The sequence below is a fragment of the Balearica regulorum genome, chromosome 10 (assembly GCF_011004875.1).
Source record: "Balearica regulorum gibbericeps isolate bBalReg1 chromosome 10, bBalReg1.pri, whole genome shotgun sequence".
Classification (NCBI taxonomy): Eukaryota; Metazoa; Chordata; class Aves; order Gruiformes; family Gruidae; genus Balearica; species Balearica regulorum.
Window position 1 is genome coordinate 12,423,386 of NC_046193.1, and position 144,179 is coordinate 12,567,564.

General features: G+C 42.9%; 1 protein-coding gene and 1 long non-coding RNA gene across 2 annotated transcripts; both read left to right on the top strand.

The window, feature by feature from the left end:
* The first annotated feature begins 19,199 nt into the window (after positions 1 to 19,199).
* Positions 19,200 to 73,719, top strand: LOC142603214 (uncharacterized). The gene is made up of 3 exons (XR_012837105.1): positions 19,200 to 19,330; positions 23,141 to 23,281; positions 73,603 to 73,719. It is a non-coding gene; the product is annotated as an uncharacterized LOC142603214 (long non-coding RNA).
* A 43,826-nt stretch (positions 73,720 to 117,545) lies between these two features.
* On the top strand, positions 117,546 to 137,752 carry TXNRD3 (thioredoxin reductase 3). The gene is made up of 16 exons (XM_075762127.1): positions 117,546 to 117,767; positions 124,265 to 124,325; positions 125,910 to 126,019; positions 126,187 to 126,300; positions 127,885 to 127,957; positions 128,837 to 128,956; positions 129,358 to 129,500; positions 130,863 to 130,978; positions 131,087 to 131,312; positions 131,522 to 131,614; positions 132,094 to 132,170; positions 133,048 to 133,204; positions 133,407 to 133,514; positions 134,436 to 134,531; positions 136,039 to 136,173; positions 136,467 to 137,752. The coding sequence occupies exons 1-16, from the start codon at positions 117,645 to 117,647 to the stop codon at positions 136,527 to 136,529; spliced, it is 1,815 nt and encodes a 604-aa protein (XP_075618242.1). The 5' UTR covers positions 117,546 to 117,644; the 3' UTR covers positions 136,530 to 137,752.
* Positions 137,753 to 144,179: the final 6,427 nt, after the last annotated feature.

Below are 144,179 nucleotides of genomic sequence, written 5' to 3' on the forward strand. Positions count from 1 at the left end.
CACCCTGAATTTAAAAGCTGAGTTTGAGACATTACGTATGGGGGATATTTTGGAATAAGAAGAGTACCCTGACTATTCCTTGCATTGCAGTGGTGCCTTAAGATTTCATTTTTGGACAGGGAGTACATGTGCCAAGTACTGTCCAGATGCAAAGCAGCATATGACTGCACAGCCCAGGAGGATAACGTATACCTTAGGAAAGAGCAGAAATGTCTGACTTGCTAATAACTATGAAAACACTTTTTCTAGGGAGTCTATCTGGGAGATACATGGACAGGAGGAGGAAATGAAAAGGACAAAACTCCAGTGCTTAAAGATGTTTCAGAGGCACAATTGGAGCTGCAGAGGTAAAAGAAAAAAAAAAAAAAAAAGAGCAAAAGAAAAAAATCCCTGCCTCACTGGGGCTGCTACTACAGGGTCATTCCTCATTGCTGCTGCTGATTCTGCATTAAAAGGTGTAGCTGATTAAAGATTTGGTTTTGGGTAGGGTTAGGGGTGAGGGAATACATAGATATATATTTTTAATGGACTTGTAAGTTATTAGAAGGAGAAATGAAGGACTGTTTAACTTGTATGGTTGAAAAGTTCCCAGGACCTTGAATGTTGCAGATGTTTTACCAATTGCCTTTCATCTCTGCAATCTTCACTCCTGTTATGATTTTTACTTGTGCACTGACCAGCAGGAGCTGTCCTCTGTTAAGGTTTTTGACAGACGTTTGTTGTTTATCCCCTATGCAGACTAAAATGTCAGGCAGTTTCCTACACCTTCCTACTGATGATATAACATACTCTGCTCAGGTACAGGTCACTTTGGCATGGGACTGAAGACACGTAACCACTTCCCACCACACCAATAGACTCTTACACCTCTGATTTGATGATACAATAAATCCAGGTTTAAAGCTTCCAGTACAGGACCAGATATGCTGTGACTGCCCCATGCAAAGCACTGATTTGGTGGATGCTTGCTCTGATAGTTCAAATTTGCTCGAAAAAAACATTGATAGACTAACCGTGCATCCGCTGGCTTTCTGCAGGACCCAGTGTCACATCTTATCCTACAGTCAGCCTAAAACCTGAAGAAACTTTACATTGCCCTCTCCAGCTGGTTACAGAGAAAGGCAGCCCTGTTTCCAGACCAGATTCAGTTCAGTCCCATCCTGAGACTGAACTGGTCCTGCACATGCCCGATGTGAATGGTCTTGGGACCAAGGGCATAAAGCATTGGCTGGTGAACTCTTCTGTGCCTGGAATACCTCACATCGGCATGCTCACTGCAATGCGAGCCTGCACAGCTACTTATCTTGATCTATGTGTCACATATTGTTGCTCGCTCAAGACATAAAGTGGGGGTAAAATACACCTTGTAGCTGCATATTTCTTTCTCTCTCAACCAGTAAGATGGTTCCAGCTAGGAAGGTTCATGTGCTGAGAAGCCCAGGCTGAAGGCGTATTTTTTCCACTAAAAAAAAAAGAAAAAGACGACACAGGTTTCTTCCCACCTCTCCAGCTCAAGTGGTTTACTGCGATTTAAAATAAACAAAGATTGCTACATAGCAACCTCTCACCCTCTTCCCCAAGAGCCAGCCTTTGAGACGCAGAGCATGGATAGAAGAATCATTAGAGTGTGATAAATAAACCTATCACGGGGATAACAGGAGTCCTGAGCTACATGTATCAGGTAGATAGCAAGAGAAAGAGGTCACACCAGCGAGGTGAAAGGGCAGGGTAGCACGCAGCTAACGTTTAAAAAGGAATTAGTTAAAAAATAAATAAATACCACCCACCCCCCCCCGAGCGAAAATAATCCTCAGAGAGGTGGTGAAGGAGAGAGAGGAGAAGCAAAGACATTTATTTGAGGCAAAAGTTACGGGGCTAAGCAAAGACATTTATTCAAGTTAAAAGTTATTGGGCTAATTACAGTGAGCCAGGGTAGGACGACTGCGTGTGTAGGGACAGCAGGCAAGATGGGGGTGTGCAGCTGCATGCTCCACCTCCAGGCACAGCATCTTTAAAGGTTAGGGACCATTGCTGTGAGATGCTGCTCAGTGTACAGACAGACACAGCGTGGCACGGTGTTTTTATAACTTTTGTTGAAGTTGCATTCAGGTTTGGTAATGGCCTGATGCATTAGCTCACAAGCCAATGAAACCAGGATTTACATTTCTGTTATAAAAGCTTATTAAATAGAGCCTATCACAGCAGTACCAAATCTGGAAAAGCTTTTTCAGTCCTGGCTGAAAGGTGGGGAGTCCAAACAGCAGACTGCTTCAGCCCTTTCCTAGCTTTTCATGCATCCTTTCTCATGTTACCTGGGAACATGGGTTTCAGAGGTCTGTTGTAGTCAGTGGGAGAAGGAGCAGAGATCTGAGTACACAAATAACCTGTGTAACAAGTCTTCAGCAAGCAAAGGCTCCCGTGGAGGGGACAGCTTACTGCGTGTCCTTTGGTGAGCCACTTCATGTTTTCATACCTGTCCAGACCTGGCTAGAAAGCAGTTGGATCCCTGTAAATTGGTATTTCCTTGACAACGAATAGACATAACAGTGGGGCTGTGCTGCCAGTAGGTAGGATGGAGTAAAGCCTGACACTTGTTTGGGAACAGATGCCTCCTATTCGGAGAGTTTCAGGGACATTAAGCACCAGCAATGGAAGTTTCCAAAGGGTCACAACGGGATGGGTTTGTGACAGGGAGCTGTGCCTGCCTGTTACATGTGTAAAGCAAATACACACCTATTCCATGAGCAGTTCACACTCATAGCTTAAGATCCAACATGAGAAAGTTCATCCCAAAGTGAGCAGCAAGATTGTGGCTACAGCCCTGCCCTTGGTGAAGTCAGTTGAAAAGGTTCCTTTGACTTTGGAGGCTGAGGTTTCAGCATCCCAGTGTCTGCTAGTTCACACAGCATCTGGAAAACACAATGCAGATATGTTTGGTGGGTAAGTTTTAAAGGACAACAACCTTTGAGACCTATCAAATCCAAGGTGCTTTCCCAAGCACTTTCAACGTGGCCATGCTCTATCTTTGCTTATGGAACATGTATGTTTCCAAACAAGTTTTATTGCATCTTTGCTAGCAACAAAAACCTCTCCCGTGACAGGGATTCTCATCTAACCACTATTTAATATTGAACACTGATGTGAAATCTACAGAGGGTCTGCTTCTCTTCAATCTGGGACAGAGCTGGGCAGCAGCGTGGAGGCTCTGTATGCCTTTATCCTGGCAAGAAAGCAGGCACCAAAGCTGCTAGAAAAATTCACAGCGTTTGTACCATCCATAAAATTACAAAGATACCAGAAAAAAACAGGCTAATATTTTCAAGGAAAATCTTTTAAGAATGGCTTCCTGATGGCTGGCCAGCTTTGGTGGAATCCTGCTTTACTCTTCATTTTATTAATTGAGATTGTGAACATATTTGACTGTAAAACAGAACTTTTCAGCTATTTTTTCTTTTTAAATTGAATATTTTTTTATGTTTTAACGAACAATAGGGCCAGGAACACCTTGTTTTGATTCTTTTTCCTCTTTCTTTTAGCATTAGTAATGTACAACAAAGAGAAGGAAGATGAGATAATATTCCTATTCTTAGCTCCTAATGCAGATGCTTCTGAACACTGGAATAAAGATATGTGGGCTCAGATAGTCTTTCCATCATTTACACATTTCTCTTGATAGAAATTAGAAATTCATCCTTGCCTTTGACTGGATTCCTCTATTTTACATTTCATTTCCAATGTGTTGTGTTTTTTGTACTACTTCACGTTTCAGACCCGACATTACTCTGTTTCTACTGACTCTGACACTGTTTCCCTCTTGTAGGTCACAGTCATCATTGGGGCACTGCTTAATGATATGGCCTTTCAGTCTGTTGCTCCTCTGGTGTGCCTCACTCTCTTTCTTCCAGTCATTGGGTATGAGCTCATGATTCTGTGGGTCACAACATCACTGCATTAGTTGTATAGCAAAAATCTGCAACAATCAATCAGCCTCACCAATGAGAGGATGAAGCACGTGTTGATTTGAAGAGTGTCTCAATACGACTTGTTGGTCAGTTGGGTTCAAATGGGTCAATAGCTCCACAGGCCTCTTCTGCAAGTGCTCACATTGCAAGGTCAGGGGATGTGTCATAACAGAATAGGACAGAATCCAAGCAAAAATGGATTAAGCCAATGTCTGAGACTCTACCTGGGCTTTGGATAAGGTCCAGCAGAAAATTGTGTGGGTATTCCTTTGGAGCAAGAAGGGGTGGCTTCCTTCTCCCTACTACATGATACAAATTAATGGCACATTGTGAATTTATTTTTATTTGCATCTCTTTGGAGAAAGTGGAGAGCTGGACTTCAGGAAAATAGAAATTTTGCTAACCACAAGTTTTCAGACAACACCATTTTCACAGCATGTCAAAAGGAAGATCAGTTGGTCTTTAGTGCAGTCATATGTCTGAAGAAATACCCAGAGCCATTTCAGAAACTAGCACCTGCTTGGAGAACTAGTACCTGTTTCACCAAAAGAGGAGAGAGGCATAAAAAATCCCTATGGATTTCCCTTCTCAGGTCCCTCTGAAATCCACCACACTTTAAAAGATCTCCCTCTAGCACTGATTGCATGTTATTCCCCCCAAGATGTGACCACCAACCTTTGTTTCAAAGCAACAGGCAAAGCACCAAAGAAAATCGAGTGCAAAGCTTTGTTAGCGAGTGGCTTTTGAGACTTACCGTATTTTGTTTTGTGGTTGCTGGATCTCTGTACTTAGAGGTCGTCATCATCTGCCCTAGATAGAACATGATTAATAAAGAACTGTTTTAATGTAATTTTCGCCGCTGACCTTAATTGCACAGGTCAGAAATGAAAGCAGCTCGCCATATGCCAGACATTAAGGTCTTGAGCAATTCCCCAGCAAATGTTACACTCCCTGGATTGGATTGGAGCCCAGCCAGGCTGTGCTCATTGAAACTTATAAATTGCCTTTATCTTGCTGGCAATGTAAAATTAAATTGGTATAAGGGATATTGCATTGTTGATGAAGATGTACAAGGCAGAGTTAACTCCAATACAGTGAACTTATCACGAGATATGAAAAATATCTTAATTGGCTCAGCACCTTACTTGCATGGCCTTGAAGAAACTCAGTGTTCCTGAAAACTGCAGTACCATTAAAGGAAATAGTCTTTGTTCATTCTCTTTGTGTGTTTGAATTGTACAGCTTTTCCTATACTGCTCATGAACGGTAGAGTGCAAAACAGGATGTATAGCAGTTTAGATGTCACTGTAGTGAGCTATGACTGTATCTAAAAAGTCCTTTTCTTGTGATATATTTATGACCTGCCATCCCTCCCTTGCTACAATTCTTACCCAAGCTCTATTTCAATCCATTGTCCGTACAGGACTCATTTTATCAAGTTTTCTCTTCTCTAGCTATAATGACAATTGCATGATGTAAATCTAGGAGCAGCAGGGAGTCATTGGCTAGAGATGAACTCCAGTGAACATTAACCCTTCTGGGTTCTCTTAACATTTGGACCCAGACTCTGGAAGTAAATGAAAATGAAAATCCTTCCAGTAATTTTCTCTTCTCAAGAATACAATCAGAGAAATTAAAGAAAGCCTTTTGGGTCAGTGTGTCCTGCTTTCCTTGTGTCAGAGTCTTTGTGGCCTCTGTTACATCTCTTTGACAGAAGAATGGGAATTTATTGTATTACTCACTTGCTACAATACTTCTAGAATTACAACTGTATTAATCTAATCGTGCCAAACCGAGGCATTTTCCAGAGAGAGGGAGTGAGGAAGGCAGTGTTGGTACTCTCAGGGGCTTATATTCTCAAACAGCACAGCTAAATGGAGACTGCTGAGCAGCAAAGCAGCGGGGCCTGACTGTTCAATGAGGAGGGACCACACAGCATACTAGAAAAGCCCTCAGAAATCCCAAGGGCCTTTCCCACTCCTGTGATGGATGTACAGGTAGTCATGGCAGTGTGTTGCACACACACAGGAGATGGCATTGCCAGCAATTACTTGCATGCCTGATCACAAAACCAGAGTGCTGTGTATCCTGCTATGAGTTATGGGGCTATGAGCCATGGGGTTATGAGCCATGGGATCTTCGTGGAAAAGGGCAGCAGGCTTCTGCCAACTACAGCTGCAAAGGGAAATGGTTGGATGAGTGAGCTACAGATTGGACAGAGCTCTGAAAGTCCATCGGTCAGCTGTCCTTGACCCTGGGCAAAGTGCCATGTGTATAACCAGCCAGAACTCGATGGTGGAATCATTAGGGGATTTATGCCCTCAGCTGCCACACTCAGATACTTGCCCACTGTCCTTGACATGAGATCCAATCTCTCATAAGATGTAAGGGTGGCTGAATTTTTCCTCTGTGACCCTAGAGAAGGTTTCAGCGCTCTGAGATTGATGCTGCCTACAGGACTGTACCTGGAGTGCAGTCAGTGCACCTTGCACGCTCCTCCCCTCTCATTTATAATAGCCAGTATGGACCATATTCCATTTTGGAGGGTTCCCACAGGAGTGTCCTTGTGAGTCTGGGGCTATCCCGAAAATTGTCAGTGCTCCAAGTGGCAACAGTAGAGCTGGGGCAGGGTCGGGAGGAGGAGGGGATATCCCACGAACCATCCATTTGGACGCAGGAGGAATCAATACCTTCCAGCCCTTAGGTGTTAGGGTGACAAGCTCTAACAAATGCGGCAGATGGGTATCTGGTAGAGAGTCTTTAGTAGGCTGGCTGAGTGCCTGACAAACCACAGGGAGAAAATCACAGTATTAAAAGAAGCCCCACACAGAAATGCACTGAAATATTGCCAGCAAAACATCCGACCAGCTCCCGAAAGGGCTTCCTGCACAGCGGAAGTCAAACCTGCTGTCTCTTGCATCCGCTTCCTCCTTTTTTCCCAATCCTGATGCCATGAAAGGGCCTTGGTGAGCAGCTCACCAAAGCAGCTGTCACCCACTGTGTCTCTTCTCATGTTCTAGCACCTGAGGGACAGAACAAGCAGCATCCAGGTTTTACATGGGCCACGTCTGGAAGTTTTTAAAAAGAGGAAGAGAGAGAGATTTCAGCAGAACATATCTGTTAACCGGCTTCTTCACCTAATTAGCTGTGGAAAAGTCACCAGATGGACACAGATTTTAATGATGGCTTCATTCAGAGTCTTGGAGGAGTGGGTTGGATATAAGAGATAATTATCTTGACTTTTAGATGTAAAAGGCTTCTATTTTATTCTGCTTTTTTCCCCTCTAGTTCATTTTTAATGAAAGAGAGGAACAGTGAAATTCAAAACATCAAATAAAAAAGGAAGGTTGACAATCCATCGTTTAATCTCTGCTTAGTGCCAGCCTGGAGTGACATTTCTAAGGATTGGTTTGATGGGAAGCTTGTTTGTTCATAAATTGCCACAAAATGGCATTCTGGGTTTAGCCAGGGACTTTCCCCCTCCTCCTGTGCACTGGGGGGAAAGTTAAAGTGATCTGATTAAATGCTACAGGGAATGGTGGTGTGTTTTCATGACACAGAAAGAAATATGGATAGGAAATGCCTTTTTCACACCCATTCTCTTTCCTACCCTTCATGTACCTCTGCTTGTATGCTGTGTTCAATAAGGGGCATCAAGATGAGATCATGAAAGCCCATCCACCAGTGTATAGCTGCCCCAAATGTTGATAAAGACCTCAGGGATGCTAACAGGACCCTCTGTTAGCACAGAGAGCAGAGCGTGTGTCTGCAGAGCGAGAGAGCTGTCACCACTGGTGAACCGGTGAGACAGGATGAAGAACGCAACCAGAAGAGATGGATAAGGTTACCAGAGGATAACTCCTCTTCACGGGTGCAGTCAACAAAGTTAACTTCCCTGCGTGCCATCTGGCTCCTGCAGCCTGTTTCTGTCTGGCTGCGGGTAGGAGAAAAGCCATGAGCACCGAGCAGCTGTGGGCACGAGGGGCAGATTTGTAGAAGGTTTTCAGGAGCTGGGATTAAGGAAAAGTAAGTTGTACCAAATCAGCACCAGCCCACTGAAAATGTGTGCTTTAAATGAATGCTATGTATAGGTCTGAGGTATGCTCAGAGATAACATATATGGCATGCCTGTAGTCATATTGATTTGGGTTCAGTTGGAGCCTTGCAGCTGATGGCTAGAAGGGGATTTCAATGCAAACCTTATAAACAGCATGGGCACCCAGGCCTGAAAAGGGTGGACACCCACACATGTCTCAGGGAAAAGCCTTTTTTGACCTCTGATATGATTTTTTGAGGGAAATCTGTTTTGATTTTTTGAGGGAAATCTTTTTCTTTGCCAGCAAGTCCCTCTCTCATCTCCACCAGTATTCCCTGAGAATCTGATAGAAAAGTAGGAACAAAAACAAGATTAAAAACTTAGCAAATTCCCACATTTCTTTTGAAACCCCTTTGATGGCTGAGAATTTGCAGTATATGGCTATCAAATTTGGCTGTTGTCATTCAAATTGTATGCAGTATCTAGGGACAAATTCTGCTCTCTAGTATCATAGTGAAGGGTGCAATAGTAGTGCACACTGAGGGAATGCAATATATATAAATGAATAGAGAAACAAAAGACAAAAAGCCTGTAGTTTCTGAGAACTTATACAGGCAGATGGATAAGTGGATCATGTTATCTGTAATTGAAATAACTGAGACCTCTGAAGTCCATAAAAAGAAAAAAACACTTGAGAACAACATTGTTGGAGGGGCTTTAGCATTCACTCCGCCTGGGTAGCCCACGAGACCAGCCTTTCACACAGTGCTCCAGCCCTCTCTGTGCAGCTTGATGTGCAGATGAGCAGAAGAAAGTCTGCAGAAGTAGAAGTTGATGGGAAAATTCAAAGGAAGCTACTCAGAGCTCTTGCTATGCCTCCCTTTCCTATCACATTTTCAGTAAAGAAGGAAAAATAAAAACAACTTCATTATTATTGTTACCACTATTGTTGTTACCCTCATTTTCCCAAGTTACCAGTAGTTTTGTGTGGAATATGGCTCTCTGAAATACTCAGGTCTAAACTGTTTCTCCAAGCTTTTGCATTAACTTCACCTGAAAGTCTTCCTCCCAGCTGGAGAGGAAAGGGTTTGTGACAAAACCCTGTGTCCTTAGGAAAAAACGGCACAACCCCTTGACTCAGTGAGCTGCTCATGAATCACAAGCGAGGTCCTGGACCAGTTGTAGCTGTACCTATATAGATAGGTGTAGATATGGACATATACATACACACTTGTGTATAAAGCTGTTTGACGGATGCTAGAAGGTACTAACACTACTTTAAAAGTGTACAGGAAAGCTGGGATAAGAAAACAACTACCCTGTAAAAGAAATTTCAGTGTGTAATTAGGGATGTAGAGTAGAATCAGCAAGTGTGGAGCTAAGCAAGGGCCCCTGGGCTTGTACAGCTCCTCCTATAAGAAGTGCCATGTTGAACATGGACCCTCACAAGCTGGTAGCCTCGGTGTGCCTCTCAACAGAAAGTTCTCCCTTTCACTAGCGTAGTGTTTCCTAGTGATTTACTGAGGACCTTAACACGAGGTCAGACACCATTTCCAAAACCATCAAATTATTTTGGCATCATAATGTGACTAGCTTTTTCATTCTAGTTTTCCTAGTGGCTTTGTTAAAGTGTGAAGCTGCTTTCTGCATTTCAGACAGAAGTAAGTGTGGTATTCATCATTTTGAGCTTCTGGTATTGAACGCTGCCTTTGCTTTCGGAGCACCGTGAAATTTCAGCTTGTTTGTGTATTTAACTACCTGATTAAAAGCAGGTAGAAAAGTCTCTGTGTTGCAAAGCTCATTCAATATTTGGAGAGAATCTTAAAAAGAAAAAAATGCCCAATGTGGAACATATATGGCCTCAAGCTTTAAAAAAAGGAAACATTCAGAGGTTAGTGTGGGGTCTTTTCTGTTAAGTACTGAGCATTCTCTGGATGAATTCCTTGAGTGATCAATACAGCCAAAGGAACTGGGTGTGCTGAGACCTTCCCTAGCAGTGCTCAGACTCTTGCAGGATCTGATCACACATTAGAAATGCCATGGTGAGGCCAGGGTGACCAAGCCATCGTGAGGTTACAGCTATATTATTAGTGATGTCGCTTAAAGTGGGTGATGACCCAAGTACCTTCTTGTTTTAGCTGTGCTTTAATAATGCTCTTTTTTTCCCTCCATCCCCTATTTATTTACATGGAGTGAGGCCATCGGAGTGACAAGCTGAGTTAACGAGACAGTTCATCATTTCCTCTCTCTGTAATTTTAATTCAGCAGATTGCTGCCTCGCATCTGCATGTGTGTCGGTGCGTCTCACACTCCTCTGACACATCACCTTTCCAGGGCTATCATTTTTCATCTAAGATTATGGACAGGCATTTGGAAAGTGGTCTCGACCAGCGAGGCGAGGAGAAGTCGGATAATTTTTATGAACCAAGGGGTAGAGTGATCCATAAAATATATGTCAAATTAGAACCAGCACTTCACTGTAAGGCAGACAACAATTAATGAGTTCCATGGGTTTGGATTTAATAGAGCAGAAGATTTACCAGCCTTTAAACGCTTAATACCAACACCATTTATTGGTTGAAATCATTTGTCAGTGGCTAAGAGTTTCCTTCCTGACTTCCCTAGCCCCTTGCAAATGGCAGCAGTCCTAGCTATAGAGATTGACAGTGGTATGCTGCTCCTCGTAAAGAGCTTCTTAACATTTCTCATGGATGGAGCATGAGTGGAGAAGCATTTTCTGCAGGAAATATGAAGAATTAAAACCAGCACAGATATGATTATCTACAGCTCTGACTGGCTCTCACCGAGCACGAATGTGCTCCAATGAGCTCCAATGACCATCAGCAGTAGGATGAGCATCAGGTAATTTGTTTGGCTTTGTCACGTGCTTCCTCCTTATCCTGTTCTTCAGAAGTCTTCTCCCCAGGTTACCTGCTCTTAGTCTTAATAGCTTAAATTGAGAGACAGCCACCATCCTTAGTGCAGAACTATCATCTCATATGGGATATGGAAATACAACTCATGGTCCAGAACTACTGGATTAACCCTATAAAACCTGATAGGAAGGGTGTTGAAAACCATCATTTCTTGTTTCCAGTAGATCCTTCAACTCCCCATGACTGCGACATGTCAATAGGGAAAGGGATTATGCCCAGGTGGCACAGAATTTATCCAAGTTTATATAAAAAATCTTTTTTCTTGGGTGTATGCAACAGTAAGAATGACTTATAGCAAGTCCATGAATATGTCTTCACTACCACCATGACACAAAGTGCACTGAGCTTAAAAATTTATCATGTGTTCTCTAATCTTCATAAACAAAAAGGGATTTGCCATGCAAGATTATCTTAAGAGCATTCTTAAATTACTAGTTATTCCTTCACTGCATTATGTGTGTGAAAGGCATGACTATGTGGTTTCTCAGATAATATTATTCCAACATAAGAATGCAAAGAACTTTAAAAAAAAAAACCCAAAAACAAAAACCCCCAAAAAAACAAACAAGCAAATGGAATGTAAATAAAAGAGAAAAGGAAAATATTTGGACTTCTGAAATTCCTCCAGGGTTGTTTTATGTGTTTTAGAATGCATTGTATTTCTCCTGAAAAATTTCCCTTGCAAGCAAAAAAAAAAGAGAATTTTCAAGGATCTGAGGCTGTGTAGGACTTTGAGCAAAGAAAATCATGGTCATAAAAACACCGTCTGTGTTTTGCAGTGACACACAGCTGGAGAAGACTCTTCCTTGGCATGTTCCTTTCCTGTCATTACCATAACACCATACCAACTATCAAAGAAAAGGTTCAATATGAATTCAGACCACAGCAAAAGGTTATTAAAATAAGTCTCTATCTGAGGTCACTCAAAGTCCAAATTTACAGCATTGTAGAATGAAAGATAATGCAGGGTGTTTCCATAGCCAATGATGTTTGTTTGTGGCAGATTCTACAAAATTTACCCAGCAAGTCTCCTTGTGCAGCAAGGTGTTTAAGTGCAGAGAGAGGAGAAGCTTGAGATATCTCTGCATCAGTTCCTTTAACCCAGGAGGGATCTTTTGGGAAGAACCATAATGGAGATGAATCTTGTTGAATTTCATATCTATGTTCGTGTAAACCCCACTGATGGAAATGAGAATGATGGCTCCTCCTTAGAGGAACTGAAAGCAGCATATCATGTTCAACATTGTTGTTCCTCAAAGAACTGTAGAAAATCAGTATTGTAATCTAATGAATTTGAGAGGATGTCTCCTGAAGGGGTAAATTACCATACAGAATGTGTTCTTTTATTATAAAGCTGTAATTTTATTTTACTGTTCTACTAATGATGTACAGTGAGCCGTGACTGGGGGAGCCCCAAGAAACATAATGATGGTTGTTTATTATAGCAATATTTAATATATTTCATTAATACAGAAATGTTTTCACTGAGAACAGTGGAAGTTCTATTGTAGGGCACGATAAAAAGAAGCCATATCTATGCCATGTACTATGCTAAAATATACGCCATTAATTTCTTCTTACTTTTTCAAAACCAGCCTCAATTCAAAAGGTTGGTTGATCTCCTCAGTAGATAAAGAGGACTCAGAAATGTTGTCTCAAGGGTTTGCTCTAAAGGACCAGAATATAACTTATTAAAGCACCAGAATATAACTTATTAAAGCACAATTGGAAGTAAGACATACTTTTTGAGGACTTGGTGGAAAGAAGCCTTTAGGTGAGGCTAGTGGTCCAGTGGAGAAGGTTTGACACTGAAGGATAAGGATGCCTTTCAGAGCTGCCTGGTGGCATTGACCTGCAGCACCATTTGGTCCTTCCATTTGACTTCATCTCTTGATGAGTGAATTGCTGCCAGGGAATCTCACTCTGTGCCATGCTTTTCAGGAACAAGGATGCTCTTGAATGATAGCTCTCTTCACTGTTCTTCATATGGTTTCATAGAGCTCTGCTCAAACTGAAACTCCCAAGACCAATCCTACGCGCTGGCGACTGGAGGCGAGAAATGAAATATGTGATGAAAAAGCAGCAAGGGATGGGGCCAGCTTGGCCAGGCTACCAATCCCACAGGTCAGCTCTTCCTTCCAGCATCTCCAGCTCTGCTCTGGCAGTTGTGCCATAGTGGAGGTCCTGCTGTAACAGACCTCCTGCAGCTGTGGCACTGCCATTGTCCAGCCTTTCCAGCCCCCTCCATCTGTCTACCTGCCCTTCCCCCTCCCCAGAGGCAGCAGAGATTTTGGATTAAGAATTTCTGGGCTGGGAGAGTATTCAGCTTGCAGGAAGGGGTTGCTGGGTGGGTTGATGGCAGCCTATTCATTCCTTTTGGAGGAACGGCAGGACTGCAGGAAAAGGGGTGGCATCAGCGGGCTGTGCCCACCTCAAAGCAGTGGAAGGAAGGAATGGCACTGGCACGTTGCAAGAAGCGGTGGTGCTGGAGTGGAGTTAGTTAGCAAGTGCTGTTAATAATGACAGCCACCTGTTTCATTAGACATGGTTTCGAACAGAAAGGATGTGGTATGCAAATTACCATGCAAAGCAGGCTGGCAATGACCAGATAGGGGCAGGGAGTTGCCAAAGGCTCTGATAGCAGCTGAAGCAACAGATGTGTTGCACCAAAGAGTGCCAGGAAGGGAATAAATGGCCATGGCTGCACTTTCCCCTGGGCAAAGTAGAACAGTGAAATTGCCATTTGGCAATATTTCGTTCAGGTCTTTATATGGGTAGTTGACCTTGATTTGCAAGGCTGATACATTAGGTGCTCTCCAGTTGGCACCTGCCATATTAGCCAGCACCTAAAGACATGTCAGCATGAAGCTCAGACATAAAAATTTATCCCAGTCTAACTCATGGAAGGGACAGGAACTTATGGTGCACTAACACGTTACTTGCATAAATTGCATCTCATTGCTTTTTATAGCATACTTATATGCTATAAATTTTGTAAGAAGAGAGAGAAAAGGAGCTAAATAAGATTGAATAAATGCAGAAAAAGAAGTTCCTTTTCCTTGTAGCTGTACCAGAAGAGCAGTTGCTTCCCTTTGTCTGGAGGTGTGAGCAGTAAGGATGAGCAGTGGATGAATTTCAAAAAATTCAAAGCCTTGGCTTGATTCAGATATGGCACCCCTCAGTCATATTGGCCAAGAAAATATGCAGAAGCCAGCCTGGCTGAATATCGTATGCCCCTGGAGCTCAGCTCTTAGTGAATGTGAACCGACTGTTGAAGGAATTTAGGATGAGACTTGACTGAACCTCTGCCAAGATTTGTCAAAGGCTGAGATTTGAAGAAGGATAGCCTTTTGAGATTAAGAATAGCTAGGCTGTGTTTCTGGCTCTGCCTCATACTCCTGGGGTGACCCTGGGCAAGGCGTTTAATCATGCAAAAAGGAATACCAGCTGTATCCTTACTTTACAGGGCTGCAGGGGTGTTGAAAGGACAGATTAATTAAAGTTTAGGAGAGGCTCGAACAGAACAATGACAAGCCCTACATAAATATCTTGTTGCTAGAGCTAATGGGAAATGCAAGCTGCAACCCTGTGTGAATTTCTGACGTTACAACATTTGGTTTTGAACTGTTTGGTGCAAAATAGAAAGCTTTGGCAAAATAAAAAATTTAATAATTTCTATTAGGAAATATCAGCATGTTTCATTTTGGTTTATTTCAGGTACTTTCTGGTTTTTGAACTCCTTTTCCCAAGATAATCTATCATACCAGGGCTCTGAGGATGCCTTGTGGCACTGTAGTCAGAGGAGAAACTCTATCTCATCCTGACAGAGGTAATTTGGCTACATATCTCTGTGGTAATATGCAGAGCTCCGGAACACCATCTTTTTCAAATCACTACAGAAGTTCAGGCAAGAATCTGCTGCTTGTGAGATCAATCTAAAATTTAGATTTGATTCAGCAGATCATAATATTTGATTTGAGGTCCACCACCCTATCTCCTACAGGTTTTTCATTCTAAGTTTCCCATCTCAGTAAAATCAATGTATATTTAAAGATGGATTTTTTTTTGGAAACCATATGTTGCTGCTACAAGAACACATTGATGTCATATTGCTTGCCGGCAATATGTGTTATATAGTGACTACTTCCATTTTCCAATTCATGCTAAAACCCTTTATGCTGCTCTATCAGTATATTAGAATAGAAAACCATAGAATTGCATATGAACCTAAGCTGATTTATAATACCACATAAAAGGTGAAATAGGAGGGGTTTTCTGCTTTCAATATAAACGCGGCAAAAATTGTTAATTCAGCCAAGTATTCCACCGGCTCTGTAAATAAATCCCAAATCCCTCAATATAAAATGAAACGGATAGGTTGTTAATCCATTAGAAAAAAAAAAAAGTCTTTTTTTTTGTATCCATGACAGAAGTCTGAGGTTTGATAGATGCATGAGAATCATGTTGTAGGAACTATTTTGCTCATCTGTATGTAAGTTAGTTGGGGAAAGTGTGGTTAAAAAAATGTGCAGAGAAAAATAAAAGAGATTTGTGGGAAGATCAGGAAAGCAATGTTTCACATGGGTAAAAAAAATGGGTATTTTTCTACATTTGACAGTGACTTCCAAATTACTCTCAACTTTGCCATGATAAAATTACTCAATTTCCCCCCCAAATAAAAATTCAAATCCTTTTTGAAGGTAATTTACTATCCCATAAAAAAGCCCCAACTAACAAAATCACATTAGTAGGACTTTCTTGCAAAAAAATTATTTTTTTATGGACTGTCATCAGAATGCATAATTTCAGGGGGAAATATGAACAGGAGAAATCAAATAACTGAATGTTTTGAGTGAAGTAAGAGGAACTTTATGAGAATTTTCCCGTAGTTTCTCTGAAACCCCGTGATCTATCCATTTGGTTGTCCATCCATCCTGAGTTTCCCATAAGAAAGCAGCAAGTCTTGGAGCTGCTACGTGTATTAAGCTAACCTCTGCCACATATTCTGGCAAAAAATTTGTTCTTTGCGGGAGAAGTACACTAAACTTTGTATGCACTACCTGCATTGCCACCACTTCTGCTCTTGAAAAGGTTCGGACAGAGCTGTGCGTGTATCAGAATTGGTAATGTTCCCAGAGCAAGAGCAAGTCCGTCCTTATGAGATTATATGTTATTTGATGATTTTATCGTGCCCACATGTAGATCATTACCTGCATGTATATTAAAGGTAGTTTTCAGTGGTTGCTCTTTCCCTTAAATCTTCTTTGAGACCCACTGTTAGCATGCCAGGCACGTGAAGGCGTATTTCAGCGTTCCTGGATGGGTGCAGAAGCATGCGTTGTCCGTGGAAGGATGGCCCGTGTGGCCGATGGGGACGGCAGCACGAAACTCTGCGTGGCTGATCCGTGCGAGACATGCTCTCGCTTCAGCTGAAGTTTTTAGATCAAAAAGGTCAAACAAGCCTCTTTTCTTCAGAGGTGATGGTGAAATTCACAGTGACTTTAATGGGACTGAATTTTCACCCTGCAAATGTTTTAGAGGTTACAATCTCTTCCTGGATGTGTCCTTTTTTTCACACTAAAACTCTTAAGCCAGATTCCTCCTGGGAGGCCTCTGACACCTACATTAGACTCTTTCTTAATCATAAGCTCCAAATCCTGCTTCTGACCCAAGACGGTATCTCATTTTTTGGCTGAGGATAGAGGGAAGCCTCCTTCTCCCCATATGCAGGGGCACAGGGATGCCTTCCCAGTCTCTGCAAAACTGTGCCGCTCTGTGCAAAACTGACACCAGCCTCATTTACATGCCAAAATGATAAGGAGAATCAATAGAAATCACAGTGGGGCTTGGTTTTCTGTTCTGACAGGCCAGAACCTACAACAAACTCCCAGAGTGGTGGGAATAATATTTGATCACCCTCCTCTCCCACCCGTGACAGCATTCATCTGCACATCTGGCGAGCCTGCCGCAGAGATGTAGCACCTTCCACCAGCCTGGAAGACAGAAGCAAGGTGAGGCCCTGTCCTCCCACCCATGTCTGTGCTGACAGCGATTTTGGTGCTGCTGATGGTTATCACATCTGCACCCTCTGCAGCTGATGCCTCGACTTCACCCCTTCCACCCGGCTTCCCCCCTTCCCTGCTCAAACTCATCCGGAGATGGGAGGGAAGGTGATTGAAAATTCCCTTTGAAATCTTGTCTGTGAGGCAGGGATTTATCAAAGCAACGAGGTTGTGTGTGTGTGTGTGTGTGTGCACCAGCCCTGCTATCACATCAAACAGGAGTTTCAAAGGGGCGCCCTCGTTCCCTCATCCCTATTTCTACACGTGTACACACACGTGCACACACATATTTTCCTTCCTTTAGAAACTACTGGGCTTCTTCTGGGGCTGCTCATTAAAGTCTGCACTGATGGGGGGAGATGCACAATCCCTCACCGCAGTCGCAGCATTCAGGGGGTGAACCAGGTAAAGCACTGCACCGATTCCTGCTCTCGACCCAGAGACTAACGTGACAGCTGGATGCAGCACAAGCCAGTGGCTCAGAAATGGTCCCTTAAAAGGCCAGGATTACCCACAAAAGCACGTCAGCTCCCTGCCCTACAGACAAGAGGGTGTTGTCTTTAGTACATGTGACAGCTGATAAAACAGCCTTTCCCATGTGTTCAATAAAAGCAGCAGGCTCGGAGACCCTTTCAACACCTTTATCCTGGCTGTCAGTTATGAAGCCTCCTGATACCGATAAGACACAAGTCAGGACAAATATTGCCCTGTTTTCTGAGGGGTGAAATAGTGGTGTATGCAGTGAAGTGACTCGAAGCCAGAGTGACAGGACAAATGCACCGCAGAGCTGGGAGCAGAGCTCCTGCGCGTATTCACAGAGGAACCTGAGTTTCTGGCTCAGAGAGACAGAGAGATGCCTGGCCTAATTTATGGGCTCTGAGTCGCCCCATGGCTGGGATGAGGTGGACTCTGGGTTCAGCCCTTTTACAGGGTGATTTGGTCCCATTCTGCATCTGCCTGCATTAGCAGTGGGTGACAGACAGACGGGGTGACTCCAACACCAGTAGGCAATGATACCAACATTAGGAAGTGACAGAGGCCATATTTGTAATACTAATATCATGTTCCTGGTCTTGATGATGCTCTGCCTCTGGCAGCCTCCCTCCCTCCTCCCAGAGCTAGGGCAGTGCTATGCCCATCCCCACACTGCTCCAGCAGTGGTGAGGGAATGTGGGAAGCAAGTCATGGTCCTCCTCAGCCTTCTGCCTGAGCACTCCTTCTGCGCAGGAGCAAAGCATCGGTGCAGAGCTGCTGGACATATGGGGTGAACAGCAGGTGTGCTGAGAGGGAGAGCGGTCTGATAACCCCTTGGAGGGAGTCCTCTGTGTCTTACCCCAAACTGAGCTCCGTACCGCCTGCTGATCCACTGACTTAAGAACATCAGGCTATTTAGTGCTGGTATTGCAAAAGACCAAAGTAATACCAGGATGCTTAGGGCTCCAATCTCAGCCCATGTGGCTGTGCTGAGCTAGCTTCACCTCACAGTGAAAGCCTAACACCTAACTGATAGGTGCGAAGTGGCAGTAGATCAAACTGCCCTGGCCAGCTGGTGCCCAGGGTATTTACCCAGGAGCTCCGGCCAGCGCTGCTTAGTGTCCCATACCCAAACATGAGGACGGTATTTCTGCAAAGGTGCAATCACAGCCCTAATTGCAGGGGGATGTACCACAGAGAGGTGGTACATAAATCCTTAGAAAGATACTGTCTGCCCTGGAGAGCTCTGGCTCTCTTTAGAAGAGGTAGGCAAAGTGCACTTCATTAAATGGGGCACTCAGCCTCTGAGCTGGTGACGCAAGGTCACAGATGAGGTATGTGACAGGGTAGCAATCCAAAACTCCCTGCCCTGAGCCTCAACCACAACTTCCCTGATGCTTTCTTTGATAACTTACTATCTTACCAGAAGAAACACAAGTTCATCTCCCCCATGCTTTCCTACAGCTGAATACTTGCTGGTTTTGGAGTTTTTCACCAGGGCCGTTTGGGAAAGCACGGGTTTAAACTGGCTCTGCCCTGTCAGCAGTGCTTGGCTCTGTGGCAGATGCACCCGCCCCGACAAATCCCGCCGGAAAACCCTCCCGCTGCAGTCTGAGCTATGCCCGCAGGGCAGTGGCAGCTCCAGCTGACAGAAGACAAAGCTGAGGTCGTCGGCCATTAGGGACCTACGTGACCATATATGACCGCAGGTCAGAGGCGAATTGGGTATAAATGGAGTCCCGCGAGGGGCCATCTTGAGTCGGTCTCCCTCAGGGCAGTGGGTCTGGGGCTTGCCCCGTGCATTGGGACACCGCCTGCGGTTCATCTTCTGTATGCATTGAGAGACCTCATCTTACACGGGTGAGTGATTTTGCACATTTTGGGTCATCAACCACAAACCTTAGGAGCTCTTAAGTCAGCAGTGTAGTACTAATTTCCCAAATGACATCCTGAACCTGTGGATTGTTAATGTCTGTTGGAGCCAGAGTGGTTTCAGTTAGAACAAACTTAGTTTTTCCCCCTTCCATCTTGTAAAATAAGTATTTCTGATTGTTTGTTAACTGGACTTGCCTAGTTTGTGTGGTTCTGTGACAGGCTCAGCCTGAGCAGGTTTGGAAACACTCTGCTGAACTCCTGCATTGCTTTGTCCCAGAGGCCCCACTGTGTGAGACTTACAGGAGACAATGCTGCCTTCCAGCCAGAGTATCTCCTGCTGGGGACACAAGGAGGAATAAATGGGTACCACATGTCCTGTGTTCTGACTTTGAAGACCTCTCCCTGTGCAGAGCAAATTTTAGCACTTTCCTAGGCAAATGGATAACGCCTAAGGTGAGTCAGATGTCCACATATCCCTTACCCCAGCTTTCTTTACTAAAGCAAAAAGAAAATACCTTTGGTAACTCCTTTGGTGCAACTCTGAAAGACCTAAATAAAGAGGGTGTGTGTTGAATTTTGATGGGTGGTAAAGTCTAGAGGGCCGTAAGGCAAGGTCTGCCTGAATTGTACCTGGTGATGATTCTTTTTCTTGCTAGCATACCAAACTGTTTCATGGATGATGGCTGGTGCATCTGCAGATGTGTAGACATAGCAAGGCTGAAAAGCAGCAACCAGTGGGACTACTGCTGTCATGGCCAGGATCTTCCTTGGCTTTGCCCTGTGGCCTTTTGGTGAACCTGCTTGCTCTGTTCTCCAGCCTCTTCAAAGTTTTTCATCTAGCTCATTAATTGGGCTTGGTGAAAGGGGTCTGGAACTGCTGGAGAAAAGAACTTTGTGTGTTAACCTGCACAGCATTTGTATTGCAAGAGTGTAAATCAGTAACATGTATTTGGGGCAGCACTGGGCTTCAGTTTACAGAGATAGCTTTCTCTCCATTGTGCATAATGCTCATAGAAATTTATTGACAGGTCAGCAAGAGACTCTGAGCCTCTTAACAGAATCAGAGGCCTCTTTTTATAAATGTATCTCATTTTTATTTGTACATGTTTGAGTGAATTTCCAGCTTATAAAAGTGAAGACCTTCTCTTTAAAGTTCACACACTCACTAAAGCACAAAACTGCAGTTTTGTTCCCCTCAGGAATGAAAGGCTCAGACTGCTGCCTTTCCTGTCCTTCATCACTCATCGCCACCTCTTAAACTCTGCTGATGAACGTCAGTCCTGATCTCTGACTTCTCTGCTAATGCCTTCCTGGGTCTGTCCCCTCTGCTGTGTGTAGTCCTGCCACGCTGCAGGACTCTGTCCTGCTGTAAGTCAGACTGAATGTACCAGCTCAGTTCCTAAACTGGGTCCAGTTCAGAACTACCCTTTTATACACATACAGGAAGGAATAGAAGGAAGACCTGGCTCAGTGTGGGTAGGGAAAACTTCTGAGAGTGGGAATAAGGCAAGGATGTGAGTCTCAGGTAGCAATTCAGTAGCAATGAGCAGATGTTTCCCTGAACCCAATGGTTTCAGTCTCTCCAGGGTTCATCATTGTGTCTTACTCAGTTTCTGCCATGCCATTATCTTTGAAAGACACATCTATCTGGGAATGTTCCTCTTCTCTTCAATCCTCATTTTTCTTCCTGGGCGTGGGCATCCTCCCTTAAACTTCAAGCACCTCTCCTTAAACCTCAGTTTCCTAACTAAGATTATTTATTGATAGCTTCTTTCTTTTCGTTTTTCTTTTTCCCTTTTGGCTCCATGGCTCATCAATTAACTGGAGAGGGTATCGATCAGTAATTGTGTCAGGTTTCCCAAAGCTTTCTGGGAAATGCGGCGGCTGCTGCTGTTTCAGATGATTGCATATGCTCTGTCTTTGATTCACAGAGCACAGCCAGAGAGAATTCTCACTCAATGTGACTTAAACGAGCAATGAGCTCACAATTTACCCTTAGGAGGGTATTATTTGCAGCTCTCACTGGATGGGTGTTTGACATTAAAAAGAAAACAGAAGAAGCCAGAACCTAACAATTAATTCCCACTGAGCCAAATGGAAACTTTAAATTGGGGTTCTATGGCAGTCTGACATATGTTAGCTTATAGCACTAAGCTACCTGGCTGGAAGGATATTTGTATCTGGCAAACTAAACTTACAGTAGTAACATGATTTGTACCACACTCTGATTTCAGCCTCCTCCTTCTAAAGACTCAGTAAATTAAGTTCATGTTGGTGGCACTCTGTGCTGTAAAACTGCTGCTGCAATCTCTACTGGGTCTCCCACTGCTAGCACAGCTCCTAAATTTTGAAATTCTTTGCTTAAAGAGAACAGCTATTGATTAATAAGGGATTCTTTTCTGAGTCTTCATCTGCTTTTCTACATGGTGGATAATTCTGCCCTAGCAAGCTTGTAATTCCCAAGCCTGGGATTGGGAAGATGGTGTTGGCCTGTTCAACATGTACATGTGCAGTTGCTCACCTCCTTTCCCATGCTGAAATCCTATTGATTGGAGTTGAGGAGAAAACAACATGACATTGCCTTTACTTCTAGGATGATTTACATGGCCTCACACCCCACAATACATCTCTGGCCTGAAAGACATAGTATCCATCTCACTAACAAATGCCAGTGTGTGTTTCAAAGCAGTTAAGAGTGGGTGGGTAACGGAGACGACACCATTGACCTATCAGCAAATAGCCTGAGAAAGAGCTGCTTTATATATCTGAATAGAGTAGATATTTCACTAGCGCCTCACTGGCATTATACGGTGATCAGCTGCCTCCTTCTTGCTACTATGTCAAGAAGTTCAGCTGCATTGAGCTCTTCAGTGGTTTTCCAGGGAGGGGTGGGCTGCCCGAACAGTGATGGGAGGTCTGGTACCTTGGGGAGTCATGATGGCTAGTTAAGAAGGTCCATTCCCCCAGACAGTCTGGAGTTCCTGCTGTCTCTGGCTGGTAGGTGATGTGATGCTGCAGAAGGGGGCTAAAGAGAAGATGCAATTTTTTGAATGCCAGTATTTTGGCAGGTAGAAGAGGAATTGCTTTGGGTGCTCCTACCCAGCTTGCCTTTTGCCAACAGGAGAGCTTCATGAAGTCTCTCCTCACCTGTGTTCCTTGCTAAACATCCCTGAGTGTTCCTACTGACGTAGGATGAGACTTTGCCACCTAGTCCTATGTCTAAGACCAACCTTCTTGCTCTTCAGGAAACTACTTCAGCAAGAGGGACTGTTCAAGCTACTCAGACTTTGGTCTTTAGCCCCTTACATAAAACTTCAGGGAGCATTTGCTTGAAATAAGCTGCTGTCACTCCTTGTGTGATGTTTCCACCCTGAAAGGTAAGGAAGAGGAAAGTGAAAGGGCTGCAGGAGGGGTTGGAGGGGGTTTGAGGATCTCATCCACAGTGAAAGCAGAGAGGCTAATGTGAGACCTGCATATTTTACTCACTATCCCAAACCAGCTCTCCGTTCTCCTGTGTTTCTGATATTGCCTCCTAGGGCTGTTCAAGGGAAGGTGAATTCTATGCTGAAGTCCAGGCCTAATTTCATACTTCAATGGGAGTAATAAAAAGCTTATCAGATGAAGATTGTTTTCATAACACCCCCTGCAAGCATATGTCCAGCACACATGTAAACACAAAGGCTTTCTCATTATCCCCAGCTTTGTACTATCCAACTTCTACCATTGTTTTTTTCTCACTGTTTGTACATTGACCTGTATTCAATGCAGCATCCCTGCATGTGTTGTTTCTCACAGTAACTGTTGTACATGTACCCATACGGATTATGCATGCATCAGATCTTCACAATTCCTTTGCGCCTGGCACAAGTTCAAATGAGTTGAATTGGAAAGCGATGGCTTTTTCCCCTCTCATCACTACATGTAAATCTTCATCAGGTTGGTGACTTTCCAGCATATCACACCCACTGTTTGTGTTTTGTCTTGTTATTTTATTATCTATTAGCTCAGCAGATAATAAATCAGTCTTAGAAAGAATTAGCACTTTGCCATTCTGCCTCACAGAGCACCTTTTTTTGGTTTTATTATTAAAATGACTAGTATTTCTTTCCATGAAAGGTCAGCACGTGAATTTTTTAGCCACCAGCAAAGCATCTTTTGTAATTCCACACACTGAGAATCTTCACCAGCCTGTCAGCTGCTGCTTCTAACTGTTCCTCATGTGCTATGGACTTTCACACTGCTCTGAGAAAGCTTCTCAGCGCAAAGATGCCACCTACTTCCTTGTGAACTACTACAAAATCGCTTTTGAGCCCATCCTGTAGTACGAGTGGTTGTTGTGAGAGATAAACCAGCATAGAGGGTTAGAGATGTTAAGGGTGCCAATTGAATGAGGAGTCTCCTGATGAGGTGGGCTTGATTTGGGCTCTTCTAACTGTGAAGGTTAACCCTTGGTTTTCAGACCTGATGCCATATTCAGGCGGTATTTCCCAAAGTTCAGAGCTGCTGTCAATGGGTTGAAAGGTGGTTTGAACAAAGAACTGAGTTCCAGCAAATAAGATACAGAAGGTTCAAAGTCAGCCCACGTAAAAATTTAGTCCATAATCTTAAGACAAAAGCAGAATCACATTAAGAAGCTAAGCTGAAGCAGCAGCTTTATTTCTTCATAGCATCCTCGTATATATGCTGAAACACATTCCTCCCCCATCAATCACAGTAAAAAGCGTATTTGCTTAAAGTAGTTGTGAATGAAAGAGATGTGATGAAATCACTGTCAATGGTCAGGCTGGGAATTCATCAAGATGTCTACTGATCCTCTTAAAAACGTATCATTGCCTATTGAATTGTGGAGCCTAATGGAAGGCAAATTAGTCGACAAAGTTGGTTTTATTTTCCCAGAGTTATAGACTTCATCGTATTTCCAATTCGCTGCTAAACAAAGCTATGAGCCTACCTTTTGTTCAATTCGAAGCATTTAATGACTTCATAAAAAAAACCCAGGCTGTTGAAATTTATATCCATAAGTTGTCATCTTTGCCTTATTTTCAATTTTCCTGTGAAGTTATTAAAACATTATGTGATCGTAATATATTTATGGGGAGGGGGAAATGAGGTGTAACTCTGAATGAGGCACAATGATTTGATAAGAACTGTAAAGCATCAAGTGCCACTAACTTGTACAGGGCAAGTTCTGTGTGTGTCTATACACTGAGTGGAGTTTTGAGTACATATATTCTATACTTGTTGCACAGAGTTTCTATTCTCCCAACCTATATAAATATTAATGAGACTCAAAGGTATCAAACTCTGCTCAACAAGTTGAACTTAGACTCCCTCTTGCTTTTGAACTCCTTTGCCTTTTTCTTTTAGATACTGCATGACAGAGGATAGGAGTTTTGGAGCAAACTTGATGGTAGTGTTTTGCTGCTAACAAGCACAGAGCCCATTATTATTCCCTATGCCTTTATTCACAGGGGAGAAAAAAAGAAAACTATTAATGGACATAAGTAGCTTTCTAGGCTTCTGTTCTGCTCTGTCTTCTCTTAGGTTATACTGCACCTTCCCTGCGGTATCTGAACTTCTGGCCTGTTTTGTCAGCTGGGTGCAGAGCCAAACTTACCTTTGTAAGTAGGATGCTGAGCACATTGACTGTACCAGCTCTAGACAGGGATTTTCTTTCTGCTGCATATCTGCAGAGTGTTTTGTGCAGGGCTCCTCACCTAGGTCTCCTATGGCTGTGTTAAGAGCTCCTAGCATGATACCAAAGACAGACTTACAATTTAGAGACTTGCTCTCGGTCTCTAAGCTTTCTCTCCATAGAAAGAAGTCAGTGCAATGTCCAAGCTGAACACAGCAGGCAGGTCTGAAAGATGTCTGTATTGAAATAAAAAGAGACCCCAGTGTGGCACTATTTTGAACATATTAATCATTTTAGGGAAAAGTTGGACCTGGTATAAATCAGAGTAACCCATTGTCTTGAGCAGTGCTACTCCAGTCTCCAGTGGTCGAGAAATGGTCCAATCAAACTGATGGCATGTCAATATGAGTGATAGGAGGCGTATGTTTCTGTGTGCTAAAAGCAGCACAACACATTGCAAGGGATATGAAACTGGAGCGGTTCTGACAGAGCCACATATGGCTTCACATATATAATGTGCAAATTCATCAGTCAAAAATATTGAAACACTTCATAAGGATAAAGCTCTGCTCCTATAAGGGCTGCAATCCCACAGACTTAAGGGGAGCAGAGCGGAATCAGTGCCAAGTGCTTGCAAAATCCTCCCACAATAGTGTCTTCCAGGGTCGTCACATGTGAGCAACTTTCATCTTGGGAGACCACGATTCATATCTGGCTTTAGTCATATCCAGCTGAGTGATTTTGCCCATCTTCCTCTGTCATATGCATAATATCTTCAACCACCCTGGATCGGGAGAAGCTGTCCATGCTCAAGCATGGAGGGAGGCCTTTTGACAGGGTGGTACAGAGCTGATATAAGGGACACCAAAGATTGTTGAAAGCAAGCACAGAGGAGTATAGGCAGAGTTAAGCCTCTGTGCCAGATCAAGGCCATTTCAGGTCAGGAATGAAGAGCCTTGGCAGAGCTGTGTGGGGAATCCAGCAAGGTATCTGCCCTCAGGATTCCTGTCTCCAATCTGCACTAATATTTGGCTCTCTCAGGGCTGCTACATCCACTTATTAAGAAGATGCAAAGAAAATATATGCAAGAATTTTCCCCTGCTAGGTTTATCCCAGCACCATTAAGCTTCATGTTTGCACATCCAAACAGCTCTCCAGCACCAGGAAATGAGTGTCTGGGCCCACCAAAAGCATATGTTTGTCTTTCTGGGACCAGCACATACCCTGTGCTTTGGAAGGCTTATTTCAATTCCTAATTTTGGGTTGACAAGATGCACAGGGCTCCAGAGCGTAGCTCACTGCATAGACCATGCTGAACTGACAGGACAGATATGCGGGGGCATTTGCTGGCACATGGAAGAAACAACGCAAAACATTAGCTACATTAGAACTATTTAAGATAATCCTGAGAGTCCTTCTTACAGACAGCTCTGCTCCTGCTGACTCTAACTGTATAATGCTAGAGCAGAAAGCCAAGCCCAGCATGGCTGGTAGGAGAGGGGTTTAATTATTTTCATTCTCCATTTTCATTTCAGCATTCCCAGTAATTTGCGTTGCCTTTGTTACCAGAACAAGGGAGACAAAAGATATTTGCCTTGTAGATTCCTTTAAAAAGCAGTTCTTGTGCTAGTGAAAGCAGCCTGCCTGGCAAGCTGCTGAAACCAAACCCCACAAATCCACATAGGTTCAGCATGGAGCACAGACCCAGGGTGACTCTTCTGGACCATGACCCTCTAAGGGCGAGAAAGGAATGCATTCCTCTGGACCAGTCCTTAGTCTATTTGATGGGGTTGCCAACAGCAAGGTCAATGCAAGCCTAGCCTCAGGCATGTATTATTTGCTGTTGTATACCATTCCCTGGCAGGAGCTGAGCTGGACCACTAACCTTTTCCCCCTGGATCACAAAAGATGCTTTTGATGGAGTTAGCTCATGGTGACGGCCACAGTGGCTGATTTGGAGGCAGGAGTTGCAGAGTGAATAACTCTGTTCTGTTGCTGAGCCTTGGTGCTTGATAAAACTGCATCTGTATGTCGAAAAGGAAAGCAAATTACACTAATGGAAGGGTGTATTGTTTGAGACAGTTCCAGACACCCAGGAGACCATCCTATTTTCCTGTTGGAGTTAAACTGATGGGTGTTGTTCTAGACTACACACATGGGAACGCTCTTTATTTTCATTTCCAGCTCAGAAAGCTTGTGCCTTCTATTTTCTCATTGGGAAATCACACTGTTTTCTGTACCTGCTTATCATAAAATAAGAGCCTGATTGCACAGCATAGCTTCTGTTCCAAACTGCGTGTAAACTTAAGAGTAGCAACTGCAAAACACAGTGGTATGTCTGTGTCTTAACTGTGTGTCCTTTCTGCCTGTCCTCTGAGCTGGCCGTAAACTAACAGGCTACTTTCCAGAAAACCACATTACCAAGGAATTCTTCCTTCAACAATATTGAGCAGTCACTGAGCCTTTCTCAGAGATACAACCACGTCTGGGGGTGAGGAAAATAGGTAGGTCTCTGTCATTAGCTATCAAAATTGGGACAGAGGAGGTTCAGCATTTGGAGTAAGAGGTCATATAAGAATCCATGTGCATATAGGTGAATTTACCTGTACCAGAAAAAAAAAGAGGAGTTCCATCAGAACTGTTCAGAGATGGATCTCTTTTGTTAGAAAAACACTAGGGGTTTAATGCAGAGATTACAGCATTAGTCTGTTGCTGGAGACAAAATATGGCTGTATACATTAAAAATATTGAATATGGCTGGCTACTGAGTGGATACACACAGCTGATGTAGTCAGAATACATTCATTTTTCTGGAAACACAGGCAGATTTTGTGCTTTTCTGCAACTTGCTGATGATCTGCTTTTCATTCCATTTGAACCTGTTTTCTTTCATATTATATATTTTTTGAGTAGAGTTGGCTCTGGTGTTTTTAATGCCCTTAGCAGAGTTTGGAGGTCACTGTAGCAGAGCAACTAGTGAAGACAGCAGAATTCCAGCAGCAATTGAACTGCTTCCACGAACTGCTCGTCGTTATGTCCTCTGGACATCTGTTGTGCTTCCTTAATGGGGACTGTTGGCTTTGCTCTTCAGGGACAGAGCAAAATATTCTTGAGTTCAAAAATACTCTGAAGTGCTAGTTAAGTCAGATCTAAGCACAGATAACACAAGCAACAAAATAGTTTGTCATGCTTTGCAGTTCTTAACATTAGTGTATACCTACACCAGCGAAGAGGAAACTCTATACTGATTATTGACTGAAATTCCCTTTGCACCTCTCAAACAGCCTGAGTTTCACATAACCTTAAATCCTCTCAGTCCCAGGTGACAATGAGGAGGAAGAAGTGTTGGCAATGGGAAGGTGAGAGAGGAAGTCGAAAGGTTGTGGCAGGCAGGAGGTTTCTGTAGTGCGGTGGAGCAGCTGTCTGCAGCACAGGGAAGGGCAAAAACTGGCTCTAGCTCGACTGCAAAAGCCAGAGCCTCTTCTGAGCAAAGAAGCATGACAACACCAGGGGAAAAAAATCCTCCTTGGTGAGGCCCCAGCAACAGCAGGCCAACATGTAAAGATGCTGGGTCCAGTGGCAGCCATGGAGCCGCTATTTCATAGCCACATCACATGGGACCAGCCAAGACCTTTGTGTCTCTTGATACAAGGGAAATGTGGGAACACAGAGCAGTGATTTTGCCCAGCATCTTCTGCACATACCCTTAGCCAGGCAGGAGGTAGTTTCTGGGGAAAGGACGCTATTAACAGTGCTTTCCAGAAGTTTCCAGCAGCTCTCTGAGTGAGTTGGTCTTTCACAGGAATTTTCTGCTTGAAAATGTTAGAGGGTTTTTTTTCCTACACCATGCTGCAGGCTCCTGCATGCTATGTTGTCATACTTGGCAGGAGGATGAGGGGTAAGGAAGTGTTAAGTTATAATGTAAATTGAGTTTATTGCTGTCTGGCAGAATATTTTGGCAGCCTTTTGTGACAAAGCCTCTGCCACAAACACTTTTTTATGTTTGGAACCAGGTCAAACCATTACTCTGGGTGTCTACAGGGACATGTACAATACTACAGCAGCTCCTACTGTCAGAATACGGATGCATCCCTGGCTTCCCACTGAATGCACTCACTTCCGATAATGTTGGAGTCCACAGGCTTTGCGAGCAAGAAAGGTTATTGGGGAGGGAGGAGATGACTGATTCAAAAGGGTCCATGTTAAACAGCTGTTCAAACCATAATGTTTCCAGTTTCTCAGTACTTCAGGACAGGCACCACATCTTTCTTGAGGCCATCAAAACTGTAGCATAGATAATTGCTACTCTGTCAATCTGCTGACTTCAAAGCTATTGAGGAAATCTATCCCAGTCTGGCCTTGAGTAGTTCACATTTGGGACTCCTGTTGCCATATGTCAAGTTTTGTGTCACAAACCATCACATGAAGCCCTAATGATGTGATACCCAAAGGGCACAAGGGGAGAATGGCCAGTGGGTCTAGCAAGAGGAAGGACTCATCCCACATGTCCTCTTAGAATGGCTTTCCAGTTCAGCGTGTCTCTGTAGTGTCACGTGAAAACATCCATTGGGTTATGAGCATTTCTGTCATGATCCATGCTCTGTCACTTCAGCTGAGGAAGGGAGGGACAGAAGGATGGTAGTGAACTGCATTTCTTCTTTTCTTTCTTTGGTCCCATGATAGTACCAGTTAAAATTAATGGAGCTATTGTGGCTGTGCAAGTGTAGGAGAGGATTTATTTGACAGAGCTGGAGATGGAAGGGTTAACTATATGCCTAAAATGGCTTCACTACTCAAATATTTTCTTGGAAAGCTTTGAAATGGTAAGCCTTTGTAGTTGTTGGGTTTTTTTAATTAACATTGATCATTGGCTGTACCAATTAATGCAATTACTTGGTCCAAAATAAAACATCCTATCAGATCTGTATCATATGCTAGTCCTCTCAGAAAAACAATTTAGGCAGAGCAGACTGAAGAAGTGGATTAGCCAAAGAAAACATTTCTGTTAAAAGAAATTATCATTTGGGGTTTTTTTAGAAGAAATGATACATTGCCTGCATGCAGAGTCATAACCCATTTCCTTTTCAATAGGAACTAAATATGTTTAATCACTAGGCTGTCATATTAACTATCTATTATTTTTATTTAAAAAACATGAAGGAAACAAATGTTAAAATACAGGAAATTGTTCCAGCATTGAAATTTCTCTTGGGATACAGGTAGGATTTGAAGTTTCAGCAACTTTGGAAGATGGGGGTTCTGCCATGTATTCACATCTAGTTTTTCCAGTTAATTTCAGTGATCAGAGAAGTTTATGGGTGCTGTTAGTTTCCCAGTTCTGCATCCAAAGGATACATTGGAACACAGAGACATAACCTGAGTGTAACCTCCCTCTGATCTATAAGCTATATTAATATGACTGTGGGTGGTGGGGATTTGTACACTTGGATCCAATTTTTTTTCCCTCTAAAGTGCTAATCCTTCACTTGGAACCCACATATAAAAGACTTGGCTTTTCAGGACTAGATCATGTGTTTTCCAGGACAGTGGATGCCTCAGCATATCTGCTGGTGGGAATTTGTTGCCATCAAACGTGAAATGAGAGCTTAATTCTGGGTTTGCCTGAGGGCCAAACCTTTTTCACAGTTCCAGTCCACATCTGAATACCACCACTTTGATCTTCCCTGCTTCATGGACTCTAGTCTTTTATCCTTAAAAGAAGTTCAGCCACGTTTGTGGTGGAGATTACACCTCACTTCTTTGTACCTCTTTTGCACAAGCATCACATCCTACCATCTCCCATCTGTTCCCTCTTGCTGCTCAGTGGAGACCATCCCAGAAGGGTGTCCCATCCCAGCCATGTGAGACAGTGCCCTCCAGGCAAACTCAGAGACAGCAGCAAAACAAAAATGATGAGGGAGAAGACCTCCAGATTCAATCTCCACCCAACGTTTCCCAGATTCATTAGCATCCCAACATGATGCCACGCAACTTCTGAATGTTCCTCCAGCACAATAAGCAAAGCATGCTCCTACCTCTACCCCTCACACAATGCAATGGACCTTCTCCAGAGCTGTTCCCTTTTGTTGCTCCTCCTCCACTAATGGTGAAGGGCTGGCTTCTCCCAGGGCTTTGCCAGACACCACGTGTCTTGCTGCAACTTCTCCCAGACATGTGCCTGCTTGATGTGGTTACCCCTGCATCCAGATGAGGAAGCCCAGCAACATTTTTCAGGCCAGCACAGTGGTTTTCAGCCTAGAAGGGCACATCAGGTCAAGTGGAACACTGCAGATGTTGGCAAAACAGTGGAGGAAAAAATTAATAAATAAAAGTAACTCCCTTTCCCTCCCTCCAGTTCTTCCTCAAAACACTAATTAAAAAAAGAAAAATTCTAGGGTTTATATATTCTTTTTACTGGTTTTAAAACATTAAATAAAGCTAAAAAACCAAAGTGAAATATTACTTTACATGTCAACTTTTCTGTTCACCAAAGCTGCTATGAGAAAGAGGGGGATTAGGATGTATCTCCCAAACCTGTACTATAAGTATTCTTCACTATTGTCAGTGAGCTGAAATACCATTTTTTTTGCCACTGATCTTTAAAGATCACCTGCATGATCCGTACCCTGAGCTTTGGCATGGGACATAAAAAGATGGGTCTGAGGGGTTACCTGCGGTCTGTTTTCTAGGTCACCCCTCTGGGGCACGAGGCACAGAGGAGTTTGACTTCTGTCAAACATGCATTTGCATCCAAAGAGAGAGGTCACAGAAGGAGCGCAGACAAGAGGTGGGCTTTGTGCTGTGGGGCATTTGCAAGCAGATGAGTGGTGCCAGACCTAGAGGACAGAAAATTAGGGCACGCACTTGGCAAAAGGACTGCCACACAGAAAGCAAATGGCACCGGTTCAGCTGGAAGTCTCTGGGGATGTGAGGAGTCCCAGGCTGCTGCGTGACTCCTCCAGCAGCCACCGCCTCCAGGGGCTGGAAGCTGGCATCTTTAAAAGAATCAAAGCGAATTAGGGGGTCAAAATCAGTGGAAATGTGGTGTGAAGCAGATGCCTTTGGGCTGCTTTCAGGCTATATGAGATCTAGCTTTAATAGCTAGGAACTCCCCAGAGCAGTGACCAGGCTGTTGCTGTGTTTGAGATGTGCTCTCCCTTGGGTATAAGTTGCAAAAGTGCATGTCAGCAGCTGGGTCTGAATGCCACACTCAATACCTGCACTACACCGTAAGAGAGAGAGTTTAAAAGTAGGTCACAGCTCACTGTAATGTAAACTCTTTCTTCTCAGGTGCATCAAGGCATTCTTTCATGTGCTACTGAGGCAGGAGCAGCAATTCCTGAGCACACTGAGCATCTGTGATCCATCTCCCACAGTACCTGTTCTGGGGACTCTGGAGAGCCGGAGGCTGCTGCCTTCACTGCACACCGCAGGGTCTGGCAGGAGAGGGAGGATAGAAGGTGCTGCATGTCACAGCACACAGAGCTTGGGTGACAGTCAGTGGCATCAGATATATCAGCTTTCAGGTCTCAGGATGCCTCTCCATGCTCCTTAGCACTGCCTGGTGCTGGTGCGATGTCCTGCAGCTCACAGAGCAACCCTGTGCTGCTTTACTTTCCATGTCCTGGCTGCACTTTTATCTCTCTGCCCTCATCAGGTGCCTTCTGGCTCAAGCACATGTGTTTTCCCGTGGGAAAATGCACTTTTTCTTAGCAACAAAGGCAAGGCCTGAGATAAACCATCTCAGTACAGCGAGATTAGCAGGGAGGTTGAGAGAAAATAAATGTGTGGTCATCGCCTAGTGTCAGAAGCTTCAAGCAGATAGGAAGTTGAATGCTCAGTTCACCATTTTTCTAGACAAGAGGTGAAAAAGACAGAAGAAGTTCCAATTGTCCATTACTTGAAGATACGAGTTCTTCACCTCATGCCTTTGTACCTGCAGTGAATGGATGATGAAACCAGGAGCTTCCCCTGCACCTCCAGATAGAAATCCCACCCACTTGCTTTCGAATTATCACCAAGGCCACTGATCTTGATGCTTCCCATTTTTCTTCCCTGAGAATATGGAAATTTGACCGTTACCTACATTGCTTCCCTGCAAAATTACAGCCAAGGGCTGAAACAAGCAGATCATGAATGAGAGATGGAGTCATTAAAGCTCACCATAAGAGGAGGCAAATTTGCCTGTTCTCCACATGATGAAAGAATGGAGCTGGTGTGAAGATTTTCCATTGAAACTGGCTTTCTGAAACAAACGGTTAGCACCTAAATAATTCTATTCACAGGAAATACCTGCTTCTCATGGAAGATGTCAGTTTTCCAGATAGAGAAATACATAAAAATGTCAGATGTCAAAATGTATCAAAGATATTTCCGCTGAACTAAAACTGAGATGCAGTTTTTTGCGAAAATTCAAGCAGGGAGAAGTTAGACTTCCCTGACTCCATTGCTGAATAATACCTATCTCTCCTACAGCAGGCTTCATCCACAGAGTGTGTATAACTGTATCTTCTCCTTTATACATACAGGAAAAAAGCTGAGATATCTGAGTGATTAAATTAGAGTAGAAACAGACCTTGAGTATTCTGGATAAAGTCATTACCATTCAGTCAGCTCTCTGAGAGCCTTCGGCCCCAGTGAGATTGGCTGGCATCTCTTTCTCCCTCTACAGACAATCAGCACTGTAGGCATCAGGATTATCCCACCGAAGAAACACTTTTATTGGGCACACTGCTCATAGTAAATCTAGCAAGTGTTGCCCTTTCATTTTCCCAGCTGTAGGCACGTGTTGATCGTTCACCAGCTGCTGGTACCTGTGTGTGTTAGCATGGGGGCAGACAGAGAGCATTAAATGGGAATCCTGTGTGATGCTGCACCAGAGAGGTTTCTTCTCTCCAGCTCCATGCCAGCTTCATGGAGCAGCACTGTGCTCACCATCACCCCCAACCTCGGCCCCCTCCGAGGTGGCCTTGGAGATGGGTACCAACAGGAAGGATGCTCTGGGTTTCTCCAGGAAACCTGCCAAATCGCACAGGATGAATGCAGTCTAGAAAAATCTGTTTACCATGATGTGTTCGTATAGCTGGAAGGATGGAGCTGCTATTTCCAGCAGGCCTTCCTGTAGATGTAAAGGGGCATCTCAAAATGCATTTCAAACAGAAATTAAGTGCTCTGCTCTGTCTCATTTTCACCTGTGATGTGTCATCTCTTAAGTGACTCCAAGTTAGCAGACACCAGCAGGAAATTTAGTTTGTGAATGCAGCTTCTGCAGTTGCATATGCCAGTTAGCCACACAATGGCCAGCAGGACTGCTTTAACTACATTGGGGTATAAGTCTGGCCCTGACTGATAGCAAAGACAAAAACTGCCCAGGATATCATCTTGACCATCAGTGTGCACAGGCTCTCAGTCTGAGGCAGGGTGAGTTATGACACAGTAGGTTCATCACAGTCAGAGAAATCCTCCCCAAACCAGTGAATTGTTTCCGTCCTTCATACACAAAGGAAATAGACTTGCACAAAGTCCCACTAGTTTGTCCAAGGTTCCGCTCTTAATACCTCTGCTGTATAACACCTGACAAGAGCTTCCCAAGTGGCTGCCTACCCAAAAAAAGAGAGGAGACATTAGCAAGTACATACCAACAGCTCCACAGATGGATACTTGGATGCAGGTCTAAAGATTAAAGAAATAGCGTCATCCATAGTCAACCAGAATTTCTCTTTCACAGGCAATAAATATTGGATTATGTGTTTAGCATCATGACTGCCTTCTCTTTTCCTCTCCTTTCTTTTTTTCTTTCTGTATGGTAAGGAAAAAGCATATGATGAGTGTGGTATATTATAACTGAATATTAATCTCTTCTATTCAGTCAGTGCATGCATTCATTTATATGGATGATTTGCTAGTTTTGTTTGAATACACACACACATTTAACAGTGAGGTTTATTATGAAAAATGCCATCAAATTAACTCTTTTAAAAGATGCCAATATTATTGGCAAGAATTGCATTTTATTTTCTTTGTAAATGTGCTGCTTCCTTAGACATTCATTTCTTTGGAAATCCAGTACTTTTCCAAATGCAAAGACACTGGTGATGAGCAACTGTCATTCCCACATTAAAAAGCAAAACCAAGCCTTGATCTTTCTACAGCAGATTAGGGAGTGAGATAAAAATGAGATGAAAGCCTCAAATGTCTGTTCCACTAGGTTCGAGGCATTCTTTTTGTTTTAGTTCCGCACTCTGCCTCTTTAATTCCCGCTGGCTCAAATGCCAATTTTCTGCTATGTTGGCATGACTGCCGAAGAATTGCTTCTGTTAATAAACTGCACAAAATAGCTGAGCAATTAGGCAATTAAACTGTTTTAAATTTAATTTAAAACCCTGGCATTTTGCTAGGAGTACTTTTTTTTTCTTTAATCCCATCTTTTTCATGTGGTAGGAGGTAAAGGGCAAGTTGGAGGGGTGGGAAGCCAGCATGGTGACGAGGGAAGAGTCTGGTGTGATCAGAGTTTACTCTGCAGATAAGCTCCTGCGGCAGATAAGCACAAGGGCTGTCCGCTTTGGGGAGCACATTTCAGCCCTTGCCCCTTATTAGAGCAAGTCATTTTTTCCCAAACATTTAACACACAAACAAGCTTAATCTGATTTCTGTCCTGATCCCAGATGGGTATCAGGGCTTGTAAGCAAATGATTGCAAGAGCTGCCTACCTGCTCTTGGCTGTTAATTCAAAATAAAAAGGAGCAGTGGAGAAAACACAGGAATTACTATGCCGGAGGGCGAGCAACCTGTTCTGCTCATCCCCATGTGTTCCCACTGCATTCAAGGGCACTTCTCCAAGTTACCTGAACCATAGGAAAGTTTGTCCTTTAGTTTATTTGACCTGTACTTACAGAGATGCATTTTTTTGCTACAGATCAAGTTCGCATTTTGATAAATGCTCTCTCATTGACTTGCCATCGATGATGGCAAGGGGATTTATACTTGCTGGAGATGGGCCAAAGAGGAGAATGGTGAGAAGACTTCCTCCATCATGCCATGGCTGCAGTCCTGAGCCCAGCATCAGCTGCCTTTCTCTGCTGCCAGCCAAAGCCCCTCCTGGGCCACTTACACACTACGGGCCAAGCTTTGGCAGCCCATCCCCATCTTGCTACATCCTTACCCAGCCCAGCCCTCTACTCCTGGACCACCATCCAAAATCTGTTCATGTTTCTCTGTTCCAATCCACAGCCCCAACCCATCCCATTCATGGACCCAAGCAAAGGTCTCCTAATTATAAATCTTCAACTACCCAGCAACATCCCATCCCTGTGCACTGCAACTGCTCTTCCACCCTCACTGCTTTGCACCACGCACCTCAGCTGATCCTCAATGCTCCTACATTTTTCAGAGCAATTTGTCCTCTTTACATCTTAATGCATTAGATCTCTTTTCTTAGAATAGTGGCTGGAAGAAACAAAACATTCTCCTTAGTGCCATGCTAAAACTTTCCCCTAATAAAACCCCACTATGTTTTCTGAGCCTTTTTGAACTACCTCTGTTTGGATGAATGATGCTACAGCTATGTGAAATATAGCACAATGTTGTATACCCTGCAGTGCTGACTGTCTCCTCAAGGAAAGCTCATATTTCCATGGTCACATAATGGCTATTTTTAGTGAACCAGTCATTCTTGTTTTTTTCCTAGTCTTTGAAATTAAAAATAATGGAAAAAGAATTAAAAGAATTCTTCTAAAGGTTATACTAGTCACACACTGTTTGCAAAATTCAAACTGAAACTTCCCCCTCTGAGCTAATTTGGGGATATCAACATTAACAATATTCACGTCATCATTGCAATCAGGCTCACATTATCGTTTCCACTTAATACACCATGGGGACCAATCCTGCGGTAGCTGGGGAAATGTACGATAAGTTAATTCATTATTTCTGGTATGATTCTATGCTTAATCGAGATCTCCTGTTCTGCACAATGAACGCACTTGTTACCCTGAGAACAAACAAGTCAGTCCCAGGAAGTTCCTTGCTGCAGACCTGAATGTCTCTGCACCTTCGTGCTGTGGAGGAACCATCAGCAGCACAGGCTATGCTGGGGTGTTAATAGAGATACAAGGGCTGGAAGTGCTGGATGAGTTGGAGAAGTGAGACGTGCCATGGAAACAGGCTACTTGTGGCAGTGTTTTGTTAGTGTGATGCAGTGAATTGGGGCAGCAGCAAGACTTCCATTTTCTGCCTTTTGGACATCTCAGAGCACCATTTCAAAACCATTTCATTTTTTTGTCTCCATATATTAGCATAGATTGCAATATTCATTTCTGTCCTCTCATCCCTGCTGACATTGACTTTCCACCGCTAGCCCTTTGGCTGTCCAGTCTATTTTGACAGCAGGGTCTTCAGAACAGCATCTCCCTCTCTGTGTTTATACAGTGCCAAATACAAAGGGAAACATTTTTTGCTGGACCTTTAGCTGCTACTGTAATGTACATAATAATAATATTACATCTTTAAACTATCTGTCCTGTTATAACGCATCTGACAACCTTCTAAGAAAAAAAGAGGTATGTATTATGCAAATGTGAACAAGCTCTAACATCAAGTGGACAGCACATAATTCCAGATCATCTTCTGAGTGTCACAAAAAAATGAACTGTCACAGGCATGACATAGGGAGGGATAATTAAGGTAATGGGTTGGTCAGTATGTTTGTACATCACTTAGCAGCCATCAGCAGAATTACTGCTCAAGGTAGACCCCAGATCACTCCTCAAGTCTCCTTGCCAGCAACATGTAGTCAGGACTGCAGAATAAGAGAGTCTAGGCTTTAGCATTGTACGTAAGACAAGATTTTTCAGGCACTGTAACTCTTAGAAGGCAAGCATCAACTTCCCTGATTCTACAGGCAGAATCCTAAAATCTTTGTGTGGCCAACACCACAGAAGGAGAGCCATGGTCTGGCAGTGGCTCACAGCTGGGAGGTGACAACAGTTCCCCATGGGGTACCAGCACCTTGCTGGGTTGGACTGGACACATTGCTGCACCCTTGGGCATGACAATGATGCCATCCTCAGTGATTAGTACTGGTTTATTTCTACCAAGCTTCGGGATTACCCGGCAGGGCCTTTCTTTTGGTCAGGGGACTCAGCTCTGATGTGTTTCAAGAGCCACATGTTGGTCATGAACCACACGTCGGCCATTTCTGCTTTGTTTTGTAATATACTGACTAAAGGAAGTCCCAGGAATTTAGTTGTTTATTGTAGTTCCTACAAATACCAGCAGAGGTTGTATTGAAATGTAAGATGAACACGTATGCAAATAATACATTGACTCTGATTCAGTCACGATGACTTTGCCAATAAATATACAATCACTTTATAATACATTACATTTGTATATTTTAAACGACCTAATTGATAGGAGCATGAAAGCATTAAATTACCATATAGCAAGACAACTACACCACACTAGACATCTATTAACATACTACATGTCAATCAGTGTTTTACCAATTAATGGCTATCTAATTATCTTGCTATAATGAGCTTGTTAAATGCCAATTAAATGGCAAGATGTTTGAATGCATTAATAAGAATGTAATTACACAGTTATTGGTGACATAATTTTCACATCATTAACTAGTAACTTATCCTTATTGAGTTTAATAAGTATATTCTTTTAATTTCCCATTGATCCTGAATCAGGATACAATCACTGGTCAGTTAAGACTGAATGAGATGGCTATAATTATCAGGATCATTATTGGAAAAGTTTCATGTCTCCGATGTTATAAATAAGCAATAACTGAATAATGCATTGGAGGAAAAACCAACTGAAAGTGTAACTACACTCTGTGCACACAGAGAATAACCTGTGATAGAGAATCTTCTTCTTCCAGACAAGAAATGCACCACTGATAAGGGACCAGCTTCTGAACCTGGACATTATAGTTTGTTTGGACATCAGAAGGTCTATTTTCCCCTATCAAACTTTCCTACCAGTGTGCTCTAACTGAAAAGAAACCACGAGGAAGGCTGAGTCCTAACCTGGCATATCATCCCCACGTGAAGACACTCTGGGACACCCCAGGAGCTGGTGGGATGGGACGATGTCACCTTGCTTGCTCTGTATTACTCTCAGGGAAGTGGTTTCTGCTGCCTTTTGGTGTAGCTAGGGAGGATGAGGTGCAACAAGAAACACACGATGTGCTCCTGCATGGAGAAGGGCAGTACAGCCTGGTGGGAGCAGCACTCCGCTGGGACTCAGGAGATGGCGGAGTCATTCCCAGCTCCACCTCATACCTACCCTGAAGTTTGGACAGGTGACTTAATCCACCCTATCCTCTCATTTTCTGGGACCTGTGAGAGTAAAATGATCACCAATGATACTGAGGTATCCAAATCCTCCAGGTCAGGGACTGCACAAACACTGGTGTCAGCAGCAGCTCCCCACAGAGCAGGTATTAGAGCAAGTTAAAGCTGTCCACAGGAAGCTGAACTGAGATGTTCTCTTCAGCCATTAGGGTGTAATAGCTTGTATGAAAGAAAATAGCCATTCTTCCATCCCAAATCTTTTGTTTATGAAAAGGAAATAAATCACCCAGTGCATTTCCACACCAGAAAAAGCTATTTAACCAAGCGAGCATGTGTGAGCCATGGCAAATGCACAAATAGTTCTGAGTTAATCTCTTCCTTCTCCCTCTCATCCCATTTTTGCAAAAGATTTGGCTCATACCATATCTACTGTATTTAAAATAAAGAAAGAGATTGACTGTCAGTTACTGAATTAGGCACTGAGTTATGTGTATAACTAACTCAGCCCTTGGCCGCAGTGACTTAACTAGCCACCCCTCATTAACCTTGACGAGTGCCACAGGTCCCAGGGCAGCCCAGCATGTGTCCTGCATCCCCAGCTATATGTGCACGGCGCGTCTCCAGTGGAGCTTTGCCGGTATTTCCCAGACACCAGGAGACAAGAAGACGCTCAGTGGTCCATCACAGCTCGGCAGAGCGCTGCAGCCCGCACGTTTAAGTGTTTCTCTGAACTGGGGCCAGTGAAACTACCTCATCTTTCCTAAGGATGTAACCTAGCCCTCTTATAACATTTCTTCTTTCTCTTTTCATCTATCTTTCTGACTCCTTCAGTATTTTATTAAGAGAACTGGGGAGGTCTGCTGAATTCCCCTGCCTCCTGGGATTTATCTAACAGGAACGTGTTGTTCCTATCTTGGACAAGTAAGATGGGCAAATGCATACACAGACATCACAGTAACATCATCTTCTATTGATCTCTACTGGTCTAGGCATATTGCGGATGTGCTTTGTTGGTTTAAAGAGTCGTTTTCAGTGGATACTTGTCAGATTCCTTCCCTCCCTCATTTTCATCTCCTTATGAGAGCGACAGTTTTGTGTGAAAATACAGAAGTGCTCTCCTTTTCCTCAACAAAACAAAAATAAAGGAAGAAAAAAAAAAGAGAAACTCTCCAACCCCTATGCAGCATTTTTGGGTTTTGCCCTGAAAGCAATATGAAATTGCACTGAGCAGGTATGGTAATAATCAGCACTGACTGGAGTAATGATGTGTCTCCTGCACTGAAGCCCCTGACAGCAAAATCATGACCTGCTCCCCACAGGTATCAAAGTCACTAATTACCCATCATGCACTCAGGATAGGCATTCATTAGAGGAACTGACACTGTGTTATTCAGTCACGGGGAATCTCTTTCAAGTCCCTGCACTTTTCCCTTGGATAGAAAGAGACTGCATCAGCACAGGCACCACGTTTGCCTTCTGTCATCGGGCACCATGCTGCACCTCACTGGCTGCTGTGCTGCACAGCGCATGAGACTCGAAACTGAGGATCCAGCAAGAACAACTGAAGGATCGGCTCTTGGCAGTGCCTGGAAAACATTTAGTACCAGAGCATGGAGGAGCACATTTCTGAGTTCTGCTGCTGCTGCCCACCTGGTTGAGCAAAGCCAAAGGGTCTAAATCTCTTCTCAGCAATGTCCCAAGTGCTGCCATCTGGATCCAGGTGTTTCCTTTGCCTCTCAGATGAACAGACTACCTAAAGAAAATGGGTTGTTCCAGATGTTTTTTCAGGGCTAGGCTAATCAAGACAGTTCTGTTCTAATTCATACATAGGCTAATGAGATGACTGGTAGGGTCCATCTTACTAAATTCACATCCAAAGGTCCTTGATGTCTGCACGGACCAGATTTGCCTGGAGCCCTGTTTCAGACCCATCTGTGATGGGATTTATACTTCTGCCTCATATCCATTTCCCCATTACAGCCTTTCTCCTTACCTTCCAATTTTTTTTTTCTAGGTTGCTATTTGCTTTTACCCTGTGTCTTTGAAACTGAAAATGGTAGTCAACAATTAAGACTAATTATTTTATTGGCATATTATCTCTACAGTGGCACTCACCAGAAGAAAATAATAAGGAGTCAGCACTGGTAATGTTAAACAATTTATAGGTTACCTAGTTCAGAGAGACACTAGAGCCCTTCTTTACACTGAAACATCCAGCGCTGATCACTGTTATAGCCAGAGTATCTTGCTTGGGTGAACCATTAGTGTATTGTAGCATAGAAATCCCTATAGTGGCTATAAAACATATTTATATATCTATAAAACCAGGATGCTTTGGTCTACTGAAAGCACTTAGATACTTTGATCAAGAACTATATAGAAGCTGGATGTATGGCGAAAAGAAAGAAGACATGCTCACGTTTTGAGATCGGTGTTTATTTTCAGTTGTCTGTGAGGAAAGCCCATCAGTTCGATGATTATCTGAATGTATGTGGAACATTTGTAAAAAGCTGAGAGAATTCCATTATGTGTAAGCTGCTTAAAAAAGTGGCTCGCTTAAGGTTATTACATTGCTGCTTTGGGTTATTTTTGTTTAATTCAAACTCTGCAGTGGACGAGACTCAATTTCAGTTTAAACAATCACTTCAGTGCCTTATCTTTCTCATCATCTTCTGTACCTACAAAATTTTCAGTGTGGGATTCAGATAAATAAATACATGATTACACACACACTCCCTCATCATTTTCTCCATGACATTCTGTTTTCTGTGAATAAAGAAAATGTCTTTCAGGGTGTTTTTTTCCTTCTCCTTTTAAGTGAATGTTTTCCAAAGGGCCTGTCTGTCCAGAAGAGATTAACTCTCTTGCCTTAGAATGAGGCCAAAGCATAATTTTTACTGTCAGAAGCTCAGTTTGAATCCACAGAAGTTTCAGTTCAGAAATCTAAGAATACACTTACAAAGAGGCTTCTCTCACCTGCTCCATCTGAAGAAAGAATTAAAATATTTACCCATTGACCCAAGAAGGTGCTTCAAACAAACAGCCCTGTTGATGAAATGAATAAGATAACGGGGACTGTGATTTTGCCCCACATTCTTGCCCATAAGAAAATGCACATTTGATAGCTTTGGAATTAGCTTTGCCTTCAGTCTGAGTCCCCACTGAAAAGGCTGCATGATGTTTCCAAGCGTACCAAATGCAAACTCTGAGCATCCAAAGGAAATACTGCAGCAACATTCTCTCTGGAAAAACCTTTCCACCAGAAGAGTCAGTTAAACTCTTTCATCTGAAAGGACACTTAACCACATAACACCAAATCGATAGTAATCAAATGTGAATAAAAAAAAGAGCTTTCAGAATGAATATTCTTTTCAAAGTACAGAAAACAGAGTATTAAAAGATGTGAAAAAAGAGCCCTGTCTTCCCCTCAGGAGAGCCTTCATGGAGGAACCTACTTCTGGGAATATGTTTCTTTCATCATTCTATTTTCATATGCATATTCTTAAGATTTCCTAAGTCCATGTTAAAAGAAAGTGACCTTTTCTGTAGATCTCTTTCAAACAGCACCTTTCCTATCAGTCCTGCGAACTCACCCTTTCCATTTAGCGCAAAGCGAGTGCCTGGCAATTAAAATTCAGCCCAAGCCACCCAGATTCAGGTCCTTTGCAATGTCATGGCAAAAGTATCCAGCCACTGCGGTGTGTGTATTTCCTTTCTTCATGATACATCTTTCCATCTGAGGGTGGCAAATGGCTGAGGTCTGTGAAACAACACAAAATTGTTCTCTCAGGCATGTTCTTCATTCCCCAAATTAAAGGGGAAGTGCAAAAGTTTAATTGTACTTCCCTCTGCGTCCCTCCTTGCAGAGCAGTGGATTGGGGTAAATTGTGAATGCACTTTAATTCTGCCTCTTATAAGCTTATCACAAGTCTAGTAGCTCATTACGCCCTCTGTTTTTTCTCCTGAGATGCTATAGAAATACAACAGTGTAACTAACACTTCTCCTCATTTAGAACCGCAGGTGGTGAAGGTACGTGTGATTTCATTGTCTTTACTTGGTAATTACAGGTCTGTTCCTATTCCCACTGTCTCAGCAGGGTGCTTGTATGGTACACGTAGTTAAGTCCTTTCAGGTGCTTGCAAGGTGGATTAACATGGAATATTGTATCACTGCAGAACGGTAGCTGCTGTGGTGTGCCTGTGACTGCTGTGTGTGGAAGGGATGCTGGCACACAGGCTGGTCTGACTGCTCGCGTTGACACAACGGTGGTGTAAAGCCTGGCTCAGCCAAAAGTCATCCCAGGAGGGTGAGGATAGCTGGCACTCGGGTGATCCACCTTGCAGAGCATATCTCCACATCCATGTACGTAGTGCCTTGGGCAGGGGAGCAAAATGCACTAAGCCCTGGCTATTGCTGACCCCCCAGCATGCACACATCAACTCATTGCACTAACTTCCCTGCATGCTGTATCTTTGTTCATTTCCTCAGCTAAAGATGTCTGAGAATGTGAGCTATGGGGCAATGGCAGCAAGATTGACGCAGCCTGTGATTTAATGCACGTGGCAGGTCCATTTAAAAATGTAAATATTATTATCCTTTGATTTCAGCTTCTGATTCCTCCAGACGTTTCTGGTTGATAAGTCAGGCTCCCTTCAGGTTCTGCCACCTTTCATCAGGGTATATTATGTTTATCAGACAGAAATCAATGTGTAGTAGGAAAGCACATTGTATATACATCCAATGAATGTGCCTGTATGTTAACTATGTTAATATACCACATTCATGTTATACTTTGAAAAATACCATAGCCAGAGCCAGTGCTGCTGACAGAGCAGATCCTTTCTGAACTTCTCTTTGAATTCCCTTTTTCTCTTTGAATTGGGATATTTGCATAAGGCTGGAAGCCCTGTCTTTTTCCTGTTAAAGCACTGGTGATCTTTGCCTTTCCTCCATTGGAATGGGCTTGTGAGTTCAAGGACTGAATTCAGCAGAGTTTATAAGCATATGCTTAAACTGATAGGATTAAATCTTGGGTAAGGCAATGAAGCTTGGAGCATGTGTTTATCCTTAAGCACAGGCTTAGATGCTCTGCTGAGTAAGGGCTGCAGTAGGTTTGAAGCAACCCAAAGACCTTCTTCCCTGGAGCCCTCCTACTCCACTGCTGTGTGTTGGTTAAACGAAGCCAAAGGTTGCCTGTGCAGCACACGGAGGAATGTCAGGTTGCAGAGGTGTAGACGCCCTGATGTCTCCAAGGCACTGCCGTAGGTGCACAAAGCTATTCCAAGGCATCTGGAAATGATGAGGACTTTGTCTTCAATTCTTATACGGAAAGAGAGAGAAAACCTAGAGCTGTATAGGCTAAAATAGGATCCCCAAAAGGATATGTTTCCAACAGGATGCTCACAGGAAAGGCTGACAATATGGGGTGCCAAGGGGCTATCATCTTTGTATTAGTACATTAAAGGTGCAGATACCTCTGTTTATTGGGAGAAGAACTTTCAACCCCACCACATGCTTTGGACACCACCAGTTCCATACACCATTTAACGTTCAGGAGCCATGTAAGAAAGAAATAACAGCTATGGTTTTTACTTCCCATTCCCTAAATGCCCAAAAAGCAACCAAAACCAGAGGTAATTCATGGAAAATTGTCACATTAGCCATAGTGGAAGGTTTTTTTGTTTGTCTTTAGTAATAGCTTACTCTTCTGTCTCTATAAATCCAATTGCCTCAACAATCTTTGGCATCAGACTGTATTAGCTCAGTAGTAGCTTCAATGGGGATCTCAAAAGCTCACTGTTTCCAAACAATGGCTTAAAATCCAGTTACAATTGTTATCCTTCCATCTGAAAGATAACTAGCTAGAAAGATGCCTGGATGACAATCTCACCACAACAGATTCCCAAGAGATCATGGACCATGAGACTGAACTCTCCTTTTCCTGCTGGATTTCTTGGCCCATGGCAGGGCACGTGCATGATGCTCACAAGAGCTGCAGTCAGCTGGAGCACTTTGCAGTGTTCACCAGTCCCTCCTCCCATTTAAAGGCAGCTGAATACCTGAAGATGCGTTTTGGCCCTCCACCTGCTTTCTGTTTGCAGTGCAAGAGCAAAATGAAAAGACCCATTTTTCTCCAGGGGAATGTAGGAAATGCTGTATATAATAGAAATCACGCTCCATAGTCATCTCTCCATCAATAAATAGGTCCAGTGTGCCCCAGCCCACCTCATAGTCTCCTCCTTCTGATTTTTCATCTTTCTTCTGTATTTTCTATATTTGTGCTATATATTTGCTTATAAATATTACCATTTAAGAAGGGAACACTTGAGGGATATTCACCTGAGGTCTGAAATGACATTTTTTTGTATTATGAGTATTGGAGAAGGATGTACAAGGCATCAGCAGAATGTTGCAACATGGATTATAGATTGCTGCTCAGCAGTTGGTGGGTTGGCTATTTCTTTTAATTGCTGATACTGTATTTTCAGACAGTGCTGATCTTATGACAAATTCTTTGCCTACTTTTCTGCAATTAAGCAATTTAGCTGACAGTTTAAAAAGTTGGGTTTTTTTTTTCAGAAAATAAATACTCTATTGTATAGATATACGTATGCCTGTATATATATCAATATGCATATACACATGGATGCACACACAAGCTCGCACATGCAAAAAGACATGCATGTATATCTTACAGCAGTTCTGAAAAGGAAGATTTCCTTCCGCATAACCTTAAAGCTTTTCTTGTACTAACTGATCATCCTAGAATTTTGCTTTCACAGACAGTTCTTGTTTGTGAGGAGGTACTTTCCAATATTTTCTTTTAGTTGAAAAACTCAAATATCCAGTGAAAAGCTGCTTCAGTGAAAACTTTATGTGTGTGCATGTGTGTGCGCACAATTTTCAACCTCAGTGTGCGTATCCCGATTTCAGCTCCTGAACTCTGGATAAACTGGGCTCCCCTCCAAGAGTTACGGCTTTAAGGAATATAGGTAATTGCACCATTACCCTTTTTATTTGTTTAATTTTTTTTCCTTCAGCCTGTGCTGTTAGTTTATCATACATGTGGTCTAATTAAAGTTTCCTGCAGGACATTTCATCCAGAATAAATAATGACATTGCTCAGAAGGGGTCTAGTTAATTTTTTTTTTTTTCCCTTCCAACTGTGCTTAAAGGGAGGTTGCTGTCTAAAAAAACTGTGCCTGGGCGGAAGAGACAGTTTTATAATTGCATTTCCAGTCGTCTTTGTATTCTTTTGTGTTATATGCTTGTACAAGGAGAAACTGGACAGGCCTGTTGGATAGCAGCCAGGCAGAATTGTCAGAGAGAGAAAGAGAACAGATTGAAAATGAAATAGGAAGGGGGGGGAGAGAAATAAAAAATATCAGGGGGATCTCTCAGAACAATGACTTAAGAAAGTGAAAGTGGAGGAGAAGAGAGCAATTTCGTTTTGTGTCAGCTTCTGAGGTTTGAAAATTGTCTTTTGCTTTCTGTTTTGGGGTTTTTTTTCCCAATTGTGACAGAGAAAACTCGAAGTATGGAGGATGTGTGTTTCAGAAATGGAACTGGGACAGAACATTTGTTTTCTGACTCAAACCCAAGTGCTGAGAAACCAGGGTGCTGAAGAAAGGGATGGCCAGGGCTTGGAAGTTGAGGCTCTGGTGTCTCATGGTCATATCCCTACTCTGGGTGAGAACACCATTCCTTGGTTTGGGATTTCTATAAATTAATTCATTAATTAATCAGTAAATATGTATTCTATATCACTGTGAACCAGGCAGAGACAGGATCAGCATACCCAAATCTAGGGACAGTACCTTGAGTTTCATGCTGCTGAGCATGAAGGGCTCTTCTGATTTTCCCTCTTCTCATCTTTTGTAAGTGCCTGCAGGTTTCAGTTTCCCAGGTTCACGTACTGGAAAGTTGGTAGCAAGCAGATTAGCTCTGCTTTGAGCTGGGGTGGGACTAGGTGACCTCCAGAGATCCCATCCAACCTGACTTTTTCTGTGATTCTGTTAAAGTCAATCACAAAAGCATCCATCTACGAGCACTAGCTAGCTGTATGCTTTGTTCCAGAAAGCCCACAAGTCATGGTCAGCCAGCCTTCGCAACTGGTAAACAAAGAAAAGAAAGAATAAAAGGGAGGCAAAAAAAAAACCCCTTTGAGCCTTGGGATGTGATTATTTGTGCAGGGGCAGATGGAGAACAACTGAAATGAAAGGAGAGAAGTAAATGTGGATCCGTGAGAAGCTGAATGGTGAGCACGTCTCTTCCACGCTTTCCTTGAAGGCACAGCGTGTAGATGTACTTTATTCATAATGACAATATGATGTGATTCATTGCAATTGCTTCTTCCCAGTAAATTATTCTAAGATGCGTTGTTGTGCCACATTGCAATGGCACAAATGAATGATGTTAAAATACTGAGCAGACAAAATGATAACACCTGTTACAGAGCCACTTATAAACCAGAGTGCACGGAGGCATTTGTAACTGTCTCTATCACATATTGTGAGTTACACATCTTAGGATGGTTTATGAAGGAGAAGGCAATTTCTGTTATTCTGTATTAAAACATTTCTCAGTGTTCCCTTAATTTACAGACATCCTCTCTCTGTTTACTTGACATCAGCTCCTGCTCTCTGGCAGATAGTGTAGGAGAGAATTCACAACTGGCTCAGCACTCAGATTTCCTACCCAGGTCAGGTCTGGGAGGAGCAGAGTAACAATTTCTCTACCTGTACATCACTATTTTTGATCCTGCCCCACAGTAGCACATAACACAGGCTCTCACCAACATGGAAAGACTGATGTTGTTTATGGCAGAGCAGCCAAAACTCAGCCCATGACAGCCTGTGGCTTTCCTTGAGGGACCCCCAGACAGCACTGGTTCCCAGCCCTCAGCTTCCAGGCACCGACCATGCAGCAAAAGCAGTGCTGTTGGGAGGTCCTCTTGTGCCACACCTTTTTCACAGCACAGTGCTGTCACCATGGAGGAGCACTGGAGGGTTAACCCCTTACACTGCACGGTGCACATCTACCTTCAAAGGCAAAGCCAGAAGTGCAGTCAGATTTTTTTTTTTTTTTTTTATATTTGGAGGGTGGGGAGAAGGTGGAACAGCTTTTCTCTGATTTCTAGAGAAACTGGTCACCTGTCAGCTATCTCCCATGGAAATGGAGCCCTAGCCCAACCAGCTTTACTGGGGTTTCTGGGACAGTTTCTAGCCTTGCAAGTGAGACACTAAGTTTAATTTCTTCTTTTCATTTTCCTCTCCTCCTTGTTCTTTTTCCTTGATGCGGCATGTGGGCTTTATTAAGACGCTACCTACAGGATTCTCTCCTAATGCTCAGAAGTGCCTCTTCCATCCAGAGGCAGCTGGAGAAATTGCTCCTCTAAGCACCAGACACTTAATTAACAATGAGATGAACTCTTCAGTTTGCTTGCTTTCATACTCATTCGTCCTCTTTCATGCTGTCTAGCTCAGTGAGAAAGTGTGTAGCAAGGTCTTGACCAAACACTTTGAACTGCAATCATCTTGGGATACCCAAGGAAGCTAATTACCAGCTTTGTTTCTCTCTCCCTTACCCCTTCTTCCCTCTGATGACAAGGGGATGAAGTGGATACTCAGCATATCTTCCTGTAGACAGAAAGGCCCAGATTTCCCTCTCTTTTTCCCCGCTAAGGAGTCCCCTGTGAGATACATTCCATGCCCTCCGATGACAGCGCTGACGTTTCTCCTCTTAACTAGTCTAGCCCCTCTGGGAAGCACTGGGGAAGTAATTTGGCTCCCACGAAACTTTGAAGTTCAGGTTGTTGCAGGAGGGTTTGTCAGCACGGAGACAGACAGCAGGCCCCCAGGCCAGATACCTGGCTTTGCCATGGAAAAAGACAAGCCAAGAAGCTTTTAAAAGCCGCATATTGTTGTGCTCTGCCCCTGTGCTGTCTGCTCGCCACGGCTGTGAGCTGCAGCATCCAACAGGATCCATGCCAATGGTGTGTAGGGCAGACCACTGCGTTGCCCCAAGGGCAAGGGGAATGCATACACCATCCTGGAAGACCACCACTGCCTCTTTTGTTGTGATAATTTCTGCTTTAAGACACAGACATTACTGTTTATCATCAAACCCGGCCCACTTTCCCAATTACCAGCAGGCAGTAAGGGGTCCTTGTTTTTATGGAAGGTGAAGGGTAATTAATTCCATAGTGGAGTGGGAATTAGTTGTGACAACTGCTGCCTAGAGGGATTCCCATCCTGTTCAGAGGTGTCTCTCTCTGGTTTGCTAGCTGTGGAGCAGGCAGAAGAGGCGTAGCGCAGACCTGGCCAGGTAACGGCTCAAGGAGGGGACCCTGGCATATCCCTGGGGAGGGCTGACTACTGGGGGGGCAGCAATGAGCCTTGCAACCCCACCATGGCTGAGCAAGGGCCACCTCCATAGCAGCCCTCAAGAGGGGGTTTTGCCCCAGGAGAAAGCAGTGAGGGGGGGACCTGAAGAGTGGTGCTGAAGGAGGCTGTGGAGGGAGGAGGGGGAAAAGGCAAACAGGATTTCAGTGAGAGCTGAGAAGGTTCCTTCTGGCCAATACAAGAGTTGTGAACAGCCCTGAAGCTTTCTTGTACATCTACCTGCATCTCTTCCCAAATAGGTCCATCAGCAGCAACAGCTCCCTCCCATCCATGTGTGCACAGGACGCTGTCTGTGTACCAGGTTGCAAAAGCTTGAATGGGGTTAGTGTCCATGTTACTGAGACCAGAAAGTCCTGGTACATCTCCTCCAACATCTCTCCTGAACCAGACTCAGTACGTCCTAGGTCCTGCGTTGGCTGTTTCCAAAGATGTAGCAAGCCTGCTTTGTGACCTGAAGAGTGAGGTCTTGAAGAGACATTTCAGCTTCATTTAGTGTCTTCCTACAAAGCTGGATAAGAGGACAGGTCCAGCTCTGCAGCCAGCAAGCTAAGACCCTGTTTGCCAACATACTCTTTCTCTTTTTTTTACCTGCAGATCACTGTATAGTAGTGAAAGCCTAGTTAAACCAAGCCCTTGACATGTTTAAAGCTCTGTGCAAATATTAGCTAATCAATCCTCAAAAATCCCTTCTCTGAACGAAGCAAGTAAATGTTGCTGGGCCTGATTCAGCCATACAGTGCAACACAGCCTCAGCAGTCCCAAGTGGGAGCAGGTCAAACAGCAGCAAGCACAAAGTCTCACTGGCTCGGAGCAGGCAGACTTTCCAGCATCCATTTCAGCACTTCTAGTGCCTAAAAAAGCTGTTGGCACAGTGCTGCTTTAGATTCATGTGCCTAAGACTATTTTGCCCCTAGCACTCTAATTTCCCTGTAGTCCAGTATCAAATCTCCGCTTCCTCCAGCCCTGTGCAAGACCTGGTCCTTTCCCCTGTTAACCTTGCCACAGCCACCACCTGACCTTACGAACTGGTTTCTTCCAACTATATCTCCCTTACTTCTCTGGTTTTTGAGTGTGCCCTTGCCTTGCCCTTTGGACTGGCACACCTCTGGCTTTCCTTGGCTCCTGCCCAAGGAAGTTGATTCCTGTCTTAGTTTCCCTCACTCCACTCCTTGTGTCTATAACTTACTCCAGCCTGGTCAAGCTCATTCACACAAGTCATTTCCCAATAGTGTCCTTTAGCACCTCAGCTAGGCCGTGAAGTTGAAGTATTTGGACAGGGTCCTGGGACCCAAGTGGTCCCTTCTCTGGAGATGACTGATAGCAGTGGTGGAGCCCTGAGCTCAGCTGGGGAGGAGTACACTTACAGCCCCCTCCTCATACACTGCATTCATTGCTCTGAAAATGTTTGAGACTCATTTTCTGAGAAAGCTCCCACCTTTTTTTTTTTTTTTTTACTAGATGCACTGAAGATTCACATACCCTTAAGTTAGTGTCCTGGATCTGCTTCTGTCTGCCTGCCCTGGGCAGGTCTGGTTTTGTTTTAGGACCCTGCTTTTGCCATTGTCTTCTAATCCTCCCTGCAGCTGTTACCCTCCAAGTGGCTGTAATCCCACAGCGTTATCCCTGCTGGAGGGAATCTTGTGCGTTATCAAGTGTGCATTTGCAACCTCTTCAGTCCTGGTAAGCTGGGCTGTCTGTACAGCAAGGAGAGTTGAGGGAGATTTCACTACCAAGCTTACGTAAACAGCACAGCCCTCAACTTACATGATTTCTCAACAGCAGTGAGGTTTATACACAGATCTCTTTTGGACTCTACGTTACAAATGCTTTATTGATGCCAGCTGTATCAACAGCTGGGTTCCTCATCTGCAATGGCTTTGTATAGCCTGAAGTCTTTAGGTTTGCCTTCATGGACCAGAGATCATTAGCAGTGAGAATCCTTCAAATGTTGACTTGGCTAATTTGTCTGTCAATGGGGCCTGTGTTGCAATTTAATACCAAGCTCAGAATGTGAAAGTGAGTAACTGTTGCATTATCCCATAGGGGTGGCCTTGGTGCTAGTTCCACAAGAAGGAGTTTTTGCTTTTCAGAACAACTGAAGGTCACCAGGCCACCAAAGTCAGGATGAAGACAGGACTGTATCCCATCCTCTTCTGAGAGGCCATCTGCGTTGAAAGTTTAGAAAATCACTTGTTGGTTGGCTGCTCCCTTGTTATGTGTAGGCTGGGCTGTGGGAAATTATGAGTCTCTGAAGCAAACTTATGGTTTTCTAGTGTCTGAGCACCAGACACTCCCTTCTCTGCAGAAAATGAAGGTGGCCATGAGCACTGGCCAAGAAAAATTTGCATCAGTGGGTGTTGCAGTTTTGGTTCAGCATTTTATCTCATTTACTCAGCCTCCAGCGGAGCTAGGCAGATACTGCAAAAAGAACAGGAAAACAATTCTCCCCTCCAACATCTGCTCATATGCAGAAGTAAATTCATTTTATGCTTCTCCGTTGTTGAAAGCTCAGAGTGAAAGAACAGTGATGCTGCTGGCTTGGCCATCTGTCTGGGGCTGGGATCTGAGGGCACTCCCCAGTCCTGCCACAGGTTTCTTGCTTTGCCTCAAATTAGGCAAATAAACTATTTGTGTCTCAGCTTTTAAGCTGTAAAATGGGGATACTACTTCTCTGTTCCGCAGGGATACCTTCTCCCAGTCAGCATGGGAGCTGGTTACTGTGGCCGTCTGGGATCCCAAAGAAAAATGCTGCTAGGTATGCCCAGCCATCCTAGCATGAAGAGAGGTACTCACAGTGAAAAACACCTCCTCCAGTGTCTGTTGAGACCAGTTCTAGGACATGGCTCTGTTGTTTGCACAACTGCATCTCCATGCAGTCCATAGACCCACTGAAACTAAAGCAATGAAGATGTCCAGCAACACCATGATGACTCATTCACCGTCCTGGCTACTCACATGTTAAAACAACAAGACTTGCATCTTGGCGTTCACTGTAAGGCTTCTCGAAACTAACTTGCTTAGTCTCTTTCTCTTTCTTTCTTTCTTTCTTTCTTTCTTTCTTTCTTTCTTTCTTTCTTTCTTTCTTTCTTTCCTTCCCTTCTCCTGATATTGTGTGTGTTTATTATCAAAATAGATAAATGCATAAAATGCAGAAAAGAAGTAAAGGGAAAGGGTTTGTTGCAGGGAGTCCCCCCTTGAAGCCTCTATCTCCTCCTACAGAGTCTACATAAAAGCCTCTCAAGGAAGATAATAGAATAACAAGCCAGGCTACTAAAGTAGGGAACAATCAGGAATCAAGTAAGAGGGAAAGTGGAAAAAACAGTAATAATAAAAACAAGAATGAAAATGATATTTCAACAGTACTGGTGCTGAACAGATCACAGTTTTTAAGCCAAAAGTGTGGTTTGCAGATGGTAATAAAAATAATTAACTTAAAGACTCTTCCTTATTCTTCCACCCTTTGCTCCCACCTACAGAATCTCACAGGATCCTTTGATACAAAAGCAAATTTCATCATGTTGGTTTTATTCTCTGCAGTTTAATACCCCAGTTTTAAGGCGTGGGCTGTGGACTTCATGAATGAGTGGTTAGTTTGGCTGAGGACTAGGGTCTACAGGGACCCTCCTTTCCTTCCATTCTCTTCACAAAGACTTATTGGAAAAATCTATATTTTGAAATATGACCCTTCAGCTCATGCAATGGTAATTCCCAGGTCTCTACCTCTTGTTCTCTGGTACTAGTGGATAGGATGTTTTTGGTCTAGCTTTGCTCCTGCCTAGAGGAAGGGAAGGGGTTTTTTTTACAAGGATTACTTATTTCAAACAGATCAGCCTTTTTAATCCTCCCCTTTGTGCCTGCCACAAGTCCCATCCACCAGGGCGAGACTGGGAAACACATTTCACATCCTCACAGGGACAGTGTTTCTATGCCCCAGCCGCTATCAGCGTCCCTCTCGTGGGGTGCTGGGGCTCTTGCATCATGTCAGGATCAGTCATGCCAGACCAGAAGGGTCAAGCCTCTCAAATGCAGTGCCAGAGTGGGATTTTGAGAGAAATGCTTTGAAGAAAGGCTTTCTGAAGTAGCATAGTCCCCTGCTTCTCTGCTGCTGGAGTGTGTGTCTGAAGCAGGAAGGTCAAAGTCTAAATTTTTGGCTGAATCATTATTAGGGCTTAAAATCTGTGCATCCAGGGGACTGGCAACTGCTGGCATGGCTGGGTCGGATTTTTGCTATGCTTTGGCCCAAGAACTCAGCCAATAATCTGTCTCTTGGAAACTGTTTCTTTTGCAGATTTTGACAATGGAGCCAGGTGTTTCTTTGACAAGTGATTTTATTTCTTTACAAAGCATGTTTGAAATCCAAGTTCCCAGAACGTGGCCAGCATTGAGCAGTTTCCTTGCTTACAGCTCCCAAAACTGCCTTTTCCAGAAAGTCCTTTGCCCTAAAGAGCATCTTCACCTGCTATTTCACACCCCACATGGGATCCACTCATTTTTTGGTTCTCCCCAACATGCCCCACTGCCAAATCTCTCTGCAAGTCTTTGCAAGCTCCATCAGTCTCCCAACAAATGATTCAGTTGAGCTGTGACTTGTACCAGGCCATACCTTACGCAGTATCTTCTACTATTTCAGATCTCTTGCTCCTGATTGCTCATGACTATACTAGAATTTTAAGCAAGATCTCTGGTGACACATCTACTGGCATCTACCTTTGAACATAACATATAATGACTCAGCTAAGCGTTGCAACACAGAGCCAACGCATTTATTTGAAAAAATAAATTACAAAAATAGGCTGGTTTTCTTTAAATATCTGATCTACTCTAGTCATTTATCCTTATTGCATCGCTGCACTAGCAAACGCCAGCACGTACTGATTTGCGAGCATGCTGTCCATGTTTTGCACGTAGTCTTTGGGGAATCTCATCTCTGCCTGGGAGGAAAATGCCTTGTTATAAAGGCCAAGCTCCAAGTGAGACAGGCAGGGAAAGGAGAGGTGGGTGGGAGGGGGAGTTATCTACTTCCTTCCTCCTGACTTAATTCAGCAGAGCATGTTCAGGGAGTGGGGCTTGGATTTCACAGCTCAATGGCAAACACTGTGTAAATCTGGCAGTGTTTCTGCTTCCGAAGCACTCAGGTGGAGCTAGCAACACGTGCTGCTGTTTGGGGCCACTGTTTTTTTAAATTCCTCTCCCTCAAATACTCCCCAGACCCTCTTTTCCATAACAGAGGTTGTTTCTGCAGGACCCTCAGCCCCATGCCACTGAGGGAATGTACCTACAGGGATGGCAGAGCAGAGGGCTCATCCTCCTGGCTGCTGTAGTAGGTTAAATGTGATGAGATGTGGAGGGACAGGAGATCCCAGCTGCTGTGTGACCCAGGCATGGGGCTAGTTAGCTATGCAGAGTTTTCAGGGCTCCCTTCCACTGCAAAAACTAAAAAAGGAACAGCAAAATTTGAAAATGCCTTGAGCTGAGCTCCCAGTCAGCACAGGCCTGCCAGTTCTTACCTACAGAAAAATACCCAGCTGGCTTGGCCTTGTTTACACCATCACCAGTAATTTGGTACAGCCAGAGGATAGCTGCATCACCCCCAAAACAAATTTTTTTGGCGTGACCCTTAAATGCTTTTGCTTGGTATTTTGCCTTTAAAACAGAGAGAGGATTAAAAAAAAAGTACTTTTCCCTCGGGCACCATCAGATGCTAATAAAATCTTTAATTAATTCAGATTCGGATGGGCTCACATTTCTCTCGCTAGCTCACAACTTCAATCAAGTTTTTTTTCCTTTTGTGACGCTGCTTTCATGCCACTTTTCACTGCATTTCTGATTTATCTGGAATTGTGCTATACGTGCATATTGGCAGGAAAGGCTGGGATAAAAGAAGTCTAGGATGAGAGAAATCATTAGCACAGGATATATTTTCTGGGTTTTTTTTCTTTTTTGGAAGAAAACCCAAAAGGTCCTATTGCTGTTATGAATCCCCCAGGAACTCTTTAAATTACAGACAATTTGCTTGATTGGACTGCACTGGTCTTAAGCATGAGAGAGAGACAAATCACTCTTAACAAACGTTAAATCAAATAAGATAGACAGAAATCTTGATAATGTGAAATGAGTTCTGTAAAATTAAGACATCTGCTGAATGCTCACTCCATAATAAAGCAATAATCTCCCTGAAATGGGGCCTGTCTCATTATCAGTTTGATGACTGGTGTGAATGATCTTATCTAATACTGGTTAACTGAAAAGAAGTAAGTGATACATTTTCTTTTCTGGCCCCAGTAAGTAAGAAAGGCCTCTGTCTGCCAAGCTGTCAGTCCTTCCAGGGTCAATCTCCCCATTCACTTGCCATCTTTTGGATGAAAGATTTACTGTACAGGGTACAGAAATTGTTCCAGGATTGTCAGAGAGAAGCATTTCAGATGCCTTCCTCCAAAGGCAGCCAAAGCAGTTTTCTCTGGAGCTTCCTTCAGAACTGCTGGTGTAAAGATGGAGGCAGGGAGGAGATGTCTTCCAGACCACGGACAGGCTGCACAACCAAAGACCTCCTCCCCAGGGCTCCCAGCCCCAGCTCTGCTTGCCAGGGTGAGCAGAGCAGGCTGCTGGCCAGGACGGACACTGCATGCAAGGTGGAGGAGGGCACTTAGGAAGGGCTGGTTTCATTTATATAGTTTCATTTACCTTCCTACATCAGCTCCTTTCTGGAATGATCTTAGAGGATAACCTGACCTGGAGTCTCTTCTCCTACTCAGTGCTCTTAAATGGTTGATCAATAAACCCAGGAAGGAAGAAACAACCATGCGCTTGAATTTCCTTAAAATATACATGTAGACATGTACAGCAACTAGGGATTGAATTCAGTGCTCAGAAGGCTGAGGAGCATTTACAACTGCTTCCCTCCCATGACGCTTGCCCGTGCCCCCTGCTCCTGAGCTGCCCCTGCAGGACCGTGTCCGTGACGCCGCACTTCTGCAAGGAATTGTAGTCTTCCTCTTTTTCTTCCAGGCTCTTAGCACAACTTCTGTATGGAAAAGAGGGATTTAATTGAAAGAGAAACACCATTCTCCCCCGACGCCTTCGGGATCATGCCTCTGAATGCGCCTTCACTTGATTTGCTGGGAATTACCACGAGGTGATCTACCCCGCATGTGCCTTGCAATCTTGCTGCAGATCACAGAGCGCTGCCTGCTGCATAAACAAAGTGCCATGGCCTAGGGCAATATTATAATTGAATAGATATAACAGATTATTATCTGTTTGATGTGCAGCACGGAGCTGCAGCACTCCCTATCATATTCCAGCAGACCGAAGCCAGGGACTCTTTCTAAAGCATCCATACAACCAGGGAATGTAAGCAAAAGGCTCTCGAAATAGTAATAATAACACAACATATCTCTAGGGCTGACAAGTGTGTTGAGTACTGCAGTATCGCCCGTAATCTGTCATAAAGTTAGACAGTTCTATCAATGGGGAAATAAACAGTCAGGATAATAAAAGGTGAGTGCTGAATAGCAACCCTTCAGCTCCCTCCAGGCTTTATTAGGATAATTGATTTTGGAACATTAATAGGGATATTGATTAGCTTTAAGGAATTGAAACTCAGGGTGAGGGAGGGAGCAGGGGAGGAGTGAGCCGTTGCTCTTGGCTACAGACTCATGGTGGGAGCAGGAGCCCTGTTACGAAGAGTCGATCAGCTGTACCAGAGGATTAACTTTTATCTTTGACATGAATTAGGAAAGTGGTTTCTGCAAGTGTGCCATCCACATGATGAGGACCTGAGAAATTACAGAGTGCTTCAAAGGCCACGAGGCTCGTCTTATCATTTGTAACCTCACAGGTAGTTTCCATTTCGTGATTCAGCATGTCGAAGTAGGCAGAGCGATGCTTCGACCACAGCTAGTTTAGGGGGGGAAAAGTCAAGCAGGAGGTCTACATGGAGGAGGTTTCCATGTGGCAAGGAACTGATTAGATCAGGAGTGTAATCAGCTCCCTGAACTTGCAAAGTGAGGTTTCACTGATCAGTGAATTTCCAGGCTAAAAGAGAACTCTCATAAATATGGAATTTCACTTTCTTTCTTTTCAAGATCAAGTGGTTCACATGATTGTTTTTTTGCCTTCAAAAATCTAAAGTACTGACTTGCTGACACATTTTAGAAGAAGACAATTGTTTCCATCCATGGAGTGAACAAAGTCATGGGCATCATGTTCACTCTTCTAGTAAAATAATAGCTTTGAGTAATGCTATAGCATGCAGCAAAATGAGAGTGAGCTTGCATTTTAGATACTGCTGTGACTTAACAGAAGTGTCAGGTGGTTTCTCAGGGTCTTGTTTTGATTGATTTAAAGATGAACCTGGACCTGAACGTGGCTGCTGGCCAGGTTTTCCATATCATAGCTTGAACTTGCAAGTTGTTACACTCAATGCTCTACACAAACACATGTACACGTTTAAAGGAGTTTCATATAACTGGAAGGGATGTGGAATGAAATAAATTTAGAGGTAGAAGCTCCAAGGACCATCTAAATGCTTGTGCACACCAGAATTTGAACGTCTTGTTTGATGCGTCTCCGGTGATTGCAAGATAATAATTTTCGAGTGTGAAGTTTTCGCTAGTTTCTTATTATGCATAGTTAGTTTATATGGTTATACTGGAGTACCCAGTGAACCTAACAGAGACACTACCATGCAAAAAAAAAAGAGGTCTCCTGTTAGATTCAGGTACATCTTGACCCAAGAGCTTACTGGGAAATGCCTAACAATTCATTAAATTCAAAGACAGCAAACAGCTGCAGCCAAATCTGCCTGTTTCTGAATTAAGATATTGTATTTCAACCTTTTAGCCACACATCACCTGGTCACCCAAGGTAGCCAAACAAATGCTTGCTATGCAAGATGAACAGACCAGAGAGGTCTGTTAGTGGGAGTTATGCTCCAACTTCAATCTTTTGGAGGGTCATTCCAGGATTTTCAGCATTTCTTCCTAGTACTCCACCTTCAAATGCCCAGCACAGCTGTGGGAGACCCTTGTGCTCTCTGACCATTCACAAGAAGTGAGATCTGAGTGTTTTTCCTGCTCCACCATTCATTCCCTTTGTGCTTCAGAAACAAGTGAGATGCTTTTATCAAATTGCTGCATGTGGGCACGGAGAGCATCACTAGGGCAGTAGGGGCTCATGACACATGGCTTGACTGTTTTGCCTCGGCTCCTGAGCGGCAGTCGGATCCGCGCAGCACGCACAAAGAGTAACTGATGTCCGCATTTTTTTTCCTTCCCTCAGCTTGTCTTATATCTTGGCCCCCAAAAGTAGATAGCGAGTGGAATATTTGGAAGAATGAGGCAATGGATAAAGATTATAATAGACAGGTAATTATAATAAAGAAAGAATTATTAGATAACTGGATAGATAACTGGACAGATAGATGTGGATAGAGATCTGATAGGGTTTTTTCTCTTTTGCAAAAGCCCTAAAATAAAGGAACTCTTGCACATACATAAATCATCTAGCTCCGGGATAGGAGCAAAGACAAGTTCCCATAGCAACAAGATCTATGCTGTAAAGCTGCGCTGCCCTTTGTTATGTATCTTTGTGATATTTCTCTCAGACATGTCATTGGCAATTACCCGCAGAAGGAGAGCTCAAATTGTTCAGGAGCCCAGCAGATCCACCTTACATTATTTTCTGTAATTAATGAGATTATTGAATTTCCACGCTAATAAAGCGTGGCAAGGAGTCTGAAAACAACTCCTCTCTGAGCCAATTTAGGGTGATTCCTTGGCACTGCACCCCCCAACCCTCCACACACACACACCTCTGCGCAGACCTTGGTGCAGAAGGAAAAAATAGCGTGAGCCTTCTGTAAAGCTCTCCTGCTCTGCTATGAGTCAGCTTGCCGGAGCAGCATTGACGTTTCTGTGTTGCCAGGAGGTGAAACCCTGTGTAAATGTTCCTAAAAGCAGTCTTCAAGCTATTCATCTTTGATAACATTGTTTCTTTATGAATGCTTGAGCTTCACTTAGCTGCCTATGCATCACTTTTTGACAGGTCTCCATCTATTCTTCTGCTGCCTGCATGCAGAAAGCATCCTTTTATATAAAGAAGAGGCACTTGCTTGAGTCAAATCCCTATGAAGCTTTTTTCCGATGAAGTTTCCTTTCAGGCGGGCTCTATCCTGCCATGGATGCCAGCAGATTACACCTTCTTGCAGTGGGGCAGGAGAGGAGCAGGACATGATGGTACTGGAGGCTCTTGCTGCACTGGGAAACCCAGCTCAGGTCCTTCACAAATCAGGAGGTCATTTGTGCCTTGAGCGGCAATGATTTTGTACAGGCTGTTCGGCTCTTGAGGGACATAGAGAGACAGGGCTTTTCCCTCCTCTGTCCCCTTCCCCCAGCCTCTCTCTGTTCTTATTTTCTATCTTTAATTATACTTTAATATCTGAGGAGAAAGAAGTATGTGGCAGGAGGCAATTTCAGAGTAAGTACACAGAAGGGGGCTCCAAAAAAACCCCATGCAGTGGGGTCTGGTTCTTGTGTTACTGAGTGCATGGAGAATAACCTTTGCCTTGTTGTGCCTCCTGCAGACAGAGGGGTCAGCATCCCCACGAGGCCACTGTACTAACCCTGCATCCACTTGTAAACACTTTAAGATCTTCTAATGCTACATTGATAGATAGTGAGATGAAACACAGAGGACTTGTGCTAGCATATTGGAGAGTATTGAAGAGTCATTACCTCATTTTGCAGCTGTTTTTTCTGCAGTAATGCCGTTGTGGGTCTTTTAGAGATGCTTCCTGCTATTCATCTCCTTCAAAGGTTTCTAACTTGCATCTGCCTCCCCGGCTCCTGGAAGCATTTTGAAATTCTCCCACAACATGTGCTTTCTGGAGGCAGAATGTTACTAAGATCACTGCAAAGTCCTTTCCCTGCCTGTTCCCTTCCTTGCAATAGCAATAATTTATTGGGAAGGTGTTTGCCAGGCCCTCAACATCATGTGGGAGATGCAGGGAGATGAGGCCCCAAGGACTTGACATTCTCCGTAGACAGCAGCAGTTCAGGCAGAAAGTGCAATGGACGGCTGGGGGATGATCCGTCTTCAAGCACAGCAACTTATCTTTCTGCGGTGAGTCGGTGGTGGCAGTTCCCCACTGCTCTCCCTCCAGATGAGTTACTGTGTTGGGCTTCCAGAGAGCAGTTTCACAAAGAAATATTTTGCCTGTTTTGCTGTGGAGCGCTCCCATCTTCTAAATGTGCTCAATGCCGTCTCATAGAGCACTGTGGGGCTGAGCAACACAGCCAGAACGTCTTGATCCTGCTCCTAATTTGAGCACTGGCCTTTTGAGTAACCATTTTTCTCCTCCTGCCTAGCAGCTTTCCTTGTAGAGAAAACCATTATGTCTTTTTTTTTTTTAAGTGCTCTGAGTTCTAACAGAGGAAATCCCTGAAATGGCATTTACCTTTTATTTTACTACCCTAATTCTTCTCTTGCTTCTGTTCAGATTTCTTTCTATTCCTTTCTCTCTACCTACCCACCTATCTACCTATCGAGGCTGTCTAATCTCTCCATGGTAATTCTCTCCATGTTTCCAAGACAAAAGTGGTTATGTTCTCATGTTCAAATGTGTTTTCTGTTCAAACTCAATTGCAAACCTGTCGTTATTTCTCACAGGTTTTCCAGCTACCTGCACTCCTGATAATGATCAGATAAATATCTATGCTCAACATTTCACCATTCCTCTTGCTGCAGTTTGCCAACTAATTGAAGAGCATCATGTTTCCACGTGAATATATATTGAAAAGCTCAGCTAGTAACCTAGCCAGCAGCAAACTGCTGTATCTATAGCTTGGCTAAGCCTGCTTTTCCTGAATTATTGGCAAGTATCAGGATCAGAAGAACCAATGCTACTTTCTTTAAAGCTGAGCGGAAATGTCAAATTTTGCTGCTTAAGAGCTGCATAATGTTGAATTTCTGCTGATATGACAGAATATCCTGGGAAATTGCGTAAAACATCTTAGAAATATAGAACACAGCTTCCAAAATGAGTACCCATTCACAGGGAACACCATCACGAATTGGCAAGTCACATCCTTAATTTCACTGAAAGTAGATCTTTTTAAGGCTTCTTTCTAATTTCTAAGATTAATTGTTGTTGTCACATGTACATGCCTTTGTCAAACATGAGCGCAAACAACCCTGCAATGCTACTTGCAGACCTTAGGGCAATGTTGTCCTGGCTGAGGAAAACATTTTCCTGACCATCTCACTGCAATTCTAGGCTTAATACACCTGTGTTAGGAGGAAATTGTTCACAGCAAGAAGAGTTTAGAGTTTGACTATAGATTTAAGGTGGGTTAAGTATCAATCACATCCCAAAGAGGAAAATGGGAGCACTAGTTTCTCCAGCCCACAATGAAATCTACTTCATAAATCCCCCTAGGGCATCAGCTCTGTGGAAGAGAGGGGTGTAGTTCAGCACTGAGGATCACCTGAATTTCATTCCTTCAGAAATAGTTTTTGTATTCATCATGTTCCTCCCAGCTGAGGCCTGGGAGGGAAGTGTGATCTGCCAGGCTTGGAGATGACAACAGCCTTCTCGGCTCTGACTCAGCCTCACTGCCGTCCTCTGCCCCTGCGCCGGTGGGGGAAGAGATGCTGCTGCAGCTCACTATTGCTCACGCTTGCGTGTTAAGCCTAACAGGTCTGGTGTCAATCTTGGGAACCCGCAGAGGATGGCAAGGACGCTGTTTGTTCACAGCAACTTCCACCATGTACAAACTCGCAATTACTGAGGCTGTGGCTGAAAGCAGACCACAAGGCTCATGCAGAGAACCATAGCTTCGTGCTGCCCATGCTCCCAAAGCTCTGCAGGTATGTCAGCACCATGCCCAGACTTCCCAAAATGCTCCTCCTCAGCGCTGAAGTCCTCAGAGCCTCACAGAAGGTCTCCATTAGCTGCTGGCTTTCCATTAGATCCCAATTTTTAAATAATGTGTGAAACAATGAAATAAAAAATCCCTAAAGAGCTCATTGTCAGGGCTAACTTTATATGATAGGAAAAATCATTCTAGCCAGGAATTGCTTTTTATCTCCTTTCTCTGGAAAATCCATTCTGTTGGCCACTGTTGGGACAGGATTCTGGGTTAGGTAGACCTCTGCTCTGAACAGAGCAACAGACATTATGTTAAACAAAATACCAATCAAAATGGAAAAAAAAATTCCTTTAACATGAGGGTAGTTTGCTCTTGAGACCAACCTGAAAAGCAGGTCAGACCTAGCAGCTGCCTCCTCCTGTCTTGCTCCACACAGAGACCTTTGCTGGATGAATGATGGAAATTGTGCTTTGCCCAGCATTGTCTTTTTTTAGCTTTGCTTCCAGCCTGGCTTAAAACCAAGCATGGAAAACTACATCATTCTTTGCAATAGAAAACATACCCCAGGGATTCATTTAGGATTATTTTAAACTTTCTAGATCAGCAGTGTTTGTTTTGATATTCATTGTTATTTTATGGACATGCTATTAAGTCATTTCAATTAGAAAAATTGAACTAAATGAAAATTAACTTAGAGAAGAAAAATAAAAATGTGTTATTTCCAATGGTATTTTTTCAATGCTAGCATTCATCCCCTCTCCTTTCCTTTCCCCCCAAACAAAATTTGGGCAAAAATTGGCATAATTCAGGAAAGCATTTCAGTCTTGACAAAGCTGCGTTTCCAGATTTTAAGTGGTTTTGTCAAAGTTCTTCCAAATTCTTCCACCTTCAATTTACCTCTGGCCTTTACTGTTTTACCCCCTCCCTTGGCTCCTGTAAACTATTACTTCAAAAAGAAAACACATATAGATGACAATTTTCTATGAACCTTTCTGTTCAGACCTTCTATTCACCTTTCCCTTTGTACATAAAAACACCAATAAAATAGAATCTCCTACTGGAATCCCACAGAGATTTGTTCCTTTTTTGACCTAATACACAGGTTTTAGCCCGACCGTGTTTCACTTACTGTTTACCTTTGTTTTCTTTTCTCTCTTCTCACCAGGCTGGTCAGAAAAATCCTGAAAATTCATCCAAATTATAAACATTTCTGGCATATTTTGCCAATTGTCTGTTAGCGTGTTTAGGCTATTGTGCGAGGAGAAGGAGGCAAGAGCCTGTGAAAGAAAGAGTGCAGTGAAATATTAGGCTGATAAGTGATAATGTTCCCTCCAGGTACCGCAAGTGTAGAGATATTCTTACACATGATGCTTCCTGCTTCTTGTTAATAAACTTAGTTTCCCGCTGAGCCTCGCTGAATGTTTCTAATACAGTTTCCTCTCGGCGAGGAACCTAATGGTGCAGTTTTCACGGGTAATCGGTCAGGCTGAGGCCACAGACTCGAAGGCAGGTGGGTTCCCGGCTGGCCGAGTGGGTTTTTAAGCAGGAAGGGGGGAGAAGCTGTGCTGATGTGCTGGCAGGGATAGACGTGGCTGGGAAGTGGGTCTCGCTGGCTGGTGGCTTTGCTTCATCAAAGAGGCATGGTGGACAGGCAGGGATGGGCTGTAAATCATTCTGCCATCAGAAGTCGGCATTCGTGAAAAAGTGAGAAACAACGTTAAAAACCCTAATCCTTCCTCTTGTTGCTGCTCTCAGTGCCCTCTTCCTAAAGGGTCAGTCCATCACCCCCTTGGCCAGGGTTAGGCATATGGTAAAGAGACCTTATTCCATAATCTGCCATGTGACAGTGTTTACATGTTTTATAAGTATTTCAGGAAAAATCTTTCTGGATGTGACATCCATAAACACCCACGACCCTGAAAAATAATGAGCGTGTTGACTGTTTGAAAGTTGAGAAGCACTAACATTTATGGATTTTTACTGCTTGACACAAACAGGGAGCAAACTTTTACTGATAAGTGAAGCAGGCAAGGAGTCTCTTTAATCTCTGGTTTTGATAGTTTTGCCATACAGTCAAGATGTAGTTCAAACATTGCTACAGCAATCTGCCATGCTTTTGTGTTAATGCAGAAATTCAAGGTGTGCCATCAAGTGTGGCATCATTCATCATCATTGCCATTATTATCCCAGTCCTCTCTTCAAGATGACATGGGAATAATGCAAAACTCTCTAAACTTTTAGGGTTTTTTTGCAACCCACGGCACAGTAGGGTGAGAATCTCTGTTCTTGGATGTGCATTAGAAAATATTCATTGAATTGCAAATGTTTTTCAACAAGGAACCCACAAATTGCTTGTTTCTTCATTTTTTCTGCTTGTAATTCATCTTTTGCAGCTGGCTATCTATGGACTATTGTTTCTGCTCTCTGATGGCCTGGCTAAATAAAGGCATATCGGCAGAGCAGCTAACTCAATACTGCACTATAGCCCACCTAAACATGATTGTGAAATGAATGTATGAGTTGGGCTAAAATACATGAAGCTTTGGGGAGATTTGCAAATAACATCCAGATATCTGCAAATAGCAAATAATCTGATCCTGAGAACAGAAATAAGCCAAACTCAGCCCTTTCCTTTTCAAACAGAATCATGCATAGTACAGGAGCAGGAGTCTGTTTATTTGATGATGGATTTTTTTCCCTAACCCAACTGGCTATAATCGTTTGCATCCCACAGGCTTTTTTTTTTCCCCTCCCCTCCTTCTCTTTCCTGATCCAGCATGGGTCAGAGAAGCTTTCTAAAATGTAAAATGCTTTTTAGCTGTAATTCTTTCCTTACAATTTCATATTTTAGAGATTAAGCCAGCATGTCCAATATGATTTCATCCCGAAGTCTGATTGCCACATTTCTATTCCCAGCATGTTGAGAGACAGGCCTCATGGTAACTGTGAGGTTTTTATTCTGGACACCTAGTCTTTGATCTTCATAGCACAAAGCATGGAGTGCTGCTCAGGTAAGTTCATGGAAAAACTGCTGAGCAGGACAGGGCATGTGGGGAAACATGAGCCGCGACACCGACAGCTCTGCTATCTGGCCACCAGCCTTCTCCTGCTCAGCATCTACTGGGAGAGGGGAACGTCTCTGCAGTTTACACAAGGACAAGGGTAGGCAAGTCCCCACAATATACCTGTTACCTTGCCAGGCATTACTCTTCCTTAGCTTGATGTTTTGGAGGCAGAAAGGGGGCAGATTTAGAGGCCACTGCTTCCAGCAGAAAAATACATGGTGAGCACCACCTTTTTGGTGCCTTCACAGTCTCTGCTCCCACCCTTGCTCTCCTGGCTGTGTGAGATCCCTGCAGGATCAAGATCTTTGAAAAATAGCCCTGAAAGAAGATAGGACTTTAGTATTTTGGATACTAGCCTTCAAGAAGTCATCTTTCTGCCTGACCCTAGGGAAGTGGATAAATCTATTCTGTGCCTAAGTGCCCAATCCATATAATGGCATGGTATTGTCTCCCTTCAGGGGCGTGGTAGTGATAATGTCTATTAATGACCATAGTAATGCCTATTAATGACTGTCGGGTTTGCAGATACCATGGTAAGGGAAAGTCTGCCCACTAAAAGGCAGAGTTAAGGGAGTGAATACTGACAGTTTTATTTCAGCTCAGACATATCATGTTAAACACCAGGAGGATGGGCTGGAGGTACATGGGCAACACAATCATGAATATAAATTTCAAGTAGGATATTTATACAGGTGAGATGAGACCGCTGATAAGATTATACATCTGATCTTGTTCTTCCACAGTATCAGCATAGGGCTTAAGGAGGCACTGGTCTCTTAGATGTCAAAGCATTGGAAGTAGGAGCTATGCACGTGGGGCACTTAATGCCCTGAAGTGCTGATTTTTCATGTGAATCTTCTAAAGGACCACCAAAAAAATGAGCAAAGTCCTTCAGGGCATCTGCAGTGCTCCAGCAGTTTCCCTTCATGCAAGTCTTCATGCACAACTTCTTTCAGGATGAGTTTGACCTTGAGAGAGAAACTTTTCGCTAGACAAACAATGTTGTTGTTTGGAAGATGACAGAGAGGACTATTACACTTGCATAAGGTTGAATCTGAGTATACAAACCAGTGCAATTTACATCCTTTGCTCTGCTTAACCACAGCCGAGTACCCTTCAGTGGTGAGGCTGGTATCCCTTCATATATTTGGTATCATCTTAATCTCCCTCCCTCCTCCCCTTGTGCTACATCTTTGTCGATACCCAGTCCTAGAAGCAGACAGCACAACTGTAAACACATTTATTACACTCTTGAATCCCACACTTTACCTCCTCATATCTCCTTTTACTGCGTGGCACCAGTGTTTTGTTTTCATTTCCTCAGAACAAGCAATAAAGCCTTAATTTCATTCAAGGAACAGGGAGGAGAGCTCATGCCACCAACCTCCAAGTTTTCTGGCAGAAGCCACAGAGAGAATGCAGGCAGCCTGGGTAGGTGCGATACCATCACCCCACACCAGCAAGGGAAGATCCCACATGAAGTTTTATCTGCTGATAGATATGGTGTGTTTTCTACCATCGGAAAGGTTGCCATTAGTCTTGGATGGCTTTTATGAAATTATCATCTAGTTGTGGGGTGTTGAGCTGCAGTTTGCATGCTCCATAGGGATGGAGGGTCCAAAGGCCTCTGCTGGAAAAATAGTCAGGATCCCCAAAGTAAAAATGATGGAAAATCACTGTCTAGTTAATCACACATAATAAGCTTGATGCAGGAAGGAAATCCTTTGGTCACACAAGTCCCCATAATAAAGCACTTGAATCTCTAAGAAAGGGCTACTCGTTAACAATTTGAGGCACTGTAGTCCAAATAAATGCTAATCTTCCATGTGGAAACTGTAGGCTTTTGTTTTCAGTTGTAGTTCTGTCTTGTGTAGCAAACAAAAGAGCAGCACTTCAGAGATGCATGACATTCTTTCTGTGAAGAGAAAATCTTGGAGAGTTTGAGGTACTAAAGAAAGGCCCAGCAAGAAAAAAATAGCCTAACCTAAATTCCAGGCAACTAAGTGGGAGTAGGGCAGTAATAGCTGTCATTCACTTTTGCAGACAAGGGAAGGGGTAGACTCCAAGGCCATCACTGTTCCCATATCAAGACCAGAGGCATCCTCAGCCTAGGACAAGTCTTTGCTGTGAAGAACAAGGTATCTGGGTGTAACTGGATAACAGTTCTGGCATACTGGCGTGCAGCATGGATGTCTTCATGGTCTCCTCCAGCCATAATTCTGTTAGCCAAGAAAAAACAATTATTAGTATCTCTAAAATGCTTTTTTTTTTTTTTTAATTGTCGTGATAAAAATCCCATTTCTAGTTGGAAGCCAGCTTCAAGAACAAAATCTAACTGTGCCTTCTGCTCAAGAGAAGACCTTTCATAGTTAATCTCCTACTGCTTCTGAAAGCAGTAATTCAGACATGTTGCTACAGGAAAGGAGTTTTACATGAAGGACTGGTCCCTGCTGAGGCTGCAGCTCACCATGCTTGCTGCAGGAGCATCCCAGCCTGGCACAGCAAGCACCATATGCCGTGTACTCTTTCCCCAAAACCCTCACAGAAGATTTTCTTAGGCAAGGTTTCCACAGAGATGGAAAGGTACAAAAAGTACCTGTGTTCACTTTGCAGGAAAGCAAATTGGCGTAGATGACAAAACGCACCACCAGCCAATACGTGGTGTTTCAGATGGTGTCAAAGGCTTTACCTCCTCTGCAGTAACAGCTCCCTCCCCAAGGGCTGTGTCAGGCTCAGGAATGGGTTGTCCATGGTGTACGTGTCCTTCAGGCCGCTCCTGAGGGCTCATGGCTGTTTGGCCCATTGGGGATGCTCCTTGATCTGCTCACAGTTTCCTCCAACGCCCTCTTGAAGGCACATCAAAGCTTTCATCTCCATGTTCTTACATACTCCTAGTGCCACACGAGACCATGTGTCTCCTGAAAATTGGAATTACTCTGAGGATTTATTTTGCTTAAGAAGATTTGCAGCAATAAGATTAAGGTATATATGCATCCTATAGAGAAGGACATGGCGGTGCCTAAAGGGTGAGCATGATCACCCCTGAAGGGTGAGTGAGCATAGTGAGTCCGAGTGAGGAGAGCTGCCACCCTGTTCAAAATTACTTCCAGCTAGGAACCAAATTTAAAAGCAACGTGAGATTGAGGGCCTGTGCTAGTATTGCAAAAATGCACGAAAGATTTCTACCACCCTGCTGCAAACTCACACCTTGATCAGCTTAGACTTTTATTGGCCAACAATTCATATGACCTATTTTGTCTTAAACATTTCTCCAGTGCCTTTTAAATGGTGGTATTTAGGCTGGACTTCTGAGCACCAAACATACAAACACAGGCCACTTAATTAACTGCACATCCTCACAACATCTCCGGTACTAACGTGATGGCATCAGGGTACGTTTCAGTATTTTTAAAGGCTGCAGGCTATCACCTAGGGCAAGTGACACTGATTGCCAGCAATATACTCCACCACACTCAAGCAGCTTTTCAGTAGCTTTTCCAGTTTCCTAGCAACGAGGCCAGCAAGAAGACCTAAAAGTCTTTCTTAACAAGCTATGTTTGTCCAGAATATGCACTTATCACTGCATTGCAAACAGCGAATGATCTCCCAGGCCAGCTGATTATTAATAGGGGGAAATGCAACAGAGAAGCGTATTTCAGGAGGGACTATCCCCGCAAATTTGTTAGGCAATCAAATATTTGTCAGTGTGGGGGGGATGTGGATTAGAGAGGGACACAGATCCCCTAAATTGAAAGCTTTGAGTTTCTCTATTCCACTGGGCTTTTCTAACATGCTTCAGGGCTGTTTCTGTGGGGTTTTCCTGGGCCACTGTTTGGTTGTAGGAGAGATGCTGCGTCCTCTGCACCTCCCGCCAGGCCAGTTTACTGACTCCTGCTGAGTTTGGGGTGTAGCACAAGAACGCAGCAAGTGAGGAACTTGTGCATTATTAAACACATACATGTAAGAGCAAGGAAGCAGCCTCAGGATTTAAAGTGCATGTGTTAACTCCTTTATTTATTCTTTCAGAGCTGACTTACACAGCTAATTAGCTGCTTTTCCTCCTCCTCCTTTTTTTTTTTTTTTTTTCCCCAGAAGCCCAACTGCCATATCTTTTTTTCCTGGCAAATGGATGTGTTGAAAGACAGCCCTCCTCCACACAGATAGATTTTTTTTCACTACATCCACCTAACCATGATACACTCTGGATGATATATGTAGCTCTGCCCCCCGAGCAATCATTTCCTTTTATGGCTCTGAAGGGACAAAACCAGGTGACACAGCGAAAGTTAAATGCTGAAAGTTTCCAAGAAATGCTGGAGAAGTTGTGCCAACAATCAGAGACATATAGAAGTAGAAAACAGAGGGGTAGAGAGTGGCACATGATCATCTGCTGGTATTGGAAAAGAATAAACACCAAGGCAAAATAACAGGAACTTTTTCAGATGCTGTGAGAGGGCACAAGTGGTATCAGTATGTGGAAATAAACAGAGGAGCATGTTGCCTGAAGAGTGGGATGTACTTCTGACCGGCCACCCAAATCCTAAACTCCCCAGTCACCGCTCCCTCAGGCAGGACTGCTGAAGTGTGCAGCACTGGAAGTCAGAAAGGATTAAAGCCGTGAGGATTTACCCATATAAGAATATATAATGTTTGGACAGCAGACAGAGATGTATTAGAGAGAGTTGGCTTGTGCTGCTTTTGCACTGCTTAGCACTGGAATAATTCCTTTCACTTTAATGCACTTATTCCTATTGATTTATGCAGGCATGAGAGGAGTCTAGCCAACAAAGCTCAAATAGATCTTTTAGACTGTATCGTTCTGCTAGGAAAAGTGGTAGAATCCCTCATATCTATAGGAATATATATGTGTGCCTGTCAATGTGCATTTAATTTTTCCATTTGAGGATATTCATATCATCCGTCTTGGGTACCCTCTTAGAAAGGAATAGCACTTTGAGGTGTTCTCTGTTGACTAAAAGAGTGTGTTGGTGTCAAGATTAGGTACAAGACTACTAACTTCCAGATGAATCAAGAGAGGCACAGTCCTCCTGTGGTTATACACTTAAGTTTTGTTTCCTGAAAAACTTACTCAGCTGTCTAGCGGTTGTGAAAATAGCCAGAAGATAGTAGCAGGAATATTCTGCTAAGTGAAGGTGATACAATGCAGAGGCCTTTGTTAGTGACTGAAGCAAGCAGAAGATATTTCCCCCCGTTTCCACTAGCTCTCTCTAATTCTAGGTGTTGACTATACTCTGCAGGTGCTCATTTCTTTCCCCTGACTATAAAGGCAGCCAGGCTGGGGAGGCATTTCTGGGCTGCGTGCACACGATTTTAAAAAATAAAACAGGAGGAAGAAACACACTTCATAAGATTTGATCAGAACAAGCAGGGAGGAGTAAGACAAAATCTCCCTCACCTCAGATGTGAATTTATTTTTCCTTGAAATAAAAGAACAGGATGTTCTGAGGAAGTTTACATCCCAAAACTTAAGTCTGGACAGTCCTTGAACAGCAAGTGATGGCAGAGTCAAGATCCAACGGCAGCTGCGTTTTGAGCTTGTCTCAGTACTTTGGAAACATCTGCATTCTTTATCAACATCCATAAGCACTAAAAAGATGAAGCAGTATTTCTGCAGCTGGGGTAGAGTGATGTAACTAGCATACATTTAATTTTATTTCAAGTTTTGGCTACCTCTCATGCAGTGCAATGGGGGATGTTACAGATGGCTAACATGCAGAAGTTACTCAGGGACTGTGGAGTGATGAGAACGGACTTTTTCATGTTGCACAAGTTCAGAAACAGTAAAGAGAATGAGAGACAGAAAACCCCTCACATAGGCATCCATCTGCAGTGCAAACCTAGCCTTGGTGTTCACTGGTAGAGGCTAAAGAACAAGGCTGTTGTTGTATGTGTGGAACAGAGGAATTCTTGAGCATTTACTCCAGAAAAAACAAGAACGAACGCAAATATTGTGTCTAAACTTCAACTTGAACTATGAATGATTACTTTTATCGGAAAATATGTGACTGAGCATTAGAGTCTGCTTTATTTTCATGCAGCCAGGTTTTGGCTGTCCACGCTGAAATACTAGTAAGAGGGTTTGATCCCATGCTATTTCTTGCTTTGAGGTCAGGGAGATAGCCATACCACATGCTAAGCTCTTCTAAGCCATCAACCTTTTGAAGTTTGCCCATGCTGATTTATCTCTCAGTCCCAAAAAAGATAGACACACCATAGTATCTGGCACTCCAGTGACCCCTTGATAGAGATAATAATTTCTCATTTTATGAATGCATTTATTTAGGTGTCTGCTAACACAAAGATGGGACAACCATCTCTATATCATAGATTGCTTTGATGAGACTTTAAAGGATTTCTCCAAGCTCTCCAAAGACCAATTGTAATGAATGTTACAGTCCAATTCAGTATGAGGTTTCTTCACAAGCCAGAAAAATAAGCAGTGCCCAGTTTATCAGACAGAAAGAAGGCTCCTTCCATTAGTAATTAGCCAGCACTGTTCATTTTTCAGGGCAGGATGGCTTAAACCATTACGGGCACATCCTTCAAGAGGGAGAAACCTAGCACAGGACCAAACATACACATGATTCCTGTGCCTAAGTGTGCAAGTCTGATCAATGGATGTGTAGACTGCTAATGAGCCACCTCATTAGCTGCATGCAGGAATATTTACCCGCAAGTCAGGCGCCGTTGTGGTAACTGCATGCCGAAGCACAGCAGCAGGTTGGTGAGCTCTGAACCATCTTGACATCTACCAGTTGTAAACTTGCTCCCTTAATGCTGTTGTGTTAACACAGCAGCATGCCATCACGGTGTGATATTAACCTGGATCGTTTCCTCCTCCACCACCGACCTCAGCCGCCTTGCAGCTGTGAAAACGCAGCTCGTTGTAGCTCTTTGCTCCTGTGTGTGCTGCTCTGTTTCTCCTCCCAAGTCCTTGTTGTAGCTCTGTGGCTTTTGGTCCTGGGAACACGATTATGTCAGGAGTGAGAGAGGTCTCCCAGCCTAACTTGGGTGCTTGGAGAAGATATATGTGTGCTTATTTTCAGAGGTTCACTACTCTAATGGTGAATCAGGTCTGATGTAGACTCTGGTGCACTGCAACTCCTGATATGACTTGGCAAAGTAATACAGAAGAACCCATGCCTCCCATTGATTGAATTGCAGTCTGACCTCTCCTGCCTCCTCTCTGGCAAGACTTTTGTTCATCTTTTTCTGTTCAGTATTATCCTCCTCTGATAGCCCCCGTTCCAGTCTGCCAGCAGTATTTATTACCTTTTCCACAGTATGGCTGTTTTCAGTTTTCTTACATTTCCAATTATACTGCACAGTTACCATTGATCTGTTTTCTGTTAGCATGAAAATCAGAGCTGTGATCTATATAATTTAAGACTCTACCTTCATTAACCTTCCTTTTGTTTTTAAGGCAGACTATTTAAATTGATCTTTATTAAATAAAATTACAAGAGCTATCAATCCTCATGCTTCACGGTGTAAGTTGATCAGTGGCTAACTCAGGAAGTAATTGCCAGAGGACCTCATTGTTAAGATACTGTACAATTAGATGTGTTTCAGCAGTTTAATTCCTTCCAAGGAGTATATGGCCACCATCAGGGACAGTATTCTGCATTTACTGGATCACTGGTTAATTTTGGTGTAGAAGAAGAGAGCAGCTGGATCGGATGGACTCTTGCTATAGCAACTCACCTCTTAGCTGCCACAGTGACCAACACCTCAGTGCTGATGTATTGCCACGGCCAGATCTTTCGGTGACACACATCAGCCCAGATCCATTGACCTGATGTGATACAAAGATCCTCAGCTGGTGTAATTCAGCACAGCTCCACCAGTTTGAGTGGGGACCTCCTGTGATTTTGCCCTCTCCTGTTGCCAAACAGAGATGGGAGCGTGCATGATGAGGTTATTTATGAAAGGCACTGTTCTCATCCCATTTCTCCAGGCGCGGACTGCAGCTATTGATTGTCGTGGTGCTACTTCGGTTTTGCACCAAATCAGAATCCTGTGCCATCCTGGGAAACAAAAAAGCTGAAGCTACAGGATGTCTGCATTCTCTAAGATATCTCCTCCCTTGCTGTGGTTGTATGTATCCTAGCTTCTTAAATTGACTTTTCACATTGTCTAAACATATTTAGACGTAAGATTTCACAATTACAGGAAAGTTGCTTTCAACATCCTCCTACTCTCATTCAGATCCATTCTCTTTTGCTCTCATGTTCTTATCATATTTAAGAATTCTGCGTAAATGAGCATTAATGAACCAATTTTAAATTATTTTTCTATGAGCAATTTCAGCTGCAAGCCGCTTGATTATGTGAATCCAAATGATGGGGATGGGGGAGGGAGAGCATAAAACGTGTCTTTGCTGCAGTAACCCGTGACCGATTTAAGTGCTGGAGCAAAGGTAAATGCGGAAGGGTTGAGCTGCCACCTGAATGCTGTCTGCACAGCACTGGATAGAGAGGAGATGATGCAGGACTGTAAAAGTCAGGGAAATGCACATGATCACACAGAGGCAGGGGGAAAAAAATCTCGTCCTCTCCCTCTGTCTCTATTGAAGCTCACCTCCCTGTGCTAGCTCTGCAGGACACAGCATTGATATCTGCAAGCCCATCTCCCTTCTTTGGATGGGGAAAGCACCTAGCACTATCACCAGCTGGCAGAGAAATGAGCATTAGGTGGTTTGTGGGATGGGTGCCAGCATAGAGGAAGAGATGGGGGCACAGGGGGGTTGGGTGGATTTGTGTCACCACGCACAAGGTGAATCAATTCGGGGTCAGAAGAGAATTAATAGCCATGCCTGCAAGGCACAGCAGCAGGTAGGGACTAAGACAATATCTTAAAACCTTGTGTGCGGCAGCTGGGCGCACTAATATATTGTTTTCCAATGCCAGGTACATTCTATATTTTAGCTCTATAAATTTCAAAGTTAATCCAGAAACAAGTTATTCAGCAATAAAACGTGACTACCTTCTGTCAGCTTTGTTCTTTTCTTTCTTCCTGAGGCACGAGCAGAGAAGAGAGGCAGGTCTGCTGCAGAAACTAATAACCACAAGTTAAACCACAGGAGTTCAAAGGACTTGGTCCACCTCTTGTGGAAGCTGGTAAGAGTTTTCTACTACTCCGAAACCAAATGGGATCCAACTCGTAACAACTGGATGGCTGTGAGGGACAGAGGAGCCTGAAGGAGGCTGAATCATGGCTCCAGATGTCTTTGAGAAGGAAGATCTCGGTCTCTTTCCAAGTTTTGGGCGGTTTCCACTTTGTCTTCCAGCCTGAGGATAGGGTTTAATAGAGTGGTCATTGCTGACTTTGGGCTTTGATCACTCTGCAAGGGAGGGCTGTCTGGTGGTTGCAGAAAAGGCACTGGTTTCAAAACTGCTGGTTCTTTTCCCCCAGCTCTGCTATTGACTTTCTCTCTGACCTTGGGCACATCAATTCTTCCACTGAAGTAAGTGGGAACTCAATTGCATTTTATGTTTCTTTATGAGTCAGATTCCCTTTCTGCAAAATGAGGATCATAACACTTAACTACCTCTCAGAAGTGCTCTGAGGCCTAACAACAAATTAATGTTTAAGATCCTTGGATTTTTTTAAGAAAAAACCTTTACAGATATGTGAATTTCAGTGAAAAATGTCAGTTTGTTGAAACTGAAAAGTTCTGCAGATGAGGATTGTTTTCAATGCATTTCTTGGCTTGAAAAAAAAAGAGATTTAAAGCATCATTTTGAAATGGTTGAAATGCCCTGTTTCAACATTTTGGAAGTGAAACATTTTTGGTTTTCATTTTGAAATTACTTTCCATTTATTTTTTTCATTATATTATGTGCTATAAATATGACACAAAATCAAGGGAAATTGAGGCATGACATCTCTGTTTGTTAAAAAAGTGAACTGTTTTGAATTACCTGGAACGACATAACTTTTTTTTTGTTTTTTTCAGACTGAGCATCTGGCCCGATTTCAAAATGCACCAGGAAATGGGATTTTTACCCTCAGAACCTGTGAGGGCATGAACGCTCTGCGACACTGCCCCAAATGTCACACAGGGCTGCTATCCTGAGGAACTTTAAAATACCATATCAGAGAGATGCAAGGCCTTGGGAAGAAGGTGAAAAGCATGATCTGAAGATGACCAGTTAGATGTATTTGTGCCCACTGGACACCGATTTACATAAAACTGCAGGTATTTAAGCACTGTAGCGGGCTACCTGCAATGGCTGCAGAGTCTCTGTCATGGAAAATTGAAAATTACGTTAAGACATTTGTAGGAAAGGCATAAGTAAAGCTGACCCTGCATTGAGCAGGCTGAGGGATAGATGAATACCTGAGGTCTGCTTCAGCCCTGCATGCTTATGCCATCATTTGCTTGGGCAACGCGTTGCTGGTACCAGGAAGTCCCCTGGGAAGGCAGAGGGACTACAGCAAGGAGAAAGGCAGGAAAAGAGAGGGAAAACGGAGCTTTAAAAGGGCACATATGAGCAACAGAGAATGGAAGCTGGCTGCGATCACAAGGCACATCAGCCAAGGGAGGAAGCAGAAGATAACTCCAGAGAGGTCCAAACACAACAAATCCTAAAAGTAAAACTAAACTTGTGTGAAACATTTGCCCATAATGACCCTCATGCATTGGATGAATCATAATTTATAAAATAAATCAACTACTATCAGTTATGCTTCTCACAATGAAAACATCTTCTTGTGTCCTTTGCTTTCCACCCAAGCTACAACATCCCAGCCCTCACTTACATCCCAAGCGTAGTTTTAATTTGGGCCCCCCTTCTATGTTTGTTTGTTTTTTCTCCTGTTCCAGCAGCACAGCTGCCCCAGCCGTTCACCAGGCAGGATCAAACCAGGGCTGTGACTGTGTCCCTTAGATGAGATCTCTCCCGGGCAGACCACAGGGACGTTCGTCACAGCAAGTGGTCTATCCAGTGGAGTTCAGTGGAGTTGGACAAGGACCAAGCTGTGAATTATGCCTCAACTTTTGTGATGCCAGCTGCCAAATGTCTTAATAGCAAACAGCCCACTTTTTATCCTCTATTGCAGGGGAGGCAAAACATTGCCTGAGAGATGTGGCATGAGGTGGAAGAGGTGCAGCTCCAGTCCTCCTGTCTCAGCCTCTCTCTGTTTGTTCATACACCTTAGTAACATCACATCAAACATTGCACACAAGTGCTGTGGCCAGAGATGTGTGACGAGGGTCTCCCTGCAGTGTAAAGGTCACTGGGCACCTGCAAACTGATTTTAGCTAGCTGAAATGTATCCTGCAGTTGCACAGTGGAGTTTTCTAACACCTAGGTAGAGCCAGCGCTGTAGTCGGCAGGCCAGCACGCCTGTGTCACCACTGCCCTCTCATCTCAGAGATAGGACATCTCAGTGGCCTCTGAGCCCTGTGACCTTTCTTACTAGGATTTTCCTGGAGATCAGATTAAAGGGAGCATGGTGATCTGAGCTCTATCTCTGCTGACACCCTGAATTCCCACTATTTATCAGCTTCTCTTTAAAAGGATTTCAGATTGCATTTCTGTATCTAGCATATGGAGACTTTCATTTATTTGACAGGTTGATTCTTTTATCAGACGTTTATAAGGATTTACAATACTAATGCACTCTGCATGCAGTACTGGATTTCACACAGAAAAAGTGCTGGCAAAGGGACGAGCCGTCCTCAGAGCCATTTTCCCTTCTCTTTCCAGTCCCACCTTTCCTATACTTTACAGAGGCAGGTCAGTACGTCAAAGGCTGTGATAAGACTAATGCCCCTTCCAAGGATTTTCTGCTGGGATGGGTGATGACAAATGCAGGCTCATTAAAAGATCTGAGCACATGAGGCTCTTCTCTCCTTGCGGTTGTACTCAAGAGGGATGGGGATACAGGCAGTAAGAAAACCCCTGCCAGTAGGGCGAGCAGCGAGAGGCAAAAGAGGAGAAAGGCACTGAACCCTGCAGGAGATCTGCAGAGAGGAGACAGATGCTGGCTTTGCTTTAGACTGAGAGTTGCAAAATAAAATCCTCCAGGACAGAGCCCGCAGGGCAGGGATTTCTCCTTTTTGACAGCCTACAGCGAATGAAGCACAAAATAGCCTGCTGTCTCCGCAGACAGCAAGGATATTTGGAGACGTCAAACTGTAGCACAGAGGATGCACAAGAGGAATGGAGGCACAGCTAACTACCTCCCAGACTTTTGATTTCTTGTTCCAAGCGGGAGATCCTGAAATCATGCAAGTTTTTCTTGTGTTCCTGCTGGAATCGAAAATACATATCCTTTCTGCTTTGGGATAGCAGCTGTAAAGCTTATTTGGTCTTCATTATCTGCCTTCATTTCAGATTCAAAGGTGCTTAGATTCAAAGTCTGCATATTTTCAGTCCTAGAAAAGGGCAGGGGAATAGCAGTGGACATAGCCAGGCATAAACTCAGGTTTCCCATTTCCAAAATACACATAGAACCAGTTTCTCGGATTCTTTCAGGGGCTTATCAGGACAGGTTATTTCTGCTGCATAGTTGATGATTTGCCTAATATAGCTCCAGTCTCATACTGAGATTTGCTTGCTGATTTGACGGTTGCATTTGGTAGTCTACAATGATCAATAACAGGTTAGCTTTGGTAATATAGTTTCTTGATTTTTAGTTTGAGTTGGTTAAGTGCATTGATAGAATCTGTAAGGCATCCAGAGGCCCATTAGGCTCAGTTAGGATCCCGAGAGGATCTCCTCTTCAAGGAGAGGCTGACCTAAAACTCTGCCCTGCTCCCTGCCTAACTGACCACCTGGGGAGAACTGCAGACCCTGCCATAGTCCTGCCCTTTCCACATTCACAAGTGTGTTCCTACTTGACCCTGTGCAGACACTCGGTGAACTTGTTAAGGGAAGCAAGTCACCAGAAAAGAAAAAAAAAAAAAAAATAAAATGTTTTTGTGCCACTTTAGCTCACCAAACTGGCTCAGAGCACCAGGCATGCTGGTTCCAGGGGCAGAGCAGCAGCAAAGCTGGGCAGATTTAGAGAAACAGCCACAGGATTGCACCAGCAGAAAAAGTTCCTCTAGGATAATTACAACACAAATGCAAAGTGGTTTAATGAAACCACACTAACCATTTATTTGGATTTTCTCATTAAACATTAAAAGGGTCTTCAGCTGGTTTACCATCACATGACACTGCCACTTGAATTGTGAATGGCCACATCTACTTAGGTCTTAATGAGGGTTAATTAATTTATAGCCACACCTTACTTCCCTGGTATTAATTTTCCTGCAGATGCCTGCGTTGCCTTTAGTCTCTCATTCAGCCTGAAGGTGCAAGAGGTACTTTGGATTGATACTGAAGAGTCTCAGCAAAGTGAGGTAAGGGGGCAAGATTGTGTAGCGAGTGCTTAGCCACAGCACCCACTAGAACTGGTACTAACTCAGCAGAGCAAGCAGTGAATGGGTTGCAGAGAAGGCTCTCATCTCTGGCCTGGGCAGGGCAGAACAAGACAGAGGGGGTTACTGATGTTGCCTGCACAGAGCCCCTTCTCACACTGCAAGCTGAGAGTAGCTTTGCTCTTGCAAGAGGGTGGTTTTAGTCTCCTGCTCTGTCCATGCACTGGTAAACAAACATAAAAAGAGGGAACAGGGGAAAGCTTCAGGTTGTTTAAGATAGAGCGGCACTGAAGAGGCTATTACAAGTTTGTTTTAAACCCACTAGCATCTAGAAGCTCACAGCTAAGTGCCAGCCATCCAATATGCAAGCACAGTTGGACAATGTTAAGGGTGACGGCTAGCTGTGAACAGATCCTGGGTGCCTGTTATTTTACTGTGAATTTCCATGCTTTTTGGAGAGTTTAAATCAGAACTTTAATGGGCTTTTGATGTTGTTTTAGTTTGGTGAATAGTTTCCCGTTGTATCTGCTTATTCAGTGAAATAGCAAGGAAGCGCTGTTACAGTGGAAGATGACAAGAGACTATAGAAGCCTATCTCAGCTGCATTTGCACAGCAGAAGCCTTTAAAAATCACTGTGCTATGAACGAGGCATTTCCATATTTCACGGCTATTTTTGCTGGATGCCTAAAGTTGATGATATAGCAAAAAAAATTTGAATGAAGGGAGAAGGGAAAAAAGTCCTTCTACTGTTCCTTTTTTCCTAACAATTTACATCTCAGCCATGTTGCTTGGCAAAGCCAACAAAGCAAAGTATGTTGTGGCTGTAAAATGATAAGCACATGGGCTATGCTGAGGACATTTTCTCCCTGGTATTTGGGTAGGGTTTCTTTGCTGCTTCACTTTACCCAAAAGCTTATTGGGGCAGCTTATTGTCTTTTGGGAGTAGAAGGTTGGAGGAACTCAGGGACATTGATTATCAATGTCTGTTCCCACTCAGGCATGTGGCAACAGAGAAATTAAGCTTCTGCATGCCTGACAGCCATCATCCCTTATATTCCCCTTACTTATTCAGGCCTGCAGAGATCTACTAGGCTCCATAGTTCATGGTGTAAGAAAGCGTGCACAAAAAAGGCCAATAACGGGGAAGTGCAATCCTGCTAAGCACTGCTTGGTGGGATGTGGCACTAGATTGAGAAAGCTAATAATAAGCAAAGGAAAACAGAAATCAAACTTCAAGGAAAGTTTTCTGCTGTATTAGTCCATTGTGTTTCCAGAGAGGCTTCTCAGGACTCTGGGATATTATGTCCTTCTGTGATGCTGTGCCAAGAATTATTGGTTGCTTTTCAAAGCCCCTAGAGTCTGTTTTTTGTTTCTGTATAGCTTATACTAATTATCATCTATGACCATTTCTTGAACACCTTCCATGTATTTGGCACTCTTTGTCCCACTGTGAAAGACAGCATATACTGAAGTGTTCAAATAAAAGCCCATGTTCCTCTGCAATTAGCTCATTTCTCATGGTACCACTAAAGAAGACAGGTTTGAGGTATTTTTTCCCGAGGAAGGATTTGAAAAGACTTTTTGGACTGGGACAAGGAAATCAGCTCATGGATGATGGAAAAAGATCCCATCCCTGCCCAGTTCCAATGTAGACTACCAATGTGGTGGGTGTTTTGAGCCTGCCCTGTGACTACCTGGCCACTTGGCATGTAGCCCACCACCCCAAGGGCCTTGCTTGTGCAACACAGAGCAAACACCAGTCAGGAAGCTCTTTTTAACCCAAATGTAGTGAAGCATCTTGTCCTTGACCTACCTTCAATGGCTGTGAAGGGGATGAGGTTTTCCCCTTAGATCAGCAGACCAAATAAAAGCAGAGACCTGCAGTTATCTTTCACAAAAGGATTAAAGTTTCTCTGGGTTGATGCTATTACAGTGACCACAGGCAGCCCCAGACTGGCTAAGGGGCTGCTAGTGGGGACATAGGTTTAAGCTGCAGGTTGAGAAATCAAAGAAAGCTGTCTCATCCAGAGCTTTGGACTCTGGGGTTCAGGCATGTGTCATGCACCCCATGGAGGAACCAAGCTGGAGGCCACAGCACAGGGCTGGTGGTCAGAAAATCAGCCAGCTCTTCCCAAATCACTGAACATCTCTATTGCTCACTCTCTCCATCTATAAAAAAGGATTATAACGCTTGTCTCAGACGGGTGTGTGAGGATCTGTGGCTGTAATAAACCTTGTGGCTGTTGGCTGGAATATGCCATACCGACACTCACTGTTGTTACTAGGGAGTAATTCTTTGCATATGACCAAAACAAACCAAAGAAGATTTTGGAGGCTAGCTCCATGCCATATAAGTAACAGTGATGTTGGCTCAGGATAAGCAAATGGTTTGAATAAGTCAATCTTCTACTGAAGGTTGAAATACAGAAAAAGCCCATTTGATTGTCTTTTTAATAGTGGGAAGATCATACAATTTTTTCTTCATATGCTTTTGGTTCTGGGAGTAGTGAAAGAGCATTAGAAGTACTCAAAACACTGGGAAAGCAAAGAGAACAGCTAACATTAATCTGACCCTCGACAGAACAATGTGAACGAAGGCCACTTTCATCAGATTTCCACTATGTTCATAGGAGAACTGGGAGCAATTCTGGAAATCAAATCCAAAATATGGGCTCTGTTGCAGATTGCATCTGCTGAAATATCTGCAGAAGTTAGCAACTCCTCCTGTAAACTGAGGTGAAGTTTGTAGAAACAACTAAAACTTTCCAATAAGTCAAACTTTCCTGGCTTTGACTCTTGTTTGGGTCAAAATTTGGGCGATTACTGGAGTTCCCCCAGATTAATAGCTGAAGTCAAGGATGTAAACCCACACAAAACGCAACTGCAAATTACTCGTTGTAGGGTCATACCCTAACACAGATGTGTCTAACACTAGAAGAGAATCCAAACCCAGTGAAGCCACTGAATCTTTCCTTTCATAATTCCTGTTTTGATTCAAAGCTCTCCCTAGGCTAAAAGAGGAAAAGTTTAAAATTAGGTCAGAGCTCTGAACTCCTATTAGAGACACTGAGGTCACTGTGGTTGTTACCAGAATAAAGTCTTTGGCTGCAATCAGGACACATTGCATACTCAGAGAGCAGCTGGTCCCCTGTGCTACAGCAAGGATTCACTGGCCCCAGAATGGCTGTGGTATAAGGTTTAATCAGGTTAGTGAGGTTTTCTCTCTTGATTTCACAGCCTCCATTCAGCACACTAGATTATAAACTTTCAACATGTAATTGAACCTGACTCAAGGAGCCAATTGTATTACAGTGAGCTTTTAAAAGGGGGAATGGCAAGGGCTAAAGTTTTCGTTCAACGAATGCAATTTCTTTGCGCAGAAATCAATTCAATTGACATCAGTTGAGCTTTAATGCTGAATTAAAGAGCTGCCAGGTTTCCCCCATGGGGCTTTTACAGTCCGGGTTTTATGAATTCATTAAAATGCACACACAAACTTTTAGGGAAATAGCATTACACTGTAATAAGAGCTACAAATCGACCATATTCCTTTGAGAGAGAAGTCTAATTTGAGTTGCCTAGTTGGCAAAATTGTTTTCCATTGCTTTGCATTTATTAGCAGAGGGTGTCATATTTTCCCTTGTTTCCATTTTGCTTTCTTGCTGTTTGCTTAGCAAGGGAGAGCATCATGTTTAGAAATACCAAGTGATGGAATCTTTCAAAAGCAGGTGCCCACTTAGGAAGCTGTGGTGTCTTAGGGCTCTTCAAGGAAAACCGTGCTTCAGGACAAGCCAGGATGGTTGAGCTGGAAGTCTGAAAGACTTGGTGGACACTTCTAGAGCTGCAGGACTGATGGTCTCTGCCAGCTGGAAGTTGGAGTCTCTCAGCTTAGGATGGAGGAGATAAGCAGGATGTCTGCAAAGACATCTGTGCTGAAGGAGAACACAGCTTCAGTGAGAGCTGAAACCAGATCTGCGGCCAGTGGAGAAGTGAGAGCGCCAGACATCTTAGAGAATCTGGAGTTTCAGTGCCCTTCCCCTCCATGAATCTCACAAACTCACTGAAAAGAAGTAGCCTTGCAGCAGCCCACAGCTTCCATCTTCTCTGCATTAACTACAGGCACAATTAGACTCATAAATATTGGTCACCTCTGAGATGCTGACAATGGCTGGGAAGCTGCAGGGGCAGCCACAGAAACCATGCCCATGGAAAGGATATTTGAACAGGTTGACATTATCAGGTTGCCTCTATGTCTGTGGTGTTGTGCTCCTCCTATCACACACCGCAGCACTCTTTCTGATAATGAGCGTTCACAGGGTTTTGTTAAGTATGCTCTCTAATTGGATTGATGACCCTGGTGATTGGAGGTCTTGACCTATCCATAAAACAAGTGGGACTCAGAAAGCACAATTTCCTCATCCCGCTGTTTTCCTAGCATGACTTGGCTTCAGCTTTTGACGGATGAGGGAGTCTCTAGGGCTAATTCAGCTCCTGCCGTGAAGGCACAGTTGATGTCATTTGGGATGGTGAATTTTGCAATGGGGACACACATGCCTGTGCAAGAAGACTCTACAGACAAATCTGACAGGCAGCCAACCCTCTGTCGAGTGGTAATAGATAACAGTCACTGCCAACTCCCATTTCCAGGCTAACTTAGTGATGTGGAATGACTCCATATGCTCTAAACAGATCTGATCTCCCATGCCGATGGGTCAGGAGGACCTACAGAAGCAGAGAAAGGGGCACAAAGGGAATGACCCAAGACAGGGCCCTTTGCTCCCGAGGTTGAAGATATTCCAGTGCTTCCTCCTTTGCTGGATGCGTGCATGGGACTCCCTCCCAGCAAACAAAACTCAATGGCACCTCTATCCCTACTGACAGCATACAAATTATACAGAGTAGCTTAAGGAGACATGTTAGAAAACAGATTTATACAAAAGGCATATGCATCTGTTTGCTTTCTTTGCTTGGTTCTCTAGATGCCAAAGTAGCCAACAGATCCTAGTGTTACAGCAGCGGGGTGGGCAATGTAGTAAGGAATTATTTGTGCCATTTCCTCAGTGTTTTGCAGAGACTGAGTTTCTTGTAACTGTTCATGAAGGGTTGTGAAGAGGAACCTAGGAGAAGATTAGTTCAAAGATTATATCAATGCATGTTGCTGGACAGCTATTACTTTTAAATAACTGATATTTTCCTTTTATTCAAATGCATCTTCCTCCCCCCCCCCCACGAGGTTTACATGCAACCAGGAAAAAAATACATTACAGATTTGCTGATAAGCAAGCTAAGCTATTAGAGATGGAGAATGGGGGTCCTTTCCTCCTCCTTTTTTTTCTTTTCAGTGGATCATGCTGAGTCTTTCTAGATAAAAAGAAGACAAGCTATCATCTCTTCACACTTAGAGAACTCACAGGAGAAAAAGGGGAGCAAGAGATAACGAGACCAAGCACTCTTACAATCAACTCTGATGGATTGCAAGCCAAGATGGAAGTGTGTTCTTTACCCATATCCCCAAACACTGTTAACATCCAGGTGGAAAGTTCTACCCAAGCTGTCTGGAGACCCATCAGCAGCAGGACTGGGACCCTTCTTTTTAACCTGTAAATTGACACAAATGGGCAAATTACAGACCCAGCAGGAGGGATTATGCCTGAGGCAGGCAAGATGTGACTCATGCAGAAAAAGCAGTGAGAAGGGGAAAGCTCAGTGCCTCCATTCCTTGCCCAATCCCTTTTCCCAGGTCAAGAAGCAAAACTCATTGGAAATTGTAGTTGCCTCAGCAGGGTGCAAATCCTGCTGCTGGCCAAGTCCTGCAGGCAGTGGCATGTGCTGAATCAGCTTTCCTGAGGCCACCTGGCTCCCATGCCAGAAGCTGCCAGCTCTAAATGTAAGGTTTTCAAGCTAGAAAATCTTAGATGCTTGACAGTGTGCCTGTACATGCAGAAAATGCCTTGACAGATAGACTGCTAGATAGATCTTAAGAATTGTTCTTAAAACCAAATGTTTCAATAACCTGGTCCAAAAGAGAAAAATCCTGTGGGTCTAAAAAAAACCACTACCAAACCAAACAAAAAAAAACAAAACTGAAAAAATGAAACAGCTAGTCCTGTTGGTACTAACCCCTTCCCATTAAAAGCCTAGAAGACAGTTTGAAATGTGCAAATATTAATAGTGCAGGTTATTGCAAATGTCCATTTATTTGATCCCACTCTCATTTATACTCCCACACACATCCCCCTCTAGACCTGCTTGTGTCTGCACTGGACCATGATAATTCATTTCCTGGGAGACTTTCTCCATCTGTGGTGGATGGAGAAGGAATGAGCAGGTCAAAAAATCCGGCAGCATCCTGGCTATCAAAAGTGCTGTGGAGAAGGGTCGCTTTTCCTGGCCCGCAGCACCAAGGTTTGTATTTTCTCGTTCCGGAGGGTAGCTGCTACAGCCATCCCACCCCTCCTGCACCCTCCCGCCCGGCCCCGGGAGGAGCTCGGGGAGCGCCGTGGAGTGATTCACTCGTGGGGTGCGAGTGACACCCTGTGGCCGCCTCTCCCCGGGTGCTTCCAGGATCGTCAGCGCTCGCAGAGAGCAAAGGGTGGGCGAGGGATGATTTCAGACCCCTGCCCAGGGGATTTCTCTCCTCTCAGGGTCTGTGAAGCGGCGGATCTCCCGATGGGGAGGAGGAAGAGGAGCCACAGTTCGGCTCAAATGGTTCTCTGAGCCCCCGCGAGCTTCAGCCAAACCTGAGGCCTTGGAAGCGGAACAAGAGGTTTTCTGTCCCTGTGTGGCGAATTCCTTTTGACCTGAGCTGTCCTGTCCATGTTTTTACCTGGCACTGCACAGCTCATCACTAATTGGGTGCAATTGCAGGATCTTTCGATAGCACTGGCCTGAGGAATGCAGGAAAGAAAGTATTTACATTAAAGGATATCTCTGCTGGTGAGATTGTGAGTCGTGCTCAGGCAGCTGTGGAGGGTTGAATGGTTTGGGCAAAGCCTGTGGAATCACCTTGAAGCCAACGCAAAGTGCAGCAGAAAACTCCTTGTCTTTTAATCCAAGGTCAGACTCTCAGAGCTGTTCAGGCTATCTTATTTTAGCCCATTACACACAGTGAAACCAGCATGATATAGATCCAAGACCATGAATCCCAGGCTCACCAACAGCCAGACCTGTATGCATTCAAAGTTTGGATGGAGGTCTGCCTCAGCTCAGACCCAAGCCCCAGCTCTGCAAGTGTTTCTCATCATGGAACACTGTTTACTTGGTTTGGGTCTTTTTTCTTTCATGATGTCATGAAGTAATGATGATGTCTTATTCCCAACACATAGAGGGAATCATCCAATCTACCACTTCTTAATTCTGAAGGTGCAGAATATTCTGGTTTGCTGTTGAGAGTAGGGAGGAAAAAATTCTCTTACAGGAGGAACAAAAACCCCACACTGCAATCACATAGTTGCTGTATTACTTGTCTGGATCAAGTATTGTTTTGTTCAAAATGTCAAATTCTGGGTGTCTGTGTTTCAGCAATCCAGAGAGGAGTTAGCTTGAAAATCATCCTTCTGTCACTGAATTTCCAAATTACAGGGGAAAAAAGCAAGTGAAAGGAGCTCTGCCATTCGGTTTGCCAACTCCTTCCACTTGAGCAGCAGGCCAACAGTTTTCACATTAATTCATTGCCCCTAGCCCAATTAGGTGTTTATGATTTTAGGTTTTCCTGCAGTAGGAGGGAGAAAGTGATTAATCCCTTTATTAGGGTTGGGTGGGAGGAGAGTTTTCAGTGTGCATCCATTCTACTGAATCCCCAAACTTTAGGGTACCTGCACCTCATGACACTCACAGCATTCCTCTCAATTTGATAATTTTAGATCTTTGCATACCTGCTAATATCTTCTGCAAAAGAAGGTGGGGGGAAAGTAGATTGCAAATTTGCATTCATTTGCACACATTTGCATACATTTCAGCACATTCCCTCAGACGTACATGCCCTCCCATTAGGAAGTGATTGTCCACCAAACTCTAATGTGAAAACAATACCACCTTCCTGTATTCATCCATGAACTAGGCATGTAGAGGCAAGATAGGAGATTCACAAATATTTATGGACTAAACAGTCTGTTTCCACAGCACAACATCTCAGTAATGGAGCAGATCAGCCTAAAATACAGGTTATGAAATAATTTCACATCTCTATGCTCTTATCTGTCCTAAAACACATACGAAAGGTAAAGACCTTCTACAGGTAGTCCAACATGAGCGCTTGTCATTCTGCTTCTACTGAATGGCCATCTACAGACCTGTCTGAACTGTATGGGGTATTCCCCAAACCACTGCAACTCCACTCCTTCCACAAGTGTGAAAACATGGACAAACATGGGCAAACCAACCACCTCTGTTCCTCTTGAAAGTTCCAGCAACCACATATAAACCCAGCCAAGAAATCACAGAGGCTTTGGTTCTGCCAGGCTTTTTCCAATGCAATAACCTAATTCAATCATTCTCTGTCTTGAGAGTGATTATTATGGCAAATGCCACTTTCATGGTCCAATCTGAAGTTCAGTGGTGGTCTTGAAGGATGGTGGATCAGGTTCTTATTTTCCAAGGAATCAGAAGACTCAGCCTGCACTGAAAATCAAAACACAACATAAAATAAAACAGCCTCCCCGCACCACCTCCTTCTAACCCTTCGGGTCGTGATAGTTATCTTCCTAATGTAAATAGCTTCAGTAATTAGGATTGTTGAATATACAGTACTAAGGAATGCGCAGTTCATGATTTTTTCAATGAGAACATATTAAATTATGCCTTTTGATATCTCTTTTCGAAATGTGAATTATCAAATTTTTATGTGCTGGATGTGTGTGCTGACTCTGTCCATACATAGCAAATGCACTTAAAATACTAACATTTCCTCATAATAGCTTGATTGATGAGATTTTGCTTAAAAAAGGGGGAGGAGAGGGAAATCAGATAAAAGCAGCTGGCTTTGGGAGTTCTGATAGGAATATTTGTGAGTCCCGATTCACCCAGCTTTCAAATGATCCAGAAAACGATTGAGCCCCTTCTGAGCAATCAAGGAATAAAATTGGTTGCTGTGGGCCAGACCTTCACCTGCTGTAAAGCGCCTTAGTTGCAACTACTTGAATGAAACCACTGCTTTACAGCAGGTGACATTTTGGCCCTGAAATGCAGCAATATGGGAAAACCTCTCTGCTTTGTCACGTGTGCAGCCTGTTTGGGGTGGTCACTCCTCCAGCAGCTCTGTCCCTGGGTCCACCAGGTCTCAGGCTGATCCTGTGCTGAGTTTTAGCAAGTAACGAGCAGAGGAGATGGGACACCCACTCAGGATGTTAATCTTCACAGAGAACTAGCGTCCTTAAATACAACTGTCCCACATCTGTCAGGTTTCCCCCTCTCTGTAGGAAGGACTAAAGATGAGAGTTCAGCCTTGCAAATCTGAGGTCTCCTGTCCTAGACTTGCACTGGCTGCTAAGCAGATGGCTCATTCTGAGGGAACCAGAGCCCCAGTAATTCCCTTCATGCTGCAGGCTCAGATCCATCATCCTTCAGCTTTCAGCAGCCAGAGGGAGGCAGGCATATCTGTGCTCCAGAATAGGGGCTGGAAGATTAGTCAAGCCAACCCAAATATAAATCCAGCACCATCAGGTCTTTCCCTGCAGCTATATACTGTCTCCCGTGTGATTTTAGGCAACATTTTCCAGTCCACTTTCTGATAACACCACCATCTAGTAGCACTTAGGACACTATCCCAACATTAACACGCATACAAAACCCCTGCAATCTTCCTGCAATCAAGTATTTCCTTCCACCAAGAGAGCTACCAGGTTGTGGGCACATCTGTTGGCTTGTTTATACTTTAATGTCATCCAAGTAATAAGAGCATCAGGAAAAAGAAAACAAAACACAGAAAACCCTCTAGTGGGGTTGGTGCTGCTGTGTGTGCCTATGGTAACTACTGCGAGCATTAAGATGAAGCACTTCAAGCATGAATAATAATAAAAAAAATTTCTAGAAGATAGATTAAAGCACCCCAGCACTTTGTAATAGTATTTGTAATGCAGATAAAGCGTTTGTACTCTAATTTCCAGCACCACCAACAAAATAAGTAAGTGTGCTTGGATTGCATTTTTCTTTCAAAAACTGTTACAAAAATTATTCATATTGAAGGAAAACAACTTAAACTGGATTTAGAAACACAACGCAAGCGGGAAAGTTACTCGCTGTTATCAGCATGACAAGTGCAACCTGTTCCTTTGATAAATGGTGCTTGAAGAAAGACACAAAGCTCATCTGCTTTGTGTTTTAAGTTTAATTAAGTAGCGAATTAATGTTTGCAAAGTGCTTTGAGATCCTTCATCAGACAGTGCTTATACAAGTGCAAAGCGCTTTCAGCATGAAACGCATTTCCAGGAGTTGTACTAACCTATTCATGTCTTTCTGACAGCCTGATCTGCAGCCTGAAGTGGTCAGGGAAAAGATCCCTGCTGACTTCAAGGTGTATCAGATCAAGCCTGCAGGACATGAGTCTTGATTTAGTAGGCAAGTCCCACAGAAGAGAGCTGGAATACTTCCACGCTTAGAGTCAGGCACGTATTTAAGTAGCTTGCTTTAGAGAGTATATTTTTATATGCATGCTATTCATTGAGTCATAGAGCTTAGGGCCAGAAAAGGCCATTAGCACAACTCCGCCGACCTCCTGTTTATTTCAGACCGTTACATTTCACCCAATAACCCTGTGCTGAGCATAACAACCTGTGTCTGCTAAAACAGATCTTCCGGAAAGTGCCTCCAGGCTTGTTTTAAGGCCAGGTGGGTATAAGGAATCCACCACTTTCTTTGAACTAGTGCTTAATCAACCTCACTGTTTAAAATGCAAACCTTATTTCCTTATTCCTCCTTTGAATTTATCTGGTTTCAGCTCCTAGCCATTGGTTCCTGCTATGCCTTTCTACCCTGGACGAAAGAGCCCTTTAGCAGACAGAGAAATTTTCTGCAGCAGCATTTGCTAAGGTACCATTACAAAGGCTACTTTCATGCTTGGGGGTGGAAGATCACTACTTGGGATAAGAAAGAAATTGAGAGAATTAATGTTATTCTATAGGGATCCCAATGTGGTAGGTCTGGTACAGAGACATCTGTGCGCCAAAGATCCCATAGTCTAGAAAGACAAAAACAGTCAAGTGAGGGAAGAGTAAAGCCAGGGACATGACTGCCACTGGAAAAGCATCCTCTTAGCTCCGTTCTGCTGCCACTTACGGGCATTGAGAGGGCTGGAGGTGTACAAAACCCTCCTTTTCTGGCCAGTTACAGCCTGTGCTTTGGCAACACCTCGTTCCCAGGAGGAGCAGCAGAACAAGGACTGATTCACTGCAGCAAACCTGGAACCCAGCAGGGCCGTAATCCCACCATATTTCCATGCCAGCATGGAAGTTTTGGGAGATGTGGATAACTCTGGGCCTGGCTTCGCAATATTGCTCGTGCTATGGGAACATGTAGTCAAAGTAGATGGGAACCGCATTTGGCCCATCACACTGGCAGGCAGATGAAGCACAGTGATGGGGACCTGCTGGAAGTTAGGAGCTGGATACAAACCTAAACCTCTAAACTAAACACGTTTAGAAAGCCATATGCCGCCAACCCAGGCAGTAAGGAGAAACCGTCTGTTTGCTCAGAGCCCGGTGCAACTCCCACGCATGGCAACGGAGATGGAGCTAGATGGGGCCCCTGGAAAGTATCTCTTGTTTCTTATTTTATTATTATCTCTAGGCTCTCCTCGTAAAGCCTCCAGTTCAAAAAGGTGAAGAATTTGTGAATAAACAGGGGACGCTCACCTCCGCATAAACATCCAGCGTTTCCACGTCCAGGATGCCTAACTGCTCCGTGATCGCTCTGCCAGCGCTTCCGAACCGCAGCGAGTGAATATCATTAGCAGCATCTCCCAGCCCCAGCGCGAGGGCTTCGTTTGCTTTACTGTTGGCTTGGTAACAGCTGCTGTTACTGTTCGAGGTGGCAGGAGGGCAAAAAAGTGCTTAGTGCTTTAGAGCTCTTCAGGAAAGTCTTGTAGCGTCTTTGGCAGGGTTTAATCGCGGCCAGGCACTCCCTGGAGCGATGTCCAGTGATGCTCTCAGGTTGTGCTCTTTGGTGTTGTAGCAGTGCCCCTGCCACCTCCGCACAACGCCGAGGGCCAGAGGGCAGAGCCCAGGGCCAGGCTGCGGTACCGGGAGCACCAAAGGAGCAGCCACCAGACACAGACGAACCCTGACATATTAATTGTACGTAACGGGGCAATGATGTGCAGCTCTGCCTCATCCTGACTTGGGAACAGCGAGGGTGAAGCAGGCATTGCTCCAGCAGTTCCTGAAGCAGAGTCTCATGGGTTTTTCTCATTCAGTGGGGCAGGTGATAGGAGACCCATCCAAAATGCCGCTTCCCTCCCTCTCTCAGTGCATCAGCCAACAGAGACATCTGGAAGGAAAACTGGGGTCTATGTTCAGATTGCACCAACATCTCTGTGTAATGCATTGCCCACCTTTAATATGCTTTAATACAGGGGACGCAGGCTGCAAGAAATCCAGGTCTAGGTCCTATTTTTACTTTGGTTTGGGTTCTTTCTGCCTATAGTGTTCAATGGTGTGATGGGATGTGGTGTAATAGTGCCCTGCTGCAGAGAATCAGGGCTGCTCAGTTGTGCCTCAGCCCACAGCACTGTCAACTGATGTGAGAGAGAGCTGATGCTTCTGGATGGGGAAGAGCCAGGCAGAGCCCTAGTCCTGAGGAACCTGGTGACCTGGGAATGGGGTGACGATCTCAAAATGCAGGTGTCCACAGCTGTCATGGCACAGATCTCAGCAGCAGATGAGGATGAAGGACAGTTTAGGATACAGTACCTGGGAAATGTGACATCAAAACCACAACAGCAACAAAATCAAGACTTTTAACAAGATTTATCCCCAGATTCCTAATGGAGAAAGAGCTGGGGCAGAGCTCACTGCCTTTGAACTCCTAAACCCTCAGGAGCTAAGACAAACCTTTGAGGAGGAGCCCTCAGAACAGAACACATGTAGGATGTGAGTGGGGAGAAATTCAATGACAAGCACACAAGGATGCAAGAGTTGCCACTGAACATCACCTTTCTGACCATGATGGTAGGAGGAGGCGAAGCTGTTGCTTCATCCGCAGTTTAAAGTCTTGAACCCTCAGCCTTGCAAAACCACATTAGGTTCAGCTGACATAAATACTTTGGTGAGAGAGAGAGTGAGAGAGAGGGTTTTTTTCTGGGTGAGGGGGTTTTTTTTTATGCCCTCACTGTTTTGCTTTCATCTGATTATAATCAGGATATTGCCAAGTTTTCTAGACTATTATTTTTAATTCTCTTCTCTCTCCCCTCCAACTCTCTGGCTCCCTTGACCTGCTACCATAATGCGCTCGCGGGGAAAAGCAATTGCGGGAACTCTCGGCCTTTCTGCATTGTGAAGGACAGGACTATCTCCGGGCTGCCATTCATTCCATCAGCCACCGCTCAGGGAAAGCACAATTTGCTGCAAGCCGATAGCAGCACGCTGACACTTAGCGGGATGGGAACGTGCTCCAGCCTGACAAGGAACAATCACACATTGCATTAACGGAAGAAAGGGGACAGGGAGGAGAGAGGAAAAGAGGTAGAGAAGAGAATGGGAGAAAAAGAAAAAAAAGGAATGGTTAGCTATTCAGAAGATGACCTGTAATTTGCGTGTCAGTACTAAAATGTTAGGTCAGATGTTTTGATTGAATGTCAGTAGGAATTGTATGCTGGGGAGTCATGCTTCCCACTTTACTGACAGAGTAAACTAATGGGAAAATATTCCAAAGTGACTGATTTTGGTGCCAAGACTCTTACTGATGTCTCAAAAAGCACAGGAAATGCCACTGCATGAATAAATATATTTTTCCCAAGTATTTAAATAAATATATAAAAAAATTGAAAGTAAACTCAAATTCAGCTGAAAGAACAGCTGAGTCCCTGCAGCCCACCAGCAAGAGTTGGCACGTCCATAAAAGAAGCAAAGAAGCAAGTCTCTTTTTTTTCCCTTTTTTTTTTTTTTTTTTTAACTCTCCCAGTGAGATCAACTTGATGATCTTCCCTCCACAGCCTATGTCTCTTTGGAAGAACAGCACTGTTAATTTGCTCTCTCACATGACTGGATGTAATACAGTTCTATAACCTTTTAACATTTCGCTGCTTGCATGGCATACCTGTGTCTTACTTATTGCTCATCAAATTATGCAAGGAACTCAGAGCCCTGCGAAGATGTTTTAAATACGTCCGCATCAAAAATACACTTCTGTAATCCAGGCAGCACAAAATCATTATCACAGGCTCATCTGCATATTAGGATTCATTCTCTCAGCCTGAGAATGCAGCACTGAAATAGCGAAGCATAAAAGAGATGGAGAATTTTCCTCAGGTGGCATCTCATAAATCATCAGTTTCTAATTTACAGATTTTTTTTTTCCTCCGGATTTCCATCTATTTTTTTATTTATTGCTTTCCAGAATACAGAGTAATTAATATTATTTCCTCTGCAGACAGAAAAAAAAAGAGAAAAAAAAAAAATATTGCCTGAGCACATTCACCAAATCCTCTTCATGAGGAGCTTGTGTGGATGGGGACAGATGTGGAGCACGAAGACTGGTTTAGTTTTTGGCCAAGGACACAGCTCCTACCTCTGCTCCACTGCCCTGGGTGACCTTGAGCAGATCCATCAGACTTGCAAGACAACTTCAATGCTACTGACTTTCAGCGGGATGTACTCCTCAATTTGGGCAATGGGAGCTGGCCTCCTAAATGCAGATGGCTGGTATAGAAGTCTTTACCTTTTATCTCTCTGTGCTTTCACCCCTAACCCTCAGACTGTGTAGGTTTGCTCTGGGTTGTGTGCTATTTGAGGGATAGGCTGTTTTTCTCATTGTGTGCCTGTACAGTGCTTAGGAATACAGGCTTTTCATTAGGACCAATAAGTTTCACTGTATACATAAAAGTAGGAGCTATGGAAGCCTCAGTGTTTCATAGCTGGAAACAAAACCTAATATTTTCTCAACCTGCTGGCGGTTTTCAGTACCTTTACTTAAGGGTGTCCAATGTGAGAAAAGTTAAGGTGACCTATTTAGAGAGACTAGATTCTCAGCACTTTTGGTAAAGATGAATGCCAAAAATATAACTACTGGTGACTGAAAATGTAAGCCAAAGCTTTTTACTTGCAGATCTCCAGTTCAATTCTGGCTCAGGCAAGCAGGCACTGGAAGTTGTTCCTGTCTGACAGTTGCATCAGTGGCATCTGGAAAATGAGCTGCTAAGTTTCATCTTAATTTCTAGTGAATACATTACTAAAAACCCATTCAGTGCATACATCCTGGTACCTACCAACTGCAATTGCCTATGAATCATCAGGGATGCGTTTGTACAAATGATGCTACCACAAAAACAAATGGTAGTGATTGCATCATTCTATCCTCAGCACAGAAATCAGACACTAAATCATAAAAACCATTTTGCTTCTTGAGGCCAAGAGCACAGAAGGGGAGGAAACGGGCGCAAATTTTGGAATCCAGAGCTAGATAGTTTGTCTAGCCTATGAGCTGCTCCTGAAATATTGCTGTGAGATGCTTTGTGGACTGACAGAGGCAATGGCCCCAAGGGGAGGCAAGGAGAGCAAATTAATTACGATGTCGAAGTTAAACTGGAACAACAGCGAGTGGAGGCAGAGCCAACTGTGAGCCAAATGAACCTCTCTAAAGTGGGAATTTTGCAGCAATTAATAGGACTGTGCCCTGATAAAGGTTACCCTGTCACTGCTAACAGTATGTGATTTTTCCCCTGTACCCATATCTATATTGTTTGTCAGGAATGAACTTTAATAAGATTATGCTGTCAGAACTCATCACCAGAGTGACCACACACATCGTACAGTAGATGCAGTGCAAAGATCTGTTTTGATTTTCTCCTCTGAGGTGCCAAACTAGTTTCAAACACACATTGGAGCCATTGGCACCAAGACAAGTCCTGCAAAACCATGTCAGGACCATCTTCAGGACCCTTCTCTCAGAATGGGAAGGAGAGGTGCAAAGACAGGCTGGTAAGAGGTGAGATGATACACAGATTCTGGTCCCAGCTCTGCTAACAGCTTTTGATAACTGTGTCAGGCTGTCTGGGTCATGATTTTACCAATTGTGCATTTGCACGTGTAAAAATGCCCACACAACTGGATTCTCAATTTGGCCAAAAAACTGCAGTGGTGGAGCATAGTGAGGTGGGGGGATCCCTATCAAGCCTACATCTGGGTTGTAGTGTGCAGTTTAGCTATAAAATGACACCTATATATTTGGAGTCATAAATGTGCATGCGCAAGAATGAAACTTGTACCTTTTATCCTCCTGTGTCTTCACTTCCTTTTCCATCTCTCTCTCCCTACACACATTTAGAAAATGGATAAGATTTTTAGCTACCTCACCAAATAACCTTTGAAAATGAATTAATGCCTGTAAAGAGCTCTGTGATTCTTGGATTGAAGGTGCCATAGGCACAGAGATTATAATTAAACTACTAAACAGTGCAGTTGGATTTACTCAAAGTGCTGCCAACGACTGTGTGCTGTGCTCTCAAGCAGAGCAACATGCACATCCTTCCAACCAAAGGGACAGACATGACCCTCAAGGCTGTTTGGCAAAAGAGCAACCAGCAAACTTCATCAAGCTTAGAAGGAGAAGATTCCTTGATAGTTCTTTGGGTCAATGAGCCCTCTGAAAGCCACCTCCCATGACCCATCACAACAATATTGTGGCACTGAATATTGTTTTATTCAGCACAGGGAACTGGAAAGCTGGAGAGGGAGTGTTTACAAGGGCATGTAGTGACAGAACAAGGGGTAATGGCCTTAAGCTGAAGAAGGGGAGATTTAGATTAGATATTAAGAAGAAATTCTTCACTATGAGGGTGGTGAGGCACAGGTTGCCCAAAGAAGTTGTGGATGAACCATCCCTGGAAGTGTTCAAGACCAGGTTGGATGGGGCTTTGGGCAACCTGGTCTAGTGGAGGGTGTCCCTGCCCATGGCAGGGGGGATGGAACTAGATGACCTTTAAGGCTCCTTCCAACCCAAACCATTCTATGATTCTATGACCGAACTTAGTCCTTACTCTGATCCATAATGGAAGAGCTCAGTGAGGTCATTTTATCTTGTAAAGGGATTCTTGGTAAGCTGGTTCTGTTCTACCTCCCAGCCATGATCTTTCATGAGGACCCTCTTTCATGAGGTCTCCTCCAGCCTGCTCCATGCCACTTGCAAGTCTTCAGATTGGATCCTGACTATTAGCCCTCCAAAATAATTTCGGCTGCTATGGAAAGGTACAGTCACAAATGTTTGTAGCCACTCCCAAATAATAGGAAGAGTACGTATGAGATCAAGTGGCCACCAAAGCATTAAGCAAACCACCTTCCTGGCATTCTTTTTTCAGTCAGTTACCCATGATGCTGACCACATTCTTATGACCTGAACTAATATTTCATCCATGGAGAGGGAAAGCCTGAAAATACTTTAGCGTGAGAACTTTACCATAAGGAAAGTGCATTACAGCCCAGTCTGCTTCAGTCCAAGGTAAACAGAGTAAGGTGAACAGCCACAGTGATGGTCATTGCATTGGTATGACAAGCCTGCTCTGATGCAAACTCCTTCTCCTCTACTATAGCCAGACTCTTATGAACTGTTCCCATCTCCTCCTCCAGGTAATCTCAGCTCCTACAGGGAGGGGAGGACCAGTGTTGGGTGCTCAGCACTTCCTGGCACTGAGGCTTTTACAGGAGTCAGGGATATAGAAACAATAGGAGCCTCCAAAGGATTCATGCATTGCAATGGTAATACAGGGTGGAGGAAGTGATAACATCTGGAGGACACTTATTTATTAACCATTTTGTAAGCACAATACATGCAATTACAGTTTGACAAGATACTGCCAATGTGAACATCTGGAAGTATACTGGGGTCTTCAAAATGAGTACAGTTTCATTGCCATTATTATTTGCTTCTGCTGAGAGTGGCAGTAAACTGTAGTTAATAAAGGAAAGCCAGTTTTTATGGGCTAGGAAGACAGTAAATATATGCAAAATGGTTTGTTGAATCTAGCAGTAGGGTGCCATAAGAGGCTTCATAAAGCAGGGACAGAGTTTAGCATCATTCTTCTAGGGCTGGGAGTGATGCAGAATAAATCTCTCGAGTCTACCTACTGACTGGCCCAGTTCAGATAGTGTATACACAGTCAGTGCTGCTTCCTCTGCAGAGTTTCTGTTAATCACTGTTAATGCCAGTCATCAGATCACTAATCATTTGAAACAAGAAGCTGCAGATATTAAGATAGAGATTCAGCATGAGATAAATAGCACAGATCTCCCCAGGGGCAGGAAGAAGGTCTGAGCCCACCTGCCACTCATGCTGCCTGGTACAGCACAAGGCTGTTTGCCTTCCTAATCTTTATTATGATAGGAACTATTCTACCCTGGCACAGAGAAGGAGGCAAGAATCTTCAGAAACTTTCCCATGGTCACACAGCTACAGATGGATGCGGCCAGATCCTGACCATGTCCCTCTGCAGCAGACAGGAAGAGCACAATAAATCTATCTCATGGACATGCCCCACCAGACACAAAATCGACATGTTTTGTAGCAGTTTGATCATTGAGCTGCCAGTGCCCATAGCCATACACCAAATCACTTGAGCAGCCTTGATGGAAAGCCAAGATTTCTTAAGTCCTACACCACTCCTAGCCCAACCTGATTCTTTCTGTTGACTACACAAACCTGAGAGCTGAAGCAACACCATTTTCTTTTGCCGTTGGAGAGGGTTTAAGAGCAGGTGCACAGGCAGAAACTGTGTTTCTGCTGATGGCCAGTTGTGTCTCAGTTTATCACTTGCAGTCCTGGAAACATGTCTTGAGTTGTCTAAAACAATCCATTTCTCTGCTCAGAGCAAAGGCAATGAAAAGGTTATGCCACTGTAGTGCAAATTTTCCTTGTAAATCAGATCCAGAAGTCAATGCCTGGCAGCCACCTTCTCTGACGTATTTAAGATCCTGAACTAAGGGCATGTGCCGGCAGATGTCAGAGTGTGGATTTACATGGCAGTTTGGGATGTGAGTCTCTGGCTGAATTTGCATGTACTACCAACATCAGCTTCATTTCATCTGATGATGGCATTCGGTGTCCTTGGCATATGACATTTTACAATACAGGATCTGCCATTTGAACACAGGCTCACCTCAGAGGTGTTGGAGGGGGGGGAGATAGCAGACAAATGTGGTACCCAGTGACTCTTAAAGGCAGGACTTTACAACAACAAAACTGGATGTGCAGGGGAGGAGGAGGGGAGGAGGGAGAATAGACTCGTGGCTTGATCTTGCCCGGAGCTGATTTCCACAGACTCCATGGGAGTTAGGACTATTTCGTACTTAACAGTGGGAGTTCAGGTAATTGTGAGATTGAAGCTTACAGCAGACCAAGGCTTGCCAAAGGGGAAGTCAAATAACATCAAAGCAATCAAAGGAATTCTTCAGGAATTACTGAGTGAAATTCTGTCTCAAACAGGACCTTAGGCTAGATTAATTACAATTGGTGCATCTAGATCTAAGATCTGCAAATATTGCAAGTCATGTCCATTTCTATTTTGTTCTTGTTTCCAAGACATTACCTTGAAATCCTGATCTGGCTGAAGTAAATGAGGAACAAAGGAAAGAGGAGGAGCACTGCCAGGTGTTGCCTTTAGAAGAAGGTCTGTCTAGAGACAGGCTATGTGAATGTCTGTGGAGCAGATGAGTGAGGGCTAAGTCCTGCCTTCGTTTAGTGAAAAGACAGAGACAGAGCCAAGCAAGGTGATGAGATGGCCCCATGAAGCCTGAGTGTAAATAAGATGAGAGATACCTGTGCAAAGACACTCTGCCCAGCTAAATTACTTAGCTCAGCTCAGAGACCCAATATAACCACCAGTGGGGCTGGTTCCAGACCAGCCTCTGCAACACACCATCATCATATAACCAAATGCTTATCTGACTGATCATAGAACAGCTGTGTCCCCCTGGGTCTCACCATCAGGTTACATCACAAGCAGAAGGCAGTTGTGAAATCCTGCAGCACTGCAAATACTCATTTTACTAGTGAGGAAGGACAAGGTGCCCCCATCACCATTCCTCAGGCAAAAGCACAACTCAGATCTTGCCTTCAAGACCACTTTTCAGAATAGCCCTGACTCTTTCAAGTCCTACCAGAGCTGAGGAATCTCCATTGTTATTCTAAGGATCTCTTTGGGCTGTGCTGGTAAATGCTTCATTGGATTGGCAATGATTCAATAAATTGTTTAATCTTTCTCAATCAATTCATAGAGAAAGGAATGAGACAGTTGATTTATTTTTTATCTCCTTTTTCTCTAAGCTTCTTTAAGAGCAAGTTCCTTCCTCTCTTCCCTCTTCCAGCACTTACATGCACTCACATGCACACCCTCACCCAGGACCTCAATGCCAGCTTCCCCTGGTACAGATCGGGTGCTGTATTGCTGCTGGTGGATAACATCTCTGAACAAAAATATCTGGGAGATAGTGACCTTTTATAGAACAAACGAGTCATTTGCATTTATTTTGGGCAAAGCGCAAGCCGATGAGCTGCTATGTTAACTTTATGAACTAGGGTTCCTCCATATCCTCCCCAACTGCCTACCAAAAAACTTGCAAAGCTTTTGCATAATATGAAGAAAGGTTGCTTCTCCAGATGGCTAAAGCAGTCTTGCATGTTTCTTTTTAAAAATTCCCAACTGTTGCTGTCCATTTCCTAACTCCACTCTGCAGCACGGCATGTAAACCTCAGCCTGTCTGGAGATGCCGTGTAGCTGTACGTTGAGTGTAGTTTATGCACGCTTACAGGAGTGTCTGCAGTGAACGAGGTGGTACTGGCCTCTGTTGTCTTGACGAAGCTAATACCCACAGCTTGTATGTCTGCAGCTTACTGTGAACATTTTTTTCAATTAAATCCTTATGCAGGCAAATAAGAAAATCTGTATTTCTTCATTTCAAAAGCAGAAGGCTGAAGCATGCCCTCTAAAGCCTTGCTCAGGAGCCTAATGAAGTGCTCTGACTTCCAGGAGGGGCTGGGTACCTGGCAGGTCTGATGTAAAATCAAGGGCTGGAAATCACACTCTTCAGATGAAGTATGGTTCTTATTAGACCTATGGAGATGTCTCCTGTTAGCACAATGGTGAAAGCAAGTTTGCACTCCAAGACAGGGTATAAATCTTCCATCTGCCAAAATTCAGTAGTATTGGATCCAGAGTTTAGGTTTAGCTTTCTTCCAGAATATACACACAAACATAACATCAGTAGGTAAATAAAACAGCCTGATGGGAAAATACTCATCATAATTTACCCTTCTAGGAGAGCAAAGAAAGAATTTTCCTTCAGTCTGAGCTATTAGAAAATTGGCTTAATGAAATGACTAATTAAGCTAGTCGTCTTTCTCTGAATCATCAGCTATGTTGTAATTGCTACCAGACGAAAGGGTCCCATGGTTGATCTGGTGTGGTCAGAGAAAGGATATTGTGAATTATTGCTGTTATTTTCTGACAGCCTCTATCCTCCTTCCTGTTTGATCCCTTCCTGTATATTCTCCCCGATTCCTTCCCGTCCTCCTCAGTTCGACTTATGGCTTTAAAAAGTGGGTCCTGTCTTAAAGTTGTTTTCTAAATGGGAAATATATATGATATAGGTAAAATAAGACATACAAATACTAGAAACTATTCTTATTAGAAGCACCAGATCCACCATTACAGATGTTATTCCAGTTTACTTACGCTATGTGTCCTCCTAATAATCTCCCTCAGGTAGAACTAGCGATGATTCCTTAAGTCTCCCTCTTAAAGACACGTAGGATATTTATGATGAATGAGCTTCCAAGAGCTCAGATATTTAATTTGCAACTACCGTGGTTAGTGATGATTAAGATCCTCTTGTTTTCACAGTGTTTCTTAAATAAAGTGTAAACACGTCCTGTCCAACTCTGTTAAACGGTGAGACACATGGGAATGCTAGTGGAATTGCTACGAAAGATACTGAAACTGGCCAGGCACAGAATAGATACACATGGTCACACATATATACACCGACGCATGTAGCTGTGTTTGTAGATATGAAAAAAAAATGCATGCTTACACAGATATAGATTTATAGGCAGTTATATGTATTCCTTCCGTCAGGCCTTGACTGCAAGTAGGCTTAATGTCTAGGGATTTCCACTAAAACACCAGCTTGATTTCCCACCAGAAAACATGGGGAAATTAAATCAACCTGTCTGGGTACTCGGTGAATATAATTCCCTATTCACAACTGATGAATCAAACAGATAGGCCTAAGCAAACAGTACTTGCAGAGGAGTCACAAGAGAGAAGGAAGAGGAACAGAATAATAGGCAAGAAGAAAGCCCAGTTCACAAATAGCCCCTTCCCAACATACCTTCCCCCGAAGGGCCAGCTAGGTTTGCTCCTCCTGTAATTGCACCACACAGAAGTTTATCAAGCTATATGGGGGTTTCAAGATAGCCTATTGCACTGCAGGTTGAAGCAGAAGATGTCTTCACATCTATACCTGGGAACCCAGGTGCTCTGCCCATCAGCAACTCCTTTAGCCGCTTCCCCACGACTTCCCCTCCTCGGGAGGAGCAGCACATGGGATCCCGTGACAATGCTTATCAGAAATCCCAGAAGCTTATTAAAAGCTGTGTTTTCCCTCATTCCTTGGCTCCTAGCTGTCTGCAAGCTACAGGATCACATGAAGATTCCCCAGGCTTTTCACAACGCGATTTTATATTCTGTATTTTCTTGACTGTACAATATACTTGATTTTAGCAGAAATTGCCCCAAAATGTTGCAGACCATGAAATGTGAATTTTTCCTGTGAAGTTACTTCCTTTTCAATCTCCTCACTTCTCACCAGATATCAAGGCAATATTTTTATCCTTCTTGTTTTCTGCCCCTCAAGTGCTCTCCAGATGCAGCTGATCTTTTCTCCTAAGCTTCAGTCCACCACACAAATATCTATATATATTTACACACACATCCATATATGTATATACAGCTGTAAGAATTAGCAAATAACTAAATAAACAAACAGAAAAACCTGTTACACGCTACAACTGCTGCATGAATTTATAGCATATGGTGGCAAAGCACTATAAAAACTGTAAACTATAAAGAGGGCTACACAGTCCCATTCATTTATCATGTTACAATGAGTAATTTGTGCACTAGGCAGGAAAGAGAAAACCCACACAGTTGGAGAGTGCATATGTATTTCTGAGGCTCACACTAGAGAGCCTTTTATAAAACATACACATGATTTGAATTCCAAAGCGAAAGCACTGAGAGGCAATGCACAGGCTAATATTGTTATAATGGTATACGCAGAGCTTAGGAAGAAAGGGCACTTGCTGACGTCCTTTAATGATAAGAGGAGTTTCAAACAGTCTGGGTTTCTGTCCATTTAGAAGTTGAGCTCCAGACTACAGCTATAAAATTTCTCCTTAGTGCTGTTACAGAAATGGCAGGATGGTGCCTAAAGAACCCACCCATGACTGGGTGCTCCTTCTGCTGATTTTGATCAGGTTTCACTCTTTTTTGCCTCCCTTCACAAGTCTGGTGGGGGTCATACTGAACCACGTTCCCAGGAGGGTCCAGGCACTCATGGTCCAAGCTGTGTTTTGTGCTCAAATCCACATATTATGTGCAGACAAAACAAAACCAGTGAATTTAAGCACTATATTTCTGTAGAGGGTTTCTGACCGGTGTAGTGCCTCACATAGCATATTATTAAATCACCCAGATTCTCCAGATAGCACAGAGCCCCATAATTCACATCTACCTGTTCCTGATTTGACATTTCATAGGTTTTTTTCCAGTTGGCAAAGAGCTTTTATGAAACATATAACACATGCCACATGCTCTGTCCTGGAAATGGATTAGTTTTCCCAGTGGGGAAAGTGAATGATGTAGGCTGCATCCCGGTTGTCATGTCCCAGTGCAAATGGTTAAGATCTTCTTTTTGTCTCAGCAAATGCCCCGTGGAAGCTAGAGCTGGGTTTAGGCCCTAGGGTCATTGCTAAGCAGTTTCTCTTTCATCCTTTTTAGCACCAGCAGACGCAGCTTGAAACATGTATACAAGATGCCGCTTTACAGCATCCCTTATTCACTGGTACCTTGGAGACTCCAGTTCATTGAAAGTAATAAAACCAGATCATCAAAAAGAATTCTTTTGAACAGGCTTTGGGCTCTGCTGTGCTACTTGGTTACGGATATTCATCTTCCTGGAAACTGTGCTGTTTGATACAGCATACCGGCATGAAAGCATCAGCTGCCTCCCTGGTGCATTAACCCCTCGAGTGTTGAAGTCACGATCCTTGAATAGCAAAATAGCTATCGCTTATAATTGCTTGAGGGGAGAAGCAGATTTTATTCTCCCAGATGCAGGGAGGCTGCACACTGGGGTCAGAGGGTTTCCCTATCCTCATCCTACTCCAGTGATGCAATGGGCTGTGTACAAAAGGGAAGAGGGAGCAAAGAGAAGCAGCCTCTGTTGGTTACAGCTACAGGCAGGCTGTAAGGTGACTCCTGTATCAAAGGGTGCCATAGCACTTAATCCAAACTGAAAACACAGATGTGCTGAAAACACAGGCATTCTGATACTTGAGGCTTTAACTTTCTGTTAACCTTACGTAGCTCATGATCCTATGCATCTTACAGAGCCCTGATGTCAAGGCTTTAACCCAAACCCCTTTGATCTGGCAGGGGGAGAGTTGTCGCTGTTATCAGAGTTGCCAGAGTTCTGGTGCTTTTTCATCACATCCAAACCCTCCTTTCTTTCATCTGTCTCAGCTAGCAGGAAGAGAGGGTCAACACTGGCACCATAAGCATATGTCTACAGTCCCTGAGTGTCATTTCTCTAAATGCGGAAAAGAGCAAGGATGGTGCAGCTGGGCTAATTTCTCCTGAGCTTCTTGTTTGAGAGACTGGCATACTTTATTACACACTGTTTGCATCTGTGTTTGCAGCGCAGGGAGGATTGTAGTCTGAACTCCTGCTTTGGCCTCCATAGGGCTGCTGCGTGCCTCTGCCCTGAGATCTCTTTGTTTTGTTCTAGCTTCACACTGGGGGAGCAAACCCAGCTTGTTTGCAAAATTCCTCCATCAGCACATGTGCTAGCTCCAAGATCGTCCCTTGAACTGCAGCTTGCCAGCTGCTGGGGAGAAGCAGCAGAAGAGGGCCACTCTTCTTTATGCTCTCTTTCCAGACCCCTCCATCACTGGCCAATACCAGAGACCTGGGTTAGATGGTTATTCCATATGACCTCGTACAGCTGCCCTTGTGCTCCATCTCTCATATTGCACTGGTGAAACTCCTGTGCTTACTGAGGATGGGTGAAGAGAGCTTTGCCTTCCTAATCACTCCTTATTTCACACCACTTCCCTTGTGAGCTCTGACGGCAGGAAAACATATGGTGCCTTTTTACTCATGGCTTGCAAATAGATGCAAAAAAAAAAAAAAAAAAGACATTTAAGTGACCCCTTTGAGTGTCCCTCTCTGTTCCCTGCCTGAACCTGAGCTGTGTCTGCCCTGCACACCCATGTCACCAGAGAGGCTGGCTCAGGCTTCAGAGCCAGATCACACACCAGCATCCTTCTGTTTCCAGAACAGACTCTACCAGGGACAATGCAAGAAGGAAAATGGCTGAAGTTTCAGATCCGCTGAGAATAAATCAATGCAGGATCCCCAGGAGGTCGTTTTTACAGAATTGCTCTGCACTAGAACAGCAAGCGGAGGAGAGGAGAGCAGTAGCTGGCATTGATCACACCTGATTACTTATTAAAGTTCATAAGGAAAGATGTTGGAGGAGAAAAACAGGAGGAGCACCTTTTATAACTAGACTAGAAGGGTTTGGTGGAAAAGGGAGAGGAAAACAGCTCAAAATGGACTCCTACAATGTTCTCTTATGTTATGGCCTCATGTTTTTTCTCTAGATTTCATCATTAGTTCATGTATTCTGAGGCTAAGGTGAAACTGTCACGTGAGAGCGGTCTGAGTAGAGCCAGGATGCAGGCAATAATATGTGCACAATCATTACATGAACAAATGTTATAAAAATGTGCCTCTTAATTGAAGGGCATTTATGGCCTTGTTTCTGCTCATCTCTGTACAGACACATGCCTCTGTGTGTGTGTCTGAGGACAGGCAGTTCTCTCTCTCTGCATGTATGAGCACGTGCTTGCGCATATACATAAATCTGACATTAGAAGATATAGATCTTTCTTCACGTGGCAGTTTCAGTATAGTAACTGCATGTATGTGCAGGGGTGCATTGATGTCCATAGGCCAGCATGTCTCCACCCGCATGCGTGTCTGAACATAGACCCCCAAAGCACTGGTTTGTACGCAGAGAGCCTAAAGCAAACGGGTCCTCTGCAGAACAGCTCGTAAGCTACTGCGGTGTTAGTTAAGAAAGCAACATCTCTTCATAAAACCTAAAATAAGCCCTACATCAAAACAGTACAAAACAACTCTAAACCCCCAGGCTACTGCAGGATTATACAGTTGTGAAATACATTATCCAGCCTTTAAAGTCATCTTTGACTATCTGCCTGGGGTCATTCAGACAGCCCAGACTCTCAGCTACATAATACCAAAAAAAAGTTGAGCTTGCAGATGTTCCCAGGAAGGCAGTACGTCGAGGTCCAAGTTCTTCCTGCAGAGAGAGGCCGATGGGATTATATTTGAGTTCCTTGTTTGCCATAATAATGGCTCAGCAGAGAATTAGCTCCAACACAAACTGCTGCTAGAGGGAGATCTGCCGTGTTTGGTGGCAGGAAGAGAAAAAATGAAGAGTTACAGGACTCCTGTGAATGAGTCATTGCATCAGAGGCCTAGAAGCAGACAGGCTATTCCTTAGCAATAAAGAAGCAAAACACAATAATTTCCAATAGCAGCCTTTAGATGGATTTGCAGGTAGTTTTCTATTTTATCCACAGCATGCACACCAACTTCAGTCTCCAGTTGCTGTTTCTGCTTAGCCAGTCAAGCTTCTAATTGGATCTCCTGTTAGACATTATCTCTGAGACACACCAGGGCTGAGAGAAGGGGCCAGGCTGCTACCTTGCCAATACAGCCAAGTCATCAGGCATCATCTTGTAGTGAGATCCAGACAGAGGGGGCTATGTGCAAAAATTCATCCAAAGCACCGTATAGCCATCAGTCCACAGTGAACTGCTTATGTGTCCATCCCAGAGCAGCAGCAGACTCAGCCAAACCTGTATGACCCTCCCATATTGGCCTGCCCACTTTGTTCTTACACATGGGTAGTCTTGGCTGTCCATCCCCAGCCCAATCTCTTTTATTGTTCCCAACAAGCCCAGGAGAGGATCTCCAGGGACAACAAAGCACTGTGAATTAGCTTGTCAGCAGCTTAACCTCAGGACAAGCCAAACCAAAGCTGCCAGCACAGTTAATTCCAGCTTCACTTCACCAGGCAGATGGATACTTCAAGTGCAAGAAAATAAAAGTGTTCTGTGAGGCTCAGCAACCAGTCTTTGGTTGACATTCAAAATGCTCAGACCAGGAGGTCCATGTGTTGGGAAAGGAGGCATGATACTGTCCAGTGGACACATTTTATGAGAAATCCCAAATTCAGAGAAGGAAGGTGTTGAGCTGTCCCCAGCATCCAGCCAGGAACCTCCAAGCAGCAAGACAGGAAGAGAGGATGTTTTTCTATGGACAGTAATGGTAACTCCAGGGGATTTTTTTGCTCACCCCAATGACTTAGATAGATTGTCTTTTTCTTCTGTTGATTGCAACGCACATTTGCCCCATTCTTTGGTTGCTTACCAGCTGCCACAATGATGCATTTATAATTGTTACTGGGGCAAACTGGCACAACTATTATCTGCGTGCTACATAAGACTAGCAAACACTGAAGGGAGCTCAAAATCAAATTTCCAAGCCAAGATCAGCTCAGGGTCAGGCAGGTGGCTCCACTCCTGTCCAACAGGCCAGTGCCAGAATGCCTCATCCAGTCAGTCCCAGCAAGGGTTTCCCTGCAATGTCTCCTTCACCTTGCATCATTACTAATCTGAAGACCAATTTCCTTAGCATGGGAACTAAGGAAAGCAACTGCTGCTTCTTAAGAAGCGATGAAGTCCCTGGCCTTGTACAACATGTCTGCCGGTGCTTATATGTCACTGTCGTTCCTCATGGGGTGCAGCTGTGAAGTGCTTGCAGTCAGCTTAGCTTTCTGTTGCTGGAGATATACAGGAGAAACCCAGTCTGTGCTTACCAAGGAGCAATGGGGATTGTCCTGTGAGCTGAGTGTTTCTAGAGCTGGAGACACTTGTGTTCCCATGACTAGGCCTGTAAGTGTGTGCAGCTGACCGCTACGGCGTCCCTGTTCTTGTGACCTTGGGTTCAGTCTAACCAATGAGCCAGCTAATAAATTTGTGTTAACATAAGCAGAGGCAGAAGCAGTGGTAGTCAGAAGAAAAGACATCAGAAATCAAACCTGAGAAAAGGAATTAGGGGAACAGAATTCATTAATTTTCTCTTTGCAATGACATGTGCTTTCCACTCACTTTTTTTAAACGACATTTTACCTGCTATTAGTTTACTGTGAGCATCTCTAGCACTGCCTTCCCTCCCCATAGGCAGTTCCCTCAAGAACAAAATTAAATTTAAGCTACTAAAGTTGGACCTTTCTGAAGTGAAAAGAATCTTTAAAAATGGATTTTTTTAAAGGTCATTTTGAACTTTATCTGAGCACACATGGAGACGCAGGCCATTCAGCTAAATAATGCCATCTGACCACCTCCTGTCACCATTACTAGGATAAGAACATCATTTATGTGGCGGGGAGAGGAGAAGGCTTTCCACTCATTCCTTTTATTCCTCTTCTAATTTTAGGAGATTTTAATGCTGTTCATTTTTATAGCTGCTTTCCACTTCCCATTTCCCTTAATAAACCATACGAAAGGTCACGAACTTACATTGAAATGGGACATCCTGACTTTGGCCCCAAACAGGACAGACTAAACTCCTTGCTCCCATGAGATCAAGCTGCATTCTCCAGGGCTCTCCCTGCTCCTCACCCATAGCATGTCCTGCCACGTTGGCAGTCCCTTGACAGAACGGTGTCAGAGCAGTCCATCCTTCTCCTTGGGAATCTTGTCCTCTTCCGGTAATCCAGTTTATGTATTAAATAAAATATAACCTATTATCATGTATCTAAGCGCTTGCATAACTTCAAGCACAAGAACAATCTAGTTGGCCTCATGAGCCTCTTTTGTGGGTTTATGCTTCACTGTGTGTGGGTGTAGTCTGTGAGACCAAAACCCTGCTCCAGCGGAAGCTCAGGGAAGTACAGTATTTATCTCAGCAGAGTCCCTATCTGCCAGAGAAACCTTCGCCACTGACCTGAAGCATCTAGAATTAATTATCTTAACATTATCTTCAACATCATCTTAACAGCAAAGGCTGGCATGAGGAGGTGGCTTTGCACTGCCAGCCTCCAGCCTGAACAAACAGGGCCTCTTAAAACCATGGACTCCGTTTCCAGATGCGTCAGATCCACCTTCCTGCCGTCAGCCGAAGGTAAAGGGGGTTGCACATTGCTTGCTGTGCGATGAGCCGTGCGACAGAGCTCAGTGCTGTGAAAACACTGCATGTTATTTACTCTATCCAGCTCTCTCCAGTCATGCCTTACACAAGGCCATATTTATTGAAGATACACTTTAAAATGTCCCATGACATGCTTTGTGTGAATGGGGACTTTCCTCAAATGGAATTTCAGCACTCCGCCTCTTCCTGCAATGACATCCACGTCCCACTTCACAGCTGCTTGGTCTCCTTGAACAAGCTTCCCTTTAACAACATTCAAATATTTAATTTGCCAAGTGCTGTGGGAATCCCAAAGGTTTGGAAGAACTATCTATTATAAATGACAAAACATGACATTATTATAGGTAGCCTGCCTACTCGATGTCATCTGTGTTCTACGCTGCTCCTTTAATGAGGCTGTCTTTCAGATCCTATACATAATAGAAAAAGATCCCGATGCTAGCACTTCCCAGGTACGCGAAAAATTAAAACTGCCAAGTCCTCGCAGCTTAAGAAAGACTGCTTTCTAAACCCTAAAACCCTCATGTTCGGAGGACATGCTTTTAATATTCTGTTATTTAGTTGTACAGGGGTTCGGAAGGAGGCTACTCCCAGCCACCCAGTGCAATTCGGTAAATGTTCCCCTGAAACCTAACAACACAGTGCCCTCTGCTGCATTTTTCTCTGACATATTAAAAGGAGAGAAAAAAAGACCCTGCTGTGCTTTGCAGCCTGTCCTCTGGCTCAAATTGAGATAAGCAGATGGTTTGTTAGTACTTATCAATGACTCAGTAACATCCAAGGTACTACATAAAACACTTTAGCCCGAGAGAAGTCAAAATAACAAAATGGATTCCATACGAGGGAGAAGAAAAGCAATTGAAAAATCAAGTAGGGAGCACAGAAGCGCTAGCAGCTCCACGCCTTAGCCCTGCTGTCCCTCCTCTCCCAGCAGAGCTCCAAACCTAATTATTTAAATTAAATAACTAGTTCCTATAGTCTCATTGCTTTGTCCCTCCCACCACCCTCAGCCCCATCGACCACATCCTCCTGTGACAAAACACTTACTAGAACTACGTGAAGAAAACAAGGACATGCAAGATTGGCAAGACCAAAGACCACGGTATCTGCACAGTCCTGCTGCTGGGCAATCTGCATCAAATGGAGCCGGCTGCAAGCAGCACCACCTCAGGAGAGAAGGACGGGCTGGGAAGAAGTAATTTCTGTCATCCTACTCATCATTTTGACTGCAGTGCTAGGTGTTGACATTCCCAGAGACAGGGATCTTTGTGGATTACTGCAGAAGAGAAGGACAAACACAAGGCGGCCTTGGGAAACTCCAAGGCCAACGACAGCACTTCAGCAATTCTTACTTTGAGCTACTATCACTTTGGGGCTCAGTTAATTAAAATCAATAAATGCATTTGCTTTGATTTGGATTTTAGGCCTTCACTGAACAGTACTAAGGCTTTCCTTCACAGATTCACCTAGGATAAAGTCAATAATTTAAAATTAGCTAGACATACTGTGCATATTGTCTTGGCGATGTAAGGTACCTCTGAACAGGGGGGCTCCAGGGAGGATTTTAAAGCAGCACCCTGCTGGTGTTGTGGCTGCAGAACAAAAACATTTCAGATACTCCAAAAGACTATGTTCAGACCTGATCAAACACCAGTGTTTGGGAACATTTTGTTCTGTTTTCTGGGTTAACCTGTTAGAAAAACAGGGACCACCTGCAAACTGAATCAAGAGTCAATCAGACCACAATCTCTAAAGACCCAACTGTTGAGTCTTGCCACGAAAGCACACAAAAATCGATTGGCTCTAAAATTGTGCTATTAAGAAATGTTTAGTTCTTCGCATAGTCAGCCTGATACTTGAGATTGTCAGACACACATTTCCAAGCCATTGCTTGTAACAGAAGCTGAAAAAGGTGGGGGTTCTATCCTCACCACGGTGTTAAGCAAAACATAAGAATTGAGAGACGTGTCTTAAAATGACGAGATTTGACAACAAATCTGGGTTTGTGTCTGGATTATGCTCTTATCTAGCAAGGCCATGATATCTATTCCAGCACAAATATGGGTTTATTTGATCCTTCTCTGAAATGTGAGCTTCATCCACCTCTAAACTTTTAAAAAACGCAGGTCTGTTATGTCTTCTCCTTTCCACAATACCTTCTCTTGTGCTTCTTGCATCTTCCTGGGTCCCAGCCAGGCCTGGAAGCACCAAATAACCACAAGAAAGATTGCTCCTTGAGATCACCACCCAGGAGCAGGAAATATTATGAACCTCTTGGGCGGGCCTTTTTTGCTGAACGAACCACCCTACATGGTGCGTAACCTTGAATGGATCCAGAAATTCAGCCAACTGCTTATCCTCGTCAGCATCAGCCACTATTAAGAACAAACTCACTCCACTGAAGCAGTGAAAATCCTAAAAGGATCGCTTCTTTTGACATATGCAGTTAGCAACACTATTCTAATCAGCAGAGAGCACAATGCGTATGAACCATAAGGCACAAAGGGCAGAGCTCTCAACTCCAAGGATTCAAAGATGTCCAGCCTGCTTGTCCACAGAACGGAATTAAAAACTGAGAGGGCAACTACAAACCGGGTGGGAATCTGGATACACAGGAAGATCCCTCTCTGATGCAGCCACCCCGAGGATGAAAAACTGGGAGAATCCCTGCTCTGTTCAGCACAGTATTTAATTACCTAAAGGAAAAACCATGTAAATAGACTTTAAGAGACACACTTGATAATAAATCTATGACAAAAGCCAAAGTAGAAATCTGTGCTTTTGAATTTATTATCTGACCTCCCTGCTGAGCATTCCTGTGCAGCTGCAGGATAAAATAAATTGGTCTAGCTAAAGAAACTGTAGGAAACATTTGAATATTCCCTATTTTGAAATATTAACCTGTGATGCGTCTGACTCTCTCTCAAGTGGAGAACGGCACAGTCACAGTGGACAGATCAAGACACTAGGAATTTCACTGGAAGTGAGGAATGCAAAGGGGAGCAGACCCCAGGCCAGACCCCTGCATTGCAAGTGCAAAAGAGTTGTCTTCCTAAAGGTGACTAGAATTAAAAAAAACACCCAACCCTCATTAAAATACTCTCCTGGGAAATATGCAGCATATGACAACTTAAAGGAACTGGTTTTGCTTAGAAATACAGCCAAGTTCCCATATTTCTAAAAGATTAAAGACTTTTTTTATCTTTTATTTCTACACTTCTTTTCTTTTCCTTTTTCTTTTAAAAAGCCCTCATAAGAAAGTTAGCATGGAAAGGTGACTTCAGTCCATGGGAGACGAACACCATGCCATTTGTTAAAGCACACAAGTAAAGGGCTCATCCTGTAAAGCAGCTGAGCACCAACACTTTCTGCCAGCTCTAGAAAAGCATCTGGCTTGCAGCACTTAGCACAATTGAACTGTGAGGCCATTATTCTGCAGGTTCAGATCCAGCCTGAGTCTCTTTGACTTCACTAAAGCTTCACCTGGGCAAAAGACGACCCTGGTCGCTACGAATCCTTGGAACCCAACAACCTCATTGCTTTCCCTCTCACTGCAGCCACCTGAGGAAGAAGACCTGGCACTCTTTATATTACTGTTTATTGTAAAATACATATAACATCATCAACAAACCTTGCGCCCTACACCTATGGGAGGAGACATTCCCTGAGCCTAAGTGCTGGCAATCTAATTATGATGCATTCAGAAAACCTCATGCTCACCTTAACACTTTAAAATAATGATAACAATCGAAATTAAACATTGTTCAAGGGACACCGACCATACTCTTTAGACTGAAAGTGTGATGGGTAAGATCAGATGAGACACATTCAACGGACTCCCAAGGACAAATTTTGAAACGGAGAACCACCAACATCACAACTTAAAGCACCCACTCTGTCTTTTACAACTTCACAAGCTTGAGTTGTGCACAGAAAATATACATGTGTACATCAGTAACACATGCAGGTCCTAACTCTTCCACTTTGATTATTTCTTTTTAACTGCCTGGTTTCTGATGCCCTTTAAAAAGGAGCACAACAGCTTCTCCCTATTTATTCAAGATGTTGAAGAAAAATTATTCCTGGTGAGTCTTGAGCTCCCCCCATTGACTTCTCAATAGTAGCTAACATTGAGGCTTCATTTCAATGCTCCACCACTGTCCAGACAAGCTTTTCTGGGTGGGGTGTTGAATCTTTACAACAATGAAGATGTGATTGCCCTCTGCAGTGTGTATGCTCACTGTATTTTAGCACTACCACTACTAACAGAAGTTACTGCTATGCCCAGCCCTTCCTGGAGAGTGCTGCTATTTGGCTGAAGAGCTTATTTTCCTCTTTCTTCAGTGAAGGAAGAATAATCATTTCTCCCTAAGCTCTTCCCCCTCCCTCCCTGGCCAAAATCTCTTATGATCTGAAAGACTCTCCCCATCTCAGACTTGGAGCACAGGGTTATTACACACTCTGTATTATGTGCGCCATCAGCACTCCAACAAGCTGATGGTAATATGCTTAATGGTGCCAAAATTTGTGAATGCGCCAGAAGGCTTTTGACATCATTTGCCATGAACACTAATCCATAAACTCTGAGCTGCAGGCCATCTGCATGTTACCCAAATGACTGGCTATCAAATCAGGTTTCCAACAGCCTCCAGCATAGCTCACTCTCCATTAACTCTCCATTGTTAGTGTTGACAAAGGGTGTAACCATGCTCATGGCTAAGGATTTTGGCTGTCTCCTGGCTTATGAGTGATTTCTACAGTAGTTCAAGGACAGTCAGTTATTATTTATTCTGAAGAAATCACCAACCTCTTTTTTCTTCCTTCTACCCATGAAATGTTCGTGGCTTTGGGGAGACCTGGAGCTCCCTCTCCAAAACAGGACACGCAGTTCTAAAATGTAGCACCCTTCTTCTTCTCCTGGTGCAGACAGGGTAAGTTCCCAGAAGGTCAGGGAAGGGACTGGAATAATGTGAGAAAGAATTAGGCTATAGTTTAGGGCTTTTGTCACCTTCTTGATCTTTAAGACACATTCTCTACTCTTTCTTAGTCGTGTCACAGCATTTTGGATGTACAAAAGAGGCAGCAACCTTAGAGAATACCACTTCATAGACAGATCTGCAATGGAATATAAAGCTGGATATAGGTCATGCTCTTTCCATTCCTGTGCTGTGACATGAGGACTGAGTCACAGAACAAAGAGATGTGGCTGGGAGGGAGCTCTCTGCCTATTCTTCACTGTTAAACCAACTCCCTTCAGCAGCATCAAGGCTCACAGCTCTTTGTACCTGAGGAATGGGAGAAAGCCCAGTGACACATGAATTTGATTTTAGACAAAAGGATGGCTAAAGACTTTCACATTGTTTTGTTTAAAACAGTTCCCTGGTTCTTTTCTGCCAGCCATTTGCTCCTTCCTCCAAATATCTTCTTGCAAACAACTTCATTTTGAAATGCTTCCAACATCTGCTGTCTGTGTCAATTTGTCTTTTGGAGTTGTTTTTATGGCAGACATGTTTTTCAGAATGTTTTTTTACACTTTTAAATATGGGATCAGACATTTACGATGCTAAGAGTCCTCTAGTCCTGTGCAAGAGCTGCCAAAATGATGCATATTCTATTCTATTCCATTCCATTCCATTCATAAACCTCCCCTAGCAGTTTCTACCTCAATGCCTTCCCATGGCACATTATGCTACATCGTTAAGAACTACTTTATGTGGTTTGGGTTTTACTAATCCTTTAGACTAAGGTGAGTAATGCATAGGAGTGGACTGTCTTAATGAGACCAGTTGCTTTTATTCTATCTGTTTATATTAGAGAAAGCAGACCAAGGCTTTTCATGTGGAAGGTGGGGAAGTTTACTATCATCTTTACTCTTTGTATAGCTGTTGACTGGCCTGCAGGGAGGCACAGTTCGAGCATGCTTAAACCTTTATTAAACAAGTCTTTCACACTCCTATGTTTAAAACAGTTCCCTGGTTTCCACAAGCCACTTGCCCCTTCCTGAAAATATCTTCTTGCAAACCACTTCATTCAGAAATGTTTATAACACTTCTGCTGTTACAAATATTTTGATATAGTCTCCTAGTGAGTGGAATGGTTGCCCAAAGAGCTCTAGTCAACCCCTTACATCTACCCCCAGCACACCTGAAAAGTAAGATCTTGAGAGCTGAATAGGATTTGGTATTCTGAGGGAGAAAAAGCCCCACAGAACAGAAGACAGATTCAGGGCCCATACTGTAAACAATAATCAGAGCTACAGAGTCATTGAGGTATATGGGCAGGATACTGATGTGGCGGTCCCTTCCTCTCTAGAACTGAGCAGTTGTCTTCTTTCACCAGAGTTCTATCCTTTCCTTTTCTCTCAACCATCAACAGCGACCGCCAACATGGCAAGACCATATCTCCCTGCTCTCTCCTCCGCTCCAGCTTTGAGGAAAACAAAGCTAAGCAAGATACTGCCATTATAGTGCTTCCAGATCACCCATCTGTGTTCTGAGTTGACATCGTCCCCTTCATACATTCTTCATAGAATCATAGAATCATTTGGGTTGGGAGGGACCTTTCAAGGCCATCTAGTCCAACCCCCCTGCAGTGAGCAGGGACATCTTCAACTAGATCAGGTTGCTCAGAGCCCTGTCCAGCCTGACCTTGACTGTTTCCAAGGATGGGGCATCTAGCATCTCTTTGGGCAACCTGTGCCAGTGTTTCACCACCCTCATCATGAAAAATTTCTTCCTTATATCTAGTGTGAATCTACCCTCCTTTAGTTTAAAACCATTACCCCATTATTGGTCTGTCTAAGGTAACAGTGATAATAATAACCAACAGCAGAGAGAGCACAGAAGGGAAAAAAAACCGCTCAAGTGACGTAATTTGCCTTGGACATTTATTCATCATGGGACTTGGCACATTGCCATCAATGTTGAGCGTTTCAACAGAAAAAATATATTTTGAATATTTATTACATTCTCTGACCTTTCTGGAGCTAATGGATGCCAACTTCAATATGAAAACCCACCTGCCTTCAGACAATGACACAAACTCTTGACCTTGCAATATTAATTCCTGTAAGAATACCAAGGGTAATGATGTTTCTCATCAGGTTAAAGGAGTCTGAGAAGGAAGGAGAACAATTAGCCAAAGCTAGGAACCAAACAAGCAGTTTTGACTGGACTATGAACAAAGTGCAGTGGATAGTTCTGGCCCCTGCGTGTTATGTCAAACCTTAGCAGCTGCAGGTACCATATCCGCTTTCCTACATGCTGATACTGAAAGAAGAGGCTGCAAAAGCTAGATTTGTTTTTCTCTGTGGGGAGTGCAGGAACACTCTTAGTCTAGAACTCTTTCATCGCCAGCATTCAAATAAATGTAATATACATTTTTTCAAGCTCACTGGGCACAGATACATGTGATCAAAAAGGAATTAAGCAAGTTAATTCAGTTGTCTTCCACCAGGCCCATTTTCATCACTGGTGGCATTACAGCTTTTATATGTGATTATTTTTAGCATTAGTAAATAGCAGTAGGGCTGGTCTGTGGAGGGTGTGGGAGGGAGCACTGGACTTTATTACAAACTTCCTATTGAACCTTATTAAATCACTCTGTTCTTTCCTCACCTATGGAAAGCAATCCCTATCACTGGGAAGCTTGCAGGGTTTGATTTATTAACATTAGCGAAGTTCTTAGATGTTAAATCTGAGCAACTCCTTACAATAGTTCACAAAAAAACTGTTGCTGCAATTAGTAAACATTTGGCAGGGAGACAGCCAGGTTCTTGGGACCACGGCACACAGCCTGCCATTCCCCAGCCAAACCCCCACCAGAGCAGGGGAATAACCAGGCAGGATTCCTCCCGCTCTGTGCCTGGATCCAGGCTCTTTCACTGCTAGGCCAGGACACCCCCCTGCACCTTTCAGTCCTGACAATTACTACGATTCTTGGGAAGAGAACGATGGATCAGAGATGTGCGTAATGATAAGCAGTACCAGATGCGCCAGCATCCCCTTCCTTTAACCCTGCAATGTGAAAAAAGGAGCTTCTTTCTGATGTCTTGGCTAAGGCGTTCTGAAGCCATAACCCATTTTGTTATAGAAGCTCCACCCGTGCCCCTGGTCTCCTCCTCGTGTCCCATCAGGTGAAGGAAGGAAGGGGGAAGCTGCTTTCTACAGGCGGAGGGCAGCTTTCCCCCAGGCTTTGCCCTAATTTATAGGGCACCGAGAGGGAACAAAACCGGCGGCCCCGGGTCCCGCTGCGGCTATTTGTTCCACGCCGGACACGGGGAGATCGCCGCCACTTCGGGACCGGACGGCCCATGAGGTGAGGACGGCAGGCAGGGAAAGGCCAACGACCCCTGAACCTGAGCCAGCCCCAACTCCCGCCTGTCCCTTCCAGTCGCTCCCCGCCGGAACCCTGTGCCCTCCCCAGCCTCCGGAGGCGCCGCCGGACCCGGGCGCTGTGGGCGGCCACACGAGGGACCGGCCGAGGCCGGCGCTGCCCTCCGGCCGCCCGGGCAACGCCACGCCCCGCCCCGCGCATGCGCCCTCTCGCCTCCCTGCTCTTGGGCTATTCTACATCTCCTCTCAGAGGGGAGGGATGACTTAAAAAAAATGCAAGTTTATCCTTCCTTACATCACCTTTAGGTAAATCGTAATGCTTCTACCCGTGATGTAAACTACTTTTTATTACTTTACAATGAGTCATAACGCGTGTGGCAGAAAGAAAGGGCGAGAAACTCTCTTTCGCGTTTTGACTCCCCCTCTCCCTCCGCGGATAAGGTCGGTCCAGCTCGTCACCTTCCCCGCTCCGGAAGGGGCGGGGTGAAGCTGAGGGTCAGTGCGGGCGCTGGGCGCGCAGGGCGGTTGCAGCTGGTCGCTCCGCGCCTCAGCCGCCGGCCCCGCCATGCCGCCGCCGGGCCAGACCCAGCTCCCGGACTGGGACGGCCTGAAGCTCCGCGTGCAGACCCTCATCGCCTCCCACCGCGTCATGATCTTCAGCAAGAGCTATTGCCCCTACTGCAATAAGGTGAGACGGCGGCGGGAGGAGGCACCTCGGCGCGCTCCCCCCGCGGGCCCCCTCCTCGGGCCGGCAGCCGCTGGAACGGAGGGTCTCGGAGCCGCTTCCCTTTTCTCGCCGGCTCGTCTCGCCGCGAAGAGGAGGCAGGCCTGGCGCGATGTCTCCGTGCGAGGCGAGAGGCATCTCCCCTGAGGGCGCCCGCTCGCACGGCTGGCGGCCCGCCCGAGGCGGGGGAAGAGGGTTGGAAAGCAAACGTTGGAGGGATACTGCTTCTTGTGACGGCACCCTGGCGATTTAAGCAGTACAGAAGTAGCTCAGTATCTATCCCGCTTAAGTTTAGCAGCAGGTGCCACCCCTTGGAAACCCCCTTATCAGGCTTGAAATGAGGCAAAGAGCTTAACCAGCGTCCTCGGTAGGTCTTTCCCTTTGCCACATGAGTGAAGGGATAGATGAATGTGTGGGACGCTCTGCACAGTCTGCTTGTTCCTCAGCTAAGCAGCTTTTGTATCTGTTACTTGAAGGTCAGGGTGCTGGTTGTGTTGCTTTCTTATTGAAAGTTTGAGCACCACACTGGTGTTCAAGTTGGACAACGTTGCATCCCAGAGAGGAATATAAGTTAAGTTTCCTCCTGTTTTGGAAATTGGAGGTAGAAGGTTTACTCTATAGCAAGAGTGTAACTTTTAAATGCTGGCCATAATGTGTTTAAAACAAACCCCACTTGATTAATTGTGATATTTAGTGAAAAATATCTTTTTAGCCTTGTTTATGTGTCAGTATCACAAGGTAACTGTAACTAGTGAGCCAGTGTCATTAAACAGGATCTTCATTTGAGTTTTATGATACTAACATGCTATAGTCATAGTCCATACAGAATCTGTGCATTTATAGGCATTGTGATTCTTAGGTGTTTGCAAAGAGCATGTTATGAAGTGTCAGTTAAACCTCGTAATATCATATTTGATGTGGCCATGGTGGAAAAACATAATTGGAACTATGGGATTGAGTCTTGATGTTCCTCAATGGAATTGACAGTGAGGAAAACACTTAGAAGCTGTACTCACACGTGTAGGTTAAGTTTAGTTCCAGTAGCTCTTGTGAGGAGGGAGATATTGTGGCCCTGTTGTAGAAAACTTAAATGAATATATCCCATTTCACTTGTAACTTATTGAGGTTTTGGGAAAGGAAGCTTCTGTGTATGAGAGGATAGGCAAAACCAACATCATCTGTCCAAGAATGTTTTGGCAGAAAGATAGTATAGCAGAATAGGCAGCTCAAATCCCACTGAAGTTTACTGACTTAATAACTTATTCAATTGAAGTTTTGGCAAATGCAGTTGTTATAGGGTAGGAGTCTTGCTCAAGTCTGGTCCAGTTGACAAAAACAGTGTCTTCTGTTGAGTAGAAATCCTTTTTTTGAGGACTTCAGTGCTGTCCTTTGAAAAATAGTGAGTCGTGCCTCTCTGTGTTTCTCTGTGTGCTTTTAGTGATCATGATTGCTCAAGTGTTGATATGCATGGCACTCAGCCCAGCGTTTTTGAGATCATACAATGGCATCGTGAATTTTTAAACCTTTGCAACCTTTTCCTTCATCTATTTCCGATATTGCACTGGGGATGGACTAATACAAGGAGCTTAAGAAAAAAATGGACTTTATTGTAGTCCAGTAATTAAATTCCAGATTAATGTTCTTTCCTATATTTGTTCAGAGCTTCTTTATTAGGCAGGATTACTTACTTCAAGGAGACAATCAGATATGAGGAATATACTCTTTATTGTCGTGGAAATGGGAAGAATGAATATCATGAGTAGGAGGGCCCTCTCTCATGGCCCGTTTCAGGTGGAAGAGTTAAAAGAGCCTATAAGAATCTTTTTGAAGTAACAGGTGATAAACTTGGGGGGGAAGGAAGAGCTGATTGCTATTGGCAGATTTTCCTGGCTTGCTTTCCTGTTTGGAACAGAAGAAAAGATGTTGAAGAGGTGTATATATATTGCAGAGGGAGAACTAGAAGGAAGCTTATGAGAGAAGGAAGCCACACATGAAACATCAAATGATAAAACATAAATATCAGCAACAGTATGAGTACTGACAATCCCTCCCACTGAAGACTTAGAAAATAACGAAAGGAATGGGAGAACAGTGGGTAATGCAGCATTCTTGCTAGCTGATCTAGTCTGTAGAATTAATGAAGTGGATATAATTTGAAAGTGTAGTTACAGCTTGGGTACTTAGCCTGTAATCACTTAGTTTCGAGTTCTTAAAGACAGATGAATATGAATAGTGTGCACTATGTCTATCTTTTACTGTGGATGGTTGTTAGCAATGTGCTTTTGGTAGGATTAATTGAAAAACTGATGATGTTTAGTGCAGATCCTAGTGCAGAGGATACTCATGAGCTAAAAGGACCTAATTTGGGGGGTGGGAAGAATTCTTTATTTCAAATGGATGTAGCCATGCTAGAAGAAAATTAAGATTGTGCTTTCCTTCAGAAAAGCACTGCAAATAAAGTCTCTAAATGAACTAAGTAGTTGATTCTGTCCAGTTTAGCTAGTAGCATGACTAGGCAATTGTGCAGTTCTTTTTCTGCAAATGGGATTTGTTGTTCAATTGTTTTAGTAAGGCAGTAGTAGAGAGAGGGTGGTGTTAGAATTACTTCCTTGTCATAACTCGGCTGTTTTTAATATCTTACCACCCCGAAAAGATTAATATTAAGATAGAAGTGCGTAAAGAAAACATAGGTTTTAGCATGAAAAATTGCCATGTGTGAACACTGTGATATGTTGAAATTATTTTAAGAACAACAACTGTGGTTGCATAGAAGTTGCTGCTTATTCTAGTTATATGTTAGGCTATTGCTGATTATGTTCTGTATCCACGAGGATTTCTGGTCAGTTCAGCTGTGTAGCTATTATAGAATGTTAGCAGACATAGGACATACCGTTATTACTTAACTTTACTGTATGAAGCTTGTTTCAAACCTGCTTAGCTACTCTAGTGAGAGGAAGCATCTGCAGGAAGAGTTTTCTAAAGTGTTAGACCAATTTCTCAGTTTCAGAGAAGTTATCTACTATTATCTACTGTTTAGTAATACCTAGAAATTTTTCTAGACTCTTTCTGTGAAATCTGGAAGAGTTTAGTAGGTAAATGAGGCCATTACATTGGTCAGACAGGAAGTAAACAGTTGTATCGATGACCATGCAGCCTAGTATCCTGTCCTGTACACTTGTTGGAGAATTTACATTTTTAGATTTGGGAAATTTCCTAGTATGCAGCTGAAGTTTTCAGCATTGTGTGGCTCAGAAGTTTCTTGACCTGAGTTTGTATTAGTTTTGTTGAGTTAAAAGTTTTCAGTGGCTCTTTCTTTCATTAGTTGATCTAATAGCTCTTTTGATCTCCTTTTAATTTTGGCTTTTACAATGTCAGGTGGCAGTAAGTTCTCTCGTTTATGTATTGTATGGAGGCTTGCTTTTCATTTCAAAATTGTTTTCTGGTAAATGCAGTTGTTGCTGTTTGCTTCAGTGAGTATTTCTCAGAAATCATTTCCTGTTCACCTTATCTAGATATTACTCATGATTAGTGTATGTTATCTTTCTACTCCTCGTAATCATTTTCTTTTCCAAACTGAAATAATCTGTTATATCTTGCCTGTATTGAAGATTTCGTAACTCTGATCATATACTTGTTACTTGTCTTTGTTTCATTAGCACAACACAAGCATGATCTATTCATAAGTATGAAGTGCAATAGCTACTTCTAATTAGGATCTTGACATTTGTCTGATTTTTTTTTCTTCCTTATCTTCAGTAGAGAATAAAGGTTGCCTAAATGCTTTGTCTTAAATCTGCCCTTTCTTGAGTGTAATCCTTTCTTGTTCTACTAATGTGCTCTGTCCTGTGCTCCCCCCTGCCAGGTGCTGCTGCAATGTTTTAGCAGTTTGGGTTTTGTTTTTTTTTTAAAAAAAACACTAATCAAAACTTGACTGTTACTCTGCTGCTTTGCGAACTAAAACAGCAGCCAAGTAGCTAATTTTGTGACTTCCCTCCAGATTCTTAGCTTACCGCTTCATAGTAGCAGTCCCTCTAAGCTTTGCTTTTTAGATCTTTCATGGCATTCAGCTTGGGCTTTGTAACAGCAGTTGCAGAATGAGAGGTCTGGAACAGTTCCACTGCTGTTTCCTTTCATTCAGTCCAAGAGATACTCCAATGAGATAAAATGGAAATTCTTTACTCTGAGGATGGCCAAACATTGGAACATCCCAAAAAGGTTATGGTATCTCTATCCTTGTAGGTATTCAGAACTGGAGTGGACAGTGTTTTGAGCAACTTGATAAAATTTCACGTTGGGCCCTGCTTTGAGCAGGGAGTTGGATCAGATGACCTCCAAAGGTCCCTTACAACTTGAATTCTTCTGTAATTGTAGAACTAATGTAATCAATTATACAAGCAGAGCTATTTTTCTATGTTACAATTGATATGTGATGTGGTAAGAAACTTGCCTTGTAGTTCATACAGAACACAAAAGCTTTATGTTTATCAGCACAAAGCTGAAACTCTGGTAGAAAGCACTGGAGTACTCAGCCTTTGGCATAGTAACAGCATGGATCACAGCAACATTAACAGCATTTTTTTTATTCATCATGTGTTTGACATCTTTATGCTTATTAGATGTGACTCAGCTTAGTGCTGTCAATAAATTTGAGATTCATCAGAAAACTGGTTGTAAAAGATTTCTCCTGAATTGGCAACAACTTATTGTGCTTCATTGTTCAGACTCCATGCTGGCAAGTGGATCCATCACACAGACATTTAGTGCTTCTTGCTACAGCTGTTTTCACATCAAGACAGTTATGATTAAAAGCAGATATTTTACCCATTGCCTTACAATATCTATTTGCATGGGTAAGTCTGCAAATTATATTTTAAAGGAGTAAATACTGCCAGATGTAATACTACCTCCTGTGCCATGAGGTATGTTGTTTTCTAACTGGAAGGACAGTTTACAATTTCAGTTCTGCCAGTTTTACAAATAGGTGTTACTGTAAAAAAATCTCAGTTCTAAAATGCTCCCTCATTTGATTCTGATAATTGTAGACTCTGTCCAGAATTGATGTTAGAAAAACACCCAGAACTCTGCCCAGGCTGGGGAGAATCTCCACTAAGTTGTCATTTAGGTTGATTGTTTTATTTTTTCCTTTTTAACACTAGGCTCATATATAGTGTTCTCTTTTTTTTCCCCCATTTTTCCCTCCTTTCTAATTTATTGCTGACTTCTCGATGCATAAACCATGTTTCTAGGGCATGTTCTAGTGATACTGTATCTGAGTTTATTCATGGCAATGCAGGAGAAAAGCAGCCTTTTAATGACCAAGCATCTTTAGAATGCTGCTTCTGCTTAGTGGAGAAGAATAGCAATTTAAAAGGCTAAAAAATGTAACTGTTACATTCTGGTATTAACACTCCCAATATTTCACAAGCAAGATATGACTAATTTAGTAAAACAATGGCAAAGAAGTTAGAACCACTCCTGCCTGATCCTGGAGGTCAAGGCAGATGTTGTTAAACAGCAAACCAAAAATCAGAACTGCAACAAAATTCAAAGTATCATCTAGTCTTGTCCCCTGGCACAAGGTAGGGGAAGTGGTAGCTCAGAGTTGTGTACTTTGAAGCCACTCACTGATGAAGATTGTCATCTACCTGGGCAATATGTTCCAGTGTCTTGCTATTAGGAAAAGCTTTTCCTAAAACCTAATCTCAATCCTTGATGCAGTTCAAGACCATTAGTTCTTATTCCATCCACCTCCACTTCTCTTCTTCCTTCAGGTAGTCATTTATTTAAACACAGTTATTTCTTTCTCCATCTTTATGTTAAACCCAACTCATTGACTCCTTACAGTAATTGTTCTCTGCTTGTTCTAAAACTTTTCTGAAGTATAGCAACCCAAAGTGAATGCAGGGCTGGTAGGCATGAGCTGTCCTAGTGCTGAGTACACTTGGAGAGTATTACCCTTTCTGCAGCTTTTTATAATCCACTCTTTTTTTTTTTTTTTTTTTGCATTTGCTTGACAGTGTTTGGTTTTGCATTTTGTCCTCTAGTCCCTTTTTTCTTTCTTGCCTTAGTACTATCAAGGAATCTGGCTGCTACTTTATCTCTCTTCATGATGTTTTTCCATATGGCAGTTATGGCTTTTGGTATCTGTCAGGGATGGAGAAGTCTGCAGCTAAGCAAATTGTATACAGAAACTTTTTCTTAAGGTAATGAAACTTGTATTGGAAGGTTGCTGTGATGTGGGATGCTTAATCTGAATGCTGTTAAATAGCCTGGCTTTAAGTGAGGAACATGCAAAAAGCAGTAGTGCCAAACTTCATCAAAGGCATGTTGAGCTAGGCCCTCAAAGCAGAATAACCAAGACTTAAGTTACCTGTGTGTGTCATAGGCTCAAGTTTTACCCTGAGCTGTGTATCAGATCTTGAGAAGGCTTTGCACTGGCATTGTGTCTGTTTCTGTTGCAGGTGAAAGAACTCTTCCGCTCTATGCGTGTGGAGTATTATGCGTTGGAACTTGATGTAACTGGTAAGTAGAAGAAAGAAAATCTATCACATGCTGGTTAACATAACTAAAAATGGGTGACTGTGTATGATTCTTTAAGCTGTCTTGAACTAATTGGAGGATATATAAAACATTTAAAATCAATTTTAATATATTCAGAGATAAAAACAATTAGGCTTCAATGTGGATTTTAATACAGGATGTGTTTTTAATATAACTGACGGCTTTGACTCTTTCTGTACAAATCATCAACTGATAGAGGATGTGAGATCTGATTTCTCTCTGAGGAGGTCTGTCTTTTGGGGAAAAAAGCTGTGGTGTTTTTTCTATTGTGTCAGGTTGTTTTGTGGTTTTAGAGGAATTGTTAATGTTTGACTTCGTATATGGGTGACCTTCACAGAGAAAGCTGCTTAGTCATTGGAAGGAAGGGTAAATTCCAGTACCATGGCTGTCGCTATTTTGAGGTGGGGTTTTTTAAAGCCCAAACCGCTTTAGTTTGAAGTACATGTGTAGTGCCTTATGCATATATGTACATAATGCATGTAGCTTTTGTTGTAGTTTTAAGAACAAGTAGTTTCTAATGTAATTCCTAGTAAACTCGTAGTTGTGCTGTTGGTAAGCTGTTGAATGTGTATTATCATCAGCTTTTTCCTGTACAAAACTTAGTTTCCAATGCTTTTTTTTTTTTAAAGTGCTAATGCTCTTTTGAAGTGTTTATGCTTAAGCAGTGTTTGGGGAAAGGTGTAGTTATTGATCCATAGCATCTCTTTGTACTTATTTTTACTTTTTTATTAAAGTTATGATACTGTGAACTAATTATAACTCAAGATATGCAAAGTACAATGCACAATCCTTTTTTCTGTGGAATTAGTCCTAATTAATAATATATTTCCTTTGCAATTGCTCTGATTATCGATACCAAAGAGATACGATCTTGGAGTAAAAAGATTTTAGTCAGTGATTACTGTAAATTCTCATTCCCACACTTACTGTTGGACAAGTGGTGAGAGATCTGAACTGAGTCTGTGTATAGGTGCTGATGATTCAGGTGACAGGTCAGGCAATGATAATCTTAAAACTGAAATGTTTAAGACAGTGTGGTGGGTAGAAAAAGTCTGTGAGTAGAAGACCATGTTAATTCTTCCCATCCCCATATTATCATACTACAAAGCTGCTGGGCAAAACTATGTGCACTTACACAGAACATACTCCAAAACCAGACAATTCTCATGAAAGAAAAGCTGTCTGTATGATCTCCTGTGATATCTGGAAGAGAATGTTTGCGTCCCAAGTGTGACACTGTCAGGAAGAGACTGATAAGAATCCAGGAAGTACAGGGACTAAAGTCTATTACTTCAGCTCTACTGTGTTCTGTAGAATTATGGCTTGAAGTACCAATTTGCCCTCTGTATTTAAGCATACTCTTTTGAGAAGGAGTTTCTAAAGACTTGCTTATGTTCAGGAAGTCTACAAATGTGATGCTTATAACGTTTGTTTTCTTGGCAGGCCTACAGTATATTGCAGTCCAAACCTTTAATACTTCAGGTTGTTTTAAAAGTTCCCTTCTTGAAAATTGTTCTATAATGTATTTGTTTCTTTTATTCTTAGCTGATGGACCCAGTATTCAGCAAGTGTTAGCAGAGCTAACTAATCAGAGGACAGTGCCTAATGTATTTGTGAATGGAACACATGTAGGTGGCTGTGATTCAACTTACCAGGTAATACTACTTTAAAAATCAGCTGGAAGTAGACAAGACTGAGTGAATTTGCTGTTTGATCATTATTAAATTGTGTGTGATGTGTTAGACTGGGTGATCTAGGTCAGAGACACCAATCGTTTGGTTTTTGTTTGCTCAGAAATGTTTGGGGTATTTTTTTTTTACAGGCTTATCATGATGGATCACTGCAGAAACTTCTTGGGGATAGCAAAGATGCAGAACCCTATGATTATGACCTCATTATTATTGGTGGTGGCTCAGGTGGACTTGCGTGTTCCAAGGTATGATGTGAAAATTGCATTAAAAACCAGGCTATATGTGAAACTTCTTCAAAAATTAGTCTCTGTATTAATCACAATAGTATAAAACAGTCTGTCTTGATGATTATTACTGTTCAACCTTTTAATTAATGAATCAATAGTAGTCTAGTAATGTGCTCACTCAGGAGATCGTGGTCTGTGTGGACCAGTTTCTAGCCAATGCCTATTCATTGGTCTTGGTCCTAATAATAGGTTTTAGGTTCCTGGCTGAGGGTGGAACCAAAAGTTTAAGTATCTCCTCTTCATGTGTAGTATGCAGGCACTTGAACAGTTCCAAAGAGTGATCTGGAAAACCTAAAGGCTACTCTTGAAGTACACCTGACTGTTAAGGATTCAGGATCGCTGATCATCTAAAATGAAGTCCTTTCAGCTGTTCTCTGAAGGAACTGGCTCACTTCTTAGTTCTCTTTCTAGCTGCTTTTTCAGAAAAAGTGATAGAGATTGTGTACCTTTTACATGATTAGCTGTTGTTCAGAGTGCCTCAGGACTTAAAATGCAGATTCAGTTTTCTCTTCTACTTGAGGGATTTGAACCCACGCTTCCCACCTCTCAGCCAGATATCCTAACTGTAAGTTTATGGTTTGGACATGGTGATGTTATTGATAGCCTTGTCGACTTGCTGTACAACAGTAGTTAAGTGTACAACTTTCACTAGATAAATACAACAAAGGCAAGAGAAGGCTTGTATTAGCCAATCTTAATTGGGCATTTTCAGAATGCTCCAGATCTTTCCTTGCAGTGCATTCTGGAACACCAGTTATAAACTTGATGATAATTACCAAACTGTTCGGAGTGGGAGAGATCAAGTATTCACAGAATACAAGATAGCTGGCTAAACATTGTTTGAACGAGGATTGCAGTAACTGTGCAGGAGTTCTTAAACAAATTTGAGGTACCTACAAACAATGGGTAGATTCAATCAAGTGCCTGCCAATTCCTTGGGTAGACTATCATAGGATTATTCAGGTTTATATGGGTGTTAGAAGGATGGCTAGCTCCAAGCAGGGTTAACTATGATGTCAAACAAGATTATGCAGGGCCTTCAGGCTGAACATGCCAAGTTCCCTCACCCTTCTCATAGGGTGTGTGTGTCGCCCCCCTATCCATCTTGGTGGTCCTCCACTGAACTGTCTCCAGTTTATTACTGTCACTTCTTTTCATTCATGAATATGCCAAGTCAGTCCTGCCTTCCTGAGAGAAAAGGAGAGCTAACAGCATAAATATCTCTTTGGGTGAGGTAGAGGAGGATTGTAGGCTGGTAAGCCCATCTCATACCTTCTTCAGACCGTGGCTTTTGACAGTGTAGGATGGTATGGATGCAGCGTTGAACATATGCATCCATTCAAAGTTCGGAAGAGAGTAATAGCTTTTGAGGGATTTGAATTTTTGTCTAGTGAAGGAGGTGGAAGAGCTGTGTATGATGAGACTAACTAGCAGAGGAGCCTTTTGTTAGTGCTAAGTATATCATGACTGTAAATGAGCAGAAAGGCTTTCTTGGTCAGGCAAAAGTTTAGTAATGCTGACTTGTCTTTCTGTCTTCCATAGGAAGCTGCCGCTTTGGGAAAGAAAGTAATGGTATTAGATTATGTTGTTCCAACACCTCTCGGAACCTCATGGGGTAAGCTTCTGTTAACTTGTATTTTATGACGTTTCTGTGCCAGTGATACATATTGAGTTGTTAGATATTATGGATTATATTCTTAAAAATTGTGTCTGAATTCCTGTAATTCTGGAACACAGATAACAAAGGGGTTGTTTTCCTGGCATGCCTGCTTTTCTGGGCAGTTATTTCTGTTTTGTGCATTGCTAACTCTCAGTTCTTTGTCAAATGTTCTAGTTCTGTTCCAGATTGTGTCCAGATTGTGTGTGTGCATGATGACGTTCTCATGTTTGTGGGTTTTTTTCCTTTTAGTTCATCTAGTAGTGTTTTGTGGGCAACTGATCTAGGTTACCTCTAGAACAGTGTGACTATAAGGCTATGCGTGCCTCACCTTTCCATAATTAAAGACAGCAGCTCTCTGACCTTATTAATGTTATATTGGCAGTTGAGAATGAGTAAGGAACTTCATTGGTCAAGTTTTACTGAGTTGAAGTATGAATGTGTTTTCATAGCTAAGATTTCAAACTAATACATATTTCAAATACCACATAATAGGTGATACTAAATTCTAGGAACTCTGGACTTTTTGTCTTGCTTACTTGCCAATCTGACTAAAATCTGAAGCATTCTGAAGTATCCCAGGTCTATGTTCAAGACAACACACTGTAGCCTTCTTGGTTTAATGGGTCAAGTAACCTCTTAAACTGAATACAAACTTGTAAGCTTAGTGTGTTCATTGTATTTTAAAATTTCTCTTACAACATACAAGTAACAGAAAATGTCTGACTATAGCAAATATCACCAACTGATATATGGGTGCTTACACAAAGCGCATGATAGGAAAAGCATAAATATCCTGTTCACACAGGTAATAACAACATGTTTTTTCCATCTTAGGACTTGGTGGCACATGTGTAAATGTAGGTTGCATTCCTAAGAAGCTAATGCATCAAGCGGCACTTCTGGGTCAGGCGCTCCAAGATTCAAGGAAATACGGGTGGCAGTATGAAGAACAAGGTTAGTAAGAACACAGAGGACAGACCAAGACAGTGTACAGGTCTGAGCTTAAGATCATTCTTGTACTTTGAACTTAGTAACTAGAGGCAGAGTTCAGTAGTTTTCTTGGGTAAATCAGAAAGGCACGCTCCTTCCTCAGTCCTAAAAACCTTTAGGATTGAAAGCTAATTGTGTGTTGTTCCCTATATTATCTGAATTAAATGAAAGAACTTCTAGAAAGGGCTTATTTCAGATAGGAACAAGTCGGGTAAATATTAGCATAGTAGAACAAGACTTTAATATGTGTCCTCATTACTGATGATAATGTTTTCTTAGTATGATGTACAATTAATAAGACTTAAGTTTTTCTTTAAGGTTATTGCACTTTGATTTCTTTAAGTATGAAATTAATGTTATTTCAGTGAAACATAACTGGGGGATCATGGTAGAAGCAATTCAAAACTACATTGGTTCTTTAAACTGGGGCTATCGAGTGTCCTTAAGAGAGAAGTCTGTGACATACCTCAATTCTTACGGAGAATTCATTGAACCACACAAAATTAAGGTATGTGCTGTGTTAAAAGCATTTAGTTGGGATGTAAAACTTGTGTTCTAAAACTGCCTTTTAAAATCCAAGAAGGAAAAGTTTTCATCTTGACATTGCCAATGTAAGTCAACTGAAGTTAACAACTCATCTATGAAATAATTGATTTAAATTATTACTGTACTTTAGTACATGCCACAGTGTTTGCAAACCTAGTAACTGTTATGTAAAAGTAATGTTGATATCTGTAAACTTACGTCTTGCATGAATAAGGGTAAGGTTGTCTCAGTTGCTAACTTCATGATTGAGACCAGCAGCTTGAGTGAGGAGGGGGGGAAAAAAAGAAAAGCTTTAGCTGTATGATTTTTCCACTTGTAAAATCTTCATACTAAAGTATAAAAACTTGAAATTAAATTTGGATTAGGCACTTAAATAACAGTGCTGCTAAACCTTATGCTGTATCAGCATAGGAAAAACTGTTGGGCAGTCTTGCTGTAAGTGATCGTACTGTAGCAAGGTTAACTTAGAATAAGTGCATATTGAAGACAACTGTTTAGCTCAGTGAATATAACTGTCTGTTTTCAATATGAGTTTATGAAGGCTGAACTGCATGTTTTTGAAACCGAGACTAGCACTGAAAAGATAGTAGTATGCTGAACTTGCCTCATTTACGAACTGTTCTAGTGTCCAGGTATGCAGGTCATCTACTTATGTATCCGTAGTCTATAAATGAGGTAGAACAGAAAGACTTTCATCAGGAGGTTGGACTAGATGACCTTGTGAGATGTCTTCCAACCTGAATTACCTGATGACTTGATAGGGAGGAAGTTTCCCTTCGTCTGTGTTGGAAAATAACTGAAGAGCAAGGAGGTCAGATTTTGAGAGATCCATTGGCAAGATGAAATTTCCCAAGACCAAGGGCCTGTAGAAGTCAAGGTTTTAAGCCCTATGAAATCATGTAACTAGATACTTTTTTTCATTTCTCCATTAGCCTAAGAACTAACTGATGTTATTCTGCCACTAGCATTGTGTTGGGCTTTTTTTGGAAGTGGGAGGCAGGAGGGGCCTAATTTGTAGCTTTTTATAGCTTGAAAGTACTTGTTACGAACAATTCAACCTAAATGAGTAGTTGAAATGGAGAGAATTCAAAGAGTAAATGATCTTAAGTGCTCTAACTGATGAGAGAAAAGGCTGATAGTTTGTGTTTTAAACCTGTTATTCTTCATGGCTTCTCTATATGCATTAGTTCTTGTTTGGAACTGCTTGTTCTTGATTCTTAAACATATCCACAATATTTAAGGCAAGGGGAGGATTACAAAATTTATTTTGTCTTGAAACCTGTTCTTATGATAAAGACTTTCTTAATTGTATCTATATAAACAGGCAACTAATAGAAAAGGACAAGTAACCTATCACACAGCAGAGACTTTTGTCCTGGCAACAGGAGAAAGGCCTAGATATCTGGGTATCCCTGGAGATAAAGAATACTGTATTACAAGGTGAGATGAAAAGGCATAATAGATTGAACTTTGTTTGCTCTAGTGTTCGCAAAGACAAACAAGCTTGTGTTGAAAGAACCTTGTAACTTACACTTATTTTCTTTTCAGTGATGACCTCTTCTCCCTGCCTTACTGCCCTGGCAAAACTCTAGTTGTGGGTGCTTCCTATGTGGCTCTGGAGTGTGCAGGATTTCTTGCTGGTCTAGGTCTGGATGTCACAGTGATGGTGCGTTCCATACTCCTTCGGGGTTTTGACCAAGAAATGGCAGAAAGAATAGGTGCTCACATGGAAACACATGGCGTAAAGTTCATCAGGAAGTTTGTACCTGTTCAGGTAAGTGCTTTCTTTAGGTTTCTTCTCTCCAGGCACTATTACTTCAAACAGCACATGTAGAATGCATTGGCTCTGTACAGGAATAAATGTTTCATGAGATTAAGGTCTTTTTACTGCTGAGTGATAGATTAGTAGGGCAAGGTTTGAAGTGACAGTGTAAGTGAGCTCTGCTGCTTAAGGTCATTCTAAGCTTACGAATATTTATACAGGTTGAACAGCTGGAGGAGGGCATGCCTGGAAGACTGAAAGTGACAGCAAAGTCTACTGAGGGACCAGAAATCTTTGAAGAAGAATATAACACTGTAAGCATTTCTGGATTTGAAATAACTGAATGTACCAGCACATGAAAATGTATTAAAACACTTTAAAAGCTGTTCAGGAAAAAAGTAAAGGGAAACCTTGTTTGAAAAATTATTTACATAAATTACTGGCAGGAAGAAATTACATGAATATTCATCTTCAATTGTGCCCTGTGTGCAGAATGGGTGAAACTTTACGTGCCTGGAATGCAGTTCATATGAGCAGTGTTGTTGCTACTGTTTTTGTTCTGATATTAATGTTTTGCTGTTTGTTACATCTGTGAAACAAGTTGCACATGGAGGAGCCTGAACTATTGGTGGCTCTTTCGGAAAAGGTTTTTGAAAAGTCGCTCCAATTGTATGCTCCACAGTTGTTGGATGGTTTTGGTTGTTGTTTGTTTCTTTCAGAAAAAGACCAAAGGAAGTGTTATGCTGATTACACTCTTGCATAAAATTATTGCATGTAATTTTGGTTTTTTTAGGTTTTGATAGCCATTGGTCGTGATGCATGTACCAGAAGTATTGGTTTAGATACAATTGGTGTCAAAATCAATGAGAAGTGAGTATTGTTCAACTCCCTTAAACCACTGAATGCGATAATTTTTTTAAACTTCTTTAATACTTAATGATACTGATACTTTTTAAAATTCTTACTCTTATACGTGGCTATTATGTGAACCTTTCAAAACTTTTTTCTCCTGGATTTGAGTACAGTTGTCCATTAATTCATTTCTTTAATATGTATTTCATAAAAGAACTATTTTGAATTAATACCTACTGTTGACCAGTGTGCTTAAGGAATACATTTAATGTATTTGCTTAATTTACTTAGAAACTACAGTTTAATATTCTGTTAAATTAAATATTTTATTCAGCTCATGTGGCAAGTTCATCTAGGGATTTAAAGAGGCAGCAAACTACTTGCTTCCTACAGATATAACTTTTTTCTTGTTTCTCCCTGGTGTCAGTGCAAAATTGGTGTAAAGGAAGAAGCAGGATTATGTTGTTCAGGAGAAAGAAAAATTAAGATCAGGTTGCAGCAGCTAACAACTTACTAAGCCATCTTACTTAAACATGTGAGTGATATTGCTGTCCTTTTTCCCTATAGGGGAAAATGTACATTGCAAGCTGTATAATAATCCATAAAAGATCCTAAGTCCAAAGATGTCTGAGTAACTTCATTGTCACCAGACAGGCACTTTTGTTCAGCTCAAAACTGGCCCATTGAATACTGGCTTCAGCCATGTGTCAGAGTTGGAGGTAGTTGTTGCTCTGAAGAGTTTGCAGTTGAAGTAAAAAAGGCGTAAGCATATTTAGTAAAATGGGTTCAGTAGTTAGACTAACATCTTTGTAGCAGAACTTCTCCTCTCTGTGTTTTGCTGAGCTCTGAGGAATGTTGTGATACTGAGCTCATTCTCTTTTGTGTTTGTTTTAAGGAATGGGAAAGTGCCTGTAAATGATGAAGAACAAACCAATGTGCCTTATGTTTACGCTATTGGAGATATATTGGATGGAAAGCTTGAACTTACTCCAGTTGCCATTCAAGCAGGGAAACTGCTAGCCCGCAGGCTTTATGGTGGTAGTTCCACAAAGGTAAAGTTATAAGAATATAACTTTGACTTAGTTCTATGCTTTTTGCCTCACAATTGCAATAACACAAGTTGATTTGTCCACTTGACTGTGGGTGCTCCAAGTGTTTTTTCTAAAAACAAAAAAGTGCTAATACAACTTTTCCTGTTATGTACTGTGTAGAACTTGCATAGTATAAATCTAAATTTTGTTTTTTTATTTCTAGTGTGACTATATCAATGTACCAACGACAGTGTTTACTCCTTTAGAGTATGGCAGCTGTGGGTTAGCTGAAGAAACAGCCATAGAAGAATATGGAAAGCAAAACTTGGAGGTGAGAACACTCAAGACTTGTTTTAACTTGTAGCTTGAGAATGTTTTTCTTGGGCCTTGCTGCTTTATGCTCAAGGCACAGTGTTAAAACAAGATAAGAAGGTTAGCTAGAAAGGTCTTTGATAGTGGAAGTGGTGTCATCTGGCTAACAAGGTATGGGACTCCCAGAAATGCAGGATTGGACTTAATACTGTTAGAAATGTGCACAGCTGTTTGTATGTTGCCAAGAAGCATTTGACTTCAGGAGGCCAAACTCAGGTTGCAAAACTGTAAGTGTGGGGTTTTTTTTGTTGTCGTGAATTGAAGACTTATTGCTGAAGTATACCAAACTCCTGGGATGGACTGTCTATTTTCTGCTTATTCACTGTACTTGAATTGGGAATTAATTTCTTCCTGACCTATTCTTATAGTTATAGAAGTTTCAGGCATAACTTCCCTGTTTTATGGTAATTTCTGGTTTCTGTACTTCTCTGCAGAGTTTCATTAAAGCTGTTTGTATGCCTTGTGTTCCACTCCTTACATCTTTCAAATACACTTGGCATTATTTAGCTTCTGTTTACTCTTTTGCAGAATAGGTTTAAACTTATAGTAACTAGATATTCATTTTGTACTATTAAAGCACTTCTTTCTGAAAGTATGATCTTAAAAAGCTGTGTCTCATACCTGATGCTGTTTTAATTGAGTATTTAAATCAGGGACACATGGTTTAAGTCAAGTCTTCCTCTACTGACTTTGGGAAGATGGAGTGCTTGGGCCGTGGTGGGGAGGGGAACAAAAATCACTGTCTTGTCTAGTATATGTTATGAAAATCTAGCTGGTTAAATGGCAAACCACCTATTTGTAAAGACATTAAAAATTGGAATTATGTCTGACTGAATTAATCAATCAAATTGTAATGCTCTCTTTCTTGTCATCCTCCCAGGTTTATCACAGTTTGTTCTGGCCACTTGAATGGACAGTACCAAGCAGAGATAACAATACTTGTTATGCAAAGATAATCTGCAGTAAACAAGACAATGTGAGTAGTAAGTTGGAATGGATATGCTGAGTATATTCTTGAAATGTCTTCTTAGACCAGCCAAAAGACTAGTATCTTATTTGGCCTGCCTGAGGCCAGCTCTACCCATTCTGTTAATGTAAGTTTTTGTTTTAAGAGGTCTAATCAATTTGGAGAGAGCTGACTGGTTTGGGTTGTTTGATATATCAACTGTTTGAGCAAGTGGTGGCTTTCTTTATACATTATGAAACTTCATCCTGAGTTCCTATTTAAGGATAGATTTGTGAAGAAATTTACCAGGGTTTTTTTCCAAGTGGGTTTTGAGTAACTGTGTACTATCTGTTATCTTGCTTTATGTTTCCGGAGCTTGTCGTTTTTTGCCCTTTGCGAGGTGCAGAGTTTTGTATGTTTAGTAGAGACTTGGAAAACATGTGGTTGGTCCTAGAAAACTCAGTGATGAGAAATGGGAATTTCTAGTGATCATAGATTCTTGTTGTTGCAAAAAAGCAAGTGGTGTGCTGGCTGGTATTTTTCCCCAAAACTCTCTGGGAGAACAGACAAAGGAAGATTTATGTGGTTAAAATTCCTTTGGAGAGAAGGAATGATATGATGAAATAACATGACTCTTAAACTAAGAGGAAGTAATCTTTTTCCCTTACTAGTCCACCTAACTGTTTCTTGAAGACTGCAGAAGGGCTCAAAGTTCTGCTGTTATTGGTCCCTCATTCAAAATAATCCAAATGAAAAGAACTCAGTGGAAGCAGAGACTTTATTTAGGTTTCTATGTGAAAGGTTTTTTCCTAGGATGCTGGAGGAGAAAGTATGTAAACAGTGTATTTAAATCACTTGTGTTACGAAGAATTTGTATCCTATCGTGTGAATCATGGCCAGACCTGGGCTAGGACATCTCTGAAGGTGTGGGAATGTCCTGGGAAAATTTTTTAAAACATTGTATCCTTTTTGATAAACCAGTTAATGAAACAAACTACACCCATTTTTAACTTGTTTTTTTTATAGCCTGCTGCCATGACTCTAGATTTTGCTGCAGAGATGGCTTGCTCAAAATTCAAGCCTATAATGTTCTCATTTTTTTTCTTATTAACTGCTTGGAGAGGAAGGGAAAAGCCAGTGAAGCTCATCAGTATTAGATTTTTAACAAATAATGTCCTCTATCTGACCTAATTTCAATGTGGAAAAGTAATTTTAAATCTGAAGATACTAAACATACTGTGTATCTACAAAATCATAAAAACAGCTGACAAAACTAGAATCTGTTTAGCTTTAGGCAGTATCTTTGAATTGCTGCTGTACCATGATTTTAACTCATATACTTTAAAACTTGTTTCATTCTGTTATAATAGACTGAAAAGAACTGCAGAACTACTTTCTTAAAAGTGGAAGAAAGACACTGCTATTGATCTGCTTGCACAATGTATAATTTTTAGTGTAGTGGGAATTATGTACTAGAGCTTTTGTTAAACTTTACCTAGTACTAACTCCTGGGGTTTTATTCTCACTTGTCTTAAAGAATCGTGTGATAGGATTTCATGTTCTTGGACCTAATGCTGGTGAAGTTACCCAAGGTTTTGCTGCTGCAATAAAATGTGGCCTCACCAAAGAATTACTTGATGAAACAATTGGTATCCATCCAACTTGTGGAGAGGTAAGGGAGGGGGAGGGGACAGCTTGATTTTAAAACCTGCTTTTGAAGATAGTTACCTAGATGCAAAGAAAGGATACTACATGGTATTTTGGGATTTATTTAGTATTTGCTTAACTTCTAACCATAAGATATTGACATGTGATAGAAAATGTGTTAATTGTGTACTGCAACTTGTTTTCCATTCTTACAGTTCAAAGAAATCTTGTATTGTTACTTTACAAGAGGAAATCAATAGCCATGTAGATGATAATACAGAACAACAGTAAATAAACTGCTGTTTTGGTGTCTTACAGGTGTTCACTACAATGGATATTACAAAATCTTCGGGACAAGACATCACTCAAAGGGGCTGCTGAGGTTAAACCTGCTGTTTTACATGTTTTCATGTTGTGCACACTTTGTTCTGTGGAAGCCCTAATACATCTAACTGCTTTGCAGCAAAATAAGCATTTGCATCAGTACCACTGTATGTATTGCAGCTGGGAGTGGTGCCTTTGTGAGGCTTCCTCAGTAAGTAGTGTTGCAAATGGAAACAGTAATACAGCAGGGAAATCTTGAACTGTAAATCCTGACGTTGCTTGGAATGAGCACTACTGTGCTTTTTTGACGTTCTGGCTCGGAACCTTACTGTGAGGTGAGCTACGACTGATGACTGCCATGCAAGGTTGGGAGATTTCTTCGTCCGGTCAGATGACTGAACTCCTCCTGAAGGAAACTCTTAAGTTGCACAAGTTAAAGCTAATGCTTCTAGGCTCCACTGTCTTGTACAAATGCCTGAGATAGAGGACAAATATACAACTAAATGATTCTTGCCAACAGTTTACAGTTGACCGATTTATCTTTTTTGATGCGTTTTGTTTTACTTAATTGTATATTCAGTTGAGGCAAGACAGCACAAATAGGATGTAATGTTCAGTAGTGCAGTTCAAGCACTAGTCTCCCACCTCAACCACTCTAAAACTTCAAAGTAATCTAAGGCATCACTGTGTTCACATTCATAATTGGTTGACCTCAGGTGACATCATGTCTTTAAGATAAAAATTTCAGTTGCAGGCATCTTGTGTGTCAGGGTTAAAGAACAGAAGTGCAAGACCTTGTCAATTTGCTCTTGCTGTTTATGATTATTTAGTGCTAATAGTCTTGAACTTGGTTTCAGCTCTGTAATGTGAAACATCACAGAACCCAGAACTGTAAGTCTGTACTCTTTATGTGGAGTACTGAAGTCTGGGGGGAGCAGGATCTGAGAATAATCTGTCCCACTAATATAGTAGGTGCCTGCCCATGATGGTAATAAGTGTTGCATACAATTTCGTTGAAGCACGTGTTGCACCAGAGAGCAATGACTTGGTGTGCTATCATGCTTTGTGTAGTGTTGTGTACAGTCAGTACTCTGAAGCTTTCTTCCACCCCTAGCATTCTGCTCTGGGGGAATTGTGCTTGAATTTGGCTTTTAGTTTTGTCTAAATAGATGTTTTGAAAGATTATTCTGAATGTTGTATGATAGTAAACAAACAGTTTTTAACTATTTAATCTTTGATGTACCATGGAATTTGAAGTTCAATAAACAATGCATACAACACTTTGTGGTGTCTGACCTCATGGTTTATGTTATCGCATACTTACGATTTTATTGTGCTTCAATTATATTGTTTATCATAGGCAATACTAAAACCTCTAGGCTTGTGCATGCTGTAATCTTTCAATTAGAGAAATGAGTTTTCTTGCCAAGAAATCGGATATGCTTCTATTTCAGTATGCAGAATTCTCTCTGTTCAAACTGAGAAGACAATTTTATACCACTTCTGTATACTACAGAAGATCCTATGTATGTATGTTATGGTGTTTTAACTGCAACATAGATGAAAGAAGCTCAGTAGAATCTAGCTGGAGTGTTAGCAGTAAATGTTGCTGGTGTTCAAATTTAATAACTCTTGGAGACTGAGGTTTTGCTGTGGGTGCCTAGTAGTACTGCAAAGTATTTTCACTGGACAATGGAGATGCTTGCTGAGCTTCTGGTGGTACTTTGCTGCAGAGCTCTGGGGAGTTACTTGTTCTGGTCTCTCATAAAAACATTCAATAGAGCTACCTGCTTGCTATTGCCTCTATAGCAGTGACCTTAAAAGTAGCGCTGTCAATGTCACATACCTGAAAATTTACCTCTTAATAGGTCAGATGTTACAGTTTGAAGTAAAGTGGGCATAATAGTAGCTTAGAAGTGACCTTAATCTCTAAGTTGGAGTGGTTGAACCAGACACTCATCAGCTGTTTTAAAAAGTCAGGGGAGATTAGGGTGGACAGCTAGTAGCAGGTAATATGTTACAGAATTTGCACAATCAGTACAGCTGAAATGAAACTTAGTAAACAATAAAGCATTCAGAAGGCTTTTATATCATGAGAAACTGGCTGGTAATGGACAAGTTTACCTTGTGTAGCCATGGTATAGAAGTGAAGGAGGAAACAAGTCGATGAATGGTAACTTCCTGAATTTACTATTAGTAAGCACTAATTGAGTTTTACTTCAAATTCAGATTTGATTTGCAGGTTCAAGAGAATTGATGAATAATTACCACTTGCGTATCTGTAACTGTACTAATTGCAGATGTTCCTTATGTCAAACTTGCCCAGGCTGTCAGCTCACTCCAAGTGATACTTTACAAGTACTGAGCACTCTGTACGCTTAGTCTTAAGCTTTAAACTCTCCGCTTAAAATATACAGTAAGTAGCTAATAGCAAGAGCAGTATTTTAAGTGAACATGTTGGTTGTTTCAGCAGGCTAACATGTAAAGTAAAAGGTGTCATGACAACAAGACATAGTTAAAAGCCAAAATTTTAAGCTCGATAGTAGGTGTTAGAGAAAAAGGTAGAATCTGAGAAGTAAAAACCTGTAACAGCCAACTAAATACCCCTGAATGTAGAGTCTGGCACTGTTTTTGCAATCTTTTTGTTTAATCTGTGACAGAATTAAAGAAGTAGAATGGCTTCCTGCTTCCTTATGGCTTTTCTAAAGGATCTATGTATTCTATGCCTGGAGTCTAGCTGTTACGTGACCCTAACACTCAAGCTGTCAGCTCTCCCAAGTATTGGGGCCATATTATTTCTCATTCTCAAAGCCCTCTTTTGTCCAGCACCTTTCAGGCTTCTGTCTTAGTAATGCATTATTTATAAAACTAAAGATAAATGTTCAAAATTGCAGGCCCAGTGTAGTGGCCAAATGTGGGGAGAATGTCCTGATGTAGTTCTGAAAAGGCTTTGAGATAGCTTTTGCCTGTTTCCTTACATTGTGATTTCTACAGTTTCTGCTGGTCTGCCCTCTGACAAGAAACTTATGGAGAATGATGTCCATTCCAGTGCAATGAGGTGTAACAGCTGGGTTGTTAGCTTGATAAAAGAACTATGAGAAACAGACATCAGTTTACACAAGCTGATTAAATGATCCTCTATAGGCCAGGTAGTAAGCACTACTGCCTTCTCCACATGTATTTGCTTGAGTGACTAGAGTGCACACTTAAAACTACAGGGAGGGTCTTTGATTGTTAAGCTATATAAGCAACATTTAAATTAATACCTGCTTATGTTGTCTTCAGTTTTCAAACTTGCTTTGGAAACTCAGCTAGTGCAGGTCTAACTGGGTTTAGAATGCTCTAAAACAATCTTCTCTCTAGCTAACAAGGAACAGATGCCTTGTTCTGAAACTCATTTGCTCCAAATTGTTGGTGAATTCAGTAGTACAGATGCTCAAGCAGTGACACTAAAGGCAAAATGGTGTGTTTATATTTGTGTTATCATAAATGTTATTCACCACATTCTGAAGGGGTCTTCTGTGTCCTTAAAGTACTCTGATATTTATTCATACTGTGATAGCAGGAACCTTTTATAGACTGCAGTGGAATCTGCTCTTAGCTGAAGCAATGTTTTGTCTATATCACTGATAATTATGGCACTCTGTATCTGGACTGTAGCTCTTGAAACGTGAAACAGCAGATAAACAGCAAAGTTGTGTGGTTTTTTTAAAATTATTGGTACAATTTATCCTTTCCAGGTCTAGGAGTGGTTATGATTATAGCTATTGTAAACGTGGAAAACACTTCATCATCAAATTAGTAGATGGCTTTCCACATAGCATGAATTTTAATTATATTTTGAGCACTGTAATTTGTCTTGAGTAACACGAGCAGCTAGTTGGCTCGTGCAAGAACTTTGGGGGCAACTTGGAGACAAAAAGGGGAGGTGAATGTTCTGTAATAAGCCAGAATAAGACATGAAATATTTTTCATGTGTAACTGTGCTATTTAAAGCCTCAGATTCTTACTATTCCCCTTGGAGTGGCTTTTGACAAAGACTCAAAGTGTTTACCTTTCTTCAGCACATCTCAAATACTGGAAGTAAACTGATTTTTTTAATATTTTTTTTTTAGCTCTAAACTGGAGTTCCTGTATGTTTAAATCTTGCACTTGTCAAGTCTCTCCCTGAGTATTGGCAAGGGAAAAATTCCTGGATGTGCCTTAAAAGAGGTGGGAACAGCAGAGGAAGGAAAGGTCAAGTGGTTTAATTAAAATAAACAAACAGTGGATCTAATGAAGCAAACCACTTTTTTTGTTGGTTTGCAGCACTATACAATCTATTCTCAAGCTTGTAATTCAAGTAAATGAAGAGACAGGTTAAGAACTTAAATGACCTTTTTAAATTGACAGTACACAGTGAGTGTGTTATGTGAGTGTATGTGATTGAACATCTTCACCCCCATTAAAGGTATATGAGCTCACAATTTGGAGCTGAGTTGCAAAGTTTCCAGTGCTGCCTCTCAAAATAGCAACCATCCTTTCAGAAAATTTCTTTGCGTGACAAACAGGGGCAGTCCTGTGCTCAAAAGTGTTATAATGACAAGATGTTTGGGAGGCAGCACTGGTTCCCTGTTAACTGGAAGGCAGAATAGAAAATACCATTTGTTTATTTTGTAATAAACAAGGCTTGTAATCAGTTTAACAGCTTTGTTGTTTTGTCCACTGAATGGACATGTGTTGTTTCTATAGTTGGTTAAAAAAGGTTTATTGCAGTCTCCTATTTTTTTCTGAAATGCAAGGGGGGGGCGTGTGTGTATCTATAGTATCCTACAAGGATTTCTGTCTCCAAAGAAATTCACTTTGTCTCCCTTTCCCACTACACCCTGCCAGCAGAGTCCCCAGCTGTGATTGATTTGACTTGTCTGTTTCTGCTGCTCTGTGTGCCTGCTAACTGTAGGTACATGTAACTAAGTGGACTGAGAACCAAGGTTTTGTGAACCTAAGAGTGTCTGGGCAAGAAACTCCCTCTGAGTAGTACTTACACTGTTGTTGCTGCTTGCTTCTAACAGAGGCTGATAGTTGATAGATGCTGGCACGGTTCACCACCTTCTTGCCTTGTAAAAATGTGACTCTTGGAAACCTGGCACTGACTTCCTTATGTAATCTTCCCTTTGACATGCTCTGACTTGGGGCTTCTGTAGTGTGTGGGCGGAAGACAACTTAGAGCACTGATGTGGTCTGAACTATTGGAGGTGGTGATTGAGTGGTCTTGGGCTGGCATTGTGCATTGGCAGGGGAGAGAGCCCATGCTGGCAAAGCTTGGGCAGAAGGGGAAGGAACTGGTGGGAGTGGGAAGGATTGGTTTCATCTGGGATTTTTCACCTACCTCTTCCTTTTCTCCCTCACCTCAGGCAGGAAGAAAAATCATGGTAGAACCTCTACCACCTTGTGGTAAAAACCCTGTTGCAGGGGCTATAACAGCCAGGTTTGTTGTCAGGTAATGTCTGCTCCTTCCATCCTGTCTTTTCTGGGTGTAGGTAGTGATATCAGCGAGTGGACTGGGAAGCTAAGATTTTACTATGCACTGTTCCCTCCCTTTGCAGGCAGAACTTCCCTTGGCCTGATTGACTCTGATCCTCTACCTGTCTATCCCCCTTGACAAAGATTATTGCCTACCCTGTGGGTTATGAGATCTTCCTAGCCCCTCTCCCCAAAATAAGAGGCCCCATACTTTCCCTGGAGCAAATACCTCTACAAAACTGCCTTAATTCTCTTCCCCTTCCTCTGTCACTTTCCAGGCTTTCAATTACAGCTGTGACCTCCCCATTGCATTTCTGCTGCTCTTGAATGTTAATTTTATTGACCCCTCCCTCCTCCCAGCTGAGGAACAAGCTTTAGAAGGATTATTCTTCTTGAAGGTGATTAAAGGTGCTCCTTGATTGCCAGACTGGCATCTGCATAACATGCAAGGTCTCTGCTGGGCCAGAGAGGTGGAGAGAAAACGCTTGGGAAACAGGCCAACTGCCTCCCACGTTGGATGAAGCATCATTAAACAGCCCCTTCCCTTCAGGCTCCAATTTCTCTCTCCCCTTTACTAAAGGAACTCCTAAATTAGGAAGCCTGAGATTCTGCTATTGAGATGTTTGCATTTAATTTAGTTCACGTTCTGCAGGGGTTTAAGTTCACCTCACTTATCCTCACCTCAATCAGCAGGAAATACACGCTTTTAAAATGTATTTGTCTTGTACTTGGGTTTGCTTATCGGGGCAGTGACAGTAAAGGTTAGAACTGTGCTTTGTCTTGCATCTATGGTGTGACTGTGTTGGTTACTTAACATCTCTGAGGATAAGCGTACATTGCGTGAGTGAGAGGATTAGTTGCACAGCATTTTAAAGTTATAAAATGAGATGTGTTAAGAGTGATGTCACTGACGGGATCTGTTTCTGGCTGATCACCAGCAGTTGTGTTGGGTCTTGTTAGGCACCCTGTGAGAAACTGAATTCCTAGACTTCAAATTCTTATAAACAAAATGAGATGGGTTAACCCTGGCTGGCCACCAGCTGCCACCAAGATGCTCGCTCTCTCTACCTCCTCGCCAGGACCGTGAAGAAAATACAACAAAAAGACCTCATGGGTTGAGATAAGGAGAGGAAGACCACCATCAATTACTGTCACAGGCAAAACAGACCCAACTTGGGGAAACCTAGTTTAACTTACCGCCATTTGATACCAGAGTAAGATAGTCTTGTTTTTATTTCTTACTAAAACCACCTTCTTCCCTGGCTCAACTTCACTCCCAACTCTTCTACCTCCTCCCCAGTGGAATGGGGGGTTGTGGTCAGGTCATGATACTTCCATCTCAGCTGCTCCTTCCTCACGCTGTTGCCCTGCTCCGGCATGGAGTCCCTCCTAGGTGCTACTGCTTCCCAAACTTCTCCAGCATGGGTCCTTCCCACAGACACTTAGGTTTACACTTCTGCCTTCAATCCCTTTTCTAATATCAAGTACAAATAAGTAGTTAACGTTTTTGAGCTGGGATTTTATGGTTTGGCACTTTTCCTGTGGTCCTGCTACTGTCCACAAAATAGTATTAGTAGGGCAGAGCTGTTACGGTTAGTATCACACCATCTGTGCGTTGCTCCAGTATCCCAAGAGTCTGTACTTGTAATCAGGGATTAAACTACCTTTGCAATTCGTTCTAGTGGGATATGATAGCAAGCCTAGATTGCTCCTAAAAAAATTGCAGAAGATTGAGCCTTGAGTTACTTACTTCCAGTACAATAGGAAAGACAGCTGTATTTGTCAGGCATTGAGAAATCAATACATCTCAAAATTCAAAAAGTTCTAAAGACAAGTTCCTGAGCAGAGATTGGGCATGCTTCCCTAACATGTTTGTTTTCTTCTGTTCTGTAAAAAAACCAAGGTGGGTTTCAACACTCTTCTTGTTACCACTAATATTTTTTTTAGTCATTTTGATGTGTAACAAAATAGGAGACAAAAAAACATTTGTCATCTCTAAACCTAACATAAACTGGATTAGTTGCTTACACTTGTGCATCCCCTTACAAATAGCTGTTACTTTGTTTCATTTGAGGTCTTTTTTTTTCTTTTCTTTTTGTTTTCTTGAGATGTAATAGCTCATGGAAATGGCAGCAGGGAGGGGGAAGCATAAGGCAAAGAACTGATTTAAATGCAGGTGTCCTCCAAAGTGTTTTGGTTTGCGCC

Coding starts and splice junctions, on each gene's coding strand:
- TXNRD3 (XM_075762127.1), top strand. CDS start 117,645: ATGCCGCCGCCGGGCCAGACCCAGCTCCCGGACTGGGACGGCCTGAAG. Junction 117,768..124,264: donor ATTGCCCCTACTGCAATAAG/GTGAGACGGCGG, acceptor TTTCTGTTGCAG/GTGAAAGAACTCTTCCGCTC. Junction 127,958..128,836: donor ACCTCTCGGAACCTCATGGG/GTAAGCTTCTGT, acceptor TTTCCATCTTAG/GACTTGGTGGCACATGTGTA.